Genomic DNA, 144,179 nt, shown 5'->3' with positions numbered 1-144,179 from the left:
AGGAGAATAGATCACTCTGCAACCTCAGTTACTAAGAAATTGAGGACAACAATGATTTTGTAGATATTCTGGGTTTTCCTTGTCAGGGTGGGAGTGATATGTTTTCCATCTTTCTGCATCCTGGGTGGAAGCCAGGAGTTATTACTATAGCTTTATAATATGTTTTAATATCTGATACTAAGTCTCCTCTCTTTGATATTTGTGAACTTCATTCTTCCCTATAAATTCTTTTTATATAAAAGTTTGTTGGTATATTAATTGGTTATACTGTAGAATAGAATTTATGAATGACTTGGAGATAATTGACATATTTTCTAAGTTTCCCATCCATAAACATGATTTATATAAATACACATATATACATATACACACATACCATATAATATACAAATATAAATAATATCCACATATTCAGAAGATTTTATATCCTTTAACATATGTTTATTTATTTATTTCTACTGATGTGCAATTCACATGACATAAAGTTAATCATATTAAAGGGTACAATTTAGTGGAGTTTAGTACATTCGCAATGTGTGCAACTGTCACCTTTATTAAGTTCCAAAACATTTTCATCATTCCAAAATAAAACCCTGTACTCAGTAAGCAGTCAGTCCCCTTCCCCACCTGGGCTAGTTCTGATAACCATCAGTCTGCTTTCTGTCTCTATGGATTTACCTATTCTGAATAGTTCATATAAGTAGAATATATGAGTTCTTGTGTCTGGCCTCTTTCACTTAGTATAAAGCTTCATAGTTCATCCATAAAAGCTTTTGATTGGACAGCAAGGACAGGAAAGGAGAAAACAGGTGTATTTTTAATTTATCATTTCAATTTTCTTTAATCATTCAAGTTTTCTATCCTGGACTCTGGACACTAAATACATCAATTACATCCCCAGCCACTGTGATAATCACAAACACTTGCACTGATATTCAAATGCCGGATAGAGATTGATATTAACTCTGGTTGAAAACAATGGTTATAGATTATGAAACTTCTTAGCATATATTGTTCAAAGTCTTCTTATGTCATTTCTTAAATCTCTGGTATCTGAGGTTACTTTCCCCTTTTACTGTATGTTTTTGCTTTGCACATTTTCTTTTTACTGTAAGTTTTGCCAAAGTTTTGATGTTTTTTGTCAATCTTTTTGCTTTGATGTTATTCTTCTCTCTTATTACTTTGTTATTTTAATAATTTTTGCTTTTATGTTTATTGCATTATTCTTATTTCATAGGGTTTGCTCTGTGGTTCTTTTCCAAAAATTAAATTTTCATTATTTCAACATTTTTTGCTTTATGGCTAATTCATATAAAGCTATAACTTTGACAATTGTGCTTTAGCTCTAATAAACTTTAACTGCAATATTTTCATTTTTGTTCAGTTCTTAATGTTTTATACTTTCCCTAAAGATTTGCTCTTTTACTTAAGGGCCTTTTTATAGTGCACTATTTAGTTTTTTCAAACATTAGGTATTTTTTAAAGTTTATTTCAATTATTTCTAATTTTATTGCTTTGTGATCAGAGAACACATTCTGTAAAATATTAATTCTTCTGAATATATTAAATCTTCCATATGGCCTTGTCAATATTTAATTTTTGACTGTTTCTCATTTAGTTATTCAAGAAATATTTAATAAATATTTATTCTGTGTCTGGTACTCTCTTATATACTTGGGATAAATTAAACAGACAAAATAATTTTCCTCATGGACTTTCTACTAGAAAGAATAAGATAATTTAAAATAGCCATAATAGATAAATGGAAAGTTAGATAGATATAAATACATGTAAAAAAGTAGAGTTACATAAACTGGGTTGAGATTGATAATTGGGGTAGTATTTCAATTTTAAATAGAGTGATCAAGGTAGGCTTTATAGAAAAGATGCCATTTGAGTAAACAGGAAGTGAAGGAATTAATCATTGGGATATCTGGAGGAATATGATTCCAAGGAGAAGGGCCAGCCCATGCAATGTCCTCTGGTAGAAATGTATTCAGACTCTTCAAGGATTGTGTGGCAATGGCAACCAAATTATGGAGATCCTTGTAGACGATTGTAAGGAGTTTGGCTTTTACTTTGACTAAGATGGGAACCATTGATGTTTTTGAAGAGAAGAGTTATGTGATTCTCACTTACATTTTAAACACTGGCTATTGAGTGAGGACAGACTGTGGGTCAAGAATAGAAGCAAGGAGGGGATTTAGGAAACTGTAGCAATAATCAAGATAATCAGAGATGATGAATCGTATCATGTTTGTTACAGTACAGGTGGTAAAATACGGTTGGATTGTGAGCATATTTTTAAGACAGTGAAAACAGAATTTTCTGATAGAGCTGATGTAGGAAATGAGAGAAGAAAGGAGCGCAATCCACTTCCAGGCTGTGGGTAAAGTAGGTGTAAGGGTAATTACAATTTTCAACAAGGTAACTTTAAGACATTGACTGATAAACTAGATATATAGGTCAGGAGAAATGTGTAGGCTAGAGATATGAAAAAATGTGGGAAAAACTTATAAGATTGGATGAGGTGAAAAATGTATAATTTTTATACGTTGAAAGTAAGGTTCTCCACATATCTATTTATTACACGGTATTGCTGTTTAAATTGTCTGTCTTTTCTTGCATATATGTTCATAATTAGTATAGTTATTATATAATAGCACGAAACCTAAAATCATAGTAACAGGGTTTTGATTCTGGATTAACCCTTTCTTGCTGTGGACAAGTTACTGAACAAATCTATGGCTCAGTTTTCTCATCTACTAAATGTGGATGATAGAAGTACCTGTATCTTTAGGTTGTTATGAGGATGAATTGTGTTATAATATGTAAAGAGTATAGAACAGCACCTGCAAGCAGTATACTCATCATTTTATATGTGTTTATATGCATCATGAGCATTATTATCATTTTATAACAATAATCACATTTTTCCTTAAAACTAGTTTTCATTTCAAATTCAATTTGTCTGATGATATGATTGGTACTACATATTTCTTTGTGTTTGGTATCTATTTTTCCTTTTATTTAATTTATAGTTTCCTTTGATATAACTACTGATAATATATTGGTAAACTTCTTTTCCATCCATTGGAGAAACCTTTAGTTTTTGTTTTGATTTGTGAGCATATTTCATTTAGATTTCCTAAAATATTATGTTTGGACTTATCTATAGCATAATACTTTCTTTCATTTCTTTTTTTTTGTCTGTTTCCTTTTCCAGTTGTACAGATTATATTTCCTTTTTTCTGCTGATTTAAAAGTTATATATGTTTTACTTTGCTATTACTTACATATAACTTAAAATCGAGTTTTTAAATTAATTGTTAAAACTTATGATCTATGTATTCCACTGAAACAAATTCTATTTCCCTCTTTATATCAATACCCCGTTCACCAGTCATTTAGTTATTACCTTTTTAAAAATGTTTCTGTGTTATATGGATTATCTTTCCTGCATTTTTATACTGTGTGTGTGTGTGAATGTGTGTGTGTGTGTGCGAGTGTGTGTGTGTGTGTGTGTGTGTGTGTGTGTAGTTATTGCTTGCCACTACTTCTCACTCATGTCATACTGACCTCCTGGGTTTACTTCTCTTTGTGGAGCGTGCCCACACCAAGGGTTTTCAAAACGGGTCTTTGCATGGTTACATTTCCGGTATCTTATTCCACTTTAAATGTCTCATATTTAAAGGATAACAGCCAACTGCAAAATTCTAGATTTTGCAAATTCTAGATATTCTTTCACTTTAATAATTTAAACTTTTTACTTAATATTTTTAGTGCATCTTGTGTTACTTTTTGCAAGGCAATTTAATTCTTGCTCTTTTTGAGTCATCTGCTTTTACTCTTTGAAATTATTTAAAATGTTCTTTTTTACAATTTTAGTAGACATAGCCCTTACTCTCATGGAATAATTCCAACTCTTAGGCTTTAGCCCTTACTCCTAAGGTGTAGCATTTATGATGTCTTAATTGAAATATAGGTAGTAGGCAGAAGGCTCATAATACTCGCAAACAAAGGTAGGATTTGAACTATAATCTTTTGTACTAACAGCACACAGGTAACTCTCTCATCATCTTAGTATCCTTATAGTTATTCCTTACTGCATTTTTTGTAGTTTGGCCATGCACACATACATCTTAGGAAATGGCAAAAGACCTGGATAATGTCTATAAAGAATTTTAGTGTCTTTCTCATTTGTTTTTGCCATTCCTGAATTCTGTTCCTCAAGTCTCAGTCACTTTGGCTGCACAAAACTTCAACTTCTGTCTCTTGAGCTATTGAGATCACTTCCCTCCTCTTGGGTTATATTCTTCTACCCCACAATGCAGAAATTTCCTTCAGAGTATAAGTGAGGTTAATGTGTAACTTACCTGTATGTTTCTCTCTTCTCAAGTACTATCATCTCTCGAGTCCTCCTGAGTTGATTGCTCTCAAATGTCTTTAAATGGTTGTTTTATGTACTATGTTCAGCATTTATAGTGATCTTCTGCAGGAGGCTTAGCTCAACATAATACATGCCATTGGATAATGGCAAGAACTGGTCTGCATATGTTTTTATTTTAATTTATACATAACCACATCATAGCCTGGAACCCTGATAAAAGCTGGACCAATTATATTCTCATGCCACCACCCCCACCTTGCTTGCTACCATTAACAGAGCATTTATCAAATGGTGTAAATGGACTCTAACATGACCGAATCCAGAGGTATACACCATGTCATCAAAACAACACTTCTCTTCATTTTCTTGTCATCTTTTCCTGTATGTTGACTTTATTTTCAGGCAGGCATTTTCTTGTGGCAGCAAGGATGACTTCCAGCATCCACAAGATTATAATAGTACTTTTAACTCATATTCCCAGTTGGAGATGGCACAAAATTCTCATATACAGCATCCATATTAATCCTACTCCCAAATAATTCTAATTTGTACTGATGTGGTTTTATGCTTATCTAGAAATACTTATTATTTCTACAGGAATGTAGTACACTGATGGGTTAACCTTGATTGCACATCTATACCTGTGGTGAGGAAGTATTGCCAGAAATTCCCCACCCCTCCTAGAATTTCATAGTTGGGAAAGGGCAGTTCTCAAATAAAACAAGGTTGTCCTATTAACAAAATCTGCTAGGTAAGTAAAACAATAGATAAGTCAGATAGAGCTATTCCCTGGAACTACTGAGATAAAACTGAAGAAGGGAATGATTCTTGCATGTTTGAGTCTTAGAAACAATCTTCTATAAAATATGAACCCTAGGAGATGCTGGGGGCCATGTTATTAGACTTGTTGAGAAAGCCATTGGGCAATGTGAGAGAATGAAGCTAACAAAGGTCCAGAAATTCACGAAGTTCCATGTTCTATTGGCTCTTAAGTCGCTAGTTACATCTTTGGTTCTTTATTGCTTGGACTTTCCCTGGTTTTACTGGTCCAGTAAATTCCTATTTTGCCTAAGTTATGTCACTTGCCAGCCAGAATCCTAACTAAAAATACGTAGACCTGCACTTAGGAATATGGCAGCCATTAACCACAAGTGGCTACTGAGTGCTTTAAATGTGGCTGGGACACATTGAAATGTTTTGTAACTGTGAAATACACATTGGACTTTGAAGACTTAGTATGAAAAATATAACATAAAATATCTTATTAATACTTTTTAAATGATTACACATTAAAATTATGTTTTGATATATTAAATATAAAATATTAAAATGAATTATATATTTTTAAAATCATTAAAGTGGCTATGAGAATATTCAAAATTGTGTATGTAGCTTACACTATATTTTTATTGACAATGATACTAGATGATTACTTAAGATATGTCTATAAATGTATAATTTGTAAAATCCATATTTCTTTATTATTATTATACTTCAAGTTCTGGGGTACATGTGCAGAACGTGCAGGTTTATTACGTAGGTATACATGTGCCATAATGGTTTGTTGCACCCATCAACCAGTAATCTACATTAGGTATTTATCCTAATGCTACCCCTCCCCCAGACCCACACCCCCCGACAGGCCCTAGTGTGTGATCCCCCCAGCCCTCTGTCCATGTGTTCTCATTGTTCAACTCCCACTTATGAGTGAGAACGTGTGGTGTTTGGTTTTCTTTTCTTGTGTTAGTTTGCTGAGAATGATGGTTTCCAGCTTCATCTATGTCCTTGCAAAGGACATGAACTCATCCTTTTTTTGTGGCTGCATAGTATTCCATGGTGTATATGTGCCACATTTTCCTTATCCAGTCTATCACTGATGGGCATTTGGGTTGGTTCCAAGTCTTTGCTATTGGGAACAGTGCCTCAGTAAACATACATCTGCATGTGTCTTTATAGTAGAATGATTTCTGATCCTCTGGGTACATACCCAGTAATGGGATTGCTGGGTCAAATGGTATTTCTAGTTCTAGATCCTTGAGGAATTGCCACACTGTCTTCCACAATGGTTAAACTAATTTGCACTCCCAACAGTGTAAAGGTGTTCCTATTTCTCTACATCCTCTCCAGAATCTGTTGTTTCCTGACTTTTTAATCATTGCCATACTAACTGGCATGAGATGGTATCTCATTGTGGTTTTTATTTGCATTTCTCTAATGACCAGTAGTGATTAGCTTTTTTCATGTGTTTGTTGGCTGCAAGAATGTCTTCTTTTGAGAAGTGTCTATTTGTATCCTTTGCCCATTTTTTGATGGGGTTGTTTTTTTTCTTGTAAATTTGTTTATGTTCTTTATAGATTCTGGATATTAGCCCTTTGTCAGGTGGATAGATTGCAAAAATTTTCTTCCGTTCTGCAGGTTGCCTGTTCACTCTGATGATAGTTTATTTTGCTGTGCAAAAGCTCTTTAGTTTAATTAGATCCCATTTGTCAATTTTGGCTTTTGTTACCCTTGCTTTTGGTGTTTTAGTCATGAAGTCTTTGTCCATGCCTGTGTCCCAAATGGTATTGTCTAGGTTTTCTTCCAGGGTTTTTATGGTGTTAGCTCTTACGTTTAAGTCTTTAATCCATCTTGAGTTAATTTTTGTATACGGCGTAAGGAAGGGATCCTTTGTCAAAGATCAGATGGTTGTAGATGTGTGGTGTTATTTCTTAGGTCTCTGTTCTCTTCCATTGGTCTATATATCTGTTTTGCTACCACTACCATGCTGTTTTGGTTACTGAAGCCTTGTAGTATAGTTCGAAGTCAGGTAGCGTGATGCCTCTAGCTTTGTTCTTTTTGCATAGGATTGTCTTGGCTATGTGGGCTCTTTTTTGGGTCCATATGAAATTTAAAGTAGTTTTTTCCATTTCTGTGAAGAAAGTCAGTGGTAGCTAGATGGGGATAGCATTGAATCTCTAAATTACTGATTCTTCCTATCCATGAGTATGGAATGTTTTTCCATTTGTTTGTATCCTCTCTTATTTCATTGAGAAGTGGTTTGTAGTTCTCCTTGAAGAGTTCCTTCACATCCCTTGTAAGTTGTATTCCTAGGTATTTTAATCTCTTAGTAGCAATTGTGAATGGGAGTTCACTCATTATTTGGCTCTCTGTTTGTTTGTTATTAGTGTATAGGAATGCTTGTGATTTTTGCACATTGATTTTGTATCCTGAGACTTTGCTGAAGTTGTTTATCAGCTTAAGGATATTTTGAGCTGAGATGATGGGGTTTTCTAAATATAAAATCATGTCATCTGCAAACAGAGAAAATTTGACTTCCTGTCTTCCTACTTGAATACCTTTTATTTCTTTCTCTTGCCTAATTGCCCTGTCCAGAACTTCCAATATTATGTTGAATAGGAGTGGTGAGAGAGGGCATCCCTGTCTTGTGCCAGTTTTCAAAGGGAATGCTTCCAGTTTTTGCCCATTAAGTATGATATTGGCTGTGAGTTTGTCATATTCAAAAGCTAGCAGAAGACAAGAAATAACTAAGATCAGGGCAGAACTGAAGGAGATAGACACATGAAAAACCCTTCAAAAAATCAATGAATCCAGGAGTTGGTTTTTTGAAAAGATCAACAAAATAGATCACTAGCAAGACTAATAAAGAAGAAAAGAGAGAAGAATCAAATAGATGCAATAAAAATGATAAAGGGAATACCACCACTGATCCCACAGAAATACAAACTACCCTCAGAAATTACTATAAACACCTCTACACAAATAAACTAGAAAATCTAGAAGAAATGAATACATTCTGGGACACATACACCCTCCCAAGACTAAACCAGGAAGAAGTGGAATCCCTGAGTAGACCAAAAAACAGTTCTGAAATCAAGGCAGTAATTAATAGCCTACCAACCAAAAGAAATCCAGGACCACGCAGATTCACAGCCAAATTCTACCAGAGGTAAAAAGAGGATCTGGTACCATTCATTCTGAAACTATTCCAACAATAGAAAAAGATGGAATCTTCCTTAACTCATTTTATGAGGCCAGCATTATCCTGATACCAAAACCTGGCAGAGATACATCAAAAGAAGAAAATTTCAGGCCTATATCCCTATTGAACATTGATGCAAAAATCCTCAATAAAATACTGGCAAAATGAATCCAGCCACACATCAAAAAGCTTATCCACCATGATCAAGTCGGCTTCGTTCCTGGGATGCAAGGCTGGTTCAATATAAGCAAATCAAGAAATGTAATCCATCACATAGACAGAACCAATGACATGACAAAAACCACACGATCATCTCAATAGATGCAGAAAAGGCCTTCAACAAATTCAACAGCCTTTCATGCTAAAAACTCTCAATAAACTAGTTATTGACGGAATGTAAAATTCATATTTCTAACCTGCAGTGCACTTAAAGAGTTCAATAGAATTGTTTAAGACTTCAATTCTAAATGATAAATATTAAAAAATAGTAGGAATAGGGCAATAGGGGAGGAGATATGTAGTATTTGACCAACAATATTGTTTCTAACTTTGAGAATGACATGTGCTTCAAAATATTTGTCAGTGACAGTGTTTAGCACATTCTTCCCCAAAATATGGCACCTTAGCATTTGAGAAAACGTCAGAAGCAGGAAGGTCACTTCTATCTTCCCCTTGCCTTTTTTCATGAAGAGGCCATTAAATAATTCTCTGACCTTTCTCTAAAGTAAGTCATAAAATCTTCATCTCAGAGCTATCCTCCCTATACCTGGAAGAAAAAAATGTCCTTATTCCTGAAGACACAGAGCACAGAAAAGAATCTGAACAAACAGATCTTGCTTTGCTCCACCCAGTTTGTTACCATTAGGTTATTCCCCTTTGTCCTCCAAATATACTTCTGCACAACTGTCCTTGCTTTTGAAGACCCCTATGTCACACAAAACTTATCGTAAGTAAATTTGAATGCTTTTCTTTTGTTAATCTGTCTTATTTTATAGGTGTCTCAGCCATAAAACACCTTGTGATGAATGAGAAGTATTTTCTCCCCTGCACCAGAAAAGTAATAATAAGTGTTATTTGCAATCATTTCACTAACACTGGTAAAAGAAACATAATAAATATACTAGAAAAGTTTAAGGCACAAGTCAGTCATCCTTTCTCATTTAAAGAATGTTTTCTGAAACTTCAGATGGGAAATGGTGCTAACATGGGAGAGAAATGGAAATGAGCCAATTAAAAGTTTCTTGTTGCTGAATGTTCTTCAGCTTTGCGACATCCTATGAATTTCACCCAGCACAACCATGGTGTAAGCCAGGTACATCAGCCCTCACCTGCACTGCTGGACTCTTGAGTAAGCAACCTGAGGAGCATGTGAGGAATGCACACTTTGGTGTGTTCTGCAGAGTGAATGTAGGCCACTGATCATAGCACTTATTTCTAACATCTATAGTCATAGCTCTTACAATTGAAGCAGTCTTTACCATTTTTCCTGTGGAAAATCACAATTATGGAGATTAAAAACAAAATTAGTTATTATCTGTGACAGTATAATGTAGTAGCTGATTATGAGGCTTGGAATTAGACAATCCTGAATTTCAATCATTCTTTTACCACATTCTAACTATGTAATCATGGATTTATTACTTCTCTAAAATTCAGTTTTCTCTCTGGCAAAATGTGGAGGATAGAAATGGTATCTACCTCAAAAGATTGTAGAAAGAAATAAAAAAAATCAAGTGCCTGGCATTTACCGAATAAATAACAAATATCATTATTTATAATATGGCCACAGAGAAAAAATAATTGTTACCTCAAAATAAGTTTTACTTTTTATAAAAGTGAAATATTACATTAAACACATAAGAAATTAAAATCAACCAAAATCTTACAATATAAAATTTATAGTATAATACAAAATTTACAGATGTAATAAACAGTCTGGAAATAAAAACCAATTACAAAATGAATATTTTTAGGATGCATATGTCATTACTGACATGTTCCATAAGCCATATTTCAGTAAATGTTATCATCATAAAGGTTACCATGAGTTACACTATTTAATACATCTTACAAGGACTCTAGAAAAAGAAGAAAACAGGATTAAAAAGTGTTATGTAAGTAATTATGTAGTACTATATATTGTTTTATCATTGATTACATCATCCCTTTGTGGTTTGACTGCCAAGATGCAATTTACAGTCAATACCTCTATATTCCAGTAAAAACTTAGTTATGCTCTAGCCATTGAAAAATCAGTTCATTTCTTCCTTTATTGTTTTCTCATCATTTTATTCTTGCTATACTTTCACTTCAAGGACAAAGATTTTATTGAATACAATCTTCTCTTAAAGTAGAGATTAGAGTTAATTTCAAAGCATTTCTCAAAAATGTGGAGAATCCATATATTACATTTTAATTGATACATTATACTTTTGTGGACTAAGCAGGGTAGATTTTAATTGTGGACTAAGCATGGTAGATTTTAATTGTGGACTAAACATGGTACATTTTCATTGGTCATGAAGTGAGGTAGGCAAGCTATTCTAGAGAATTTGCTGGCTCTGTTTGGAGAAATAAATCCAACTTTCATTTTAATATACATTTTAACAATTAGTATGATATATGCTAAAACATAGGTAGTTTAAAATGTTCTCAAATACAACTACTGCTTTATTAATATAGAGCACATATAATCTCTCTGTGATCATTTTTGTAGTTTTAAAAATTCAATTGTTTTTATTTTTTAATCTGCTCAATAAGTGACAAACCAACACGTCACTGGTTTTAGTCTGCAAGACGTGTTTGTTCTGTCATTTGAGTATAAAGCATTTTATTTTACAAAGTGAAAATTGACCCAGGAAGTGTCCATATTCTCTCCCCTCTAAGTTGACCATCACAAGATCTAGTCTTCTGAGTTGATAGAAAGGAGACCAGAATTCCATTTGTCTCTGTGGCAGGTATTCTTTCTTGCCCAAATTCTTGCCCTTTAATGCCATTACCACCTGATACTTGAGCATTCTTTTCTGGTTGCAGGCAAATACTTGAAAAGTGTTCAGGCTCATGGAAGTTCTTGAATCTATGGATTGATGTATTTCATCAGTTCTATACATATTTAATATTTATGGGTAATTACCCAAGAAACCAGTATCTGTGATTTTCTATTATGATTTGAGGGTAAGGAGTGAAAGGAAGACTTATTTTTCCATATTACAATTTTCAATAGTTGTCATTCACCATGGACTTAACTATCACCATTTTTGACCATTTAACAATTACATGAAATTTGTACTGACTTTAGAAGATGGGCAGTATTTAAAAATTTAGTGAGAAAAGAAGATAAAATCCTTTTTCATGTTGTGTAGGTGATAAAAATCTATCATTTTGGTTAAATTTTATGTGTGTATATGGAAAGTAATAACATTAAATAGAGAGATTAAAAAAATTATAACTCAATTTAGTGTTCAATTATAGTTTTTGTATTTTGACAGGTAAAGAATATTCACTACTTGAAGATACCTCACAGAGAATGAACATATGTTGGTTGATATTTTATGTAAAAAATTCAATACCAAATTTATAAACATTTCTTTCAAAAAAACAGAAATTAACTTTTGTACTCTCTTACATCTCTTATATGTGCCATGCATGGGTGATTGGATGAGGCATTTTCTATTTAAATAAAAAGTTCAATTATAACCAAATTTCTCATTTGGTAATAATAAACTAAATTTTAAAATTGTATAAACATTTAAATTGAGCAAGCTTATAAGACCTGAAAACATGTAGAATCATTGCATATACGGACATCAATGATGCTCATTCTGAAATAGAATAAAAAATATTTATGGCTCTTTCCCTTCCTTTTCTCATTCCCCTTCCCATTCTGTTTCCCTTCTCTTACTTTGCCCTTCCCCATTTTCCCTTTCTCCTTCTAAATAATTAAGTCTACAGCCATTAGGTGAGGCTGACCAAGGTAAGTGTTGGCACTGGGAAAATGGAGTGAGTCATGGGGACCTAGATTGGTGCTCAAGCAGGGTGAGAAGGGCTTTGGCACAGAAGGGCTCTCAAGCCCAAGAAGGGTAAAGAGGATATCCGTGCATTGGAGCACCCCATTGTAGGATATGAATCTAGGCAGGATTAATAGGGTGATATGGCCTAATGAAGAGTGTCAGAGTCTAAATGCGGACAGAAAAGCTTTCCAGAGCTGGGTGTCAAAGTCGAAAGTGTGTGAGGATATCCAAAGGAAAAGCTCACTACTGGGATAAGAGCAAACAAGAGGGCCTAGCATGGACTGTTGGAGCTTGAGTGTGATAAAAAGCTGTCCGTGCACATCAGCCGCCTGGCATAGCATGCCTGGAAACAAGCAGGATAAGGAGAACATCCCTGTGAAAAATGACCTGATGAGAAGTGCCAGAGTCCAACTGTGGTTAAGAGGGCATCCATGTGGGGGAAGAGGGATGAGCATCCTAACTTAAGGATTTAAATTTCAAGCAGGTAAAGCAAATGTCTATGCTGGTAAAAGGGAGGTGGGGAGGCAGAGAAGAATGATGTGGGGGAGGCAGCATAGAGATTTGGGAAGAATATTGGAACCTGAGTGACATTAGGACACTGTCTGCAAAGGGGAAGGAGCAGTGGCGGTGGGAGATTAGTTACATACATAAGTATTGATAAAATATGTAAATATCTTATGGATAACGAGATCTGGTATTTTCACGGTTGGATAATTATATCTGGTATTTTCACTGTAAAATGATAAAGCCAGAATGACTCTTGCTATGTTAGACTGCAACTGGCGGTATCAGTGTAAACTCACAGTCTCCAACATACATTGATGGATGCAGAAGTATAAGCAAAAATAAATATAAGTATGTACAAATGGTATATATATATATATATATATATATATATATATATATATATATATATTTTTTTTTTTTTTTTTTCTTATCCTTGTCCATAGAAAGGGCCTGGGAATAGTGGCATTCTAAAAGTGAGTACCCATTTTGGTTTCTGAAAACCATTTTCTACTCTGAAGAATCAAGGGTCTTTGAAGAAAATAGCAGATTCCATAGTTAGATAAGAGAAAGTATAATATGAGCCTTGAACATTTCATTATGCCAAAAAGGAAGGAGATACACAAAAAATGGTGGGCACATGTCTAAAAGACACAGAAACCTGATTGAAGGGGCTCACACTAGCCAAATCTAGAACAATATGAATATGAAAGCACACATTAGCAGTAAAGAATAGGAAACCATGAGTCAATATTAATGTAAATAAATAAATATAAATAGTAAATAAATGGACAGCTTGATTAGCATATCAGTTTTCTATTGCTGTATCACAAATTCTCCAATTTAGGGCCTTGCCAGCCTGCTGTCCGGCTCTCAGCAGGACAGTGGTCTCATCAGAGGCTCGCCTGTGGGAAGATCTTCTTCCAAGCTCCCTCGGGTTGTTGGCAGAATTTATTTCCTTGCAGCAGAAGGGCTGAGGGTTTTGGTTTCCAGCTAAAAGTTACCCTCAACTCATAGAGGCTATCTCTAGTTCTTTCTGTGGGAGCTTTACGAACATTGCCACTTATTTCATATCAGCTTTCTTCTTCAAAGTCAGCAACAGAGACCCTATAGTCTGCTGGAAGAAGGAGTCTTATATAATATAATGTAATACTTACAAGAATGACATCCTATCACTTTTGCCTTATAAAGTTACATAATCCATTATAAAGTAATGTTCATCACCTTTGCTATATTCTCTTGGTGAGAAAAAAGCAAGTCATAGATCCTTCCTATTTTCAAGGTGAGGAGATTATACACGCTCTAAATTCGGGAAGAAGGGGATTCTTGAGGTCCCATTAGGGTTTACCACTACAGTTTGCCCTCTGACTCCCAGTGATTTGCATTCCTTTCATACACAAATGGGCATTTTCAAATATTATTAGCAGAATTATAAATCATTAAATACTCTCTAGAGGAAAATTTGACTGTAGACCCATTTCACATTAATTTTTCTTCAGGGAAACTTATATTAAGGCAACAATTAGGGATATGCAGAAAAATTTAGCTATGATGGATGATCTCTGTTTTGTATAATAGCAAAAAATTGGAAAATTAAAATTCCACACAGGTTGGGAGAAATGTTACTTTTTAAATGAATTGCCACAAAGCCCTCAAAAATATCATAGAAGTAGTATTAGTCTATTCTCACACGGCGATAAAGAATTACCTGAGACTGGGTAATTTATGAAGAAAAGAGGTTTAATTGACTCACAGTTCCACAGGGTTAACAGGAAGTATGGCTGGGGAGGCCTCAGGAAATTTACAATCATGGCAGAAGGTGAAGGAGAAGCAAGCATGTCTACCACAGTGGAGCAGGAGAGGGAGAGGGGTGGGGAGAGAGAGAGCGCGCAAAGTGGGGAAGTGCCACAATTATAAACCATCATATTTCATGAGAACGCACTCACTATCATGAGAACAGCAAGGGGAAAGCCACCCCCATGATCAAATCAACTCCCACCAGGTCCCTCCCCCAACACTGGGGATTACAATTAAACATGAGATTTGGGTGGGTACACACAGCCAAACCATATTGGAAGCATTTGTGTTTATATAGCTAAATGTGCAAAATACTGTTTTAAAAACTACGTTACTATACAGTATTTATGGTAGTCGGATTTTTGTGAAACCTATACCACATCCATATGCATAGATGGCAAACTGAGAAATATATACTCCAGGATATTAAAAAGTCATTTATTTTTGCTTTATTTTTATTCTTTTCTCTTATATATATTTTCTGATATTAAAAAAGTATAGTTTAATTTTAGCATTTAAAAAATTAAAATTTAAAGTTTAAAAATTCAACATATATAATAATGTAAAAATGATTAATTCATCAAAGGATAACAAATTTAGCTAATGACAGAGAACATTTACACAACAAAAATTAATCCTAACTTATTGACATGAATAACATTTTGAATCAGTTACAGTGCAATTTATCCTTTTATAAATGTTCAGGAATTAGGAATATTCCCCAAACATTTACCCAGTTTGACACAATGTAGGTAAGAAACATTCATGAACTATATCCATAATAATTTTTAAATGTGCATATTGCATTAAATTCTTACTTTCTCTACTTCACAAATTCAATTACTTCTGTTCCTTTTCCTCTCACCAAATTATATATTTATTAACTTTTTTTTCAATTCACCTAAATTATCTTAATGGGGCCAGAAATCCAGTGCCTGAAATTTCCTTATGAAGTAAAATAATTTGTTTCCCTTTTGTTCTTCTATACTTAAAAACTCTTCTCTCTGGGGGACAGGGCATAGTAGAACAAAAGGCAGCAGACAGCATCTGCACAATTAAAGGTCCCTGTCTGACAACTCTGAAGAGGGCAGTGATTCTCTCAGCATGGCGTTCGAGCTCTGAGAACGGGCAAACTGCCTCCTCAAGCGGATCCCTGACCCCCGTGTAGCCTGACTGGGAAACACCCCCCCCCGTAGGGGCCAACAGACACCTCAAACAGGCGGGTGGCCCTCTAGGATGAAGTTTCCAGAGGAAGGATCAGGCAGCAATATTTGCTGTTCTGCAGCCTCCACTGGTGATAGCCAGGAAATAGGGTCTGGAGTGGACCTCCAGCAAACTCCAACAGACCTGCAGCTGAGGGGCCTGACTGTTACAAGGAAAACTAACAACCTGAAAGGAATAGCATCAACATCAACAAAAAGGACATCCACACCAAAACCCCATCTGTAGGTCATCAACATCAAAGACCAAAGGTAGATAAGACCACAAAAATGGGGAGAAACCAGAGCAGAAAAGCTGAAAATTCAAAAAAACAGAGTGCCTCTTCTCCTCCTCCAAAGGATCACAGCTCCTCACCCGCAAAGGAACAAAACTAGATGGAGAATGAGTTTGATGAGTTGACAGAAGTAGGCTTCAGAATGTTGGTAACAACAAACTTCTCTGAGCTAAAGGAGTATGTTCTAACCCACCGCAAGGAAGCTTAAAACCTTGAAAAAAGGTTAGACGAATGGCTAACTAGAATAAACAGTGTAGAGAAGACCTTAGGAGCTGAAAACCATGGCATGAGAATTTTGTGATGCATTCAAAAGCTTCAATAGCCAATTTGATCAAGTGGAAGAAAGGATATCAGTGATTGAAGATCAAATTAATGAAACAAAGCAAGAAGACAAGGTTAGAGAAAAATGAGAGAAAAGAAATGAACAAATCCTTCAATAAATATGGGATTATGTGAAAATACCAAACCTACGTTTGATTGGTGTACCAGAAAGTGACAGAAAGAATGGAACCAAGTTAGAAAACACTCTTCAGGATATTATTCAGGAGAACTTCCCTAACCTAGCAAGGCTGGCCAACATTCAAATTCAGGAACTATAGAGAACACCACAAAGATACTCCTCTAGAAGAGCAACCCCAAAACACATAATTGTCAGATTCACCAAGGTTGAAATGAAGGAAAAAATGTTAAGGGCTGCCAGAGAGAAAGGTTGGGTTACCCACAAAGGGAAGCCCATCAGACTAACAGTGGATCTCTCTGCAGAAACCCTACAAGCCAGAAGAGAGTGGGTGCCAATATTCAACATTGTTAAAGAAAAGAATTTTCAACCCAGAATCTCATATCCAGCCAAACTAAGCTTCATAAGTGAAGAAATAAAATCCCTTACAGACAAGCAAATGCTGAGAGATTTTGTCACCACCAGGCCTGCCTTACAAGAGCTCCTGAAGGAAGCATTAAACATGGAAAGGAACAACTGGTACCAGCCACTGCAAAAACATGCCAAATCGTAAAGACCATCAACACTATGAAGAAACTGCATCAATTAATGGGCAAAATAACCAGCTAACATCATAATGACAGGATCAAATTCAAACATAACAATATTAACCTTAAATGTTAGTGGGCTAAATCCCTCAGTTAAAAGACACAGACTGGCAAATTGGATAAAGAGTCAAGAACTGTCAGTGTGCTGTATTCAGGAGACCAATCTCACTTGCAAAGATGCACATAAGCTTAAAATAAAGGGATGGAGGAAGATCTACCAAGCAAATAGAAAGCAAAAAAAGAAAAAAAAAAATCAGGCGTTGCAATCGTAGTCTCTGATAAAACAGACTTTAAACCAACAAAGATCAAAAGAGACAAAGAAGGCCACTACATAATGGTAAAGGGATCAATTCACCAGGAAGAGTTAACTGTTTTAAATATATATACACCCAATACAGGAGCACCCATACTCATAAAGCAAGTCCTTAGAGACCTACAAAGAGACTTAAACTCCCACACAATGATAATGGGAGACTTTAACACCTCACTGTCAATATTAGACCGATCAACTAAACAGAAGGTTAACAAGGATATCTAGGACTTGAACTCAGCTCTGGACCAAGCAGAACTAACAGATATCTACAGAACTCTACACCCCAAATCAACAGAATATACATTCTTCTCAGCACCACACTTATTCTAAAATTGATGACATAATTGATAGTAAAACACTCCTCAGCAAATGTAAAAGAATGGAAATCTCAACAAACTGTCTCTCAGACCACAGTGCAATAAAATTAGAACTCAGGATTAATAAACTCACTCAAAACCACACAACTACATGGAAACTGAAAAACCTGCTCCTGAATGACTACTGGGTAAATAACAAAATTGAGACAGAAATAAATAACTTATTTGAAACCAATGAAAACAAAGACACAATGTACCAGAATCTCTGGGACACAATTAAAGCAGTGTGTAGAGGGAAATTTATGGCACTAAATGCCCACAAGAGAAAGCAGGAAAGATCTAAAATCAACACTCTAACATCATCATTAAAAGAACTAGAGAAACAAGAGCAAACAAATTCAAAAGCTAGCAGAAGGCAAGAAATAACTAAGATCACAGCAGAACTGAAGGAGATAGAGACATAAAAAAACTCTTCAAAAAATCAATGAATCCAGGAGCTTGTTTTTTGAAAAGATCAACAAAATAGATAGACTGCTAGAAAGACTAATTTTTAAAAAAGGGAGAAGAATCAAATAGACACAATAAAAAATGATAAAGGGTATATCACCACCAATCCCACAGAAATACAAACTACCATCAGAGAATACTATAAACATCTCTACACAAATAAACTAGAAAATCTAGAAGAAATGGATAAATTCCTGGACACATATAGCCTCCCAAGACTAAACCAGGAGGAAGTTGAATGTCTGAATAGACCAATAGCAGGTTCTGAAATTGAGGCAATAATTAATAGCCTAACAACCAAAAAAAGTCCGGGACCAAACGGATTCACAGCCAAATTCTACCAGAGGTACAAAGAGAAGCTGGTACCATTCCTTCTGAAACTATTTCCATCAACAGAAAAAGAGGGAATTCTCCCTAACTCATTTTATGAAGCTAGCATCATCCTGATACCAAAGCCTATTCAAAAGCTTATCCACCACAATGAAGTTGGCTTCATCCCTGGGATGCAAAGCTGGTTCAACATATACAAATCAATAAACGTAATCCATTGTATAAACAGAACCAATGACAAAAACCACACGATTATCTCAATAGATGAAGAACAGGTCTTTGATAAAATTCAACAGCCCCTTCATGCTAAAACTCTCAATAAACTAGGTATTCATGGAACATATCTCAAAGTAATAAGAGCTATTTATGACACACCCACAGCCAATATCATACTGAATGGGCAATAACTGGAAATATTCCCTTTGAAAACCGGCACAAAACAAGGATGCCCTCTCTCACCACTCCTATTCAACATAGTGTTGGAAGCTCTGGCTAGGGCAATCAGGCAAGAGAAAGAAATACAAGATATGCAATTAGGAAATGTGGGAGTCAAATTGCCCCTGTTTACAGATGACATGACTGTATATTTAGCAAACCCCATTGTCTCAGCCCAAAATATCCTTAAACTGATAAGCAAATTCAGCAAAGTCTCAGGATACAAAATCGATGTGCAAAAATCACAGGCATTCCTATACACCAATAACAGACAAACAGAGAGCCAGATCATGAGTGAACTCCCATTCACAATCACTACAAAGAGATTAAAATACCTAGGAATCCAACTTACAAGGGATGTGAAGGACCTCTTCAAGGAGAACTATAAACCACTGCTCAACGAAATAAAAGAGGACACAAACAAATGGAAAAATATTCCATGCTCATGGATAGGAAGAATCAATATCGTGAAAATGGCCATACTGCCCAAGGTAATTTATAGATTCAATGCCATCCCCATCAAGCTACCACTGACTTTCTTCACAGAATTGGAAACAACTACTTTAAAGTTCATATGGAACCAAAAGAGACCCCACATAGCCAAGACAATCCTAAGCAAAAAGAACAAAGCTGGAGGCATCATGCTACCTGACTTCAAACTATACTACAAGGCTTCAGTAACCAAAACATCATGGTACTGGTAGTAAAACAGATATATAGACCAATGGAACAGAACAGAGCCCTCAGAAATAACACCACACATCTACAACAATTTGATCTTTGACAAACCTGACAAAAACAAGCAACAGAGAAAGAATTCCCTATTTAATAAATGGTGCTGGGAAAACTGGCTAGCATATGTAGAAAGCTGAAACTGGATCCCTTCCTTACACCATATACAAGAATTAACTCAAGATGGATTAAAGAGTTAAATGTAAGACCTAACACCATAAAAACCCTAGAAGAAAATCTAGGCAATACCATTCAGGACATAGGCATGGGCAAAGACTTCAAGACTAAAACACCAAAAGCAATGGCAACAAAAGCTGAAATTGGCAAATGGGATCTAATTAAACTAAAGAGCTTCTGCACAGCAAAAGAAACTATCATCAGAGTGAACAGGCAACCTACAGAATGGGAGAAAATGTTTGCAATCTACCCATCTGACAAAGGGCTAATATCCAGAATCTACAATGAACTTAAACAAATTTACAAGAAAAAAACAAACAACGCTATCAAAAAGCAGGCAAAAGATATGAACAGACACTTCTCAAAAGAAGACATTTAGGCAGCCAACTGACATATGAAAAAATGCTCATCACTTGTCATCAGAGAAATGCAAATCAAAACCACAATACCATCTCATGCCAGTTAGAATGGTGATCATTAAAAAGGAAACAACAGATGCTGGAAAGGATGTGGAGAAATAGAAACACTTTTACACTGTTGGTGGGAGTGTAAACTAGTTCAACCATTGTGGAAGACATTGTGGCGATTCCTCAAGGATCTAGAACTAGAAATACCATTTGGGCCGTGCGCGGTGGCTCACATCTGTAATCCCAGCACTTTGGGAGACCAAGGTGGGCCAATCACCTGAGGTCAGCAGTTCGAGACAAGCCTGACCAACATGGTGAAACCTTGTCTCTACTAAAAATACAAAAATTAGCCAGGCGTGGTGGTGCCTGCCTATAATCCCAGCTACTCAGGAGGCTGAGGCAGGAGAATGGCATGAACCCGGGAGGTGGAGGTTGCAGTGAGCCAAGATTGTGCCACTTGCACTCCAGCCTGGGCAACAGAGCGAGACTTCATGTAAAAAAAAATGAAAAAATAAAAGAAAAGAAATACCATTTGACTCAGCAATCCCATTACTGGGTATATACCCAAAGGATTATAAATCATGCTGCTATAAAAACACATGCACACGTATGTTTATTGTGGCACTATTCACAATAGCAAAGACTTGGAACCAACCCAAATGTCCATAAGTGATAGACTGGATTAAGAAAATGTGGCACATATACACCATGCAATACTACGCAGCCATAAAAAAGGATGAGTTCACGTCCTTTGCAGGGACATGGATGAAGCTGGAAACCATCATTCTAAGCAAACTATCACAAGGACAGAAAACCAAACACTGCATGTTCTCACACATAGGTGGGAGTTGACAATGGTATCACATGGACACAGGGCGGGGAACATCACACACCGGGGCCTGTCGGGGGTCAGGGGCTGGGGAGGGATAGCATTAGGAGAAATACCTAATGTAAATGATGAGTTGATGGGTGCTGCAAACCAGCATGGCACATGTATACCTATATAATAAGCCTGCACGTTGTGCACATGTACCCTAGAACTTGAAGTATATATATATAAAAACTCTTCTAATTTATTCTCAAGTATTCTCTTTTATTTTTCTTTTTCCATGTCTCCAAAACTCATTTTCCTCTTTCATTTCTATTTTCAGCCTCTGTTCTCTTTCTGACAAGTCAATTCTGCTTAATTTTCCTTTCTCATCCTCACTCTCCTTGCTGTGGGAAGGTGGGCATCAGGACTGCCCATAATAATGTGAAACTAAGCATAGCAATAATCATGCAGGTAATGGGCAAAATGCTTGCCCAAATTATTTTTTTATTATTAATATGTCATAACTTGGTTCAGGGTTCAGAGACAAAGATTCTTAAACCACTTTCTTTGAAATTATCTCTTAAGTTTCAATTTGCCTCAGGTAGAGTTTGTTAGTAGACCTGCTTAGTGTACCTGAAGGCCATGAGGAGTCACAGAACAAAATGGACCAATGACTAGATAAAGATAAATTTCCTTCCTTTAGGTTTCCCTTGAATGAACAAGCAAATCAAGGAGATACTTTTAAGTAATGATACTTATGAGAAAAGAAAGAAAATAATTAGAGCCTCATTTATTTCTGAGGCCATAGGAAGAGTTCTGTTTAGATATGTCATTGGTAACAGATCTAGTTGGTGAACGATGACGAACTACCTTAGTTGGTTTTTACTTGATCCTGCAGTTTCTTGATTTCTTTTTTTTTTTTTTTTGGTGGCCAAGATCCTCAAGAGCAGGCATTTGGCTTTCAGGGATCTATTGATATTAAAGCCTTTTCTTCTCTGGCAATATTATTCCAAACATGCTCCCTAGCACAAATTTATTTCATTGATTTCATCTCATTTTGATCTGAGGTAAAGCTTTATTTTTTCAAATGTGTCTCTGTGTGTGTGCACATGTATGTGTATGTGTGCATGTTTCTCCTCCAATAGAGGTAGGGTAATTAATACATTGGATAAGCACAGGGGTATATTGCTTAAGTCTGAATCCTGGCTTAGAAGTTTACAAACTGTGACTCTGAAGAAGTTATTTCATCACTTTTTGCTTCAGTGTCCTCTCTGTAAGCAATGAGTAAGAGTAATACCTACTTCAAAAGTTGTGATGACTAAATGGGTTAATATGTGTGAAGCAGTTGCTACATGTGAAGCATGCAGTCAACAACATAGTATTTGTTTTTATTATTTGTATTTAATATCCATATTACAGTTATAAATATAATTTAAATAATATGTAAAAAGCTTTACTTAATATTAAGTTTAGCTATTAGAGCTGGCTCTAGTTTTTATGGCGTAATCTTCCCAAAACAATATCTGGAAAAGAAAAATGGCAAATTATTTAGAGTGAGCAACACATCTTGACATTTTTCTTGATGACTTTTGGGAGACTAAAATTAAACAAAAAGTCCTTTGGGAAAATAAGCTACGGATAATAATCACAGAAACTTTTCAGGAAATATTAAAAGGAAAACAAGAAAGTCACCTTAGTTTATGTAGCAAATGACATGCTAATTTATTCTAATTAATTCTAATTCTAATTAAATAACATTGATTTCCTTTTCTAAATGCCTGAGCATTGTAAGAGTTGACTCCAAATAGACTATAATCCTGACCCATTGCTTTTATATCCTCTTTCATTTCACCATCATTCTCTCATCAGTATTTAGGCAGGAGAATCAGAAACACACATAAGACTCTGGTTGTGTTCTTTGGTCTTTATTGTTCCTGAGCCATTAACAAGAAGGAGCTTCCTTAAGTTTATGCAATTTGCATTTACACAGTTGTCTCCTGCTCAATCAATCCTTCCTTCTCAGACTTTGACCTTTACCCTCATCTGAACTCTCTCTCTCCATTCGTACCTACAATAGGCCCTGAACCACTGGGTTTTATTTTCTTGGCATGGCTTCAAGATTCATACACTTTTCTCACTCCTGGCCTGCTGCTAGCTGATCAAGAGCTCCCTAGTGAACATGGATCTAGATGCCTGTTTAACTTCTGTCCTCAGCATTTCAAAATTATTAGTCAGGATCTGGACTGGGGCCAAAAGAATATGAATATTTTAAGATGCATAGTTACTCCCATACTTCCCCCACCCCTGCATCTGGAAGACAGATAATGACTCCCCCAGAGTCTTGCTTATCCATACCCCATATTAATTTTAGTTATGGTCCTAAGTTAATAGCTCATTTCTGGCTATTAAGTTTAGGAAAGCTCAAGTGGATCTGGAGACTTCTGGCATGCTGAGTTACCACAAAGTGGCTTTAGGACATATGGAGAGACTAGTGGAATTGAATTCTGGGGCCATGGAGTATTCGAAGCTTAAAGTACACCCCAAGTCCTCCCTCATATCAGCTGATTCTGCCATTTTCATTCCAATAGGATAGGTCCATGGCAGTTTGGATTAACTGTAAGATAAGTGCAGTTCCAAGCCAATTTATTGTCAGTGTGAGCTATTCCTAAAACCCGCTCAATCCCCAAGCACTTGTGCCTCCAGCTGCATCTCTATAAATACAAGGTCCTTGTTCTTGAGGAGCCCTACTGTTAAACTCATCTGCAGGTATGCAGTGCCTCTTGGAAGCCCAGTCCCTAGGCAGGCTTTCTATCTTTAATTTCTCCAGTCTCAGGTTTTTTTTCTCTCTGGGGAAAGATAACCCCGATCTCACTAACTCTTAATTTCTGGGAATATCACAACACATGCTGAATCTAAATAGATTAAGGGTAACCAGCAATAGCTTTTCTGCCAAGACTTATAGTATAAAGCTGCTGCCCCTTCATTCTTCAATAATCCATATTTGTCTTTTTCCTACTCCTCTCAGCTATTCCTCTGATGATTTGATCACTCTCTCTTATCTTGTTTTAGCTTTTCTAGGATCACTTAACTCTATTCTTTACTGTTTTTCTTCTTAACATTTTTTTCCTTTCCTTTCTTTAAAAGACTTTCTCAGACAACACCTATTTTGTATAAGAAATAGCTTGTGTTATATGTCAAAGTTTTATTTTTCCTTTTGATTTACACAAAAAAGAGTATTTCATAAAATTAAAAAGATTAAAGCTAATTTGTATTTTCTTGATAGTAAGTACTCAACAAAATCTTTCTCACATAACAAAAAAATTGTCACGTGATTAGTGTATGACCTAGATATACTTCTCAAGCTATGAGGAAGATCTATACATACTTTCTATATTTCCAGAAGAACAAAAAATCAAAATAAAAAAGTCATCATTGCTTATAAGTACATAGAATTATTTTTAAGTACCATATTTAAACCAGCAAAATCATTTCATAAAATGTAGAAAATATTCAATTTGAATATACTCTTGGATGGGGTGAAATAAAATCTTTCCTCAATTTGTCATGAGAGAAATAGACACTTTAATAAATGACATATAAATAATTAGAATTTACATTTTAAAATATTGGATATCAAATAATTGACTTCATATCAATAAATTTAAAAAGCCAATTATGTTTTCTGCAATCAGAAAAAAAGTGAGCTGACAAAAAATATAATTTTTATTACATTTAAACTGTTAATTTATGTACCATTTGTATGATGTATTTGACAATGGGAATACAATCACAAAATGTGGTAGTGTAAAATTCTATGATAAATAAATGATACATATTATCTTCTTAATACTTTGCCCAAAATGAGGACATTTTAGAGTTTATGTACCATTGAATGAACAGAAAGTATTAAATCTGAGAATAAACACTGAGAATTAATCATTAATCAAATAGAAGAAATTAAATTTTCCTTATGTACAGTAAGTTATAAAACACTATTCTGATTGTATTTTTAAAATCTCTACTATAATAAAACTCACTGTATACAAAAAAGAAGATATCAAACAGAATCACATGCATGTCCATATTCGAAAAGCTTTTATGATTCCATATTTGAAATGCTTTACGTTGGCCATGATATTTTCTTAAATTTATTTTCTAGAAATAAACTTTAGAGTTGAAAAAAACATGAGTATTCTTTCCTTATGTGCCTTTTGATGTCTCTTACGGGAAAAATATTTTGTTACTTGTGAATGGAAAGTAAATGAGCAGTTTTTCAGATACAAATAAACATCAAATAATGTGAAGTTATTTGTAAACAGAATGGGCACCTGAACTCTTACAAAATAAAGTGAGGACACAGAACATATCACGTTAAAAGGTAGGAAGTTAGAAAGAATGATTTGGGCTACCAGATGATGTCCACATTATTGAATGAAAGAAAAAGTAATGTACAGGGTAAGAAAAACATTAAATTGGAGAAAAGCATGTATAAAAATTTCTAAATTTTTTCCAACAGTACATAAGTATTAATGTTCATGCTGAAAAGACTTTGGATATACAAAATTCCTGAAATATACTGGAAAAAAGTAAAACAATACCCAATTTGAGAGACCATCATTAATTAAAGGACCCAAGATTTTCTTAGCCTTGGTTTTATACTAAAGAAGCAGGCACTTTGGTTAATGGCTCCTTTTGACAAAATATTGCTGTGACCAGCAGATGATCTCCTTAGGTAGCTTTTACTATGATGCATTTGAGAACAAAAAATCTGTCATTAACAAAGAATATTTCTAGTCTTGCAAGATTTACTGTGCTAGGTTCACTCAGGATTTGGAGTCATACCAATGCCATATTGTTCTGAGGAAACCCAATAGTCATTATAGCATATTCGGTCGTATAATAACCCGCAAGAGGAAATATCTCCCTGTCCTGACTGACCAACATCATCACTCAAATTAGAAGTGTTGACGGTCATCATATTTTCCTTTGTAAAGAGATGACTGAAATTTACATTAAAATATTTCACACTTTTCAAAATAATCCTTTCATATATAAATTAAAGCAAATCAATTTAAACCTGGCAAAAATCAATGATGTGATTTTGCATGTTCATTTTGGTTGAATACTTCATAATGATAATTTGTACTTGTATATTAAGTTCTTGTAAGTCATGCTCAAATACTTTATTTGTTGTCTTTTCATCACTAATTCAACAAATATTCATTGAGCATCTACTCTGACAAGCACTGGAATAGCACTAGAAATAGAGCAACAAACAAGGGCACAGGGCCCTGTCCTCAAAAACTTTACAGCCTCACAACATCATCCTAAAACCCCACGAGGTAAACCATAATGCCCATTTTACAGATTGGGAGAGTGGACTTCAGAGAGAGAGTAAGTGACTTGAAAAAGAGACATATTTAATAAATCCAGAAACCATGACTTGAAAGCTGGTTCACACATTCTTAGTTTTTTAATTCGACAAACCATTTGGCAATAGCTGTAAGAACACATGCAGTGATGTTCAGGAGTATGATTGGTGGAGAACTTCGAGATAATGCTCCTAATATGAATTTCTGGCTACCCTGCAGAACTGAAAGAGTTGAACAATTCCTGCAGCACTATTTACAATAGCAAAGACTTGGAACCAATCAAAATGCCCATCAATGAGAGATTGGATAAAGAAAATGTGGCACATATACACCATGGAATACTATGCAGCCATGAAAAGGAATGAGTTCATGTCCTTTGCAGGGTCATGGATGAAGCTGGAAACCATCATCCTCAGCAAGCTAATACAGGAACAGGAAACCAAATACCACATGTTCTCACTCATAAGTGGGAGTTGAACAATGAGAACACATGGACACAGGGAGGGGAACATCACACACCGGGCCTGTTGGTGGGTAGGGGGCACGGGGAGGGAGAGCATTAGGACAAATGTCTAGTGCATGGGGGGCTTAAAACCTAGATGACGGGTTGATAGGTGCAGCAAATCACCATGGCACATGTATACCTAGGTAACAAACTTGAACATTCTGCACATTTATCCCAGAACTTAAAGTAAAATTTATATACATATATATATTTTATACAATACACACACACACACATGTGTGTATATATGAGAAAGAGTTGAGCAATTCCATACCATAACTACCTGAGGGGCTATCCTTTCTTCCCAACATCACCAGATAGATCATTGCTGCTTTGGGGTCACCGAGAAACTCAGACTTGTGGCACTCACATTGTCTGTTCCCTAGCTGCCTCTTGAGTCTTTATTGCTAAGTTACCCTTTTCTATTATAATTTATTAGAAGCAAAACACACTATGGCATATGTTTAGTGTCACTTTATGAGAACATCATTACAGTGATCCTGTTTTTGAAAAGGTTTTCATTCTCCTCTAACTTGTTGATGAAATTTCCTTAGAGATGCAAATTACTTTTGGCATGTATTCTCTGAATTAAGTCACTTTTCTTTTTAACATTGGGTAGTTTTTGAAAGATTCCTTTCACATATGCTTTGTGGCTAGATCTTAAGGACTGAGAATTGTACAAATACCAGGGTAGCTGAGAGTCATTTGGCATGTTGACACTCTCTGTGAGGAAGTTATGCTTCATACCAAGACTCTTAAGCACTGAGAAAACAACTTGAAACTCTGTGGCATCAGCTTTTAAAATATCAAGGTCCGGAATTAAAATAAAATACTTTTAAGTTTTCAAAGCCAGGCCTCTGGTTCCTGGTAATAGATTACAATACTATAGTAAAGTCAAAGTTCAGAGTTGGACAGATGCAACTGTCCAACTATGCCTATAGTTATAAAATTTAAGTAATGTTATGCCATATTTCTCCCAGAAAGGGCATACTCCTTTGGCATTTGTCTTAACTTCTGCATTCTTGAACAAAGACAATAGAGGAAAAGAGAGGAAGAAGCCCTAAGAATCCAGTTGTCAGGGAACTTTTTAATGATCTCTCCAAAATTATACTGTGAAAGTAAGTGTTCTGTCTTGGAAAAAGGAATGGAAGTTTAAAGGCAGTAAATGACATTTTTTTTCAATTTACAAAAAAGAGTGGTATCTTAGATTATCATTTTCTAAACAAGAACAATAGGAAAGTCCTAAAAAACACTTTAGAAACATTTTGAGAAATAAAGTAATATAAACAAACATAATATTTCTAAAATAGCTAAATCTCTTCCTCAATTGTGTAAGCCCCATCCTTGTCAACACCAACCCCCACTGGCTCTGCCAAAAAATTTATTATCTCAAGAGGAATGATAAAACTCTCAAAATTAAATGGATTTTAACTTAGTTTCCAGAATATGTTACAGAGACCATTTAAGAGGTTTGTAAGGACAGTATCTTAATTATATTTGTTACTCCAGTATGAAGAATGGCAATCACCCCATTTTTTTAAGTAGTCAATTATTTAATAAAGCAAGAAAGTTGAAGAAGATTCTTAAAACTATCTAAAGGTCACATATATTTATTTTTAATATTGGAACTGTAATATATATTGCAGTTATATATTTGCATATATATATACAAAACATATTTCTTATATTTTAGCTACTTGCTACTTTGTAAGGACAGACCATCTCCTTTATAAGACAAGATCTAGAAACTCCAAGGAATGATGCAGGAAGTGCATGAACCTCATAATGACAGCTACTGTTTGAGGTATTTACCCTGTGAGTAGAACCATTTTAAATGTGTTCTCTATGTTCATACACCATTTAGTATTTAGAACTACATTAATATATGTTGGTTTTATTTCCATTTTGGTGGTCAGGAAAGAGGTTAGGATAATTAAATGACTTGTCCAAGACACATATTAAGTTCTGCAAAAGTAATTGCAGTTTTTGCCAACTTTCGCACCAACCTAATACATTATAAATGAAAAAACCAATGCTTAAACCTAAAGTCTGTCTACCTCCAGAGTAGTAGTGCCCTTAATCTGTGCCCTGATAGCTGTTCATGGGAAGGAAAATGTATACTAAATAAAATCAGATTTTTTAATGACAATATTTTACATTTACTCATACAATCTTACAATGCTGTCTTCTATATAATCAATTTTGGAGATTAAATATTCAAATTCAGAGGCTAACCACACTCTAAATCACTTTGGCCACTAATGGTTATGCATACTATCAAAACTAACTGTGGTTGCGATTGTGGATCCCTTTTCAGTTTTGCTGTTGATCATAGAGTAATTTCGAGCCAATTCAAATTATCTACTTTCTTCTTAATAAAATTAAGTGAAGGAAGCAAAATAGCCTCTCTTAAAAATCAGCCAAAAAGATTTTGAGCCAGATGATCTGTCCGTTGGAGTTGGCTCATTTGAAAGTCTTTTGAAAATAAGTTATTTGAGTTTGGCTCCTCCCAAATCCTCTGCCTTTGATAATACTTTAGTCTATTTAGACTTAGGACTATGTATTGTCTTTAATTTCAACATCTTATTGGATAGTCTTCTATTTACTCAAAAGCATTTTTATTCAAAACCTAATGAGAATGTACACTTTGTAACAGCATTTTAAAAGACAACTAAAAACATATTTTCCCTGTTTACTAAATAAAATGTATTTTCACAGTTCCAAAATTAAATGATTTTCAAGAAAATGTATAATATTTGCTCTACAGCTTCTTTTAGTTATTAACATAAAATTTATGTATGGTAAAACTTTTCCTCTTTAGTGCACAGCTCTATGAGTTTGACACATACACACAGTTTGGAAACCACCACCACAATCAAGATACAGAAAAGTTAAAACACACCCCCAAATAACCTTGTGACCTTTGTTAGTCAACTACTCCTAAAACCCCAGTGGCTGGAAACCTGACTTTCTGTTCCTCTAGTTTTGCCATTTCCACAATGTCACAAAAATGAGTTCAGGTTCTTTCATTTAACCTAATGCATCTGATATTTATCCATGTTAGTGTATCTAGAAATCGTGTCAAGAAGTGAGTATTTCCATGTATCTGCATGATAAAAGCTTTCTGAGCAAATTTTACAGAAACCTAAATTAAAGGACAGTCTTAGAAGTCAAAGAGTATTAGACCCGGAGCTCTGTATTCACATTTAAAGAGTAATAAAACTTAAAAACTTCTGGAGAAAAATGCTAGCTTTCTGGGGTAGAAACTTTTCTCTTTATTTCCAGATAGCCCTTCTTTACTTTTCAAAGAGCAATAAAATCTGGAACAATAAAACTTGTGACTTAAATTTCAAAAGATTTTAAATAACCAGGGAGCAAATATTTCTCTATCTCTCTCAGGAAAGGTAGATTTTGGGGGCCACAACTTATATAACCTCTCAGATTCGTAATCTCCAGTTCTTCTCTCATGGTGCAAGAAATCCTCTTTAGTACACGTGCAGGGTCCATATGTCTCTCCTCACAATGCCCCAGGAAGAGGAAGAATTAGGATGTTGGAAACCAATGCAGTTATTGTTATAATTAATAGTAATCTTTTCTTAATCTAGAAATCTGATGTTTACATTCAGGATAATATAAATAGTGCTGTTAAAAATGTATCAAATAGTTTATTTCTTTTTATTGTCAAGTGGTATTCCATTGTGTAGATATTCCTTAATCCATTCGTGAATGAGCTTGGCAATCTGTGTCCTTAAAGGAATTGTCCATTTCATCAAAACAGCTAAATTGTTGAAAGTCGGTTGTATTATTATTTTTGACAATATTATTATTTTAATATCTTTAGGATCAGTAGTAATATACTTTAATTGATGTGACCATTTACATTTAATTATTGATATGGTTAAGTTAAAATTTGTCATCTTGATAGATATTTCCCATTTGGTGTTTCTGTTATTTAGGGATATTTTTGTTGCCTTTTATTAAGTTAATGAAGTAATATTTATATTCTATTTTATCTTCAGTATTTTAGTTTTTCAGGGAGTTCTAAGGTTTTCAATAAGCATCTTTCTTTAATAAAATATGGTCTGCTTTCAAATAGTAGTATATCTTTTCATGTGTAGTATAAGAAGCTAACAACAGTATATTTCCAATTCTTCCTTCATATCTTTTGTTTTTATTATTATAAATTTACATATTCTATAAACAAATAATACATTGGTACTATTTTTGCTTTAGACAGTTATTTTTAGAACAATTAAAAACACATTTACATATATTTATTCCTTTTCCAATGTTTTACATTTCTTTTTATTGTTCCATGTTTTAATCTGGAATAATATTCATTCTGCATAAGAACTTTTAAACTTTTTTTAATAGTCTGGGTCTGTTCTTCATGAATTCTCTCACTTTTGTTTACATGGAAAATTCTTTAATCTCCTAATGTCTCACAGACATTTTCACTGGGTATAGAATTCTGCATTGGTAGGGCTTTTCTTCCTTCCATTTCTTTATAGATGTTACTCTATTGTCTTTTGGCTAACATAGTTTCAGATTAAAAGTCTGCAAATATTTTTCTTTGTATTCCTCTGGGTAATGCATTCTTTTTCACTGTTAAGTTTGATTTCTATTTCTAGCATTTCCATTTGATTCTTACTCAGAGTTTCTGTCTCTCTGATAAAATTTTTCATTCATTCATGTATGTCTACTTTTTCCACTAGCGATTTTAACATATTAGTCATATTTATTTTAGATTCCTTATCTGATAATTCCAACATATGGGTGATATAAGTCTGGTTCTGTAGTTAATTTATCTCTTGATAATGTTTTATTTTTCTTGTTTTTTATGCATCACATTAATTTTTGGTAAAATCTGGTTATCTTTTGTAGAATAGAAAATAAAGAAAAAAGTATTTATGCCTGGAAATGGCATGTTTCTGCTTTTATTAGACCTTTAGTGTCAGAGTTGAATCAATCTAGTCAAAACATGAGGTATGTTTGGGGTCTGTTGTTGCTATGGTTATTCTCAGTTTACAACAGACTTCAAATTAACTTGTGTATAAGATGGGAGCAGGCTTGCCAGAGTGTTTTCCTCAGTGTCTGTTTAATCACCAGCTTTAAATCTTCCCTCTGGCCCTGTGCTTCAGCAAGGGTCTCTCTCCATGCTCTTATCCTCATCCAGAACACTGTTATTTGTTACTAGACTGCTAGCCTTATGGTATGCAGTAGTGGTGGGGTCCCTCTCTGTTATTCCAGATCATTTTCTATGTTAGGTAAGCACTGTATCCTTGGGATTAGGGCCTTGTCAATGATACTGCCTCTCTTCTAGCAGTAGGAGATTTCTAGTTTTGGCAGCCCAAGACCTATCCATGTTCCTCCACCACAAGTCTTATCATTCCCCTCCTTCAACTGCAATTGGTCTTCACTTGTGACCTAATGTTAGCCAGTTTGGTTGCTCTTCTCTCTAAGGTTTAAGGCTTTTGCTCCAAGAAAATATGGCATAGAAATATCTTTGTGGTTTTTCTGGAAAGGCTGCTATTTTCCTTTCCCAGACAAGATCACTAGGGAGGCTTCTTTCCCTCCCTTGACATGCATTAAGTCTTCGTTGTAAACATCATGTGAATTCTGTGAAAAAGACTCTAAGTATATACAAATTGCCTTACTGTGTTTAGCTTGCAATGAGTGTATTCTCAATACAGACCACACTTGGTGTTTTGCAATCTTTTAAAATTGCTTCATTCTTCTGATCTATTTGGCTTTCAGTACTTGCCCAAGTAAAGCAAGTGATAGGGTCCAATTTGTCTTTGGAAGCACCTGCCCTTCCATAGATGCTGAGCAATATGATTATGCTGTAACCTCAACTTTTAAGAAAAGTTGTTATTTGCAGATAATCTGTGTGGCTTTTTTGTTTACTTTTTGCTGTAAGGGTGGGTCCAATGGTCTTTTCAGCTTTGTATATCTCAAGTCCAAGCCAGGATCCTAGAACAACATCTGTCCTCTTCTTTCTTCTCCTTCTTCCCTTTCTGCTGCTCCTCCTCCTCTTCCCCCCCGTCCTCCCCCTCCACCCTCCCCCTCCCCTCCCCATCCCCTTACCCCTTTCCTCTTCCTCCTCCTCTTCCTCCTCCTTCTTTCTTCTTCTTCTTCTTCTTCTTCTTCTTCTTCTTCTTCTTCTTCTTCTTCTTCCTCTTCCTCTTCCTCTTCCTCCTCTTCTTCTTCCTCTTCCTCTTCTTCTTCTCCTTCTCCTTCTCCTTCTTTTTCTTCTTCTTCCTCTTCTGCTTCTTCTTCTTTGGGGAGCTATTAAATCAATGGTACATTTCAAAATTAAAGTTATGGGGAATGGAGCAGTAAACCAAATAACTTCTACTGAAGTTCTGGAAGGCAGTTGGAGCACCTTTTTAAATCTAGTATGAGTATTCCTCATGGTTCTGTCCTTGCTGGTGGGAGTAGGGAAAAGGATTTATTTCTTTTTATGCAAGGCCCTGACCACTCTTCATGGCTATCTTCACCATCAGTGGTGATTTTGAATTGAGAAAATATAGTAAATTAACACTCAATCCTGTTGGATGCTGCCAATTACAACTAAATCCACAGAGGTGATTGTCACATAAATTATATGAACAGATACCATCTATTATAGGGTTAAGCTGTTAGATAAAATGCCAACTATTTTATAACTTATTTCCCATTGCAAGATACATACTGATTTCCAAAACGCGCTTTGAATTGAGAAATCATAGCTCTTTCCTTTAAGTACTTTAATAAAAGTGCCTTGATTCTCTTCGTACAGTTGAAACAGGCAGACTTTCAAATAAACTTCTAAGAGAATTTTAAAAAACTGAATAAACACACACCACACACAAAGAGGTTTGGCATCTTCCATAGCTATATCTCTGAGAATTCCAAGCTATGTTCTTTAGTACATCTAGCTTCACTGCCTCACTTTCTGTTCTCCTTCTCTCTAACAGCCATCACTTAAACACCCCCAGTCAGGAATAAACACCTTGACTTTTTATTTAAAGTTCATACAAAGGAAAAAAAAATTGCCTTTTCTTTCTATTGAGGGCCTTTGGCTTGGCTCCCATTTGGGTAGGAGGTACTCAGCTCTTCCCTAGATAATTAATACTACAGAGTCCAAAAGCTTTATATTCCTAGAAAAAGTTGCAGAATCTTCCCATGCTGTAATGCTGCCACTTGTTAACTAAGAATAATAGTAGTTACCACTAGAGAAAATTTCTATAAGAAGTCATGAGATGATACATGTGAAGCACTTAACATAGGACCTAGAACAACACAAAAATTGTTAATTACTTTTATTATTGTTACTATTGTCACCACTATTATGAATACTAACATAATGCCACAACAATTACCTTTCCATATAAAAATAGTGTCTTGATTTTTCAATTTAGTAATGCCAACTAACTTGAGATGATAAATAAGCACCTCTTGGTAGTTAAGTGACTGCCAATCTTAGCAAAATTTTTAAAAAGTGTTAAGAGAAGGAAAAGATGAGCCACAGACTGGGAGAACATATTTACAAAACACATACATAATTAAGAAACTTGTATACAAAATACACAAAGAACTCATACAACTCAACAGTAAGATAATGAACGAACCAAATAAAAATGGGCAAAGACAAGGAAGGGTGGGAAGGTAAGAGGAGGGTGAGGGATGAGATATTACCTACTGGGAAAAATGTACATTATTTGGGAGATGGTTACATTAAAAGCCCAGACTTCCCCACTCTACAATATATCCATGTAACAAAATTGCATTTGTACCCCTTAAATTTAGACAAATTTTAAAAATGGGCAAAAGGATACTATTGAGAAAGTAAAAAGATCAGTGTTTGTCAGGAATTGGTGAGAGGTTGGGAGAGGGATAAATGGAGAAAGGAGGATTTTTAGAGCAGTGAAAATATTCTGTACAATACTATAACGGTGGATACATGAGAGTCTATGTTTATTAAAACTGTGCGAAACAAAGAGTGAATCTTAATGTAAACTATGGACTTTAGTTATTATTAATGTATCAGTATACATTCATCAATTGTAACAACTATGTCACTTCAATACAATATATTATTAATAATAGGGAAAACTATGTGCTGGTGGGCTGCCAGGAGGAAAGGGGGTGTGGGGAGCTCTCTTAGCTTCTTATCAATTATTCTGTAAACATAAAACTGCTCTATGAAATAAAGTCTACTAATTATTTTTTTAAAAGTAACCATAGGGATGATGAAGTTAAAGTCGTAATATTCTTACTTTTGCTATATGTTTAAGAATAATTTTGTTTATTTACCATCATTTTAATATTTGAAAATCTGGCATATTTATCTTGTGATTTTTGAGCAAAAATACACAAAATGTTGACTATTAGCAAACTATATTAGAATTAATTAGAATTAATTTATGTTTAGTTTACCTTTAAAATTATGACTATGTTGGTACTATAAATTCATTTTTTGAAATATCTAGAAAATTTAAAATAATTTTGAATATAATAAAATTTTTAAATGCAGTTTAAAATGTATATGGAGTTTAATTAAGTTTGTAACTCTATTTGATGATTTAAGAGTTTAATCTGTTCAATTTGATTTAGTATATTACGTTTTTAAAAAATGATTGTGACTATTATTGTATAATAAGATCAATAAATATTATAGCAAGATTTGTAAGTTTAACTTGATGCAAAAATTCAGAGTTAAAAAAATTTAGTTGGTATAAACTGAGTATTATTTTAAAGCATAATTAATTACAAGTAACTTTCTATCCCAAAATACCTCATCATAAAAACTCAGATTGTCAGCTGAATTGGTAAGATTCAAACATTTCTTTATTCAAAATTCATTAGATCTTTTAATATTTTAACATAAAATTTGAATTTCTAAGAATTTACTGTAGTATGTAGTATGTATTTAGTTATTTGTCCATGAGAAACATTTTAATTTGTCATCACTATTAACATTATTATCTATTAAAAATGTTTTTTGGAAATAGTCTTAGATATAAGTATAAATGGAACAAAATCCCTTATTAAGAGAGAAAAATAAATGAGAAAATTTATTCAAATGTGCTTTCAAACAGATAAAGTAACCTAAACAGTTAAAAATAAATAAATATATTAATATATTAATAGTAATAAATATATTAAGAAAACAGAAAAAAAGTAAATCAGAGGATGCAATATTAATATCAGAGTAAAATTTGCATTGAAAGCCCTAAGATGACAGGATGTTGATAAATTTTTCAATATATATTTGATTGTATCCAATTAGATTAAAGAAAATTTTAATAAGCCTATAATTGTTCAAAACATGAACATATATATACATGTTCATAGACATATACATGCATGTATATATGTGTTTGAATATAAATATTTATAGATTACATATTCATGTATACATTCTCCCAACAAACTGATTTTTAATTTATGAATCTGCATGTCCAGAATGCTCACTTTGTTCATTCTCAGCCAGGTTGCAAAAGATTAGAGAAATCAGAAAATGAAACTAATTTTGTTCAGCTGTAGCCAAGGATATTTGTTACACAGGATACATGGAAAATTAATAATACAATAAATAAAATTTATTTAATTGCCTCATATATTATACATTGACACCCACAAAGAAAACACTTTCTTCAATTCTTACAGAACTCCTAGAATTGATGATACATTCGGCCAGAAAGAATATCTTTCAAAAATCTGGAAATATCAATTATACAAGTTATATTTCCCTTTGAAATGAAATAAAATCAGGTAATACTAGCAAGAGTAAAAAGAAAAACAAGCAACTGTAATACTTATTCATTCAGAAATTTAGTAGTACTCTCTTTAATAGTACTCTCTTAAGTAACCCTTGTATCACTGAAAAATGTAAAGTGCAATTATAGACTATTTAGATACTGTAACTGCCCTGCAAGTTATAGAATGCAGCCAAAAGGAAAAAACATTGTAGCCTTAAATGCTTTTAGTATTAATCAAGAAAGAATGAAAACAAATTGAATATTCAGCTAAAGAAATTAGCAAAATGCACCACACCCAGCAAAAGCCAAGCTTAAGAAGCACATAAGAAAACAATAAAAATAAGAGGAGAAGCTAACTGACAAGAAAACAGAAATATAGTGGAATTGCTCCTTATATTTGAGCTGTTTTTTTGAAAAGTTCTATGACATAAACAAGACTCTGGAATAGCTAGCAAATGCAAATACAGCCTACATAACCACATATATGGAGAAGTTACTTCAAAAATATATTAAAATATATAACTAAGCTATAAAATTTGAAAATTTAGACTACTTTAATGTTTCTCTAGAGTATGTAAATGACCAACATTGATCCTGGGTAGGCTTCCCAAACCATTAAAATAAATGGAAAATACTGTCAAAAAACTACTATCATATAGGTTCAGGGCCCATATGTTTTAGGGATGAGCTCTGTCAAACCTATGAGAAACTGATAATTCCACTGAGTACTTATTTCAGATCACAGAAAAGACAGATACATTTTACCTTTATTTTAAGAAGGTAACAAATCTCTTTTAATTTATTTTGTCAGGAACCTATAGAGCCATTTTAGTATTCATATTTTTACATCCTAGAAAACAATCTCTAATATGTATCTTTGATCTATTGCTTTTTTTTTCATTTGGTCTAAATATTTTCTCCAGAAGTATCGATTTTCAACTCCCTTCTTTGCAAACTCACTCAAATTTTTCCTACTAATTATTGGTTAAAATGTATATACTTTCAATATACAGTACATGGTGAATTTTCAATCTGACATTGTTAGTTTTTCTTGAACTTCTTTTTAATCTCCTACCACCCTTTCACCCAAGTCTACTATCTTTTCTCTTTTTTGTCTCTTCTACTGCTATGTTTTAGGTTTTCTGGTCTCTTCTGACACAATATTAAAGATTCTATACTTTCTTGACATTATTTCTGGATTTCACTGGAGACAGTTTTTAGAGGTAGCTTATTTCCCCAGTTCATCAAAACATTTTTTCTAGTGTTCTGTCATATTTTAAAATTGATTCTGATGACATTTTTATCTGTACAAAGTTTGAAGTGGTGAATATCTGAGGTAGGGTCTGGGGCAGGACACACTGGGCTCTGCTGTCTTTCTCTACCGAATCATAATTAGGAGTTCAGACACTGGAGCCAGACTGCCTGGGTTCAAATCCCAATTTTATCATATACTAACACTGTGAACTTGACTTTTCTATGTTCCATTTTCCTCATTTGTAAAGTTTAGGTTATAACAGTACCTCCTTCATACATTTTCCAGAAAAATTAAATGAGTTAATTTATATAAAGAGCTTAGGATGATACCTGGAATGTACTAAATCCTATTTTGACTTAGTTGAAAGGCAACCTTCTCAGATCAACAACAAAACAACAGATCAATGTTCAGAATTCTAAAGTAATCTCTAGTTTAGGGCAAAGAAGTCTGCCATATAGACATGCTGTCTTCTCACAAACTGTTTCTCTGCTATTCTGATTTTTGGAAAAATGAAAAAATAATATTCCCAGCAATTCGACAACTAATAATCTTCTTACCTTCTCACTATAAGACTGTCAAGTTTACACAAGGCCATTGCTATGTCGTCTCCTTTCTGTCCAGTTGTTTGCTTGGGGTTACTACTTCTGTGTGAATGTAAAATCATTACAGAAGAGGCTGGAGATAGGGATAGTTGACTGCAGAAACCGGGATTCTGGCCTCCTCAGTAAGTAGCACCTACTTAGTAAGGAAAGGTTACCCTAGGCCTTTTATCCAGTTGGGAGTAGGCTGTGCTAGAGATAGTCTTTCTACCTTCTCTAATTCTCTACTACATGTGACAATATCCAGAGGTGCCATGAGATCAAGACACATACATGCATACATATATACATTCTTATCCTTGTTCCATCTGCCCAGTAGTTAGTGAAGACCTCAGCTAGGTCCAAGCATTTATCATCTTAATTGGTGTTTATTATTTTTTAAAATTTATACTTTTTTCTTGGTGATATTATACATATTTAAAGAGAAGCTTGAGGGATGCTGGGGCTATAAGGCAGATAATTGCAAACTTTGTAAATTTTTAGTGTAACAGACTACTATATACAAGATTTTCAGCTTCAGCCTTCCATATAAAAATAAGAAATATTTTTCTTTCTCCAATGTACTGCCCAGCATCAGTTCTTCAAAACAGGTAATAATTAGATGTTTATGTATGATGTATGTGTTAAGTTGATAAGGAGAAAAGGTCTCCTTTTCATGCTTGTTCCCCCAAACTTAATAGTAATGAAATAAATAACCCTGGCTTAATACAAAAGTGCTGTTTGCAACTGTCATTATCAGATGAATTACATTAAGAAAAATAACCACAAACTGTCCTAGGCATATGTCTCCTATAAATAAGACTATTTAATACTCTTCCTCTTTCTCCAGGAAAACTCCCTTCGTAAACATGCAATTTTGTAACAATTTCTCCATGTTTTTTCACGATCTTCCAGGCTTTCTAAATGAGAACTTCCCACTCTCCCACATTCCAGTGTCATTTAGTGTGATTTACCTCTTTCACACATGTGGTTTTCACTTGATTTCAGGATATTTAGCAGATTTTCTCTTAGGAAAGTTACATTAATTAATTGAAGCCAATTGAAACAAACAGTATGGCTTTTGAAAAACTATGATATCTGGTATCCTTTTTCCTCCAAAGTTCTCTTTAACCATCCTTTTTAAGCTTTATTTTCTCACTAAATAGAGACAGGCTAAGGAAACAAAGGAATGTAACTACTTGGCTATTTGGGTTAATCTATTTAATTTAAATTAAAACCATGTGTAAGAAGGATCTCAACATCAAGGCAGGTATAATACAATGTAAAAGAAAGAGAAAAAGTGATGCTGTATGAAATTACAGAGTCCTTTTCTTTTTCTGGTTGAACTTTGAGCATTCTTATATTTGGATCTACCAAATATTTTCCAACTCCAGTAGTTGGATCTCTTGCTAATTAAAAAATAGTGACTCTGTGGTTGACTGGTATTTCAACCATGTAGCAGATGTCTATTGTGCACAAACAAGTCAGGAGCTTCATGGAGTAGCAAGTTTCATGGCTTTTGCCTCTCCTGTACTTAATGCCATAATCTCACTTTTTTAAAGAAAAACACTGAAAGATAACTGGTGTTGATAGTCCTTCCCACTGACAAAAAAGATCTTGGTTGCATATGTTTACATATTTCTAAGTAGCCATGAAGAAAAGTATTTTGTTTATAAAGATCACTGCACATATGGTCAACAACTGGAATTCACACAGAGGTTTCATCCGTGTAAACAATCATCAAAATAATAAAATTGGCTATTTTGGTCCTCTGGGCTGCTTTGTGAATCAGAACTAGCAATTAATCATTTTCACCATTCTTATTAAGAAAAATTTACTAAAAATTTGAACTTCTGAGATATCTACATTGTTTTGTTATTCTCTAGCCTAACTGTTCTCCTTACAATATGAAAAACAGCACTTAAAATATCCTCTACATAGACAGTCTCCTATTCTAAGATTATATAGCATAATGAATACATTATTCCCATAGTTTTTCATAATACTGAATTTATACTTCTATTATAATTTACTTTCCATTCTAACAAGCTCAACTGGACAGCCATTTCATTTTCATGTCAGAATTCAGAAATAATAAGAGAGAAATCAAAATTTGAGACAACAAGCAAGAACATGACTGTATGAAATAGCTTCTTTCCTCTTCTCCTTCTGGAATTCATAAAAATGATCAACTAGAAGAAAGAAAGAAAATCAGAAAACTACATTTTAAAGAAAACTAAACATATATGTAGCCTACAAACTGCAAATTACATATGGGGGCTACTGAAACAACTGAGTTCAGGCAAAAAAAAATGCAAGAGGAATTATAGAGAAGAATCTCAGAGACGTTTAATGTACCTCAAATTTACCAACAGATGAATACTTACCAGAAAAATATAGCTAGGGAGGAGATGAAAAGCATTATTTGTTTCAAAATTAAAATGATGCAATTTCCTCTAAAAAGAAATTTAAAATAGGGAGAATTCAGGAAAGAGATGTGAAAACAGGATTAGTCAAAATATGGGCAGGTGGGCAGGCAGAACTCATGAAAGAAGTAGAAGAATATGCAATGGTAGCAGAAATAATAATATTCAAAGGAGCGTGAGGAAGCACTGACACAGTTGAAAATACTGCATAGGCTGTAGAGAATGGAAATGAGTAAATAAATTTTAAAAAACTGAAAATAAAGGACTAAAGGGGAAATAGATATAGATGATAAGCAAAGAAGATTAAGAAGATAATATCTGATTTCCTGAACAAGACATATTTAAAGGCCCATATTTGGAAACTCTACTAAAATAAAAGAACAGCTTGAATTTACAAATTGAAAAGGCATACAGTGTATCAAAGGAAATAGACCAAGAGCATAATAATCAAAAACACTTAGCAGCCAAGCAGTAAGATTATCTAAGAAGTTAGGGAGAAATGTGGAGATTATATTAGAGCAACATATATAAATTAAACAAGTAAAGAAATTATGATCTAGGGATTTATATCTAGTCAGGTAGCTTTTAAGCAAAAAGATTTTGAAGATTTTGAACATGCAAGAATGCAGAAAAAATTTTTTTCCTGATCTATTCTGAGGAAAGTTCTAGAGAGTAAATTTCAGCTTACCAACAAATAATTGCAGAAATAAACCAAAGGGCTGGAATGAGCATTTAATATATTTGACCATACAACTAAAAGCTAAGGTATGAATATGATATACATATTCTATACAAACACACTATCCAAAGAATAAAACTAGCAAGAATTGGGAGAGGGAAGATCAAGGCGGTAGGCAAGATAAATCTGTTGAATTTCCAGGATCCAAATATCGTTTAAAGCTGATACATCATGTAAAAGAAATGTAAAGACATTTTATACCACAAAGGTAAACACTAAGAATGAAAACACCGTTGACTATATAGAAGAAATAGAAGGAAAGGATATGGAAAGTTCTCCAAAGTACTGTTAAGTAAATGACAGTGATGTGGGATTTTTTTTCTCCATCACTTTCCAAGTCGGGCACTTCCAGCCAATAACACCCCACCCGGATCCCACTTGGCCATGCTACCGTGACCCAGCTTGCCTGTGTTATAGCTTGTACCCACATTCGGCAGTTCCCGAGCTCTTGTACTGAGCCCAAAAAGAATAAGGATATGCTGGACATCGAAAGGTGAGGAAGGCGGAAAATAATTTTATTGAGCGATGAAACAGCTTTCAGTGGAGAGGGAATGCGGGGTGGTCCCCCTATCGGAAGGCAGCAAAGTTCCCTCGTGTGGCTGGGCCTGAGGTCTTTTATGGACTCAGAGTGGGGAGTGTGTGCTGATTGGTTTGTGAGTATGCAAAAAAAGGTTAAAGCAAAGACGCCACTCAAAGGCGGGCATGACAGTGTAGAAAACCAATTAGGAAAGGGTAGGTATATGTAAAACAGATGAAGGGTGGGTACCATTCAGAGGAAAGTGCGCCGAACAGGAAGACAAGTTCTCAATCCAGGCGGAGGATCTAACTTGTAGCTTGGCTTTCAGGCTTGAAGCTGTCTTTGGCTTGGAGGTGGGGTTTCACGGGGGACTAGTCCCTATCTGCCTAAGCATTTGGCTGCTTCCTGTCACCATCAATAGAAAGGTGCAGAATTATATATAATATTCATCTTTTGTGTAAAAGGAAGGAGAAACAAGAACAATTATTTGTGCTTGCTTTATTTACATGAGAACATTCTGGAGGAATATATCAGAAACAAAAAGATTTTGTTCCTGGTGAAGAAGGAAGTACCAGGCAGATTGAGACATATGTGGGAGGAAAATTTATATATTTATATATAACATTTGAATACATCATTCTGCAGAAAATTAAAATAAAAAAGAATAAACTCATTAGTATTTGCCTGTCTTTCTAGGACTAGGCTATTATCAAAAGTTGGCATCCTTCTTCTTTATCCAAGGTTAGTCTCTTAACTATGTCTTTAATATGTCCTTGCAATTTCAGACCTTGCATTTTTTTCCAAGGTCGATCCATTCCCTAAACATTTGTTATCATTCCTCTAAACCTTCCTAACAGGTCCATTCTAATTATCACCTCTTCCATGGAGCCCTCTTCCAGTCCCCTTACTCTGATTTTGTATCCCTTTTTTGAGATCTTTTTATGCATATACATTGTAATCTATTCCTTGATATTTTATTATCTATGGCTTTATAGTGTTCCCTAATATGTTTAAATATTTGTTCTCATGTCCCCAAATATATAAGAAACTCCTTTAAAAATTGAGAAATGAAGGAGAAGAAATCTAGGATTCTATTCCTTGCTTAAAGAATACTTATTTGTTGTGTGACTGTGAGCAAGTTATTTTACCGCTCTGGTATCTCCTACATAGTCTTAAAGTCTGTTTTTTACCTAAAAACATTAGCAAATTCTAAGTCTTGACATCGTTTAGAAGAAGGAAATGAATTAGCAGGTGAAAAACAGTACTATAACTTCAGTGTAATAAAAACAGAGATCCAAAACACAAATTTATTATCCTTTTTAGTAATGTACCCTCATTCTTTCTTCTTTCAATCTGACCATTCATTATTCGGAGAATATTTACTGAGTAACTTTCACATTTCTTGGGTAATTACAAGTAGCTACAAGCCTACTATTAGGCTAGAGTGATACAAGATGAACAAATGCTCTCAAGAAGTTTATAATTTTATTGTGGTGTATGGTGTTTATACTGGTGAATGTCTTTGTACAGGTGTGTTTGTGTGCGTGCTTTAAAAGTGGCAAATGATTTAAAGGTAAAATTGATTTTTTTCAAGGTGTTTGGCTATTAGGCAATTAACAAACTATATTCAAACAGTTATATTAGTATTTACACATCCAAGTTGGTATTTTCTTCTTCAAAGCACTTATCTTTGGAGCCTATGAATGTAGCATGGATAAAACTAATATTTAAAATATTTTTAAAGCACTTTTCATCTTTAGCCATGAGCAACTTAAACTCAGAAGCATGACTATTACCTTGGAAAGAGTTAAGGAAAATATCTGTTGTAATATTGACCTACCCTATAAACTATGAACAATTTATATAAGAAATATTTAGATCAAGAGTTCATCGGTGTTATAATTATTTTTAATAATAATGTTAATAATAGCAGTTCACATTACTTGAATACATATTCTATTCCAGGCACTGTTTCAAGTGCTTTGCAAGTTTTGAATCTTAACGACCATTGTAGCTTATAGAATAAATAATACAATAGATACCTTGTATGATCAATATTAGTGAATCAATATTTTGAGGCATGGATAAAACTTAGAAATATTTTAATCAAGAAATTTTTGGTTCTATGTATGCCGTTAAAGAAAGATTTGATTTAGTCATTGGTAAGTGTTTATAGCTTAAGATAAACCTTTATCGATACCAGCTCATTTTCAGGTCACTTAAAAGTAGAATGTTTAATTTTAGTGCAAGCACCACTGCTTTTGCACTATTGCCATTATCCTGAAGTAGTAACTGAAGAGAAGAGGTGGTGGCACAGTTTGAACGGGTGAACTGAACAGGCCACATAAATAAAATGCCATGAGTGTGGAAACATGGAGTTAGAAAGATGCTTCATGTTGACATATTTTATTATTGAAAAATAAGAGGCAGTGAAATAATAATGAGGTGTGAGGCTGTAAGCTACTAAGAAATATTTAGATCAAGAGTTTATCAGTGTTGTAATTATTTTTAATAATAATAATTGCAGAGCATATTATTTGAATACATATTATGTTTCAGTCATTGTTCTAAATGCTTTGCATGTTTTGAATCTTAACAAACATCGTAGTAGGTGCAATTATTATCTACATTTTACAGGAAAAGCACAAAAGATTGAGATATATGCCCAAGGGCAATGATACAAGTAGTGACACTTGTATGATTAACAAGTAAAATATAATTTATCTTTGTCTGTACAAATTCTAGTTTTTTAAAAGGCCTAAAGGAAATAGGGTAGAAATGTTGGCGATCCTTTGGCAAAGTATTGTGGGAAGGGTCAGAAGATGGAAAAAGATAAACTGTTAGAATAAAGGGTGCGGTAGAATGTTAAAATGGATTTATTGCATGCAAACAGAAAAACTACTACTTGCCTATGCTCCCTAGAAGACGCAGGGGACATTATTTATATTAAGGCAATAGGGATACTCTATATAGTCAGGGTGCACTGGCACCTCTGAGAAGTTCAGAAATTGCTATCATCTGTACTGTGTAACTAACTGTATGCTCTCATGTCAATGGAGAAAATAAGATACGGAAATAGCAGAGCTCAAGTGGTAGCACTTAATTATTAGGAGCACAGTAGACATAATTGCTAGAACTGGCAATTAGGGGGGCATAATTGCTGATTATAATTGTTAGTCAAAGAACACTGCTTTGCTGGTCAAAGAACCCTGTTTGCCACTGTGGTACTATTGCCAGAATTCTTTGACTAGCAAGAATTTGTGACAATAACTAATATAACATTTTCTCTTAGGGCACCTGCTGGACTTGTATAATTGGAATATATATATATATATAGGAATGTATAATCCAATATATAATCCAATGTATAATTGGAATATATATATATATATATATATATTTTCCACTACAATGTGCAATTGCAATTCTTCAAACACTTTCAGCTCCTAGCCAGTTCTCAAGCCTAGTGCTCAATTAAGTAAGAGATTAAGTCATCTTGAGGAATGGCCTTGAAATAACACAACAGTATATACAGCAATACGGCAGTTATTTCCCAAGATTTTTCCCTCAAAAAGACCTGTAGCCATTCACTAGAATAACTATAACTTAGGGAAAAGGAAATAATCAGATCTTCAAGAGCATTTGATACAGAATCTGACCTGACATTGATACTGTGGACTTAAGATGACCTCATGTCCCATGTCTAATTGGAGTTGTGGCATTTAGGTACAAGGTGATAAAGGACCCAAGTGTATAACATAGTGAATCTGATGTATCCCTGGTGCTCACTGTCTGATCCCTGAATACATAATTGTGATAATATACTTCACAACTGAAATAACTATCACATTGGTTCTTTGATCAATGGAGGAGAATTATTATGGAAAGGAAGGTAAAGTGAGGTCCTTTAAACTGCCAATTTCCTGCAATCCCAGCCAAAAGATTATTGGAAGCAAAACCACATTCTCACTGAATTGCAGATATTTGTGTCACTCATGTAGTCTGGAGTGATGGCCCCATCATTTACCCATTCAATTTACCTAGTGGAAGCTACACAAACTAGATAGAGTGAGATAAATAACAATGGATTATCATAATCTTAACCAATGGAAGTTCAAATCTCAATGACTATGCCTGATGTGGTAGTTTAGTTTCTTCAGGCTTCTATAATAAAATGCTGCAAACTAGATGATTCAAAAACAACTGAAATGCATTCTTTGACAGTTTGGGAGCTAGATGTCCAGAATCAAAGAGTCGACAGGGCCGTAATCCCACTGCAATTTTAGGTGGAATCCCTCCTTGCCTCTTCCTAGCTTCTGTTGGTAGCCATGAATTCTTGGTGTCTCTTGGCTTCCAGCAGCATCACTTCAATCTCCATCTCTGCCATCACATGGCATTTTCCCTTTGTGTCTCTGTCTTCTTATAAGGACATGAGCCATATTGGATTAAGGCCCATCTTCATAACCTCATCTTTACTTGATTACATCTGAAAAAGACACTGTTTTCAAGGATGCTCACATTTAGAGGTACTGAGGTTTAGGGCCTCAACATATCTTCTTAAGGGTCACAATTCAACACCATAGCTTATAATATCTGTACTGGAAAAGATCAACTCACTCTCTGGTACTTGATATGTACTTATTGATATGGTGAATCAGTTATTTTTATTCCCTTATGCAAGAGAATCAAAAGAAGATTGTTTTTCTGTGAGAAAAGAGTATTTATTCAAACTCTTGTTACAGAAATGTTAACTGTCCTGCTATTTGTCACCATATGTTTTTCAGCAATCTTATTTCTCTTGATATTCCATCAACTATTATGCTGTTTCAATATTTGATGATATCATGTTCATCAGACCAGATATACAGGAGTGTCAAGTACTCTAAATACCTTAGTATTACATGTATTCAAGAGAGTAGGGGACAAAATCCATAAGGATTTAGAAGCCTGCCACATCAATAGTCTTTTAGGGGTCCAATAGCCTGGGATACTCTAAGACTTATCTTTTAAATAAAGGACCAGTTGGAATTTACACTTCCTATCATTAAAAATGAGACAGTTTGGGCTTGGTGGCTCACTCCTGTAATCCCAGAACTTTGGGAGGCCAAGATGGGAGGATTGCTTGAGTCCAGGAGTTCAAGACTGGCCTAGGCAACATAGCAAGACCCCATTTTTTATATATATATATATATATTTATTTACATATTTACATATTTACATATTACATATTTACATATATATATATATCTATCTATATCTCAGACTCTGGCAGTAGTCTGAACTACCCAGTCTCAGGTATGTCTTTATCATGAGCATGAAAATGGACTAATACATAATGTTAATTGTACACACACACACATGTGTGTGTGTGTGTGTGTAGAAAGACAGAGACAGAGAGAGAGCTGGGTGTGGTGGCACATGCCTATAGTTCCAGCTACTCAGGAGGCTGAAGCAGAAGGATCACTTGAGCCCAGGAGTTTAAGGCTGCAGTGACCTATGATTGCCACTACACTCCAGTGTGGGTGACCAGAGTGAAATCCTGTCTCTCTCTTAACAAAATAAAATGAGGAAAAACATTTGGTACACCTATTTGCTTCCTGCAAGTATGTATGGCACTTGGGAATACTCCTTGTTCTATTTAAAATATTTCTCAGAAGGTACTATTGAAGTATAAGGGGGAAAAAAGGATTCCAGTGCTGTTCATGAGATAGTAAATGGGTCTCATGAGATCTGATGGTTTTAAAAAGGGAATTTCTCTGCAGAAGCTCTCTCTTTGCCTGCCACCATCCACATAACATGTGACATGCTCCCCCTCACCTTCCACCATGATTGTGAGGCCTCCCCAGCTATGTGGAACTTTAAGTCCAATTAAACCCCTTTCTTTTGTAAATTGCCCAGTCTCGGGTATGTCTTTATCATCAGTGTGAAAATGGACGAATACATAATGTTAAATGTGTTAATTGTACTAAAAGTTAAAGATCCTTAGTTGTGTTTGGAAAGCTTCAGCTTAGGCCACTGTGATTTTGGCGTAAAGCCATTCCTTTAACATCCAAGAACTACGGACCATTTGAAAAGCTGGCTTTTAGCAGAGACTGGGTGACTGATAATAGGAGATTAAGGGAATATAGCTGCCTACGATGAACTGAGTCTTATCAAATCTGCCAAATCATAGTTTGGTGGGTAAAATAGCAAGCCATCATACACTGAAAAGATACTTTGGAAATCAGGTCTAAGCAGATATTGAGGACACATGTAAGTTCCAGCAATAGATTGCCCAAATCCCTATCTCTCCTATTGTTGTTGAACCAATGCCTCTCCATCTCACTTCTATGGACACAAGAGTTTGTTCTATAACTTGCTTGTGAAGAAGTAAAGAAACTGAGATCTAGGTCACAGATGGGTTTGCTGCATATACGAGTTTTAGCCAATGCTGCCACTTGACAAATCAATTCATGGTGGTCTGAAGAATAGGAATGAAAATAAATCCTCCAAGGGTTCAGGGTGATGAGCAAACTCAGTCAAACACTTTGTATAGAAGAAGTGTCTGAAGAAAGGCTGACAGTCAACTGTTGGCAGTAGTGAATGGCTTGGCTATATGGTCATGTGCCTAGAAAAAGCAACATTTGAAAATTAGAGACATAGAAGTCTATAAAAGAAGCATTAAATATACTTAGAGGAATAGGTACAAAGAATGCATATATCTGTGTCTTATGTGAATGCCCAAAAAGAACAGGTTTTGAGTTAGCTCTCAAAAACAAAGTAGGCAGGATAACTCATTTGATGGATGTCAGTCAGTTTTTGCCTGTTTTCAATGCTAGTGGTTCATAGAGATTATGGGCAGCCACCTCCTTGAAAACTTAGTGGCAGTGTGGATTACACGGGGCACACGTAGACTGGAGTGAAACAAGACAGAAAATGTAGCAGATACTACCAATATATCCCACATAACAGCCCTTTAACCAACCTCCAAATCAGTCACAGATGTGGTCCCTATTACAAATGACCCTTTTTTCCTCAAGAGTTCACAAAATTCCCTTCTGTTTCTATCTTAGGGTCTTCTCTGAAGCTGCAGAAGCCCATTTCACTGACTTGTAAATGCATGAAGCATGAAGGAGGTAATACCTCTGGGGACACCTTCAAGAGTGAGGTAGAGGAGGCTGTTTATCAATGCTTCAGCATCCTATCATTCAGGTAGGAAATTTCGGAAGCATTCGGATTGCTTTTTAGAAGATCCTTGTAGAAATGAGCCCCCATTTTTGACAATCATTACCATGAAAACATACTTTCATATTGCCTTTTCTTACTATTTTGACTCAATTTTCTGAGTCCCCCTCTCCTTTTTCTATGATAATCTCTCAAATATAATTTATGTACCCTAATCTTTGTCCCTTGTTCTGCTTTGGGGGCAATCTAAACTAATCTACTTGCCATTATTTGAGATATAAAACAAGAGTAGTTTGGGATAATTTTGAAATATATTATTGGTAGTTAGATGTATGAGAACCAAATTTAGGAGGGTGGTTATGTTGTTGATGGCTGGTTCAGGATCTTGACCTTGCTGCACAGAAGAATTTGAGAGTGAGTCCAAAATAAAAGTAGGCAAAGAAGTTTATTCCAATGAAAGGGTACACTCTGATAGCTGGGTCAGTGCAGGCTTCTCAGGAATGACAGCCCCATCTGACATTGGGGAATTTCTCTTTATAGGATGTTTGTAGGATTATTCATAAGAGGATGCAGACAGACATTGCTGTTAAGCATGTTGCTGGTGGTCTCCTGGATGCACATGCACAATTGCTGCACATGCTAGAATATACCTCACGTATCCCATTAACGTCTTAATTATCCACTCAGTGCTGTGTTTTTTAGTATTATCATGAGCATACATCAACCCAAGGACACTAGTCATGGATTTTCTGTGCTTGCTCAAATTTGGGGATTTTCACTTCTGCTCTTCTTCTTCCTTGCTGCAGGATATTCTAACCACAAGCCCTGGATGCTGTTTGGGCACCATCGAGCAGTTTGTTCTCTTTACCTGTTTGGCAAGTTTGTTTCCCTTTAAGGGAGGCTATGACCACCCTATCTACCTACCTCAGTTTGGACCAAAGATATAAATTTGTAAGTGGTTCAATAGACAGTTTTAAAGCCACATGATTGAATAAGGTCACCAAGCTAGTGGAATTCTCTGACATAAAACAAATCTGTTGGATAAGGTATTGTCTCAGTTCCTCCAAAATTCTACTCCTCTTTTGAAATCTACCTGGATCTTGTGTAAATCTATTAATTTAACTCCATGATGGTCCAGTGTGTATTTGATTCAGGGAGGCAGTAGTAGGAAAGGGCAGTGATCAGCAAGCTGATAGAGTTCCCTCTTTCACTGTCACTTCAACCATAGCACATGTGCTCATAGTTATTGTATGGAAAAGTTCACATAATATTTAATTAGCTGTTTTCAAAAAGTTCTTTTAGTTTGAAAATCGAATTAGAAGATCAGGTCCAGGAAAGAAAACTAACTTTTATTATAAATCTAATATGCTCTGAACACCATGTTATATATTTTTCCATTTACTCTTTCTTCTAACCTACTTACTTTCCTGCCCAGGTAGGTAAAGGTCTCCAGAAGTTAACTATCTTGTCCAAAATTATACGCCCCTTAAGTGGATTTGAATTTCCAGTATGACTCCTGAAAACTTTTTTTTTCCTGTGTTTATGAGTGTTTAAAAAAGCCTCCACGTGGTGGTTTGAGGTATGGTCTATTCTCAATATTTCTTTCCTTTTAAGCCTTAAACTTGTGATGTTTTCTATATTCCATTAAACTAAGTAAGATCTAATTTTCAAACAGAAATACATAAAATATAAACAAAAATATCCTGTAATAATTGAGTTCAGACTCTGGCACTAGATATCCTAGTTCAAACGAGAATGGCAAATTAATACTTATGTGATTTTTCACAAACTACCTGCCAACTCTCTGCGCCTCAGCTCTTTCATCTGTAAAATATACAGGTCTATGAAACAGTGTTCAACATCACTAATCATCAGGGAAATGTAAGTTAAAACTACTATGAGGTATGACCTCACACACATAAGAATAGCTATTATCTAAAAGACACAAGATAACAAATGTTGGTAAGGATGTGCAGAAAAGGGAACACTAGTACACTGTTGATGGGAATGTTGATTGGAACAACCATTATGAAAAACATTATGAAGGTTCCTAAGGAAATAAAAAAATAGAACTACCACATGATGCAGTAATCACTTTTCTGGCTATACATCCAAAGGGGATGAAGTCACCACCTTTTATAAGTTTCTGCACTCTTATGTTAGTTGAAGCGTTTATTCACAATAGCCAAAATATGGAAACAACCTGAATATACGTTGATAAGCAAATGAATAAAAAAAGTGTTATATATATGCAACAGTTATTATCCAGCCTTAAAAAACCAGGAGAGCCTGACATTTGCCACAACATGGATGGACCTGGAGGAAAAAGTACTATCTTCTACATAATGGTATACTTATAAAAAATTAATTAATATGAATAAGGTACTCAGAAGAGTAGTACTTAGTACGTGAGTTTGTTTGGGCTGCTATAACAAAATACCATAAACTGAGTGGCTTATAAACAACATAAATTTATTACTTTCTGGAGGCTTTCTGGAGGCTACCTTTCTGGAGGCTAATAAGTTCTTTCTGGAGGCTAATAAGTCCAAGATCAAGGCACCAGATCCATTTACTCTTTCTATTTACTCTTCCATTTACTCCTTCTATTATCCCACTTACCTTCCTGCCCAGTTAGGTAAAAGTCTCCAGAATTTAATTATCTTGTCCAAAATTATATGCCCCTTAAGTGGATTTGAATTTCCAGTATGACTCCTGAAAATGTACGATTTTCTCCAGGTCCATCCATGTTGTGGCAAATGTCAGCCTTTCCTGTTTTGTTTTTTTTTTTTTTTAGGGCTGAATAATATCCATTGTGCATATATATCACATTTTCTTATTCGTTTGCTCAAGGCATTCAAGATATAGCCTAGCTGCTTCTAACAACATATGCTTATATGCATTAGCAAAGAAATGACCTGAAACTGGACCTTATATTTAAAGGGGAAGCAGAGTGTAAAAGTTTGGAAAATTTGCAGCCTGGTCATGTGGTAGAAAAGAAAAGCCCATTTTCAGGGGAGGAATTCAAACAGGCTACAGAAATTGGCATAAATAAAGAGGAGCCAATTGCTAATAGCCAAGGCAAAGAGGAAAAGGCCTTCAAGGCATACCAAAGACCTTTGCAGCAGCCCCTCCCATCACAGGCCCAGAGGCCTAGGAGGGAAGTTTCATGGGCCTGGCCCAGGCCCAGGTCCCTGCCACCCTGCACAACCTCACAACACTGCTCCCCACATCCCAGCCACTCCAGCTCCAGCTGTGGCTCAAAGGGGCCCAGGTACAGCTTGGACTGCTGCTTCACAGGGTGGAAGCCATCCACATGGTGTTAAGCTTGTGGGTGCACAGGGTGCAAGTGTTGAATCTTGGGAGCTTCCACCTCGATGTCAGAGGACATGTGGAAAAGCCTGGATGTCCAGGAAGAAGTCTTCTGCAGAGGTGGAGCCCTCATGAAGACCTTCTACTAGAGCAGTGCAGAGGGGAAATGTGGGGTTGGATCCCCGGCAGAGTCCCCACTGGAAAACTTCCTAGTGGAGCTGCAAGAAGGCCACCATCCTCCAAACCCCAGAATGGTAGATCCACTGACAGCTTACATCCTGCATCTAGAAAAGCCACCAACACTCAATGCCAGCCCTTGAGAACAACCATGTGGGATGAACCCTGCAAAACCACAGGGGTGGAGCTGCCAAATGCATTGGGAACCCACCCCTTGCACCAGCATGCCCTCAATGTGAGACATGGAGTCAAAGGCAATTATTTCATAACTTTAAGATTTAATGACTTCACTGCTGGGCTTTGGATTTGCATGGGACTGTATATCCCTTCTTTTGGCTTAATTCTCCCTGGAATGGGAGTATTTACTAAAGAGTATTTATCTGTACCCACATTTTATTTTGGAAGTAGCTAACTTGTTTTTTGATTTTACATGCTCATAGGCAGAAGGGACTAGCCTTGTCTCAGATGACACTTTGGACTTCGGACACTTCAGTTAATGCTAAAATGAACTAAGACTTTGGGGGACTGTTGGGAAGGATGATTGTATTTTGAAATGTGAGAAGGGCATGAGATTTGGGAGGGGCCAGGGGTAGAATAATATGGTTTGGATCTGTGTCCCCATTCAGATCTCATGTTAAGATGTAACCCCAGTGCTGGAGGTGGGGACTGGAGGAAGCTGATTGGGTCATGGGGGTATGGGGGTGATTTCTAATGGTTTAGCACCATCCCCCTAGTGCCATTCTCCTAATAGAGTTCTCATGAGATCTGCTTGTTTAAAAGTTTGTAGCACCTTCTCCCTTTCTCTCTTGCTCTTTCTCTAGCCATGTAAGACATGCCTGCTTCCCCTTCAATTTACGTCATCATTGTAAGTTTCCTGAGGCTTCCCCAGAAGCCAAGCAGATGGCCAGCATCATGCATCGTGTATAGCCTGTGGAACCATGAGCCAATGAAATCTCTATTTTAAATAAATTACCCAGTGTCTGGTATTTCTTTTATACCAGTGTGAGAATGGACTAATACAGCCAATATGTACTGAGACTCTCTATGAGAGTCTGAAAAGATGACAATCCATATTATTCTGTGGTAAAACATTTAGTAGAAGTGTCACCTGTCGTAACTTGGAAGGCTAGTAATGTACTGATTCCATTTCTGGTTTTAGATGGAGCAATTAGTCAGTAATGTTATACTGTGCCTTTGTTGCACACAAATAAGTTGATACAAGAAAGGTATGAGCTCAGAAGTGAATTGGTTACTTTTCAGGAATGAAAGAAAATCGTATATTCCAGATAGTTCAACACTTTTAGGGACACTTTTATAATGTGAGTGTTTTTCATCTTTGACAAGTGCAATGAAAATAAGAAGGCCTTAAGCAATAAAGGCCAATTAAAACTCCTACTGGTGGCAACATCAAAGGTACAGTATTAATACTCTTTATTAAAATATTTTATTATTAGGTGGCACTGAACAAGTCCTCTATTGGACAAAGTGGCTCAAGGAAATGAAATAAAAGTACAGTTCTTCTGGGAAAGACTGATAATCTTAAATTACTGATAATGAAGTAAAGGGAGAGAAGATTATCTCTCTCAGAAAAAAAAAAAAACATGTGGGCATGGCTATTGGCACACACAATAAAAATAAAATAACCTGTAATTATTGAATATATATGAATAATCTATAATGGAGAAATAAGAATAAAATAGATAAAAAGAACTAAAATTACAAATGACCTAAGTGGTGGACAACAAATCCCATTATGCTAACATCCATTATGGACACTAAACAGTTTGATCATTTAAAACTGTTATTTTGGGTAATTTTTTTTAATCAGCACATATTAATTACTATTTTTATGGCTAATCAGATAGATAAAATAAAACATCTGTCTTGACCTAAATTCTTCCTTGTAAGAAGGGCTGCTTGGTGAATTTGAATTATCTATTTCATAAAGAAATGTATCAAGTTACATATCGGGGTGATTCTTAGATACTAATAGTATTGTCACTGAAATATATTTTAACTCTATATCATATCACAATGAATAACATTCTATTTGAAGAGTACCATTTCCAAACAATATTGAAATAAAACGCTCAGGCTTTTAGTCCACTTAGCTGGCTTGCAGACAGCTGTTTTATCCCTGTGTCTGTCCTCTCATGGCTTCTTCTCTGTGTATGTACAGAGAGGGAACGACAGAAACAGAGACAGAGTGCTCTGGTGTCTCCTCTTCTGCTAAGGACACCAGTCCTGTTGGAATAGGGCACCACCCCTGTGACTGCATTTAAACTTTATTACAGTATCTCCCTAAAGATCCTGTCATCAAATAGGCGGCTAGGCTTCAACCTATGAATTTTGGGAGGGCACGATTCAGCGCATAATAAAAGTCATCTGGAAAGAGGTCAGATGTTTCTAATTGTTTAGTCATTGACAAGGGGAGATATGATCCTAAGAGAAAAAATACAAATTTGAAAAACAAATACTTTATGTGGCCAATGAGAGATGTGCTTTGTCAGAAATACTCCTTAATCTCTGTAACACAGACATTCAAGAAATGGGAATTCCAAAAACTATGACCTATCCTAATCAGAACATAGATGAAGAAATGCAGCCATATTATTAAGGGCCTAAATTTGTCATGAGATAATTCACATTTCCCAGGATTTCTGAATAGGTATACTCAGAAGTTTGAAGTCTCACTCTGACGGAATATGATGTTTCTCTTATGCTGCTTGAAAACTCAATTACTTATGTCTGAGAAGACAGAAAACCAATACCAGAGACATATTGCAACTAAGGGAAGATAAGAAAGAAAACAGACATAGCATTTGTGAAGACACATTTGATATTTAGAAAGCTCTCTGAATAAATGTCTTGACTGATTATAATTGAAATGCTTGATTTTAATATTCTTTTGTAAAGAAGTAAAAGAAGACCTGTGTTATCTTTATCCAAATAAAATTCCTTGAACTTATATAAAAACTGTTTTAATGGTAGGTATTTGTAGGGGTTAGCTATCCTGTATGTTAAAACAAAATATAAATCAATAAGCCAAAACCGTAAAATTCACTCACCTCAAATTGTTTGTTATGAGCTAGACTACTTAAATGCTTTACTATTCCTGAGAGTAAGTCCTTTATAAATAAAAGAGTAAATGCACTTAATATTTTATTGCTTATGTTAGTAAGCACAAACTTAGCCATCTTACTGGTCACATTTTCCTAAGAAAAGAGCTCTACTATTTTTTGTGTGACTGACTAGGAATTTGGAAATTGTATTTTCAGGCTGATTGGATCTCTGCCACACCCTGATTTTTAACAGAGCTCAGTAAATTGAATTTTTACAATTTAAACTATTTTACATACTAAATATAGACATAACAAATCTAACATTTGAAGGGCAGTTGTATTGCCCAAAGTGCCAGCAGTATAAATTATAAAATATAGTGAATGCTTGAGACCTTTTGGCTCTCAAGTTTCTATGGGCACAGCTCAGGCTAAGGAAACTGTACAGTACCTAGTGGGGCATATTCTGCAATGGCACCTTCACATGTAGCCAAGGAAAAAATGAAGAAACTAAAGACCTTCCTGAGGGTAGAGACCGTGGCAATAAAACATTAAAATAAGTTGACTCAGGAGCTACACTTAGAAATCCAACTCAGAATCTAATCAAGAATATTACTCATTCTCAGGGTATAGTTAAAACTACCATGGAAAGAAGGAAAAAAAAAAAAAAAAAACTTTTGTAGAGAAACCTGACAAATGCTACCTTAACCAGGTGATTAAGGTTAGCTTCAACAGTGACAGGCCGGATGCAGTGGCTCATGACTGTAATCCCAGCACTTTGGGAGGCTGAAGCGGGCAGATCACTTGAGATCAGGAGTTCGAGTCTAGCCTGGCCAACATGGTGAAACCCTATCTCTACTAAAAATATAAAAAATTAGCTGGGCTTGTGGGCCATGCCTGTAATTCCAGCTACTCAGGAGACTGAGGCACAAGAATGGAGAATCACTTAAGCCTGGGAGGTGGAGGTTGCAGTGAGCGGAGATTATGCCACTGCACTCCAGCTAGGGTGATGGAGTGAGACTGTCTCAAAAAAAAAAAAAAAAAAAACAAGAAACAAAAAAGTGACAAATTTTGTTGACAGACAATATTGTTCTTGATATATGATTAAAATACTTTACCTCTATAGTGTTCCTTTCAAAACATATAAATTGAGTCTAATTATGAGAAAAGCATCAGAAAAATTCCAGTAGACGGACATGCTACAAGGTAACTGACAAGTATTCCTCAAAAGTGTCAAGGTAATCAAAAGCAAGGAAACTCTTAGAAATTATCCTATCAAAAAGGAGCATAAGAAGCTATGATTACTAAATGTAATGCGGTATCTTGGATGGGATCCTGGAACAGAAAAAGACATTAGGTTAAAAACTAAAACAGTCTTAGTTTTTAAAGCATGGACTTTAATTAATAATAATGTATCAACATTTTTTTTTTTGTAAAAAATGTCCCATACTGAAGTAAGAAGTTAATAATGGAGAAAAATTGTATGTGGGGTTATATGGAAACTCTATACTATCTTTCCAATTTTTTTAGTTCCAAAAATGTTTTAAAATAAAAATGTTATTAAAAGAGAAAAATTAAAAAGAACAGTTTTGTATTCATTGTGTAGGTTTCATTTTTTGCCCAATATTAAGTTTCTGATATCCATGATGTTCACATTTGTAGCTATAGATATTTATTTTTACTGCAATATAGTATCTTGTAAATGAATATACCATTTCTATTTCTACCTTCTTATTGTTGTTGACATTAAATTATTTCATATTAAAACATATCACTATAAGTAGTTCAGTCTATATCTCTTGACACATTTATATCAGTTTTTTTTGTTTGTTTGTTTTTGTTTTTTTCTGAGATGGAGTTTTGCTCTTGTTGCGGAGTACAATGGTTCAATCTCGGCTTACTACAACCTCTGCCTCCTGGGTTCAAGCGATTCTCCTGCCTCAGCCTCCCAAGTAGCTGGGATTATAGGCACATGCCACCATGCCTGGCTAATTTTTTTTGTATTTTTAGTAGAGACAGGGTTTCGCCATGTTGGCCAGGCTGGTCTCGAACTCCTGACCTCAGGTGATCTGCCCACCTTGGCCTCCCAAAGTACTGGGATTATAGGCGTCAGCCACCGTGCCTGGCCAAAAACTTCTTTAGAGTGTATACCTAGAGGTAGAATTGCAGGATTGTAGGGTAATTGCATATTCAATGTCACTACATAATACTGTATTGTTGTGTGAATTTATTCTCTTATTGGCAACGTGTAAAAGTTCCTGTTATTTCACAAAACATTTAACATTTTATATTGTCACAGTTTTTGTTTTTGTTAATGTTTTAGATGTTAAATGAACTTCAGTATAAACTTGCATTTTATAGATTAATGAGATTAAATATTTTAAAATAAGCTTATTGCCTATTTATATATTTTAAAATCTGTGATATATATATCCATTTACTATTAGGAGTCTCTCTTTCTCATCGATTTTTTAGTATCTACTTTCTCAATTTTAATCTTTTATCACTTACTTGTGCTGCAAATGTATTGTTTCAATTAGGTTGTTTAGGCTGGGAGCCGTGGCTCACATCTGTAATCCCAGCACTTTGGGAGGCCGAGTCAGTCAGATCATTTGAGGTCAGGAGTTCAAAGCCAGCCTGGCCAACATGGTGAAACCCATCTCTATTAAAGAAAAAAAAAAAATAGCCAGGGTTGGTGGTGGACGCCTGTAATGCCAGCTACTCAGAAGGCTGAGGCAGGAGAATCGCTTGAACCTGGAAGGTGGAGGTTGCAGTAGTGAGCAGAGATCATATCACTGCACTCCAGCCTGGGAGACAGAGTGAGATACTGTCTCAAAAAAAAAAAAAAAGATTGCTCATATTCTCACAGGCTTTTGGTGTCTTTGATGAATAGACATTTCTAATTTTAATGTATTAAATGTATTTAAATTTATTTTTCCCTTATCATTTATAATTTTTGTGTCTTACCTCCTGCTCATAAATATATTTCTCACTTTTAATGAAAAATGTTAAAGTCCATCCAGAATTCAATTCATTCACATATAGTAAATTTTATTTTCTTTTATTTCCACACTTTTATGAGTTTTGGCAAAAGTATGAGTCATATAACCATCTTCAAGACAAGGTATAGCAGATTTCCATCACCACAAAAAGATTTCCACATGCCATTTGTGGAAACCTTCCCTTCACCTCCTCACTCTCAGCGCCTGGAAAACACTGGTCTATTTTTTACCTACAGTTTTGCAATTTCCTGGCACAATGAAATAGTACAATATATAGTCTTTGCTGTCTGGTTTCTTTCACATGGCAAAAGGTTTTTTAGGTTCATCCATATTGCTGCATGTTTTAATTCATTCCATTTTATTGCTAAGCAAAATTCCATTATATGAACGTAGCAAAAATTGTTCATTCACTAACTAGTTTGTGAACATTTGGGTTGTTCCCAGTTTTTTATTATAAATAAAGGAACTATGAATATTATTATACAGATATTTGTGTAGATATGTTTTCAATACTTCTGCATAAATACAAAGGAATAACATTATTCTTTCATAGAGTAAGGGTATGCTTAACCTTATAAGAAACGGATACAAACTAGTTTTTGAAGTGGCTGTACCATTTGCATTCCAACCAGTAAAATGCACAAAAATTTAAATTGCTTCAAATTCCCTCCTACCTTTTGTATTTTTAGTTTTTGTGATTTTAGACAGTCTAGTACTATCTAGTAATAACTTATTGTGGTTTGCATTTGAATTTCTCTAACAAATAATGAACTTGAGCATCTTATCTTGTGATTACTAGGTATCTAAATCTCTTGTATACAACTATTTGTCCAGTATTTTAAGGATAGGTTGATTTTATGTTATTGAATTATGAAATATCAGTCTATCTATCTATCTATTTATCTATCAATCATCTATCTACCATCTATCTATCATCTATCTATTCATCTATCCTGAATATAGACCCTTTATGTAATATGAGATTTGTAAATATTTTCTCTTCATTTATTGAACTTTTTTTAAACTTTTGTTTTAGGTTCAGAGGGTACATGTAGTACATATACAGGTTTGTTACATGGGTAATTGCTTGTCACTGAGGTTTAGTGTACAAATGATTCCATCATCTAAGTAGTAAACATAGCACCAGATAAGTAGTTCTCAACCCAAGCCCCCACCCTGGCCTAACACTTCAAGTAGTCCCTGGCCTGTATTATTCCCATTTTTGTACCTATGTGTACTCAATGTTTAGCTCATGCTTATAAGTGAGAACACGTGGTATTTCCTGTTCTTGCATTAATTTGCTTAGGATAATGGCCACCAGCTGTGTCCATGTTGCTGCAAAGGTCATGATTTCATTCTTTTTTATGGCTGCATACTATTCCAAGAATTCAATGGTGTATGTGTATCATATTTTCCTTATCCAGTCCACTGTTGATGGACATCTGGGTTGATTCCATGTCTTTGCTATTATGAACAGTGCTGCTGTTGAAACTAGCCCAACACTCCCATAGAATTGATGTTTACTGTTTTGTGGATAATGATAAAAATTGATCCTCCTGGTCTTAAAGCTCAAACTTACATTTGTCTTATCTGAGTTTCTTCCCCAGGAACACCACCCTCGGCCACCCAGATAGTATCCAGGAACTGAACTCACCAGATCACTACATCCAGACAATGAGATGCAAGACCCCTCATTCATCATGATTCTTGTTTATCAATTCCTCTTCTTACCTCTCCCTGATTTCTGTTTTTCCACATGTAGTTCCATTTCTTCCTTGCTATATAAACTCCTAATTTTAGTCAGTCAGGGAGACAAATTGGAGTCTCATCTCCCATTTCTTCTTGGCTATAGCACTCGAATAAAGCCTTCTTCCCTAGCAATACTCATTGTCTCAGTGATTGGTTTTCTATGTGGTGAGCAGCAGGACTCACACCAAACCCCTGGTGTTTCAGTAACACAATGAAGACACAGGTGCATGTGACTTTTAGATAGAATGATTTATTTTCCTTTGGGTATATGTCTAGGAGTGCAACTGCTGAGTGAATGGTTGCTCTGTTTTAAGATTTTTTGAGAAATCACCAAGCTGCATTCTACAGTGACTGAACTAATTTACATTCCCACTAGCAGTGTATAAGTATTCTTTTTTCTCTGCAGCCTCACAAACATCTGTTATTTTTTGACTTTTCATTCTGACTGGTGTGAGATGTTATCTCATCATGGTTTTGATTTCCATTTCTCTAATGAGTAGCTGAGTATTTTTTCATGTATTTGTTGGCTGTGTGTATGTCTTCTTTTGAGAAATGTTTGTTCATATCCTTTGTCCATTTTAGATTGAATCTGTACATTGCTTTGGGCAGTGTTGCAATTTGAATGATATTGATTATTTCAATCCATGAGCATGGAATGTTTTTCCATTTGTTTGTGTCATCTTTGGTTTCTTTCAGCAGTGTTTTTTAGTTCTTGCAGAGATCTTTCACTTCCTTGGTCAGCTGTATTCCTAGAAATTTCATTCTTTCTGTTGCTATTGTAAATGGGATTGCTTATTGATTTGGCTCTCAGCTTGAACACTATTAGTGTATAGCAATGCTACTAACTTTTGTACATTGATTTTGTACCCTGAAAGTGTACTAAAATTGTCAGTTCTAAGAAGTTTTTGACAGAGTATATGGGGTTTTCTAGGTATAGAATTATAACATCTGTGAAGACAGATAGTTTGACTTCCTCTTTTCCTATTTGAGTGCATTTTATTTCTCTTGCCTGATTGCTCTGGCCAGAACTTCCAGCACTAGGTTAAGTAGGAGTGGTTAGAGAGGAAATTCTTGTCTTCTAGTTCTCAACAGAAATGCTTCCAGCTTTTGCCAATTCAGTATGATGTTGGATGTGGATTTGTCATAAATGGCTTTTATTATTTTGAGGTATGTTCCTTCAAAGCCTAATTTGTTCATGGTTTTTATAATGAAGGGAAGTTGAATTTTATTGAGAGCTTTTTCTGTATCTATTTAGATAATCATGTGGGGTTTTTTTGTATTGTGTTTATGTAGTGAATCACATTTTTTTTGCATATGTTGAACCAAACTTGCACCCCAGGAATAAAGCCTACTTGATTGTGGTTGATTAACTTTTTGATGTTCTACTGGATTCAGTTTGTTATTATTTTGTTGAGGATTTTTGCATCTATGTTCATTAGGGAAATTGGCCTGTAGATTTCTTTTTTCAGTGTATCTTTGCCAGGTTTTCATATCAGAATTATGCTGACTCCATAGAATGCATTAGGGAGGAGTCCCTCCTTGTTGATTTTTTGGAATAGTTTCAGTAGAATTGGTATGAGCTCTTCTTTATATGTCTGTTAACACTCAGCTATGAATCCACCTGGTTCAGGGCTCTTTTTTTGGTTGCTAGGTTTTTTATTACTGATTCAATTTCAGAATTCATTATTGATGTGCTCAGGATTTCAGTTTATTCCTGACTCACTCTTGGGAGGTTCTGTGTTACCAGGAATTGATCTATTTCCTCTAGATTTTCTAGTTTGTGTGCATAGAGGTGTTTGCAATAATTGCTAAGTGTTTTTTGTGAGGTTTGTGGTAATGTCCCCTTTGTCATTTTTGATTATGCTTATTTGGATATTCTATTCTTTTCTTTATTAATGTAGTTAATAGTCTACCGATCTTGTTTAATCTTTTGAACAACCGACCTCTAGTTTCATTGATCTTTTGTATAGATTTTTGCATCTGAATTTCATTCAGTTCAGCTCTGGTTTTGGTTATTTATTTTCTTCTACTAGCCTGGAGTTGGTTTGCTCTTGTTTTTCAAGTTCCTTTAGATACAATGCTAGGTTGTTAATTTGAGATCTTGCTAACTTCTCGATGTTAGAAATTTAGTGATATAAACTTTCCTCTTTACACTGTTTTTGCTGTGTCCCAGAGATTCGGGCATATTGTGTCTCTGTTTTCACTAGTTTCAAGGAATTTGTTTATTTCTGCCTTAATTTTCTTCTTTCAGGAGGAGAAAGTTGTCTAATTTCCATGTAATTATATGGTTTTGAGACATCTTCTTGATATTGATCTCTATTTTTATTGTGTTGTGTTCCAAGAGTGTGGTTGGTATGATTTCAATTATTTTGAATTTGTTGTGACTTGCCTTATAAATGAGCATGTGGTTGATCTTGGAGTATATGCCATCTGGAGATGAGAAGAATACATATTCTGTTGTTGTTGAGTAGGATATTCTGTTGATGTCTTTTGAACTGTGATGAAGTCAATTTATAAATATTTTTCATTCATGGCTTTAGTTGTTTTGTGCTAAGAAATATTTACCTAATACAATGTCACAGAGTTTTTTTTAATCCCCCAGAAGTACTACAGTTTTAAGTTTTACATACAGTCTATCACCAACTTTATGTTATTATATAGATTATAAGAGTAAAGATTATTTTTTGCATATGGAATTCCAATAGTTCCAGTACCATTCATTGAAAATATTTTTTTATTTCCATTGAAATTCTTTGGCAACTTTGCTGAAAACAAATTGAGCACACATGTGTGGATGTATTTATATGCTCCCTCTTCTATTCCATTCATCCATGTAACTATCCTTATACTATGCCATATATTTATCACTGTTACTTTATAGTAAGACTTGAAATCAGGTACTATGAGTCTTACAGTATTGTCTTATTCAAAATTGTTTTGTGTCTTTTAAGTCCTTCACTTTTCAAAGTAATATATAGCCATTCAACTTGAAAGAAAAAGTCTAGTAGGATTTTGATTGTGATTAAATTCTTAGGTCAATTTAGGGAGAATTGACACAATATTCAGTCCATTAACATAGTATAATTTTGAACACATTCAGGCCTTTTCAAATTTTTGTCATCAATGTTGTTTATTTTTCAGTGTTCAAATCTTAGTTCCTTTTGATATATCCCTTTTTTCACACTTTCTGATGCTATTGTAAAGGGTATTTTATTGTTAATTTTCAGTTCTTTATGTCTAGTATGTAGAAATTCTATTTTTTTTTGTAAACTGACCTCATATCCTATATTACTGCTAAACTTATTATTTCTCATAATTTTTTGTAGATTTTTAGACATCTTCTGAAGAGCTCCCTCTTTTGATAATGGGTAATTTTAAAGTTTGTTGTTGAATATCCAAATATTTGGTAATTTTCTCAGTAACTTTTTATTGTTGATTTCTAGGTTATTTCTCTTTGGATCTAAGAATACACTTTGTATGATTTCTAAAAATTTGTTGAAATCTCTTTTATAGCACAAATCTCTTCTATGTTGTTAAATTCTTAGTGTGCACTTGAAAAGAACATTGCTACTGGTTGAAGGAGGGAGGAATGTCTTATAAATATTGTTTAGGTCAAGTTGTTTGATAGTTCTGTCCAAGTTTTTGATAGCATTATTGACTTACTGGCTTTCTGTTTACTGAATAATCACTGAAAGAAGATTGTTATAACTGGACTTTCTATATCTGGATTTTCTATATCATCAAATTCCATTTTATTAGGTTTTATTTTATGTATTTTGAGATTTAATTTTTGGTTGAATACACATTTAGAATTGTTTTGTTTTCTTGGTGAATTGAAATCTTTGTTATTATACAATGCCTCTCTTTATGCCTGTTTAAAAAGTATTTTTAATTGTTGCTATTAATTCTCATTTGGTTTCTGGAGTTTATTGTTTCTCATTAATTTTTGGAACTTTTTGGCCATTTTTCTTCACATATTTCTACTATCCTCTTCACTCTCTTTGTCTTCTTCTGGGTTTCCATTTCAATGTATCACAAATCTTTTGATTTTTTTTACAACTCTGTGAGGTTCTGGGTTATTTTTTTTACTCTTTGCCTTTCAGATTAGATAATTTCCATTGATGTATCTCTCAGTTTACTGATATTTAATTAAAAAATTTCTAGTATTGTGATAATTTTCTTGAATAAATTTTTGATATCTGATATTGCATTATATATTCCTATAATTCTATTTAACTATTTTTATAGTATCCATCTCCCTATGGAGATTCCTCATGAAAATCTATCTGTTCATGCATGCTGTTCACCTTTTTAACTAGATCCTTTAATGTATTAGATGTAATTATTTTAGAATCTTTGTTAGCTAGTTCTAACATCTGAACCACTTCTGAGTCTGGAAATATTGATTGCTTTATCAGTTGAAATGTTTGTATTTTTTAAACCTCTCTTTTATGTGATTCATAATTTTTAATTGAACGCTGGGCATTGTATTAAAAAATTAGAGACTGAAGTAAATAGTATTATTTATGAAAATGGATAATCTTCTGTCAGGGTTTTAGTGTGGGAGTATGAGTCAATTTATCAATAGTTGAGAAGTGTTTAGGTTTTTTTGTTCCTCTCTTTGCTTTTGGTGCAAAATAAGCTTTATATTTTTCAGTGGGGGTTGTTGATACCATGTGCTTAGTGTCGAGTCAGGGTTTAGAAGTATTTTTCTCAGTGTTCTTGATCTACCATGAGGTAAGCAGTCCCTGCATGCCTGAGCCTTAAAAGAAGATCTTTCTCCATGTTCTTATCCCTTCCATACTGTTGTAATGCAATTACTTTTTATCCTGTTTTTGGCTTAGGATGGAGCATAGGAGTAGTGTTTCTGTTTGCTTGGTACAACATTGGTTTTAGGCAATTCCTCTGTGCTTAGGCCTCATTGGTGGGTCTCTTAATTTCCCTGACCCTCTTTCTCAACCTGGGGCAAACATACTTTGCTTTATGTCTATGGTGGCTCTTGGTCAGGATAATTTTTCTTCTCTACCCCAACTGTTGCTTTGTGCCAATGCAAGATCCTGAGCTCAGTAAGTTTTACTACACTTCCCCAAATGCAGTGCATCTTTGTCTAGGTGCTAGTAGCAGGAAGGTTTGCTGAGACTCCCCCCAGAACTTAAAACTTTGTTTCATATGAGAAAGGTTACAGGAAAGTGAAAAGTTTTTGATGTCTGTCTTCTAGTAGAAGTCAATCACTACCTGTATACCTTTGATACTATAGGACTATATCTCTCCAGACTCCTTATCCTCTCCAGCCTTTCTCAGAAGAATCCAGTAGAGGTCTGTGAAAAAGTATCTTGTGTTGAGGGTTCCAAGTTTTTCTAAACTGACATGATGCATCACAGCAGGCCTTTAAGGAATTTTAAAATTTTAGCTGTTTTCTTTTTATCCACTCTTTTGGTAGTTACCTCTTCCTGAGCTCTGTTTATGTGCCTTATGTACCTAAGTATGTAGGGCTTTGTCACTGTTTGGAATTCAGTTCTCATATGTGTATGTGTGTTTAATGAGTTCAGTGCTTTAAGAAAAAAAATTATCTGAAATTTTTTTTCATTTTTAGGGTGGAAGTAATATTTTTTCTCACATCTTTGCTATGTGAAAATGAAAAAAAATTAGCTTTTATAGATAATTTGAGGTAAAAATTATATTTTAATTTATTCTCTGTAAAGAATCAATTATCTCTGAACCATTAGTTCAACAAATTTTCTATTTCATATTTTTCTCATTTGCTTTACTTTGAAGTGTTTGAAATCTTCAAACCATATAATTAATTTATTTGTTCTTGATTCTGATGTAATTACATTGTGGTCAGAGAATATGGAATAAATACCATTTCTTTGAAATTTGGCGAAACTGCCTTGATGGAATAGTGTGTTGTTATTATTTGAAATAGTCTATGTGTGCTTAAAAATAAGTACTTTCTCCAGTTGTTGAGTTTATTATTCTACATATGTACTTCAGAAAAAGCTTAACAACTAGGTTGTTCACATCTTCCACATGCATATCTTATGTCTGCTCAGTCTGTCAATACTACAGTATGTATATTACAGTTTCCCACCATGATAGTAGATTTAACAATTGCTACTTGTATTTTTTTCACTTTTTCCTTTATATGTATCTGTTTTACATGTGTTAAATGGTGTATACACACTTAAAATTGCAATAGATATTTATCAATAGAAATAGTACTCACGTACAGAGATCCCACATTTTTATCTCTAATGCTTTTGTTTGGCCTTAATATTTACATTGTCTGTAACTCATATTGCTACTCTAGGCTACATTTATCTGGTTTTTTTAGTAGTTTTAAGTTCTTATATCCTATTACTATCATACTTTTTGTGTCTTATGTTTTAATTTTTTTATAAATATATATTTTGTAAATTTTTATTTGTATACATCTGGCAATCCTTATCCATAAACTTAAGTATTTAGTCTGTGTATTTCCATTAGTTTATTTTATGTATATAGTCTTGCTTTATGCTCCCCACTTATCCCAATTTTTCTCTTTCTTTATTAATGCATATTTTTCTCTTCTATTTAATGCTGTATTTTAATAATATTTTAACTTTATTTTTAATAAATTATATCAATTAGAAATTATGGGGTTCTTTACCGTTAATATTTGTTTTACCATATCTGCATATTTGCCAATATCTTTACTTTCGATCTTTCTTGAATATCAGACCTTCCATTTAGGAATTTTTTTCTTTGCATGAAGTAGCCACTTTAGAATTTCCATAAATGGATGGTTACTGGTGATAAACACTCTGTTTTTCTCTGTCTGAAAATATTTTTATTTTGTCCTCATATTTGAAATATAATTATTCTGTATGTCTACGCTGACAGTTATTTTCCCTGAGCACTTTGAAGACTATTCCATTGTCTTGTGTTTCCAACACAGATATTTGGATAATTGCCTCCTTTTTGGTAGGTAATATGTTTTGCCTTCTTATTTTCTTTTAAAATCTCCTCTTTGCTTTTGGTGATTCCATTCCATTAATCTGAATCTAGTTGTGGTAGGCCAAATAATGCCTCCCTCAAGATGTCTACACCATAATCTCCAAAACCTGTGGACACACTATTTAGTTGCTAAATAGAAATGAGAAAAGGAAAATAAAAGGAAAGCCTTAAAAATGATCTAGTCCTTTCTTCCACACAGGGACTTATGTCCCAAGAATCAGGTTTCTTCCAGTAACTAATTTACTATCAGAAAAAATAGAGATAGTGGGGTGGATATCTAATTTTAAAAGGTTACAAGCCTGTGTCTCAATATGTACCAGTGATGTCTCTGTTCTCTGTTACCTCATATATCGGTACCAGTAGAGTGGGGTGCTGCTGTAAAGATACCTGAAAATGTGGAAGAGACTTTGGACTGGGTAACACGCAGAAGTTGTAATAGTTTGGAGGGCTCAGAAGAAGACAGGAAAATGTGAGAAAGTCTAGAACTTCTTAGAGACTTGTTGAATGGCTTTGACCAAAATTCTGATAGTGATACAGACAACAAAGTTCAGGCTGAGGTGGTCTCGGATGGAGATAAGGAACTTGTTGGGAACTGGAGTAAAGGTCAGCCTTGGTATGCAAAAACACTGGTGGCACTTCACCCCTGCCCTAGAGATCTGTGGAACTTTGAACTTCAGAGAGATGATTTAGGGTGTCTGGCAGAAAAAAAATTCTAAGCAACAAAGCATTAAAGAGAAAAAAGAGCATAAAAGTTTGAAAAAATTGCAGATTAACCATGCAGTAGCAAAAAAAAAACCCCATTTTTCTAGGTAGAAATCCTTGCCAGCAGCAGAAATTTGTATAATTAACAAGGAGCCAAATGTTAATCAATAAGACAATGAGGAAAATGTCTCCAGGGCATGTCAGAGACCTTCAAAGCAGCCTCTCCCATTACAGGCCCAGAGCCCTAGGAGGGAAAAATGGTTTCCTGGGCTGGGTCCAGGGCCCTCCCACTGTGTATAGCCTTGGGACTTGGTACCCTGCCTCCCAGCCACTCCAGCCATGGCAAAAAAAGACCAACATACAGTTTCACCATGGCTTGAGAGGGTGCAAGCTTAAAGGCTTGGCAGCTTCCATGTGGTGTTGGTCCTGTGGGTACACAGGGGATAAGAACTGAGGTTTGGTAACACCACCTGGATTCCAGAGGATGTATGGAAATGCCTAGATGTCCAGGCAGAGGTGTGCTGTAGGGCTGGAGCCCTCATGGAGAACTTCTACTAGGGCAGTGCAGAAGGGCAATGTGGGGTTGGAGCTCCCACAGAGAGTCCCCACTGGGGCACTGCAGAGTAGAGCTGTGAGAAGAGGGACACCATCCTCCAGACCCCAGAATGGTAGATCCACTGATAGTTTGCACCATGCCTGTGAAAGCAGCCAGGCTGGAGGGGGGTGGACACCTAAGCCATACCCTGCGAAACCACAGGGCTGGAGTTTCCCAAGGCTGTGGGAGATCACCTCTTGCATCAGTGTGCCCTGGATATGAGACATGAAGTCAAAGGAAATCATTTTGGAACTTTAAGATTTAATGACTGCCCTATTGGATTTCAGACTGCTGAGTCTTCTGGCCTTCAATTTACTCCTGTGCTGGATGCTTCCTGCCACTGTATATCAGATTTGAAGTTCTTCAGCTTTTGGACTCTTGGACTTACACCAGTAGTTTGCCAGGGGCTCTTGGGCCTTTGGCCACAGACTTAAGTCTGCACTGTTGGCTTCCCTACTTCTGAGGTTTTGGGACTCTGACTGATCCACCACTGGCTTCCTTGCTGTTAAACTTGTAGACAACCTGTCATTGGACTTTACCTTGTGATTGTGTGAGTCAATTATCCTTAATAAACACCCTTTCATATATACATATATACTATTAGTTTTGTCCCTTTAGAGAACCCTGACTAATACACTTCATGTTAAAATGAGTGATTTCAATCACCATGCATATTATATTAATAGGACATAACTAGGGTTTCCTGAAAAATGTGAGAGGACTTTTCAGAGCTCTCACATCTATAATGAACACAATGAAATATATTGTTGGGGTTTCTGCAAAATAGGTACAAATAATTGATCTGGTAGCAATTGCCTGAAAGGTTATTTTAATTGAGTGTGTTTTGCTGTTGGATCATGTCTCAATATCTGCCTATTATCTGCAATATTGAAACTGTATGGCATGATATGACAGGCAGGAAAGCTGCATATGTCTTTTTTGCCCTTGCTACTTCTCATACTCATATCCAGCACTGTCTCTTTGTATCTATTTCCTCTTCTGAAAGTTTCCCTTTCCTGCTCCATCCTCAGGTACAGTCCCCAGAGGGCAGCTCTTATTCTTCTATGTCTCCCCAACCAGATACTCACAGGCATTACTCTTTCTGTTTAGTTACTAGGCACCAATTTTCCATTTTTATTATTGGAACTTCATTATACTATACAAGATTTAAATTGTTCTCTGCTTGAATTTTATGTGCAAATTTTTCCAATTTGCCACATAATGCCAGCCTTGCATATACAGAAACAGGTATTTATATATTTAGATCGAGAGGAGATAGAATCAAGCTACTCTTAAGTTTAACTTCATTAAATGATTAAAATGAAGGGCCATTAACCATTGGTAAATACAGATTGGATTAAGAAATAAATTATAAAGTTATTATATACTTGATACTCTGTTGATTACTAAATATCATAACACTATATAAAATATAATTGAATAAAACAAGCATTTGTTCTTTTCTGATTATAACATTAATGTACAATTATTTGAAATATATTTCCCTAAAGCATAGTAAAATTAATATTAAAACTCCAGAATTATATGCTGCTTTTCCAAAAATTTCAAAACATTTACATACAAAATAAATTATTTACAGAAAAACATCCAGGGCACACTGATGCAAGAAGTAGTCTCCCACGGCCCTGGGCAGCTCCAGCCTTGTGACTTTGCAGGGTTCATCTCACACCCCCATCTCCCCTCCAGCCTGGCTGCTTGCACAGGCTGGTGTTGAGTGTCTGTGGCTTTTCCAGGTGCATGGTGCAAACTGTCAGTGGATCTACCATTCTGGGGTCTGTAGGATGGTGGCACTCTTCTCACAGCTCTGCTAGGCAGTGCCTCAGTGAGGACTCTGTGTAGGAGTGTCAACCCCACATTGCCCTTATGCACTGCCTTAGCAGAAATTCTCTATGAGGGCTTTGCCCCTATAGCACACCTCTGCCTGGACATCCAGGCATTTCCATACAGCCTCTGAAATGCAGTGTTCATGAATTTGCAAAATAATTTTGAAAAAGAACAAAGCAGAAGATTCACACTTCCCAATTTCAAAACTTACTACAAAACTATGTTGATCAAAACAGTATTGTACTGGCACAAGGATAAACTTATACACCCATGGAATACAATTTAGAGAGCAGAAATAAGCCCACACATCTACGGCAAACTGCTTTTTAACAAGAATGGCAGGATCATTCAATGGGAGAAAAATGGCCTATTCAACAATTAGTACTGGGATAATTGGATAGCTACATGTAAAAGAATAAAGGTGGACCTCTCCTTCACTCTGTAAACAAAAATTAATTCAAAATGTATCAAATACCTAAATATAAGAATGAAAACAATAAAACTCTAACAAGAAAATAAAACAAGAAAACACAGGGGTAAATCTTCAAGACCTGCAATTTGGTAATGGGTCTGTAGATATAATATCGAAAGCATGAACAACACAAGAAAAAATTAGATGAATTGGATTTTAGCAAAATCAAAAACTTTTAAGTGTCAAAGACATTATTAAGAAAGTGAAAGGACAACCTATAAAACAAGAGAAAATGTTTGCAAATTATGTATATGATAAGGGTCTAGTCCATGAATAAATAAAACCTCCTACAACTCAACAATAAAAGGAAAGCAACCCAAGTACTGGAATAGACGTTTTCTCAAGGAAGATAAAAAGGTAGGCATAGAAAAAGATGCTTTACATTATTTGCTATCAGAGAAATGCAAATTAAAACCACAGTGAGATACCATTTCACACCCACTGGAATGTCTATAATTAAAAAGACATATAACAAGTGTTAATCAGGATGCAGAGAAACTAGAAGCCTCATATATTGCTGGTGGGAATGTAAAATGATGAAACATGCTGTGAACAAGTTTGGTAGTTTCTTAAAAAGTTAAACATAGAATGACCATATGACCCAGCAATTCTACTCCTAGAGAAAATCCCAAAAGAATTGAAAACAGGTACTCAAACAAATACTCACATGAATGTTCATAGTGCTACTATTCACAATACTAAAAGTAAAAACAACCAACCAGACAGATAAAAAAATTGTGGTGTATTCCTAAAACAGAACACTTTTATATCATAAAAAAGAATGAAGTGATAATACATGCTACAAGGTGGATGAATCTAAAAAACATTATGCTATGCCAAACCAGACACAAAATGTCACATGTTGCATGATTCCATCTATATGAAACATCTGGTATAGACACATCCATGGAAACAAAGAGCAAACTGGTGTTTGCCTGGAAATGAGAGAAGGATGAACGGCAAGTAACATTTTACTGGGTATGGGATTTTATTTTTGCGTGATACAAGTGTTTTGGAACTAGATAGAGGAGGTACTGGTATACAACACTATGAATACACTAAATACTACTGAACTGTTAACTTTAAAATACTTAATTTTATGACTTAACACCTTCACCCTGTTATGAACTGGAATTTGTGTCTCCCAAAATTTCATATGTTGAAGCCCTAACCCCAATGTGATGGAATTAGGAGGTGAGGCCTTTAGAGTTAAGTAGGTTTAAATGAGGTCCGAGGATGGAGTCCCCTTGATGGGATTAGTTCCCTTACAAGAAGAAGAGACACAAAGCCTCCTCCCTCCAGCAACTGAGGACACCGAGGTACAGTGGCTGGAAGAGTGCAAGCCTGGAAGAGAGCCCACACCAGAATCCAATGATGCTGATGATCTGGTGTCAGATTTCTAACCTCCAAAATAGTAAGAAATATATTTTCTGTAGTTTAAACCACCAAGTCAATGATATTTTGTTACAGTAGCCAGAGCTAATAAAGATATATCTCAATTAGAAAATAATTTAAAAATTATGAATCCATCTATATGAATAATTTGCATTTGAAAACTAATTTGATCACTTTTGCAGCCATTAATTTGATATTTCTATTTCATTTAAATCTAATGTGAGAGGATAAAGAGATGAGCATATTTTAATATTTTTTTCTTGTTTGCTTTGTGAGAAATTTTCTTATGAATTTGGATTGATCTAATTTGAATAGAGGATTTACTTAGAATAACACATTTTGGTAGAAATGTAGTTTACTTGAATTATACTTAGTAGGTTAAAATTACTTTTAAAAGTTCATCTTTTTGTTACTGAATTGTCTATAAATATAATATTTATTTAATCCTTAGAAAATCTTATGAGGAAAATGCTGTATATGATTTTTTAAACTGAAAATATTGCCCACCAGAGGGCTCTCAGTTTTCTTCTATTGTGTGTTTTAGAAAAATGAAAGTTATATTTTAATAATCATGGCTTCTACATTATTGAGCAAATCAAATATATTTTGTGAGTATATATATGCAGTAGCTTCCTGAACAGTAATTTAATTACAATTCAATACATTTAAATAAATGTAGTGAACACATTAGGTAATTAAGTACATTTAGATAAGCTTGTCATAATTGAGGTACAAATAAAACATACTTTAGATGTACACACTCGGTGTTTTCTGCATTTCTTTTTAAAATTCTCTGTGAGAAGGAATTTGTAATGTGAACTGTTATGATTTATCAAGCAGAAAATAAAACAAATTCTGCCTTTGGAAAGTCATAGAGATCAACCTCCAATGTATAGTTAAGTTTAAGTATTAATCTCCATTGAGATGGAAAGAACTATTCCAATCTGGATCTGAAAATTGGTAAACTGAATTTATGTCTAAAAAACAATTTTAATGCACTGATAGTATGTCTTCAGGATATGTGAGTAATTAAGATACAGGTACTTTTCTTGAGAAGCTCAAACTATAATAAGAAATAAGCCCATGGATAAATTATCATATCATTTAATGGCCATAAGAAGTATGTCCAATCAAAACATTGTATCACTAAATCTCAGGGAAAAGTGAAGACTGGGAATGTAGTATATTTTGAAAAGGTATCTCCAGGCATTCTCATCCCTCTCACATTCCACTGTTGAGAACAAATGTGCTAAATGAAGATTGTGAAGGGAGTTAGTTATAGTTAGTTAACTGTACCTAGGCTATCAGGGAAGTTTCCTGAACCTGAAATTAAAGAGTGTATTAGATAGATAAAGGGTGGAAGGAGCGATCCAAGTAAGGGGAAGAGATTAATCAAAGCCACAGAGCTAAGAAATTGATAAGAAAACAAAATAGGCAAAGGAAAAACCATCTGATATTTTTACAGATCAGCACATGATTCAAGTGTCTGGGGAAATGCTTTGGCCTTGTGAATGGTGAAAGATGCTGCCACTGGAGAGTTTGGGATCATACCTTCCAAAGCCCTGAATGCATGCGAAAGAGTTTGACTTTACCTTAAATGTAGGAAGTTTAGAGTCAGAAATCATCTTTAATCAGGAGAATGGCTTAAACAGATCATTAATTAAACAGCTAAGTTTGAGGGACCTGGAGAGTAAATTAATGGTATGAAAAAGCAGGAGCAATAAAATGTGAGACATAGAATCTGATTAAGAAGCAATTACAACTGTTGAAAAAATTAAGAACCTTTAGAAGACCTGGACCAGTGTGGATGGTGAAAAAGAGATTGAGGAAAAGACACTAACATCATTAAAGAAACATTTTACCAAGCTTTAAGCTAAGCATATAACTTTATCTGCTCAATGACCTTGAGCTTGCTAGAGGTTATCCAACTCATTCCAGAACTGTCTGTAGTTCTGTGGGGTAAACCAGAGAAATGACCAATCCCTAACAATGCTTTTTGATTCCCACCTCTACTAATCAAATGATATTCTACTTTGTTCAGGGAACATTTCCTTTCTTTATCCTGTTAAGTGATATGGTGAGGTGAGACCTATAAAAGGGCAGGAAGATGTCCCATTAGAATGGAGAACGAACTTCTAAGCAGAAGAGAAGAAACTGGTATAAAATAATGGTGACAGATTTAACAAATCAGGCTAATTCATTAAGCTTCATCCTAGGATTATGGTAAATTTGTTAGCTAATATTATTGTGAATTCACTATATGCCACACACTACTCTAAGCATTTATTAAATTTTTTAATTTAATTTAATTTAAATTTATTAAAACCTCACAGTAATTTTATTGGGGAAAAGTTTATTGTTATGTCCATTGAGGAGATTAAATAGTTAGGCAATGATTGATTAAGTAACTTGCCAAGCATACTCAGCCAATGATCACAAAACCATTAGCTGAATCTATGCAGGGTATATCTTTTGAATACTACTCTATCCTACCTCATCAACTAGCAGAAGGTCAGATATGACAGAGTTAATTGCGGGCTAAAGAAAATCTTGGCTTCCATCTACCAGGCTTCCTGGTAAACATGCTAATGTTAGAATTTTTGGAGTTCTTATCTAAAAGATGATTTAAGCAGGTGTGCTTGGTCTGTCTATACTGATTATGGTAAATAAATCTTAAACTTATATAATTATATAATTATGGGAATATAGCTGGCTGGAGAATGGAATGAGTCTTATGCTATCATTGCCCAGGAATGACTACCCACATTATAAAAACTAAGCAGCTTAAAATCTGAATGACTTGCTCTGAGTTGACATACATACCATGCATTGTTAGTGCTTGCTTGCTACTCTTAGTATGGAAAGGGGATGATTAGGATGCTGTTTTGAAGACTAAAGCCTCTTAAGAAAGAAATATGCATGTGTATCTGCTTCATGCTTGTGTCTTTTGAATCATTAGTAATTTGGTATTGGGTAAGACCTATGATTTGTATGAGTTTGTTTTGACAATCTTACCTTTTTTGTAACTCACTATGGGAAGAGAAGAGCACTCTGGTGGGTGTTTGGCTTTGAGCAGCTAGAGCCTTGCCCTAAGTTAACCTATTTTTATACAGAATTCAATGTAACACCTATTTATACTTACACACATACCCGCAGTATCAACAATTCCTAAGCTTCCTTCTAAGAGTCATAAGTCCAGTTCAGGTCTTTAGTTTGGCAGAATGGGAAATACAAATTTTGGGCAGGTACAAATTATTTGTTTTAAAAAAGCCAATGTTATTGTTTATTTATCTTCACTATTAACTTGTTTACTTTTCATAGCCACCTTATAAGATTAGTAACCTTATTATTGCTGTTTTATAAGTGGAAAAACTTAACATCTGCATCCCAGTTATTGTGCTCAGTCTGGCCAGTGCTTCCTTCCCACAGAGGGGCAAGAAAGCTGGTGCAAGGAGTGGGAAGAAGCAGTCACCCCTTCCCTTAGAGGTAATGCCAGCGTCTGCCTCAGATTCTATCTCCTGTTTAGTCAACCCATATGGTTGTATTAGTCTGCTTGGGCTACTATCACAGAATACTGCAGACTGTGTGGCTTAAGATCTATTTATCAGAATTCTAGAGACTAGAAGCCTAACACTGAAGTCCAGCAGGTTTTGGTTGATAGATGACAGATGGACATCTTTTCACTGTGTCCTCTCATGACCTCTTCCCTGCATGTGGAGCCAGAGCGAGTTCCCTGGTGTCTCTTCTTATAAGGACCCTAATCCTATCAGATTAGACCTGCCCTTATAACCTCATGTAACTCCAAGTATCTCCTTAAAAGCTCTCTCTTCAAACATAGTCACATTGGGGGTTAGAGCTTTGACATAAACCTTTTGGGAGGATATGATTCTGTCTGTAACAGTGGTTCCTTTATCTTTCTGTCCATCCACTCTTCCTTTTCCAATTGCCTCAAACCTTTTGAAAACCTTTTTCTTCTTTGCCTTGATTTCAGCCTCATGGTACTCACAGAGGTGAGAAATAATTCTGCCCCTCTTCCTGCTGAGAACAGAGGAATCAGGCTTGCTTCCGACTGAGCTCCCTGCCGTCTCGCCTTCTGTCTTTGCCTCCCCGGTAGATTTTTCACATGGCCACCATTATTTTCCTAAAAATGAATTGGACGCTCTCAATTAGCTAGACAACAATATCAAAATTCTTAAGCATGGTTTCACGGTCTTGCCCAATCCACTTTCCTTGCCTCATCAGCCTGTGTTTCAGTCTAGATTTAACTCCACTGGCTGATCTGTTGCTTCCTGCCATTCAGTGCTTTGCACCTGCCTCTGCTATGATGCTTATATCCTTCCCTTTTGTATGCTACTAGCTGTATATATCACTTTTATAAGATTATAAACCTCAATAGGTCAAATCAGTATTTATTTATCCCTGTGTACTTATCTTGACAGGTGTATATAGATTCTCAATCTTAAATTTTAAATTATATGATTACTTATTTAATAAGTATTTATTTGATGCCTATTCTATACCAGATATTCTGCTTCAAGCTGAAAACTAAAAAAAGAAAAATCCTATTAAACTGTTTTTCAGTAGGAAATGGTCTTTTAGTTTAGGCAACAACTTACAGGGTAGAAACAGATATTCAAAGGTTTTGGAATCCCTAGTTAAGGTTTCAAAGAATGCTATTAGTTCTCTTTTGTATCCATTAGAATTAGGCTAAGCTGAATGTAACTACATCCTAATAGTTTACAGTATCTTCCTCATACACATGAAAAATAAGTCCAGAAGTAAAAAGGTCAGAGCACAGATGCAAGGGAGGGGTCCAAGACTGTCAGACACCCACATCACTTAGATGTTACCCTGCTTCCATGGTGCTCCAGCCACCACATCTGCTTTCCTTGCTGTCAAGCATCTGTCTTGCAAAACAAAATGTCCATTTAAATCTCACTGGCCAGCATAATCATATGGCCATACCTACATGTAGAGTAAGGATGAGAAATATAATCTTTTAGCCAAACACATTGCCATGCTGAATAAAATAAGATGCTTTATTAAAAGAGAAAGAATGAATGGATATGTGGGTGTTGTTTTTGTTTTTTTTTGTTTTTGTTTTTGAGATGGAGTCTCACTCTGTAGCCCAGGCTGGAGTGCAGTGGTGGGATCTCGGCTCACTGCACCCTTTGCCTCCTGGGTTCAAGCGATTCTTGTGCCTCAGCCTCCCGAGTAGCTGGGACTACAGGCAAGTGCCACCATGCCCAGCCAATATTTAGGTTTTGATAGAAGTACACGTAAACTTCTTTAACCAAAGTAAGCAAATCTGTAAATCTGAAATGAAATGGGATAGAAAAATGAGTTTTTAGATGTAACTGAGCTGCACTTGGAACTGTTTACATTCTATTAAATTGCAGCTTAAATAATCAGTCTGAAAATTAAAAAAAAAAAAAAGCAAAAATCATTGTCAGTTAAAATTTAAAGTTTAATTGGCCAGTGGGCCAAATACATAACTCTCTCTTCTTCATCTATTGTCTCCTGTCATCTCCTGACAATTTACTCACCCACATTATTATCCATTTACTTTTATGTCCTAAGGACTATTTTCCCAAGAACTCTCCTACACAGCCCCTTTTCTTGGCATCTGTTGTCTCTTATCACCCTTGAAGTGCTTAAATGTATGCGTAAGTAGCTTTCCCAGGAAGAGTTGGGATGAGTGAAATTTATTTGCTGAAAAGCCATGAAATTAATTATTCTCCTCTTTGGGGAAGGGCTTGAAATAGTCTTCCTAGAAAAATAGCACAGTAAGAGTTACAGGGTTGGTAAAAGGAACAGAAGAGCAGAGCAAGCAACTGATTGTAAACTCCTACACTGGCAAGTGCTATCTTGAGATAAAAGAACAAAAGAAGACTTCCAAATGGGAAAAATATAACTGTAATTACAGCCCATTTCATTTTCATTCTGTACTGCCAGAAAAATCAGTGTTGTTTTTCCTACAAATTTGTCCAGAAAAATATGATAAATATGTATGTACAGTATTGCAATAGAAATGATTTGAATGTTATCTAAGAAAAAGTGGGAAATGATAGACTGCTTTTCGAAAAGCTAAATTATATGTGATTCTAATGAGTGCATTTGGGAGATGATTATCCAACATAATCCATCCTCTTTGTCTCTTAATGCTAGTGTTTCCACTAAACATGTTCAAAATGAAAAATCAAAATATCTTTTCCTCCTATTGATAATTCTAAACTTTAAGCAACTAAATTTTCCTCTTAATGGTAGCTCTAATACAAAAAAGTTGAAATAATTTGTAAGACTTTTTACAGAGCACAGAAGATTAAACATGTTTATTTCAACACCTCTTAAAACTGATTTAAATTATAGCAAATAAAAATTTTAAAATATTAAAAATGCATGGTGGATGAGAGGAAATACCAGTAGATGAGAAATGTCACCAAATCTTTGGAAGATACAAGGTGAATTGAAGAGTGACAACTGACTTTGTAGAACATGGAAAAGTGAAATCCAAATGCCTACAGAGGGAAATATCAACAAGTTCAAGATTGGAGGGATCTGGTATCACAGATAGAAGTAACAGAAGAATAGGTAATGAGCCTATTTAGGAGTAATTAGATCCCAGATACCCTTTCACACTTTGTACTTCTATAACCTTCCTTTACTGCAGCAGGAAATTGAAGATTTACTCCCTGGAGAAATTACATGAGAAAGTCTCTCTGTGCAGAGGTGAATGACAGTCTGACTAGCCCTAGAAATGGAGAAAGTACCTGGGAATATCCTATGGACAAGTGTGAAAAAATTAACACACAACTCACTTCCCTAAAGTTGGTCCTAAGTTCGGGCAGCAGGCCTCATCCCCAGTAGAATTATTTCCAGGAGAGACTGACTAGCTAAAGAGAAAGGACTGTCATTTGTAGAACTGCTCATTAAACAGATGGACTTGGTTTTATTGCCCTATGTGAAGCCAACCAGTTGACAAAAACCCTTTCACACACATAGTTTCCAATGAGCTTTTTAAGGTCTCCTTCTCAAACACTAAAGCCTAGCCAAGAGCGCCAGGATGATTAAGAAATTCGCCACATGAAAAATGAAAGAAAAACACAATAAAATAGAAGAAAAATTCAAAAGAATACAGAAGGAAAGAGGGATGGGGGGAAAATGTACATATATATATACAAATGCATATATATGTATGTGTCTGTATGTAGTATTATGCATAATTTTTAAGAATTGTTTCTTGTTCTCTGCACTCTTTGCATCTTTTCAGATGTCTTCTTCCCTACTTCGCCATGAGTATATTATTTTTTAAAGTTTTATTCTCCTTTGTCCAAAAATGGAATTGTAGAGTACCTGATGCATGTGACTATACTGAGAGGGCTTTGGCTGCTCAATAGAAAATTTGAGAAGTATTAGTAGTAGTTACACTGAAAGTTAAGCAAACAAAACAGAAGATGACTGTTAACTCCAAGAAAAACAAGTTGTAAAAGAAAGGAAACAAAATAATACTGCACAGTGTGGCTTAGCTATGAAACTTGCTTACTTAATCACAATGATGTAGACATTGAATATCGACATAATAAGAAATTGTGGTATAATGGAACATTATGAGAAAAGGGTATATGTATGTGTGTACTAAATTTGAATCCACTTTACCGAGCAGAAAGTACATAATAAAAAAATGCAAGGAATAGTATTATAAACATATTATCTAGAAATGTAGAGGCAAATAAAACAAAAAGTTAAACATTTTAAGGTAGGATAAACTTGGGAGAAAGATGAGTGGGCAAATTGCTGTTTTCTTTCAATACTTTTGTACTGTTTGGTCTTTTTAAACATATATATGTATTAATTTAATATAATAAAGTATTCATTTTAATTTTGCTTCTATTTATCTATTATGTGACTTATCATAGATAATTTTATTTCAGTTGCAAGATCTCCTCCTCGTAGTTTCATGCATAAAAATTATTTCTGACAAGAAAATATCAATAATTTATATTTTTATTAATCATGTTTAATATTAAGTACCCCACAGCATCTTTACTAGTTATTGAGCTCACACAGGAGATGAAAAATTGATTTATCATCATTAAATTTGTATTTATTTGATTATATTTGATTAATAATTAAAGATAAAATTAAATTGCCAGCCACAGTTCTAAGTCCTTTTTATACATTAAGTGCTATGCATATAGTTTACATACATCAATTCGCTTAATATATGAGGCATGCATATCATTTTGGAATAGATTTGGCTGCAAGTGAGAGAAAGCCTAAATAGCAGTGCCTTAAACAAGAGGGCAATTAATTCTCACATGTAAGAAATGTGTGGGCCTGGTGTAGTGGTTCATGCCTGTAATCACAGAACTTTGGGAGGCTGAGGCAGTCAGATTGCTTGAGCTCAAGAGTTGAAGACTATCCTGGGCAACAGGGTGACACCCTGTCTCTACAAAAAATACAAAAATTAGCCAGGTGTGGTGGTGTGTGCCTGTAGTCCCAGCTACTTGGGAAGCTGAAATGGGAGGATGGCTTGAGCCTGGGAGGAGGAGGTTGCAGTGATGAGAAATCACACCACTGCCCTCCAGCCTGGGTGACAGGGCCAGACCATATTTCAAAAAAAAAAAAAGAAAGGAAAAAAAGAAAAAAGAAATGTCTGGGGTGGGCACAGTGGCTCATGCCTGTAATTCCAACACTTTGGGAGGCCGAGGCTGGAGGATCACTTGAGGCCAGGAGTTTGAGACCAGCCTGGGGCAACATAGAGAGACCTGAGCTCTACAAAAAAAGAAAAAAAAAATTAGGCCAGAGTGATGGCATATGCCTGTAGTTGTAGCTACTCTACTCATGATGCTGTCAGGAGGATCACTTGAGCCCATGAGGTGGAAGTTGCAGTAAGCTATGCTTGCATCTCTGCACTCCAGCCTGGGTGACGGACTAAGACTCTGCCTCAAAACAAACAAATAAAAAATAACAAAACAAAACAAAACAAAAAAACTAAAAAGACACATAATTACCATTATTAAATCAGCTGATTCTGTCATTTGAAACTGGACACTGTCTCTATAAAAGAGAATGAAGAAGAAGGAAGAAGAAGGAGGTGGAGGAGGAGGAGGAAGAAGAGGAGGAGGCAAAAGGGGAGGAGGAGGAGGAAGAGGAGGAGGCAGAAGGGGAGGAGGAGGAGGAAGAAGAGGAGGAGGCAAAAGGGGAGGAGGAGGAGGAAGAAGAGGAGGAGGCAAAAGGGGAGGAGGAAGAGGAGGGGAAGGAAGAAGAAAGAGAAAAGAAAAAGGAGGAGGAGGAGGAATTAGGGAAGGAGGAGGAGAAGAGGAGAAGGAGAGAAGAAAGAAGAAAGAAGAAGGAGAAGGAGAAGAAGAGGAGGAAAAGAGTGAGGAGGAGGAGGAGGAGGGGGAGGAAATGTGTCTGAAGATAACAGGGCAAGGGCTGGTGAAAGGTTCTGCTCCAAAAAGCCTTAAAGAACCCAAGGTCCTCCCAGCTCTTTGCTCTGTCATGCCCAGAGTATGACCCTTATTTTTATGGTTTAAGATGAACACAGACAGCCTCTGGGCTACAGAATAGAAAAATGGGTGAAGAAGAGAAGCAAAAGGTGAACTTCATCTTGTACTTAAGGAAGGCTAACCAAAACTGTCATAGGCCGGTCTAGTTTAGTTTCCTTTGGCTATGTTCAAACTACTCTTGGTAACTTTTTACAAAGAAATAGAACACTTTAGTTCTAAATGTTTCCAATATTTTAAATAATAGTGTGTTGTTACTTAAATATATATATTTAATATATAATATATATTTAATATATTATTATATATGTTAGTGCTATGATATTTTATTTATTTCTATATTTCTAACTATCAGTGAGGGTTTTTATGGTTTTTAAAAATATTTTCAAAGGTCATTGAACAATTGTAATCTCCCTTATTAATTATTAAGACAGGCTTGCATGTTCCTACTTACATGGCTATTATGATATGTGAATACTGATAATAAGAAATTGTGGTATATTGGAATATATATATGATATGATATATCATGTGCAATGTGAAGACTGTCTTTACAAGAGTAAACAGGCAATGGCAAATGGCTTGTATAATTGTCTAAGGGTTCTGAAAAGATAAAAGGAGAACAACTGAATAATGAGAAATGAAGATGTTCAGGACAGAGGCATGTAGCTACGGGAAAAAGAACAAAGTGTGATGATTTCGGTTTGGCAGTTTAACGCCCATTAGAGATTATCCCTACAGAAGTGAATGAAACCATCAAGTTAACAGAATGACTTGACCAGTAGATGTCAGTCACACTCTATCCTTAGCCACCCTACCGCTCCTACAATGAGATCACGACCTGAGAGTAACCATACTGGCAGAGATGGATGAATTACATAGGCCAAAAAGCATGAGCTTTTAGGCCTATAGCATTTAGCTGGACTATTCAATGCCCAATATCTCATCAAGGCGTTTAGCCATCCAACTATTTAATGTTCAATCTGCCAGCAAAATAATCCAGTGTTGATCTTCTACTACGGTAACATTCTCTGAGGAAATCAAAGCCACTTACTATTAGCTGTAGATGTTTTCTTGATGACCTATATCCACACAAAGTCCCTCTATTCTGAGTTTTTATAATGAATGGGTGTTAAATTTTGTCCAATGCTTTCTCTTCATCTATTGTGATTGTATGTGTTTTCTTAGTCTGTGAATATGGTAAAATATATTGATTGGTTTTCAATTGTTAAACCATCCTTGCATCCCAGGAATAAACATCACTTGGTAATGATGCAACTTGTTAATATTTTTAAAATATTTGTACCACCTATATTTGTGAAGAATATAGGCTGTGGTTTTCTTTTCTTATGTTGTCTTTGGTTTTGATGTCAGGATTATGTCAGTCACATTAAATAAGTTGAGAAGTGTTCCTTTATCCTGTGAATAAGTTTTGTGGTATTTTTTTCTTTAAATGATTACAAGAATTCAGTAATAATGTCATTTGAGCCTGGAATTTTCTTTGTGGGAAGGATTCAGTTACAAACTTCTATAGTAGAGGCCTATCGAGATTTTTTTTTCCCCTGGGGTCAATGTTGTTAGTCTTCCAGGAAATTTGTCCATTTTATCTAAGTGATCAATTCATTAACATAAAATCTTTTATAACATTATTTTATTATCCTTTATTATCCTCTTAATGTAGGATCTTAGTGCTGCCCCCTCTTTCCTTTCTAATATTGACAATTTATATCTTTTTTCCTTTTTCTTCATCAGTTTAGCTACAGGGTTAACAATTTTCTTGATAGTCTATCTGTAATGTTCATCCATTTTCTGTGTAAGTTATTTCTGATTCTATATTCATTATTTTCTTTTTTCTGCTCACACTGATTTTAATTCTTTTTTCGCTTCTTAAATTTGAAAGTTTTGGTAACTAATCATTTTTAATATATGTGATTAGTTATAAATTTTCCTCTAAGTATTGATTTAACTATATTTCACACATTTTGCTAGACTTGATATATTGTGTTTCATTTTCAGCCAGTTCAAAATATCTTATACTTTCCATAGATTTTTTTCTCTAATCCATGGTTTATTGAGCAAAATCTGGCTTAATTTTCTAATACATGGTGATTTTTAGACATCTTTCTGTTATTTATTTCTAACAATTCCCTTGTGGTCAGGGAACATGTTCTGTATGATTCAACACTTTTCAATTTATTGAAACTTGTTAATGGCATAGTTTGGAGCACATTTGATCAATGTTCTATGTGTACTTGAGAAAAAGAGTGATGCGCTGTTGTTGAGTGAAGTTTCTATTAATATAAGTTAGATCAGATTGGTAGATAATTTTTTTAAGACTTTATTCTTACTCATTTTCTGCTTTACTCATTGAGAGAGAAATATGAACATAATTGCAGATTTTTTTGTTTCTCCTTTCTGGTGTATCATTTATGCTTCATGCACTGTGAAATTGTTATATGCATAGACACTTAGCATTGTTGTGTTCTTGTTTTCTCAATCCACTTTTTAGGAAATATTTCTATCTCTGGTACTATTTCTTTTTATGAAATATGATAGTAATATGGTCCTTTGGTTTTCTTATAATTGTTTCCATGGGATATATTTTTTCATCTTTTTAATATATCTTTTAGATTTAAAATGTATCTTCTATAGACAGTGTGTGTTTACATGTGTGTGTGTCTGTGTGTGTATATGTGTAAATAGCTAGGCCTTGCTTTTTTATCCAGTTTGACCATCTGGCTTTTTATTGGAGTGTTTGCCATTTATATTTAATTTAATTACCAATAGAATTGAATTTACATCTGCTATCTAATGCAAAATCACTAAATAAAATAGCTAAAGATTAAGCTATAACAATAAAAATCTGATTGCATCTATCCTAAACATGTAACATTTAACTAGTAGAATACCTGTAAATGATTTTAAAATCATTTCAATGAGCTGCTTAAGAAAAAAAATGAGCTAAAAAGTTTATAATTTATTTTGAAAAATTACATATGTTTGAAACTTAAAATAACAATAAAATTTATCTCTTTTAAACTTACTATTAACCCTACAATTAATGGAAAAAGTATAAAACTATATCTACATCAATTTTGAAAGCATCAACTTTTATAGTTTATAGTTTTTTTATAGTTTCACCAAATGAGAAAACAAGAACACAACAATGCTAAGTGTCTATGCATGTAACATATTGTAGTTTCATCTGTATCCTTAGACACTATGGTATGTCATTTTGCATAGTTCAAATGTATATGAATGAAATTATACTGCAACAAGATTTTTCATGAATTACACTTCTGATATTCATTCATGTTGATTTATGTAGTTATATTTATTTTCCTGTCTGTATTAATATGACAAAACATATATATCCTTTTTACTGTGTATAGACATTTTGGCTGTTAGCCATTTTTCTATTATAAGTAAATGACTAACTACTGCTCATACAAATCCAGGAGATGTTTATCATATAGAATACAATGTGAAGAGTATCTCACTGAAGTTGAATGGTACATGGATTCTTACTAGCAATACTAACAGAAAAATTTTTTTTATATGTATCTCTTGCTGAGTTTGTACAAAAGCTTTTCTGGGATATATCTAGAAGTAGAGCTGCTACAATATACAGTATGTGAATTTTCAAGCATACTTTTGACATCACTTCACTGTTTGCCAAAGTGGTTACATCAATTTACACTCCCATTAATAGTACTCGAGTTTCCATTACTCTACAATTGGAATGTGTAAAATGGTGAAGTGGTATTAAATTGTGGTTTTAGTTTGCATTTCCTAACTATGAATGAGGTTGTTCATCTTTTACTGTTTATTGCCCATTTGTGTTTCTTCTCTCAATTTTTTTGTGCAAGGATTTGGCTCATTTTTATATTGGCTTATTTATCTTTTTCCTATTTATGTTTTTATATATTATAAGTTCTAATTATTTATTTATTATATGTGTTGGAAATTACTTCTACCTATATGTGGCCCATATTTTCATTATATGGTATCTTTTCATGAACAGATATTTTAATTTTAATGTATTTTTAAACATTAATCATCAGCTAGTCTTCTAGAGGTTGTTCTTCTGTGACTTAAGAAACCCATATGTACCCCAGGGTCCTAAAGGATGTCTTCCTACATTTTCTTCTAAAAGTTTAATAGTTGTGCCTTCATTAAGTCTTTGATGAATGTGGAATTTATTTTTGTATATGGTGTGAGCTAAGGATCTAATTTTATTATCTCCCATATTACAACCAATTTTTCTATCACTAGCCATGTCACAAAGGAAGTATTCATATGTGTGTGGGTTTCTTCCTGCTTTCAAACTAAGACAAGATCCTGGGATCATGTCTTCGTTTGTTTTGTGTTGCTATAACAGGATGTCACATGCTGGGTAATTTATGAGAAAAGAAATTTATTTCTCACAGTTCTGAAGACTGGAAAGTCCAATGTTAAGGGCCTTGCATATGGCGAGCTCCCTATTGCTGTGTCACCCCGTGGTAGAAGGCAAAAGGGGAAGAGAGCAAGAGAGAGCAAGAGAATGAGAGGGGACCAAACCCATCCTTTTATCAGGAAACTCACTACCAGGATAACAAATGCATTCCCTTGATAGCGGCATTAATCCATCCATGAGAGCAGAGACCTCACAATCTGATCACCTCCTAAAGGTTCCACCTCTCAATTCTGTTGCACTGGGGATTAAGTTTCCAACGCATATACTTAGGGGTGTAGCAGGATGAGTCACAGACAGGAACCCCTCAGACACTGAGTTGTAGAAGGAAGGGCTTTATTCAGCTGGGAGCATCAGTGGACTCAAGTCTCCAAAAACCGAGCTCCCTGAGTGAGCAGTTCCTGTCCCTTTTAAGGGCTTACAACTCTAAGGGGTTCCACGTGAGAGAGTCGTAATCGATTGAGCAAGCAGGGGGTACGTGACCATGACCGGGGGCTGCATGCACCAATAATCAGAATGGAACAGAACAGGAGAGGGATTTTCGTGATGCTTTTCCATACAATGTCTGAAATCTATGGATAACACAAGCAGATAGGTCAAGGGTTGATTTTTAACTACCAGGCCCAGTGTGCGGTGCTGGGCTATCTGCCTGTGAATTTCATTTCTGCCTTTTAGTTTTTACTTCTCTTTTCTTTGGAGGCAGAAATTGGGCATAAGACAATATGAGGGGTGGTCTCCTCCCTTAGGGGGACACATCCAAACCATAACCATAGGAAGTCACTTCCATTTATGTATGTATGTTCTATTCTGTTCTATATGTCATTTTTCTATCCCTAGCCCAAAATAAATTATAAGAATATGTTATTGCTAATAAATATGATTTGGAGAATGTGGTATAGGTGTGTAGCAACAAAGGGCTTTTTACAACATAGCAATAAAGGGCTTTTTACAACATAACAATAAAGGGCTTTTTAGAACTGTATCCCAGAATTGAACTTATCTTTTCTGTCACAGTTCTAAACAAGCACAGGTCTTTCTATATTGGATTGGGGTCTGCCCTTGTAAAACTTACAGCACCAAGTTGCAGAGGAGAATGTCTGGCTCATGTTAGCAGCTTGCTCTCAAAAAGAGGTAAAAGGCAGGAGAATTCCCAATTTCTCTTTTCAAACTTGCTAACTGGAATTCACTCCTACTTCCATAGGAAGAGTAAATAAGGAGGGTAGAAAGGAATAACGTTGTTATTATAATAGAACTTCTTCCAAATGGCAATTCGGCCTCAGGGAAAGAAATTTCCCACCATTTTTTCAGGGTTCCCAGTTGTAATTGCTATATCTGGTTAAATTTCTTCCCCATTAATGAATGAAAAAGCACAGGTGGGAAATTTGAATGAAGAACACATGACTTTAAGATCACAATAGGATACCTTTGCCAAGGCAGTTAATCTATTCAGTAACTCCCTGTTACCTGGACTTAGTCTTTCACCATCATGTTCCAGAGTTAGGTTGAGGATTTGGCCTCTGAAGAAATACAACCTTCATTAAACACTCAAAAATAAACTCAAGTTATAAGGATGCAAAATATATTATTAACATATTGTTAAAGAAAACCAGAGCTGGACAGTAGTTAAAGTGGTAAAAACAAATTGTATTTAGGAACTATTAGGATAGGATAAAAGACCTAGGTAAAGAACTGGGCTCAACTCTAAGCAAAACATGGACAAGTGAGGATTTATAACTGAGGAACAGGGTGACGGTCAGTGGATGGAAAATTACTGAGAGGAAACATCAGGGGTGGTAGTGGTAGGGATTCTAGTTATCTGGACCTAATGAGATTTTTGCTGAAGTCAAGCCAGGGTGATCAGGTATCACCTGGGGGATGGCGGAAATTGAGGACTTTGATCTGATTCCTAGGGTGATCAGATAAGGGCATGAAGGGGATTCTTCCTAAACTGATGTAACTGGATTCTTGCTATAATTGGATGATGCAGGACTGATAAGGATAATGCCAAGGTTGAGGTCTAGTGGGCTTAGAGGAGCCTGACTAGAGTTTTGTTAATATTTTATGCATCGACGTATCCCTCCATCAATTACAATTAAGACCTTGAAAAACTTCATCTTAACCAAGTCAATACTGTGAAAAACTTCATCTTAATTATTAACAATACTGTGAAAAGCTAATATAATGTGGCCCCTAATAAGATGTACTGAGAAGGATATAACATTATTTCAGTGCCATTCCTGCCAAAATACCCACAAGCTAAATCTAATCATGAGAAAACAAGAAAATAACACATATTTTATTTTATAAAATAACAGGCCTGTACTTTCAAAGAATTCAAGGTCAAGAGAAAAAAAAAAAGCTGCAGGGCTGTTCCAAGTTAAAAAGACTAAAGAGACATGAAAACAAAATATAATGCAAGATCCTGGATTGGGTACTGGACTGGGGAATAAATAGCTATAAAAATGTCAATGAAACAATTCATCAAATTGGCATGTGGACAGTGGATTGGATTGTATACTGTATCACTATGTTACATTTCCTGATTTTGATGACTATACTGAAGTTATTTAAAGGAATTCCCTTGTTTGGGGGACATATACACTGGAGAATTTAATGTAAAACAGCACTATGTCTCCAACTTCCAAATGTTTTGGAATAAATAGAAATGTGTGTGCATACATGAGGAAAGAGGGAAGAGGGAGGGTAGGGGAGGGGAGAGGAAGGGAAGGGAATGGAAAGGAGAAGAGAGGAGAGGAACAGATGGTGTAAACATATAACCAGTTGGTAAATGTGGACAAAGGTCATATTTGAGTTACTTGTAATTTTTTATTAGGACAAAAGGATAACGAAGTAATTTAACAAAAGGTACCATGGAAACTTCTTAAAGAGTTATAGGGCTGTAGTTGGTAGGATGTGTCAAATGTCATTAAGAACAGCTATGGTTCTGTTTCTGTGAACTTAATTGTTCATGAATTAAAGGGTTCTGAATGGCAGACTCAATTTATAATAAAAATTAACACTCAATTTATAATAAAAATAAAAGCAATCATTCTTTATTAAGGCTCTATTTTGTGCCCAGCACTATACTAAGAATTTTATACACATTGTGTTTATTTTAAACAACAATCCTATAACATTGAACTATAACAGTGCTCATCATACAGATGAAGATACTGAAATGATGAGAGGTTAAGCAATCTGCATAAAGCCATACGGCTAGTGGTGGAGATGTCAGGATTTGATCTCGAGACTATATCACCCTAAAATACATCCTGTTAAACTCTACATTATACTCATTTCCAAAAGTAGTATGCATGTTTGGAAGATCAGTCCATTAATTACTTGAAGTTGGTGCACTGAGGTTATGGGTTTTGTTTTCCAACGGCAAGACATATTACTTTTGTTTTTCTCTTCAGCAGAGGATCTACTCAAGCTTTTCTAAAACACTGTGGTCTTTTGCTCACACTATCTTAATAAAACCCAGGTGTATTTAGCCAGATTATATGACACATGTTCAGGTTCATGTTTGATTTCAAATTAAGCATCTAGATGATTTATGGTAAAGAGTTTACCTCCTTCTTTCCCATGGGGATTCTAATTCTAATCTTCGGCCTGCTCTTCCAACACTTCCAGCACTTAAGACTTTCCCCACTTAAACCCTTCGTTGTTATTTCTATAATCACAAGAGACTTTTACCTAGCCTAGCACCTGTTATTATTTCCTTAATTTTTTTTCTTTTAGAAAAGGGAATGTGACTACACCATATTTTACCAAATTCCTAGGGAAAAGCATTGCTTTTTTGTTTCCATAAATGTATTTGATTACACCAGTGTGTAACTATAATAACGGAGATCATTTAAGCAGTATAAAATTTTAAGTCATTTCCATTTTAAATGTTGAAATATGTAACTATATGAAATTTATTCTCTACACTTCTCACATTTTGAAGAAAGATTTAAAGGCAAAGACAGTTACATTTTGGGGACAGATAACTTGAATTCTAGTAGGATTGATGAATCAGATTACAAAAAAATCTAAACATACTGCAGTTTTCATCACCATGATGAACTGAAAACCAAACCTACATGAAAGTTCAAAAACACTTCATAACTGATTTTATTCATTCTATTATTTCTACAGTTCTTGATTAGTCTAATACCAGAGTCACTATTTCCACAATTGTGTAAGACAAGCTTTTGGGCTGACTAAAATTAGGAAGCTGAGAAAAGTCTCCGGCCAAAGGCTGTTTTCCATTGACTTTATTTTACTGCAGTTTTTTGTACTTGAAAAACCAACAAAGAGAAAATCCTCTTTCATGAGATTTCCAGATTTTTTCCAGATAAAAAGTTCAGAAAAATATGCAAACATGGGCATTATTACTAAACTCTGAGTTGTTGAGTGTCATTTTTATTCACTATGTATGGTCTAACAATTTCAGAGAAAGTGCCAGCCAGCAGGTAAAATTGTTTCCAATGCATAACGTAAATGGGAACATGGTTTTACTAGAATATTTGCCAATATGTTATATTATTGAGAGGCCTGAGTCTATCTGCCTTAAGCTAAGTTTCTTTCTCTAAAAGAGGGATTCAAAGATGAGCAGGCCAGCCATTAACCCACTTATGCCATTTTTTTTTGTGAAAAGTCACAAAAAGTTTGCAAATTTTTTTTTGTGAAAAGTCAGGCCTTGGCGATGACCTTGAGCAGTAGGATACATATAACTCCTACAAGCTTAGTGTTCCAATAATGGAACACTAGGCATAAATAGGTTAATAAGCTTTGGATTAGTCACTGGTGTTTTTTGCTTGTGCCACAGCTAAATTTTGCTGTAATTGGGGACCTAGACAAGACCTTAAAGATAAGCAAATCCATAATTTTGAGTTTATGTTTGAAAAACTGAGGCTCAGATATATTGACCTGTACATAAGAAACTGGGTGTCAAATTAGGACATAGAATGCTTATTTCCTGATTTAGGACATGTTTTGTGTTTTTTATTTGTTTATGGACCCACAAAAGCAATTGCTTTTGAAATTTTAACTAATTTTCTCCCTGTGGAAATGTGAGATGCCTATAGGAACTTCCAGGATCACATCCTCCATGCCTCTACTCAACAACAATAACCCCGAAGCAGGCAAGATGGACAAGTACCATATCAACAATGAAATACCCATTGATTATGCACTGACAGTTTTAATTGTTGATGATCATGTTTGTATTCTACATCAGAAGCTTGATCCTTTTATAGATAATTAGGACCAGGAGAACAATCTGAGCAATGAACCAATTCACACATGTACCGTCAGTAGAGCCTCCATATTTACCCCTCTCTTGATGTCCTCCCTGTAGGGATGTTAGTCACTAGTACAAGAGAGGTAACCTTGGTGCTCAATTACATGATTTATGAATTACACCGATCTGAGCAGAGACAGCAGGTGAAGCAACTCGGCTGTAGTTCCAAGATATATATTCTAGTGAATAGACTTGCATCAGCCTTTCTTTTTCTGCTCACAAACCTGTCCCTCACTTCTCCACACATCTTCCCACAACACTAACTCCATTGTTAATTACCTTAAGTGCTTTATATTGCTTACTCCGTTATATGCCCATTTGAGTTTTATCAAAATACAATAAGGTAGGTATTATGTTTTCCATTTTATAATGGAAAAAAAACTGAGTCATTAAGTGGTTAAGTAATTTCTTATAGTCTTCTTTCTTGTTCATTGTGAAACGAACAGTTCAAAGTCCTAGTGTCTAATCATTATCACCAGGCTTTATATCTTCAAATGTGATTTTTAAAGTTTCAGGAATGGAAATACAGTAATCACTTCAGGATTAAACATACTTGTGGTTAGGATAATCTCTAATTAAAGTATTGACTTTGAAGTGTAATGCTCATGGTATTTTAATTTTAAGATTTGGAAACAAAAATATGAAAGAAATAAGCTACAATGTTCCATAAAAAGATTAAACTAGTTGTTACCTTCTAATTTAATTAAAGAGTACATTGGCACTACAAAATAACTAGATCAGGTAGTAATTCATCAAGAGTTTCTATACAGCTAATAATACCAAAAAAACCGTATAGATATTTTTTTCCAACTTGTTTTCATTTATCCTAAACCAGACTGTACATTAGTATTGGGAAATCTTTAGAACTCTAGTAGGTTATTTGTTTGCCCTAATAACTAAAATTCACTTAATTAAGGGAAAGTGTGTATATGTGTTGGGAAGGGAGTGAAAGTAATATGCATTTTATATGTACTAAGAAAACTAAAAAAGTGCTTCTTACATAACTACAACCACACTATGTATTTAAGATATGGGGAGGAATGAGATAGCAAGAAGGAGGGAAAGAGAAATAGGGTGAGGGAGGGGGAGACAGAAGTAGGAAAGTGTTATTATGTACATGTACATCTTAGATAAAAATTACTTTAATATGATAGCAGGGTTCTTTTGCTATCAAAGCAACAGAACACTTTATTTTAAAACAAAGAATCAGTACTTTCTCTTTGTCATAAGAATACCATTCCATTAACTGCCACACTGTCCTGCTCTTGTTCACATTCATGCTTTTGTTTTTGATGTAACACAAATAGGATTGCATAGTTGAGAGCTGCTAAATTCACTGCTTTTCTTTAAGTCTTCTTTTGGCTGAAGTAAGTTATTTAGTCAGTGATGGTTACCATAATTTTATTGTTTGAGATCTTTAGCCACCTTTATTACTCTTTAAAAGGAGAAGCTCTGTGCAAATGACAAATACCCAATTTAAGAAAATACCCTCAACTTTTACCTGTTCATCGAGAAAGTTTACATATACCAATATTCTATCTACAAGTACTTACACAACATCTAGATAACTTGCAAAATCTTGTTTTAATGAAACACATTTGGAATATGATTTTAATGGAACACATTTACACCTTTATGTCATGGTTTGTGAAATAAAATACAGGTTTGCTGCACTATGTGTGGCTCATCAATAACCTGCAGGCAACCTTGGCTGTTATCAGTCACCTGCATGCCTGTCTCTCTCATCAACACTTTCATTTCCTTTGGCTTATTGTAAACCACTTCACATTTCCCAAGATGAAAAGTAAGGGGAAAAGGCTTCCTTACTTTAAGTTTAGAATTGAATCTTTTAATATTAATGTTTTATATGAACATAGTACTTGTCTCCCAAATATAATCTATACATACAGTAAATAGATCGTCTCCCTGCACTAGTATTATTTTTAAGGCAATACAAAAATGTTGAAAAGAATGGTGTATGTTGGAAAGATCTTGCATAGAAGAGCATAATCTGAGGAAATTGTGCTGGGATATGCAAAAACCCAGGAAAATAGATTAGCTTATACTTGAAGAAATCCTTGAATGATTCAGAAATTGCTACATAAAAATAAAGCTCTTCTGTGTTTAAAATTAAAGAATGTTTGTTTCGTAAGTTGTAATAAACAAGTATATCCTCCTCACTTGTTATTACCTTAATAAGTATAATATATAATAACAAGTGTATATCTTAATAATAAGTATAATCTGTAATACATTAAAAACATGTTATAGAACAAGTGAATTATAGGTGAGAGAATTGATATAAGTAATCTTTATATTTTTTGCACGCTGAGACTAAATAGACCACTACTTGAGTTCCCCTTCCTCTAAAGTCACATCATAATATTTGAGTGAAATGTTTGAATGTAGACCAGATCCAAATTTTGTGAAATGAGGATATTTGAATTGATGTTATTCTGCCAGGTCATCTTTTCAGCTACTCAACACACCTATGAACTCCAGTAAATAGTAATTAGTTGTGACAGGTCACTCCAACTTTGTGATCTGTGTAAAATACCTGTCAAAGATTTAACAGAAACACACTGTTTAGTGATAAGACCTTGTAACTCAGACACTAGATGCTTTATTCTACACTTTTTATGGCATTTTATTATGTACAGCTATGCCAGAGAGAATCCAAAGCATATACAAAAATTACTACTGCTTTTTAAAAGGTAAACATTTCTTTAAGCCTTAAAAATATGTTTCAGGAAAACAATTGAAGATAAAATGCATCAACCCACTTTAGGGAAGAAAAAAAATTTAGGCAGATATGCCCACTTTGACTAATCTGAATGTCATATTCTAATATTAATATGAAAAGTGGATATACTTAAAGTTTATGTTGGATTTGAAATATTTTGTTTCATCATTTACTACCGATCATTTCTTCTATCTGGAGGGTAATAATTTTACATTGTAAACTTTAATTCCAGTTACTTCTTTTTCACTCTCTGTATATGATCTCCTCATATAATTTCCTAAATTAAAAAAGTTATGTTAAATTTCTATAATGAAGACTATCAAAATGCTTAATGTGAAACCAATAATTTCTGAGCCTATTGCACATTTATATTCTTTCTCTTTCATGCAGATGGTTAATGATGATCTATTAGCAACATTCCATTTATATTCTAGTTTTTTAATTATCCCTTGATGGCTTGAAAAATAATTTAATGCGTTCTGTGAAGTAAAAAAAAAAAAGAAAACGAAAAAACCCCTTAAAACATTTGAATGCCTGCTGTTGAACATGCTAAATGAGCTAAATAATGGGAAACACATTTACAATATACTTTAATGGTGAGCCTATCCAATTTGTGATTTAAGAGGTCAAACTATTGGTTATTTTTGCATTCTTGGTAATTTAAAGAGAAGCAGACTGGGAAATATGCACTCATAGGCCTTATAAAACTGCCGCAGTGATTTTGACTAATAGACATTTATTGCCAATGTTCTGCTGTTAGAAAAACAGCCTTGTAAGGTTGTAAACTAGTAGGAGAGCTCACAGAACCTTGAAGTGTCCACAGCCACAATTGTGTAAACAAAGCCAAGCCAGAAATGAAGGAATCTTCTGTGTTTGTGAATTTCTGCAATGTGGATAACCCATTAACAATCCAAGGCTGCTTCATGTGTATGTGTCCACACATATGTGTATATGTTTAACCTTGGTCACCTAAGTCAACAGATAAGATTTAACCAGTAATCTTCTCTCCTGAACTCTTCCTTTATTTCACATTGTTCTCTATTGATTAATAGAACTCCCCTTTCCCCCACTTGTATCCTGTGATCCAGTATGGGAAAAGCTGGTGATTAATAAGTGCAAAAACTACAATTAATTTTGCTGTGCTAAATGAATCTTCAAATAGAGCCAATAGAAGAAATTTCTGTTTTGGTGACATTCCCAGAGAAAATTACATACCAGAAATTAAGACTGATGATAAATAGTTCTTAGGTACAAACACATCCCTGTTTGCCCAAACGCTTTCACTTGAAGAGTGAGAAAGAGACGAGAAACAGAACATTAACTTTTCAACAATTGGGTAAAATTTGTCATTTCTGTTCACATATTCCCATTCCTAGTCTTTATGGGGAAAAATATGATTTGTCAGGACAATATGAACATTCTCAACTCATGCAAATGTTGTAATTGTTTTCATTTCATTCTTTATTAATGTTTTAATGTTTAATATATTACACTCTTTATGAATAGTAAAAGCATTATTTTTCAACATCTTCTACAAAATGTACTCAATAAAATCATTTTAATTCCTGCCTAAATCTCAGACACAGATGAAACTACGAAGAATGATACAGAAAACCTTGATAAAGAAAATCATTTGAATTTTTCTCTCCCAGAGTTTGCTGGTTTATTTTAACAAAGAAAATTTTCTATGCAATTGAAAAAAAATGTTGTTAATATAACAATCTTTGTTCATAATATATAGGAGAATATAAGGAATGAAATGCTTAAAAAAGAAATAAGATAAGAAAGAACAGGGATAAAAGACTTTATAGAATGTTGAAATAAATACAGATTATCTAAAAATCTACATAGACAGTTAAATTTGGCATAGTATATTTTCAAGTCCATGGACACTACTACTTAAAAGCACTTATTACATACCAAGCTTTATCAGTATTCATGTGATTACATTTACAACAATCCTATGAGTAGGTACTAAAATCATCCCCAGTTGTTGATGTGGAAACTGAAGCACTGAGAGGTCAAGTAACATATTTAAGGTTATTAAAGCTCAGGGGGTCAGTGGGTAGACACCAGCTGCTCTCCACTGGATCTCCAGACCACTCCCTACCTCCAAACAATGCCTATTAAGATGTACTTTTATCAAAATCCCTGAGACCAAATATTATGAATATATTTTTAAATAGGTTTTGAGGTTTTGAAGTTTTCAGGGCTAAAATACACTATTAAGAAATTTACAGTATGTCCTGTCAGCACATTTTAACCAAGTTGATTGTGACTAAACTTTCCTTAGCTGCACTTCTACTCAATTTTGAAAGAATATTTTTTTTCTTTGGGTAGGTACTAAATCCTATGGGTAGGTACTAAAATTATCTCCAGTTGTTGATGTGGAAACTGAAGCCCTGAGAGGTCAAGTAACATATCTAAGGTTATTAAAGGTCAGGGGGTCAGTGGGTAGACACCAGCTGCTCTCCACTCGATCTCCAGACCACTCCCTACCTCCAAACAATGCCTATTAAGATGTACTTTTATCAAAATCCCTGAGACCAAATATTATGAATATATTTTTAAATAGGTTTTGAAGTTTTCAGGGCTAAAATACATTTTTAAGAAATTTAAAGTATATCCTGTCAGCACATTTTAACCAAGTTGATTGTGACTAAACATTCCTTAGCTGCACTTCTACTCAATTTCAAAAGAAAATTGGTTTCCACTAAATTTTAGCTTTCTCTACTTCATTTTGTTAATGCTGTATTTTAATTGAAGAAAATGTTTCTGAAAAGTTATGTCTTTGGGTACATACCCAAAGCTGTTACCAATTATTTCCTTTCTTTTGCTCTTAAGGGATTCCATTAATAAGATAAAATTCACTGTAGTCAACCCAATGGCCTGGGCTCTATATTAACTAGCACATTGTTTAGCAATAACAGTCTTGCATTAACAACTGAGAGAACTGTATTATTAATGAAAATTGAAATGAGAAAATACCTATAAATTCATGCACAAAATATATTTTAAATATTATGACATTCAATATTGTAATGCCATATAAATGTTTCAACATTGCCTTGTGAAGATAAATTCATTTCATATTTTCATATAACATTTCTGAAAAAATGATATGATTCTGAATTACTAAAGTAATGGTCAATGATAATGCAGCTGCACTATCTGGGTTGATTGGCTCAAAGGATAAGAGGCCAAAAAGCCTCTTCCTAAATAATTTTTAGCACCCTATACATGCCTCTCATATGTATAAAACTTTAAGGATTTATTTAGAGAAGTGTAATATTTGAATCCTGTCAATAAATAATGACAAAGATTATGGAGGCTAAAGTAATTCCATCTTGGATGCTAATCTGCCATGCTGATTTCCAGTTAACCCCAGTTGCAGGAATATCTTTAAGATTTCTATATTATCTATTGTTCTTTGTATAAGAGTATATGTACTTACCATAAATCTTTTCCTTAGGTCAAAAAAACCTTGATGTTATCCTACTTCAATTGGCCTCTGCATACCTTCTGAATCACATACATACTTTTCCTATAATATATAAGCCCTAGATTTGCATAGGTAATAGATGAAGGGTCCATCATCTTGTTTCACTGGCCCCTAAGAAACAGACATGGCTTCTATTCATAAGTCCCTATTAAATGTTTCTTTCTAAGAAACTGGATATGTCAGCCTCCTTCTTTGGTATCTCAGCTTCCTCATACTTTGGGGTAGGTCTGTATAGACCTGCCCACCACAGAACAAGGATTAAACAATAATATCAGTGTAAGTTAGGGTTGTTAGCTACAAGCAATAGAAACCTACTATATGAGGGGAAAAGCAATTTACTGTAAGGAAATTAGGTAGATCCTAGAATCTATATGAAGACCAGAAAATCAGGCTAAGCAAACAAGATGAATTCAAATGAGGCTTTGCAGCAAAAATAATCTAGTCAAAAACAGTAAGGTGTCCTTACTCTTTGGAAACCTAACCACTGACCACAGACCTAACAGCCACAAATCAAATCTCAACTTTCAGTTGTCTTTCTAGTGCTTATTCAAGTTTCAAACTCTTTAGGAATAGAGTACCATTGCTGAAGCTGTCATTGTGGATTGGCTGCTTCCTTGGTAGGACATAATGATTTCACCTCTGCTGTTTGGGGAGGGGGTGTGTGGAGAGGGGAGGGGTAGGAATATGCCTCCCACCTCTTATACATTGGGGAATTCCACAATATAAGAATGGTTGGCCCAAGGCTGGGAAACTACTCATTATAAAAAAACAAAAGTCTATAAAACTGTTTTCATAGAAACTATAGCAGATATTTTTTCTGCTCCATTTCATCTTTCCCACATGAAATGTTTATCATCATAATTGCAGGGTGAAGATCAGTGTTATGTTTGAAGGCATTGAAGCTCCATCTCCACTCTCAAGAAGGGAAACATGTAATAAGGGTTGTAAATGAGACAGATCATAAGTGACATATAAAATCAACTACATAAAAAGTAGGTCTGTTTTCTCTATAATTGTAATATTACTATTTTCCTAACAAAATAGGAAATTAAAAACAAAAAAATGCTATAATTATGGCATAGTTCATCTGGTGATTGATTATATTTTAATTTTGCCTCCTCTAGAAGACTGGGTCCTGCCGTTTTGCCTCTCCCACTAGGTATCCTGTGGTTTTCAGTAATACTAGGGGAATTGAAAACTCCACTGAAAGCATCACACATTACTGAGGTAGAAAACTAACAAAGAAATTTGGGACTAAACTTTGACACTAGACAAATTGGACCTGATAGATATCTACAGAATACTCCACCCATCAACCACAGAATATACATTCTTCTCATCTGCACAAAAAACATACTTCAAGATCAACCACATTCCTGGATAAAAAGTTCAGCTAATACCAATCATACTCTCAGATCACTATGGAATAAAAATAGAAATCAATACCAAGATCTCCCCAAATCACACAATTAAACAACTTATTCCTGACTGATTTTTGGGTAAGCAATGAAATTAAGGCAAAAATCAAAAGATTCTTGAAATTAAAGAAAGCAGAGATACAACATACCAAAATCTCTGAGATGTAGTGAAAATGTGCTAAGAGAAAAGTTTATAGTGCTAAATGCTTACCTCAAAAAGTGAGAAATGTCTCAAATTAGCAATCTTATATCACACTTAGACAAACTAGAAAAACAAGAACAAACTAACCCCAAAGCTAGCAGAATAAAATAAATAAATAAAGTTGAAAGAAATTGAGACCCAAAGTCCATACAAAGATAAATGAAACCAGAAGTTACTTCTTTGTAAGGATAAATAAGATAGATAATTCACTAGCTAGATTAACAAAGAAAAAACAGAGAAGATCCAAATAAGCACAACCAGAAAGAAAAAGTAACATTACAACCATTCCCACAGAAATACAAATGATCCTCGGAGGCTATTATGAACACTTCTATGCACATAAACTGGAAAATCTAAAGGAAATGAATAAGTTTTTGGAAACTCAAAGCCTCCAAAGATTGAATCAGGAAGAAATTGGAACCCTGAATAGACCAATATCAAGTTCCAAAATGGAATCAGTAATAAAAGAAAACTACCAAACAAAAAGATCCCTGGACCAGATGGATTCACAACCAAATTCTACTAGACATACAAAGAAGAGCTGGTCCCAATTCTATTAAAACCATTTCAAAAAATTGAGCAGAGACTTCTCCCTAACTCATTCGATGAAGCCAGCATTACTCTGATACCAAAACCTGGCACAGACACAAAAAAAGAAAATTTCAGGCTGGTATCTCTGATTAACGTAGACATAAAAATTCTCAGCAAAATTCTAGCAAATTGAATCCAGCAACACACCATAAAGTTAATTCACTATGATTAAGTAGGCTTTATTCCTTGGATACAAAGTTGTCTCAACATATGTGAATCAATAAACGTGATTCACCAAATAAACACAATTTAAAACTATATGGTTACATCAATAGATGAGAAAAGCTTTCAATAAAATCCAACATTCCTTCTTGAGAAAAACCCTCAACGAGCTAAGCATCAAGGGAACATAACTCAAAATAATAAGAATAATCTATGCTATTACAAACCTATATCCAACATCATACTGAATGAGTAAAAGCTGGAAGCATTCTCATTGAGAACTGGAACAAGACAAGGATGCCCACTCTCATGACTCGTATGCAACATGTACTGGAAGTCTTTGCCAGGGCAATCAGGCAAGAGAAAAAATAAAAGACATCCAAATAGGAAGAGAAGAAGAAAACTCTTTTTACAGATGATGTGATTGTATACCTACAAATGCCTAGAGACTCCAGCAAAAGGCTTTTAGAACCAATAAATGATTTTAGTAAAGTTTCAGGATAAAAAATAAATAGACAAAAATTAGTAGCATTTCTATACAATAGCGTTCAATCTGAGGACCAAATCAAAAACACAAACCCATTTATAATAGGCACAAACAAAATCAAATATCTAGAAATAAATCTAACAAAGAAGGTGAAAGAGCTCTATAGGGAGAACTACAAAACACTGCTAAAAGAAATAATACATGACATAAATAAAAGGAAAAACATTCCATGCTCAAGGATTAGAAAATCAATATTACTAATATGGCTATATTGCCCCCCAAAATTTATAGATTCAATGCTATGTCTATCAAACCACCAACATCATTTTTAACAGAATTACTGTTCTAAAATTCATATGAAACCAAAAAAGAGCCTTAAAAACCAAAGCATTCATAAGCAAAAAGAGTAAAGCCAGAGGCATCACATTACCTGACTGTATACTATAAGGCTGCAGTAAATAAAACCAGTACCAAAATATGGTACTAGTACAAAAGCAGACACAAAGACCAAGGGACAGAGTAGAGAACCGAGAAATAATACCACATACATACAAACACCTGATTTTGACAAAGTCAACAAAAATAAGCAAGGGGGAAATGATTCCCTATTCAATAAATGGTGCTGGGATAACTGGCTAGCCACATACAGTAGAATGAAACTGGAACTCTATCTCTCACCATATACAAAAATTAACTCAGGATGGATTAAAGATTTAAATGTAAGACCTCGAACTATAAAAATTGTGGAAGAAAACTTAGGTAATACCCTTCTGGATATAGGCAAACAATTTATGACTAAGTCTTCGAAAGCTATTGCAGCAAAAACAAAATTTGACTAGTGGGACCTAATTAAACTAAAGAGCTTCTGCACAGCAAAAGAAACTGTCAGCAAAGTAAACATACAACCTCCAGAATGAAAGAAAATGTTTGCCAGATCTATAAGGAATTTAAACAAATCAAAAAGCAAGAAAAAAAAAACACCACACACATATAAAAAGTGGGCAATTGACATTAACAAACGCTTCTCAAAAGAATACATACAAGTGACCAACAAACATGAAAAAATGCTCAATATCACTAATTATTAGAGAAAAATTATTAGAGAAATGCAAATAAGAACCACAATGAGATACATCTCACACTAGTTAGAATAGTTATTATTAAAGTAAAAAAATAACAGATGCTGGTTAGACTGTATAGAAAAAGGTATGCTTATACACTGCTGATGGGAATATAAATTAGTTCAGCCACTTTAGAGAGGAATTTGAAAATTTCTCAAAGAAAAAGAACTGAAAACAGAACCCAAACCCTAACTCTAACCCTGTCCAGTACCATAATCTGGGCAGCTTATAAATAACATAAATTTATTTTTCACAATTATGGAGGCTAAGAAGTGCATAATCAAGGCACTAGAAGATACGGTGTCCTGTTCCTTGTAGACAGTGCCTTCTCATTGTGTCTCCACATAGTCGAAGGGGCAAACAAGCTGCCTTTGAACCTCTTTTTTAAGGTCATTATTTCCATAATGAGGACTCTTTTCTTATGACCTAGTCACCATCCAAAGGTTGCACTGCTAATGTTATTACATTGGCACTAGGTTTTGACACACAAATTTTGGGGGCACAAATCTTCAGACCACATTATGTGTCAATCAATAGGCAGAGATCAGCAGAATGAATTTTTTGAAAAATATCCAAATGTATACCTCTAGGAGAAATAAGTTGATAAGTAAGATAAAAATAAGTTGAAAGTAAGTTGATGTGAAGAAGACAACATATAAACTATAATCACCTGGAAAGCTAAAAGAGCTATACAAATAGAAATAAACAGACTTTGAGAATAAAATTATTAATAAAAATAAAAATGGATATTTTATGCTGATAAAAGAGTCAATCCATGAAGAATACATAATTATAAACATATATGTACTTACAGAGCCCAAAAATACATGAAGAGAAATCTGACAAAATTGAAGCAGAAATAGACGATTCCACAAAAATAATTGAAGATTTTAATAGCCCACTTTTAATAGTAGATCAAAGAACCAGACTGAAGAATAATACGATGAAATATCGGAACAACACTAAAAATCAAATAGAACTAATAGACATCTATAGGACAGTCCATCCCCAATTGGGAAAACACACATTCTCCTCAAGTCAACCTGAAACATTCTGCAGGATAAACTATGTTTGGTCATAAATATGTCGCAAAAACTTAAAAAGCTTAATGTTATTTGAATGTTTCAAAGACAATGCAATAAAATTTAAAATCAACATAATTGACACAGTAAGATGGCAAAATAGGAGTTTCTGGCCCTCATCCCCCAACCAAAACACCTATTTAAAATCATCTATGGATGAAAATACCTTTATGAGAGCTCCAGAATACAGGTGAGAAGGTATAGCATCCTGTTAGAGCACAGAAAGGAGAAAAATGCATTGAAGAAAATAATAATAATAATAATAATAATAAAACAAAAACAGTTTCACTTTACCTGCTTCACTCATTTCCCAAATCTGACATGTCATGACACAGAGAGCACCTCAGCCTGCAAGTTGTCCTATGGAGAAAAAGAGAATGAAGTGAGCATCTGACCTCCCTAGTCTTTTTGGGCACACCTGACTATATTGCACAACACACAGAACATTGAGGGAATCAATATGGCTTGATAACCTGGGGACAGCTAAAGACAAAAAGGGACAGTGGTCTTAATAACCAATTTGGGGACCTTGACAGCCTTCCTGTGACCTGCGATAGCAGTCCCTTCCCCACCTCCCTGGGACCTTAACAACTTGCCTGCTGATGCACAGACCTTAGAACTGAGCATACCCACCCACAGAGGCCAGCTGTGAATCCAGAGCTGTCTGTTGACCACCTCAGCAGGCACCCAGACTATTTGGCCACACTGACTACACTGACTAGTGAAGGACTTTAGCCAGTCTGTATAGACCAGAAGAGGTAAATTCTTCCTTAAATTAACAGATACCAATGCAGGCTACAGGCATTATAAGGAATCAGGAAAACATGACATCACCAAATAAATAAAAAATAAAAATAAAACTCTAGTATATCAACCCTACAGAAAATGAGACCTGTGAAATGCCTGACAATGAATTCAAAATAATTGTATTGAAGGAGCTCATTATGCTACTAAGAAACAGACCTAGATAGCTAAATAAATCAGGAAAACAATAAACCAACAAAATTAGAAGCTCAAAAAGAGCCTACCCAGAATCAAACCACAGAGATTAAAAAAAAAAAGAAAAACAAGAAAAGAGATAAAAACAATTAAAAGAACCAAAAAGAAATTCTGGTGCTGAAAATACAATAACTGACCTAAAAAATTAAATAAAGAACTTCAACAGAAGTTCAATCAATCAGGGGAAAGAATCAGTGAACTTGAAGATAGATCATATAGAATTATCTAGTCAAAGTTGCAAAATTAATGAAAACGAGTCAAGAAAGCCTGTGGGATGTATGGGATATAATCAATAAAACCAATATATGCATTACAGCAATGCAGAAGGAGCATACAAAGAGAAAGGAGAAAAAGCTTACATAAAGAAATTTTGGCTGAAAACTTCTCAAATCTTGGGATGTAAGTGGACATTTAGATTCTTGAAGTTCAAATAAATTTTAGATTAAGCCTAAAGAGGCCTACATGGAGACACGTAATTATATTGTCAAAAGTCAAGGGTAAACAAATTTGAAATTAGCAAGAGAAAAGCAATTCATTAAGTAAAAGGGAAATTCCATACAGCTATTAGCAGAAATCTCAGCAGAAACCTTTCTGGCCAGAAGATAGTGATGATATATTCAAATTTCTAAAAAGAAATATTTTTTAAACTGCCAACCACAGATGCTATACGTAGCAAAGCTGCTCTTTAAAAATGAAGAATAAAGACTTTCTCAGACAAAGAAATACTGAGGGAAATTACCATTAGACCTAAATTACAAGAAGTGTCAAACAGTTCTTCAAGTTGATATAAAAAGACGATAAACAGCAACACAAAAGCATATGGAAATATAAATCTCACTGGTGAAGACACCTATATAGGCAAAAACAGAATAATGTAATAATGTAATGGTGGCAGATATCTTTTTTTTTAACCCAGGTATAAAATTTAAAAGACAAAAGTAATAAGAATAATTATAACCACAAAAATGTGTCAATGAATTCACAACATAAAAAGAAGTAAAATCTGATATCAATGACATAAAATGTATCAGGGGAATAAAACTGTAAATTTTCTGTATGCAATTGATGTTAAGTAGTTATCAGATTAAAATAGATAGTTATGACAAAAATGTTTTATGTAAGTCTCATGGTAACCACAAAGTGAAAATATATAGTAGATACACAAAAAATGAAGAGAAGAAAATAAAAGCACACAACTGCAGAAATAATCCATTCACAAGGAAAGACCGAGAGGAAGAAAGAAACAACAGAACTACAAGAAAAAAACAAATCAAAAGCCATTAACAAACAGGCAATAGTAATTCCTTTCTTATCAATAATTACTTTAAATTTAAATGGACTGATCTCCCTCAATCAAATGATGTAGTGGCTGAATAAATAAAACAACAATATTTAACATTAATGCTACCTACAAGACTCGTTTTAGATTTAAAGACATATATAGGGTGCAAGGAAATGGGGTAGGAAAAGATATTCTACACATTTGTTAACCAAGAGATGTGGTTATATATATATATACAGGATGTCTATACGTATGTCAAAAACTGTCACAAGAGACATAGAAGGTCATTTATAATGATAAAAGTGTCAATTCAACAGAATGATATAACAATTATAAATATTGCCCAACATTAGAGTACCTAAGCATACAAAGGAAATATTGACAGATCTGAAAGGATAAATAGACAGCAATACAATAATAGTAAAAGACATTACTACCCCATTTTCAAAAATTAATAGATTATCTGGACAAAAAAATCAACAAGAGAAGACTTGAGCAACATTATAGACCAAATGGACCTCATAAACATACAAAACATCTTAAACAACAATAACAGAATACACATTTTTCTCAGGTGACCACAGAACATCTTCTAGAATAGATAACAAGCTAAGTCATAAAACATTAAAAAATTTAATAAGACAAATTATTCTAAGTACATTTTCTAAACAACAATAAAATAAAACTAGAAATCAATAGCAAAAGAAAAATGTAAAAATTTATGACTACATAAAAATTAAACACACACTCTTGTACAACATATAGGTTGAAAAAGAAATCAAAAGGGAAATTGGAAAACATTTCAAGACAAACAAAAACACAACATAACAAAACTTATGGGATACAATGAAAGCATTATGAAAAGGAAAGTGTACAATGATGATTGCCTACATAAAAAACATCCCAAATAAAAATCCAACGTAACAGCTCAAAAAAAAACTAGAAAAAAGAAAAACAAAGCCCTAAGTTACCAGAAGGAAAATAACAGTAAAGATTACAGCAGAAATAAATAAGAGAATAGAAAAATATTACAAAAAAATCAACAAAATAGAGTTGGATTTTTAAAAAGGTAAACAAAAAATTAAAACTCTTAGCATGATTTTAAAAACAGAGAAGACTAAAATAAATGAAATAAGACATGAAAGAGGAGACATTAAAACTGATGCCACAGAAATAAAAAATCATGAGGCACTATCATGAATAATTATATGCCAACAAATTGAATAAACAAAAGAAATGGATACATTTTTAGAAGCATACAACCTATAAATAAAGAGGGTGAGAGGAAACGTTTTGACGTAATGGATATGTTTATGTCATTGATAGTTACGATGATTTCCAGGTATATACTTACCTCCACACTTATTAGTTTGTATACTTTAAATACGTGCTGCTTTTTCTATGTCAATCATACCTCAACAATGCTATTTAAAAATTATAAAATAAAACAATTTAAAAATTAATAATGGGAGGAATAGCATTAGGAGAAATGTAGGTGACGGGTTGATGGGTGCAGCAAACCACCATGGCATGTGTATACCTAGGTAACAAAACTGCACATTCTGCACATGTACCCTAGAACTTAAAGTATAATAGAAATATTAAAAAATAAAAATAACAAGAAAATTTTGAAAAGTCATCAATATGTAGACATTAGCATTTCTAAATAACCAATGGGGCAAATAAGAAATTACAAAAGAAATTAGAAAATACTTTAAGATGAATGAAAATTAAAACATGACAAATACGACATGCCAAAACTTACATGATGTACCAAAAGCAGTAGGTACAGGGAAATTTATAGCAATAAATGTCTGTATTGAAAAAGAAGAAAGATAACAAATCAATAATTAAACCTTAATAAATGAGAAAATGAAACTGAAGCAAGCTGATTTAAGGCTATAATATAGACCAAAAGAGAAAATGAGTGAAATAGAGAATAGAAAAAAATTGAGACCAACAGTGCATTCTTCAAAAACAATGAACAAATTGACATTCCTTTAGCTAGACTGAACACTAAATTAAAAAATGAAAGCCCAACTACTAAAATTGGGAAGGAAAGAGGTAACATTATTAACAAACTAATAGAAATAAAAATGATTATAATTGAACACTATAAAGAAGGTATGCCAAGAGATTAGATAATATAGATTAAACAGAAAGATTCTTATTATACAAAGACAGAAACTACTGAAACTATCTCACAAAGAAAAGGTCTGAATATAACCACAACAAATAAAGATAATGAATTCATAATCAAAAATGCCCCAGTAATGAAAAACTCAGAAAAATATGACTTCACTGGTGTTGTCTACATAATGTTTAAAGAAGAGTTAACATTTATTTTTCACAAAATCTTCCAAAATAAAAGAGGAGCAAAATCTTCTTAATTCATTCTATCCAGACAGTATTACACTGACACCAAAATCATACAAAGACATTACAAGAAAACTACCGACAGATATCACTTAGGAATAGAGACATGCAAATTCTTAACATTATATCAGCAATCAGAATCCTGCAACATATAAAAAGGATAATACAACATAACCAAATGGAGATTATCCCAGAAATGCTAGGTAGGGTGGTTCAACATAGAAAAATCAATCAAAGTGATACATCCAAACAAAAACGATCATCTTGATAGATAAAAAAAGCATTTGACAAAATCCAAATCATTTAATGATATAAAAAAACACTCAAACTAGAATAGAAGGGAACTTCTCCAACTTGACAAAGTGTATCTATGGAAAATACAAAGCTAACATTATACATAGAGATAAAGACTTCATTATTGTGAAATCTTCTATTTCACTATAATAACAGGAACAGGACAAGGCTGTGCTTGCCACTTCTTTTCGGCATTTTTTTCATTTTTAATTTTTGTGAGTACATAGAAGGTATGTATATTTACGAGGTAGATGGGATATTTTGATACAGGCATGCAATGTGAAATAAGCATATTATGAAGAATGGATTATCCATCCCTTCAAGCATTTATCCTTTGAGTTACAAATAATCCAATTACAGTCTTTAAGTTATTTTAAAATTACAACTAAGTTATTGCTGACTACAGTTACCCTGTTGTGCCATCAAATATTAGGTCCCACTCATTTCTTCCAACTATTTTTCTGTGTACCCATCAACCATCCCCAGCTCCCCTCATCCTCCCACTACCCTTTCCCACCTTCTGGTAACCATCCTTCTACTTCCTATGTCAATGACTTCAATTGTTTTGATTATTAGATTCCATGAATAAACGAGAACATTCAATGTTTGTCTTTCTGTGCCTGGCTTATTTCACTTAACATAATGACCTCCAGTTCCAACCACGTTGTTGCAAATCACTGGATCTCATTCTTTTTTATGGATGACTAGTACTCCATTGTGTATATGTACTACATTTTCTTCATCCATTTATCTGTCAATGGACACGTAGGCTGCTTCCAAATCTTAGCTGTTGTAAACAGTGTTGCAACAAACAGGAGCACAGATGTCTCTTCAATATACTGATTTCCTTTCTTTGGGGTGCATACCCAGCAGTGGGATTGCTGGATCATATGACAGCTCAAGTTTTTGTTGTTTGAGGAATCTCCAAACTGTTCTCTAAAGTGGTTCTACTAATTAACATTCCCACCAAAAACATACAAGGGTTCCCTTTTCTTCATATCCTTGCCAGTGTTTGTTGTTGACTGTCTTTTGAATATAAGCCATTTTAACTGGGATCAGATGATATCTCATTGTAGTTTTGATTTTCATTTCTCTGATGATCAATGATGTTGAACACTTTTTCATATACCTATTTTCTATTTCTATGTCTTCTTTTGAGAAATGTCTATTCAAATCTTTTGCCCATTTTTTTGATCAAATTATTACATGTTTTTCTTATAGAGTTATTTGAGCTCCTTATATATTCTAGTTATTAATTCTTTTTCAAATGAGTAGTTTGCAAATATTCTCTCCCATTCTTTGGGTTGTCTCTTCACTTTGTTAATTTTTCCTTTTCTCTGCAGGATCCTTTTAACTTGATGTGAACCAATTTATCCATTTTTTGCTTTGATTGCCTGTGCTTGTGAAGTATTGCTCAGACAACTTTTGCCCAGTCCAATATCCTGGAGATTTTCTCCAAATGTTTTCTTGAATTAGTTCTACAGTTTGAGGTCTTAGATTTGCCTTCAAACCACTTTGATTTGATTTTTATATATGATGAGAGATAGGGGTCTAGTTTTAGTCTTCCACATATGAATATCCAGTTTCCCAGCACCATTTATTGAAGAGACTGTCTTTTTCCTAGTGTATATTTTTGGCACCTTTGTCAAAAATGGGTTCACTGTAGGTGTGTGGATTTGTTTCTGAGTTTTTTTATTGTTGCTTGTTTGAGACAGAGTCTCACTCTGTTGCCCAGGCTAGAGTGCAGTGGCACAATCTTGGCTCACTGCAACCTCTGCCTCCCAGGTTCAAGCGATTCTCCTGCCTCAGCCTCCTGAGTAGCTAGGATTACAGGTGTGTGCCACCACACCTGGCTAATTTTTTGTATTTTTAGTAGAGACAGGATTTCACCATGTTAGCCTGGATAATCACAATCTCCTGACCTCGTGATCTGCCTGCCTTAGCCTCCCAAAGTTCTGGGATTACAGGTGTGAGCCACTGCTCCTGGTCTGTTTTTGAGTTTTCTATCCTGTTGATCCATGTGTCTGTTTTTATGACAATGCCATGCTGTTTTGGCATTGTCAGGTAATATGATTCCTCCAATTTTGTTCTTTTTGCTTAAGATATCTTTGGCTATTCTGGGTCTTTTCTGGTTCCATATAAATTTTAGAATTGTTTTATATTCTGTGAAGAATGTCTTTGGTATCTTGATAGTGTCTGTGTTGAATCTTTAGATTGCTTTGGGTACTATGGACATTTTCACAATATTGATTCTTTCAATCCATGAACATAGAATACTTTTTTCATTTTTGGTGTCCTCTTCAATTTTTTATCAGTGTTTTATAGATTTTATTATAGAGATCTTTCACTTTGGTTAATTCATAGATATTTAATTTTATATGTGGTTATTGTAGATGAAACTACTTTTTAAAATTTCTTTTTCAGTTTGATCACTGTTGGCATATAGAAATATGACTAATTTTTATATGTTGGTGTTGTATCCTGCAACTTTACTGAACTTGCCATTACTAATCAACACTATTTTGCTCCAGACCCACTCCAAAAAATATGCAAGAAAGGGGAAAGACACCGAGATTGAAAAGGAGATAGTAAACTGTCTTTAATTGTAAATAATACAAATTTGTTAAATAGAAAATCCTAGGGAATCCACCAAAAGCATCAGAACTAATAATCAAGTTCAGCCAATTTCAAGGTACAAAATCAAAAAGCAAAAATCAATTATATTTGTATAAAATTGCAATGAACAATCCAGAATGAAATTTAAAAACATTCGTTTGTATCCTCTTTTATTTCCTTGAGCAGTGGTTTGTAGTTCTTGAAGAGGTCCTTCACGTCCCTTGTAAGTTGGATTCCTAGGTATTTTATTCTCTTTGAAGCAATTGTGAATGGGAGTTCACTCATGATTTGGCTCTCTGTTTGTCTGTTATTAGTGTATAAGAATGCTTGTGATTTTTGTACATTGATTTTGTATCCTGAGACTTTGCTGAAGTTGCTTATCAGCTTAAGGAGATTTTGGGCTGAGACAATGGGGTTTTCTAGATATACAATCACGTCGTCTGCAAACAGGGACAATTTGACTTCCTCTTTTCCTAATTGAATACCCTTTATTTCCTTCTCCTGCCAGGTTGCCCTGGCCAGAACTTCCAACACTATGCAGAATAGGAGTGGTGAGAGAGGGCATCCCTGTCTTGTGCCAGTTTTCAAAGGGAATGCTTCCAGTTTTTGCCCATTCGGTATGATATTGGCTGTGGGTTTGTCATTAGATAGCTCTTATTATTTTGAGATACGTCCCATCAATACCTAATTTATTGAGAGTTTTTAGCCTGAAGGGTTGTTGAATTTTGTCAAAGGCCTTTTCTGCATCTATTGAGATAATCATGTGGTTTTTGTCTTTGGTTCTGTTTATATGTTGTATTACATTTATTGATTTGCGTATGTTGAACCAGCCTTGCATCCCAGGGATGAAGCCCACTTGATCATGGTGGATAAGCTTTTTGATGTGCTGCTGGATTCTGTTTGCCAGTATTTTATTCAGGATTTTTGCATCAATGTTCATCAAGGATATTGGCCTAAAATTCTGTTTTTTGGTTGTGTCTCTGCCCGGCTTTGGTATCAGGATGATGCTGGCCTCATAAAATGAGTTAGGGAGGATTCCCTCTTTTTCTATTGATTGCAATAGTTTCAGAAGGAATGGTACCAGTTCCTCCTTATACCTCTGGTAGAATTCGGCTGTGAATGCATCTGGTCCTGGACTCTTGGTTGGTGAGCTATTGATTATTGCCACAATTTCAGCTCCTGTTATTGGTCTATTCAGAGATTCAACTTCTTCCTGGTTTAGTCTTGGGAGAGTGTATGTGTCGAGGAATTTATCCATTTCTTCTAGATTTTCTAGTTTATTTGCGTAGAGGTGTTTGTAGTATTCTGTGATGGTAGTTTGTATTTCTGTGGGATCGGTGGTGATATCCCCTTTATCATTTTTTATTGCATCTATTTGATTCTTCTCTCTTTTTTTCTTTACTAGTCTTGCTAGCTGTCCATCAAGTTTGTTGATCCTTTCAAAAAACCAGCTCCTGGATTCATTAATTTTTTGAAGGGTTTTTTGTGTCTCTATTTCCTTCAGTTCTGCTCTGATTTTAGTTATTTCTTGCCTTCTGCTAGCTTTTGAATGTGTTTGCTCTTGCTTTTCTAGTTCTTTTAATTGTGATGTTAGGGTGTCAATTTTGGATCTTTCCTGCTTTCTCTTGTGGGCATTTAGTGCTATAAATTTCCCTCTACACACTGCTTTGAATGCATCCCAGAGATTCTGGTATGTTGTGTCTTGGTTCTCGTTGGTTTCAAAGAACATCTTTATTTCTGCCTTCATTTTGTTATGTACCCAGTAGTCATTCAGGAGCAGGTTGTTCAGTTTCCATGTAGTTGAGCGGTTTTGAGTGAGATTTTTAATCCTGAGTTCTAGCTTGATTGCACTGTGATCTGAGAGATAGTTTGTTATAATTTCTGTTCTTTTACATTTGCTGAGGAGAGCTTTACTTCCAAGTATGTGGTCAATTTTGGAATAGGTGTGGTGTGGTGCTGAAAAAAATGTATATTCTGTTGATTTGGGGTAGAGAGTTCTATAGATGGTCTAGTAGGTCTGCTTGGTGCAGAGCTGAGTTCAATTCCTGGGTATCCTTGTTAACTTTCTGTCTCATTGATCTGTCTAATGTTGACAGTGGGGTGTTAAAGTCTCCCATTATTAATGTGTGGGAGTCTAAGTCTCTTTGTAGGTCACTCAGGACTTGCTTTATGAATCTGGGTGCTCCTGTATTGGGTGCATATATATTTAGGATAGTTAGCTCTTCTTGTTGAATTGATCCCTTTACCATTATGTAATGGCCTTCTTTGTCTCTTTTGATCTTTGTTGGTTTAAAGTCTGTTTTATCAGAGACTAGGATTGCAACCCCTGCCTTTTTTTGTTTTCCATTTGCTTTGTAGATCTTCCTCCATCCTTTTATTTTGAGTCTGTGTGTGGCTCTGCACATGAGATGGGTTTCCTGAATACAGCACACTGATGGATGGGTCTTGACTCTTTATCCAATTTGCCAGTCTGTGTCTTTTAACTGGAGCATTTAGTGCATTTACATTTAAAGTTAATATTGTTATGTGTGAATTTGATCCTGTCATTATGATGTTAGCTGGTTATTTTGCTCATTAGTTGATGCAGTCTCTTCCTAGTCTCGATGGTCTTTACATTTTGGCATGATTTTGCAGTGGCTGGTACCATACAAATGGAAGAACATTCCATGCTCATGGGTAGGAAAAATCAATATCGTGAAAATGGCCATACTGCCCAAGGTAATTTACAGATTCAATGTCATCCCCATTGAGCTACCAATGACTTTCTTCACAGAATTAGAAAAAACTACTTTAAAGTTCATATGGAACCAAAAAAGAGCCCACATCACCAAGTCAATCCTAAGCCAAAAGAACAAAGCTGGAGGCATCACACTACCTGACTTCAAACTATACTACAAGGCTACAGTAACCAAAACAGCATGGTACTGGTACCAAAACAGAGATATAGATCAATGGAACAGAACAGAGCCCTCAGAAATAATGCCGCATATCTACAACTATCTGATCTTTGACAAACCTGAGAAAAACAAGCAATGGGGAAAGGATTCCCTATTTAATAAATGGTGCTGGGAAAACTGGCTAGCCATATGTAGAAAGCTGAAACTGGATCCCTTCCTTACACCTTATACAAAAATCAATTCAAGATGGATTAAAGACTTAAACATTAGACCTAAAACCATAAAAACCCTAGAAGAAAACCTAGGCATTACCATTCAGGACATAGGCATGGGCAAGGACTTCATGTCTAAAACACCAAAAGCAATGGCAACAAAAGCCAAAATTGACAAATGGGATCTAATTAAACTAAAGAGCTTCTGCACAGCAAAAGAAACTACCATCAGAGTGAACAGGCAACCTACAAAATGGGAGAAAATTTTCATAACCTACTCATCTGACAAAGGGCTAATATCCAGAATCTACAATGAACTCAAACAAATTTACAAGAAAAAAACAAACAACCCCATCAAAAAGTGGGCAAAGGACATGAACAGACACTTCTCAAAAGAAGACATTTATGCAGCCAAAAAACACATGAAAAAATGCTCATCATCACTGGCCATCAGAGAAATGCAAATCAAAACCACAATGAGATACCATCTCACACCAGTTAGAATGGCAATCATTAAAAAGTCAGGAAACAACAGGTGCTGGAGAGGATGTGGAGAAATAGGAACACTTTTACACTGTTGGTGGGACTATAAACTAGTTCAACCATTGTGGAAGTCAGTGTGGCGATTCCTCAGGGATCTAGAACTAGAAATACCATTTGACCCAGCCATCCCATTACTGGGTATATACCCAAAGGACTATAAATCATGCTGCTATAAAGACACATGCACACATATGTTTATTGTGGCACTATTCACAATAGCAGACTTGGAACCAACCGAAATGTCCAACAATGATAGACTGGATTAAGAAAATGTGGCACATATACACCATGGAAATACTATACAGCCATAAAAAATGATGAGTTCATGTCCTCTGTAGGAACATGGATGAAATTGGAAATCATCATTCTCAGTAAACTATCACAAGAACAAAAAACCAAACACTGCATATTCTCAATCATATGTGAGAAGTGAACAAGAGAACACATGGACACAGGAAGGGGAACATCACACTCTGGGGACTGTTGTGGGGTGGGGGGAGGGGTGTGGGATAGCATTAGGAGATATACCTAATGCTAAATGATGAGTTAATGGGTGCAGTACACCAGCATGGCACATGTATACATATGTAACTAGCCTGCACATTGAGCACATGTACCCTAAAACCTAAAGTATAATAATAATAATAAATAAATAAATAAGAAATTTAAAAATAGTTCCATTTGCAACAGCATCAAAACAATATCATACCTAACATGAATTTAACAAAAGAAGTATAAGACTTGTGCACTGAAAATTACCAAACTTCATTGAAAGAGATTTTAGAAGCCCTAAATAAATAGAAAGATATTATGTGTTTATGGGTTTGAAAACTTATTACAGTTAAGAGGATAATATTCCAAGTTGGTTTGAATAGTCAATGAAATCCCTATTAGCTGCCTTTTTTTTCCTTTGCAGGAATTTCCAAAGTGTTCCTAAAATTCATATAAAATTTGAGTGCTAATTTACTCAAAAACAATATTGAAAAAGAACAAATCTGAAGGACTCATACTTCTCAATTTCAAAACTTACAGTACTCATAGCTATAGCAATCTAGACAGTGTGGTACTAGCATAAAAATAGACTTATAATTTGAGTAGAATTGAGAGTCCAGAAATACATCCTTACATGGAATTCATTTTCAACAAGGCTGCCAAGACAATGCAATGGGTCAATAATAGTTTTTTAAGAAATGGTATAGAAACAACTGAATTTCCTCAAGCAAAAGGATGATGTAGGACAACTTCCTCACACAGAATATAAACATTAACACAAATTAAAGACCTAAATGAAAGAGCTAAAAGTATTAAACTATTGAAAGAAAACATAGGTATAAATTTTAGTGAACTTGGATTTGGCAGTTATCTTTTGGAACTTAACACAAAAAGTACAAGCAGAAAGAAAAAATACATATGTAAAATGAATCTCATCATAATTAAACACTTTTGTGCTTCAAAGAACACTATCAAGAAACTGGAAAGGTAACCCTAGAATAGGAGCAAGTATTTGCAATTCACATATCTGATAAGAAAATAAGTATCTAGAATATGTAAAGAATACTTATACAAAGACAAATAACCCATTTTAAAAATAGGCAAGCATTTGAATAGACATTTCTCCCAATGAATATATTCAAGTTGACAATCAGCACATAAAAAGATGCTCATCACTGGCCATCAGTTAGATGCAAATCAATGTCACCCTTAGATACCATTTCACACCTACTATAATGGCTAGAATCAAAGATATAAATAATAACAATTTTTTTTTTTTTTAGGATGTGGAAAAATTGCAATCTTTACAGTGCTGGTGAAAATGTAAAATGTTGTAGCTACTTTTGAAAACATTTTGGCATGTCCTCAAAAAGTTAAACATAGAGTTATAATATTACCTAGCAATTCCAATTTTAGGTTTATACCCGAGACTAATGAAAGCATATCTCCACACAAATATGTACATTTATGTTTATAGCAGTGATATGGTTTCGCTGTGTCCCCCACCAAAATCTCACCTTGAATTGTAATAATCCCCACATGCCAAGGGTGGGGCCAGGTGGAGATAATTGAATCATGGGGGTAGTTTCCCCTATACTGTTCTTGTAGTGAATAAGTCTCATGAGATCTGATGGTTTATAAAGGGGAGTTCCCCTGCACATGCTCTCTTGCCTGCCACCATGTAAGACATGACTTTGCTCCTCATTCACCTTCCACCATGATTATGAGGCCTCCCCAGACATGTGGAACTCTGAGTACACTAAACCTCTTTCCTTTATAAATTACTCAGTCTCAGGTATGTCTTTATTAGCAGTCTATTAGCATCGACTAACACAAGCAATATAACAGCATAAAAGTTAAAACAACCAAAATGCCCACAAACTGATGAATAAGAAAAATGCAGTATATTCCTAAATTGAAAATCATTTAACCACATCAGAGAATGAAGTATTGATACATGCTATAACAAGATGAACCTGAAAAGATTACGCTAAATGAAAGAGGCCAGACCCCAAAAGCCACATATTATATGATTCCATTTTTAGGAAATGCTCATAACAGGAAAATCCATAGAGAAAGAAGATAGATTAATGACTCTCAGAGGCCATGGAGATGAGGAGTTGGGGAATGTCAGCTAATGAGTATAAAGTTTCTTTTTGTGGTGAGGAAAAACATTCTAGAATTTCATAATTGTGATGGTTGAGAAACAATTGTACACTTTAAAAGGGTGAATTTTATGGTATGTGAGTTATATCTCAATTAATTTTTAAAAAAATAAAGTATTGTCTTTAAAAAATTAACCATTAAGTGAAAAGTGATCCACATTCAAAAATGTAACTGACTTGGTGCAATTTTTAGAAATTTAACTAGAAATTCAAAAAGCTCAATGTCATCTATTATTTTATCAACTTTCTTTCTTTTGATTACAGTTATTTAACATATTCTTCAATATAATGATTCTTACATTTTAGAGCTTTTATACATGTTATGACGTGGCTAATCACAGCAGCAAATGTAGACCATTCATTTTCTACTCTGAATAATCAAATGTCACTATTGAGCCAAGATTGGTAATCAAATTGCTGAAATTTGAAGAACTCAATGGGATTGTGAAACAATATTTGAGCAACTGATGTTTTTGGCATGATCCATAAAAGAAAGAAATGATTGATAAGCTAGATGTCATTAAAATTAAAAATTTCTGCCCTGTCTGCAAAAGACGTTGCCAAGAGAATGAAAACACACACCACAGATAGAGAAAACATTTGTATAATCCTATGTATCCACCTTTATAGTATCATACAGACAAGGTTACCTGCCTGAAAAAAATCTCTGTGCTCTTCCTATTTATCCCTCTCTCCTTCCCAACCCCTGGCAACCACGGATATCTTTATTGTCTCCAAAGTTTTAACTTTGCAGAATGCCATATAGTTCAAATCCTACAGTATGTAGCCTTTTCAGATTGGTTTTGTCCACTTAATGTGTGTTTAAGTTTCCTTCACGCCTTTTCATGGCTTGATACCTCATTTCTTTTTAGTGCTGAATAATATCTAATTGTCAGGATTAACTACAGTTTATTTATCCATTCACCTACTGAAAAACATCTCAGTTGTTTCCAAGTTTTGGCAATTATGTATAAAGCTGCTTCAAACATCTGTGTGCAGGTTTTTGTGGGGAACATGTTTTCACCTCCTTTGGGTAAATACCATGGAGCATGATTGTTGGATCATATAGAATGCATATACTATTTAGTTTTGTAAGAAATTGCAAAACTGTCTTACAAATTTTCTGTGCCATTTTGCATTTGCACCACTAATGAATGAAAATTCCAGTAGCTCCACATTCTTATCAGCATTTGGCATTGTCAATGTTTTTTGATTTTGGACATTTTAATACGTGTGTAGTGGGATCTTGTTGATTTAATTTGCATTTCTCTGATGACATATGATATGAAGCATCTTTTTATAAGTTTATTTGCCATCTCCATATCTTCTTCAGTGAGATATCTTTCAAGGTCTTTGAACCATTTTTAAAAAGTGTGTTGTTTTCTTATTGAGTTTTAAGGGTTCTTTATGTATTTTGAATAACAGAATAACAGCTTTATATATTTTGAATAACAGTTTTTTGTTTGTTTGTTTTTGAGACTAAGTCTTGCCTTGTCACTCAGGCTGGAGTGCAGTGGCACAATCTCAGCTGAATGCAACCTCCACCTCCTGGGTTCAAATGATTCTCCTGCCTCAGCCTCTTCAGTAGCTGGGATTACAGGCATGTACCACCACACCCTGTTAATTTCTGTATTTTTAGTAGAGATGGGGTTTTGCCATGTTGGCCAGGCTGGTATGGAACTCTTGACTTCAGGTGATCTGCCTGCCTCGGCATCCCAAAGTACTGGGATTACAGGCGTGAGCCACTGCGCACAGCCTGAATAACAGTTCTTTATCAAATGTATTTTTGGAAACATTTTCTCCCAGTCTGTGGCTTGTCTTTTCATTCTCTTGCCAGTGTCTTTTGTAGACAAAATAGAATTTTTTAAATTTTAATACAGTTCAGCTTATTCTATCATTGATCATGCCTTTGGTGCTATATCTAAAAAGTTATTGCCAACCCCTAAACCACTTAGTTTTTCTTTTATGTTATCTTCTAGATGCTTTATAGTTTTATATTTTACATTTAGGTTTATGATCCATTTTGAATTAATATTTGTGAAGGGCATAAAGTCCATGTTTGGATTTATTTTTTGTGTGTGGATGTCCGCTTATTCCAATACCATTTGTTGAAAAAAAAAACACTACATCTTTTCTCCATTGTAATACTTTATCTTCTTTGTCAAGGATCAGTTGACTATATTTTTGTGAGTTTATTTCTCGGCTGTCTATTCTGCTTCATTGACTTGGGGGTCTATACTCTCTCCAGTATCATGTTGACTTGATTATTAAAGCTTTATAGTAAATCTTGAAGTCAGGTACTGTCAGTCCTCCAACTTTAATCTTCTCCTTTAATGTCATGTTGGATATTCTGGGACTTTTGTCTCTTCATATGAACTTTAAAATTAGTTTGTCAATTTCCACAAAATAACTGGGATTTTGGTTGGAATTCCACTGCATTTATAGATAAATTTGGGAAGAACTGACATCTTAACAACACTGAGTCTTCCTATTTATGAACATAAAATATCTATTTGTTTGTTTACTTCTTCTTTGATACCAGGCATATTTTGACCATGAAAAAAAATCTTACTTTTATAAAGCTGTCTTACCAGTCAAGACTTAGCTTTATAAAGAAAATAAATTTTTCATTTTTTTAAACTATACTTTAAGTTTTAGGGTACATGTACACAATGTGCAGGTTAGTTACATATGTATACATGTCCCATGCTGTTGTGCTGCACCCATTAACTCGTCATTTAGCATTAGCATCATTAACTCGTCATTTAGCATCTCCTAATGCTATCCATCCCCCCTCCCCCCACCCCACGACAGTCCCCAGAGTGTGATGTTCCCCTTCCTGTGTCCATGTGTTCTCATTGTTCAATTCCCACCTATGAGAGAGAACATGTGGTGTTTGGTTTTTTGTTCTTGCGATAGTTTACTGAGAATGATGATTTCCAGTTTCATCCATGTCCCTACAAAGGACATGAACTCATCATTTTTATGGCTGTATAGTATTCCGTGGTGTATATGTGCCACATTTTCTTAATCCAGTCTATCGTTGTTGGACATTTCGGTTGGTTCCAAGTCTTTGCTATTGTGAATAGTGCCGCAATAAACATACGTATGCATGTGTCTTTATAGCAGCATGATTTATAGTCCTTTGGGTATATACCCAGTAATGGGATGGCTGGGTCAAATGGTATTTCTAGTTCTAGATCCCTGAGGAATTGCCACACTGACTTCCACAATGATTGAACTAGTTTACAGTCCCACCAACAGTGTAAAAGTGTTCCTATTTCTCCACATCCTCTCCAGCACCTGTTGTTTCCTGACTTTTTAATGATTGCCATTCTAACTGGTGTGAGATGGTATTTCATTGTGGTTTTGATTTGCATTTCTCTGATGGCCAGTGATGGTGAGCATTTTTTCATGTGTTTTTTGGCTACATAAATGTCTTCTTTTGAGAAGTGTCTGTTCATGTCCTTTGCCCACTTTTTGATGGGGTTGTTTGTTTTTTTCTTGTAAATTTGTTGGAGTTCATTGTAGATTCTGGATATTAGCCCTTTGTCAGATGAGTAGGTTGTGAAAATTTTCTCCCATTTTGTAGGTTGCCTGTTCACTCTGATGGCAGTTTCTTTTGCTGTGCAGAAGCTCTTTAGTTTAATTAGATCCCATTAGTCAATTTTGGCTTTTGTTGCCATTGCTTTTGGTGTTTTAGACATGAAGTCCTTGCCCATGCCTATGTCCTGAATGGTAATGCCTAGGTTTTCTTCTAGGGTTTTTATGGTTTTAGGTCTAACGTTTAAGTCTTTAATCCATCTTGAATTAATTTTTGTATAAGGTGTAAAGAAGGGATCCAGTTTCAGCTTTCTCCATATGGCTAGCCAGTTTACCCAGCACCATTTATTAAATAGGGAATCCTTTCCCCATTGCTTGTTTTTCTCAGGTTTGTCAAAGATCAGATAGTTGTAGATATGCAGCATTATTTCTGAGGGCTCTGTTCTGTTCCATTGATCTATATCTCTGTTTTGGTACCAGTACCATGCTCTATTGGTTACTGTAGCCTTGTAGTATAGTTTGAAGTCAGGTAGTGTGATGCCTCCAGCTTTGTTCTTTTGGCTTCTGATTGACTTGGCGATGCAGGCTCTTTTTTGGTTCCATGTGAACTTTAAAGTAGTTTTTTCCAATTCTGTGAAGAAAGTCATTGGTAGCTTGATGGGGATGGCATTGAATCTAAAATTACCTTGGGCAGTATGGCCATTTTCACGATATTGATTCTTCCTACCTATGAGCATGGAATGTTCTTCCATTTCTTTGTATCCTCTTTTATTTCACTGAGCAGTGGTTTGTAGTTCTCCTTGAAGAGGTCTTTCACGTCCCTTGTAGGTTGGATTCCTAGGTATTTTATTCTCTTTGAAGCAATTGTGAATGGGAGTTCACTCATGATTTGGCTCTCTGTTTGTCTGTTATTGATGTATAAGAATGCTTGTGATTTTTGTACATTGATTTTGTATCCTGAGACTTTGCTGAAGTTGCTTATCAACTTAAGGAGATTTTGGGCTGAGACAATGGGGTTTTCTAGATATACAATCACGTCGTCTGCAGACAGGGACCATTTGACTTCCTCTTTTCCTAGTTGAATACACTTTATTTCCTTTTCCTGCCAGATTGCCCTGGCCAGAACTTCCAACACTATGTTGAATAGGAATGGTGAGAGAGGGCATCCCTGTCTTGTGCCAGTTTTCAAAGGGAATGCTTCCAGTTTTTGCCCATTCAGTATGATATTGGCTGTGGGTTTGTCATTAGATAGCTCTAATTATTTAGAGATATGTCCCATCAATACCTAATTCATTGAGAGTTTTTATCATGAAGCGTTGTTGAATTTTGTCAAAGGCCTTTTGTGCATCTATTGAGATAATCATGTGGTTTTTGTCTTTGGTTCTGTTTATATGCTGGATTACATTTATTGATTTGTGTATATTGAACCAGCCTTGCATCCCAGGGATGAAGCCCACTTGATCATGGTGGATAAGCTTTTTGATGTGCTGCTGGATTCGGTTTGCCAGTATTTTATTCAGGATTTTTGCATCAATGTTCATCAAGGATATTGGTCTAAAATTCTCTTTTTTTGTTGTGTCTCTGCCCGGCTTTGGTATCAGGATGATGCTGGCCTCATAAAATGAGTTAGGGATGATTCCCTCTTTTTTCTACTGATTGGGATAGTTTCAGAAGGAATGGTACCAGTTCCTCCTTATACCTCTGGTAGAATTCGGCTGTGAATCCATCTGGTCCTGGACTCTTTTTGGTTGGTAAGCTATTGATTATTGCCACAATTTCAGCTCCTGTTATTGGTCTATTCAGAGATTCAACTTCTTCCTGGTTTAGTCTTGGGAGGGTGTATGTGTCGAGGAATTTATCCATTTCTTCTAGATTTTCTAGTTTATTTGCGTAGAGGTGTTTGTAGTATTCTGTGATGGTAGTTTGTATTTCTGTGGGATCGGTGGTGATATCCCCTTTATCATTTTTTATTGCATCTATTTGATTCTTCTCTCTTTTCTTCTTTATTAGTCTTGCTAGCAGTCTATCAATTTTGTAGATATTTTCAAAAAACCAGCTCCTGGATTCATTAATTTTTTGAAGGGTTTTTTGTGTCTCTATTTCCTTCAGTTCTGCTCTGATTTTAGTTATTTCTTGCCTTCTGCTAGCTTTTGAATGTGTTTGCTCTTGCTTTTCTAGTTCTTTTAATTGTGATGTTAGCATGTCAATTTTGGATCTTTCCTGCTTTCTCTTGTGGGCATTTAGTGCTATAAATTTCCCTCTACACACTGCTTTGAATGTGTCCCAGAGATTCTGGTATGTTGTGTCTTTGTTCTTGTTGGTTTCAAAGAACATCTTTATTTCTGCCTTCATTTTGTTATGTACCCAGTAGTCATTCAGGAGCAGGTTGTTCAGTTTCCATGTAGTTGAGCGGTTTTGAGTGACTTTCTTAATCCTGATTTCTAGTTTGATTGCACTGTGGTCTGAGAGACAGTTTGTTATAATTTCTGTTCTTTTACATTTGCTGAGGAGAGCTTTACTTCCAAGTATGTGGTCAATTTTGGAATACGTGTGGTGTGGTGCTGAAAAAAATGTATATTCTGTTGATTTGGGGTAGAGAGTTCTGTAGATGTCTATTAGGTCCACTTGGTGCAGAGCTGAGTTCAATTCCTGGGTATCCTTGTTAACTTTCTGTCTTGTTGATCTGTCTAATGTTGACAGTGCGGTGTTAAAGTCTCCTATTATTAATGTGTGGGAGTCTAAGTCTCTTTGTAGATCACTCAGGACTTGCTTTATGAATCTAGGTGCTCCTGTATTGGGTGCATATACATTTAGGATAGTTAGCTCTTCTTGTTGAATTGATCCATTTACCATTATGTAATGGCCTTCTTTGTCTCTTTAGTTCTTTGTTGGTTTAAAGTCTGTTTTATCAGAGACTAGGATTGCAACCCCTGCCTTTTTTTGTTTTCCATTTGCTTTGTAGATCTTCCTCCATCCTTTTATTTTGAGCCTATGTGTGTCTCTGCATGTGAGATGGGTTTCCTGAATACAGCACACTGATATGTCTTGACTCTTTATCCAATTTGCCAGTCTGTGTCTTTTAATTGGAGCATTTAGTGCATTTACATTTAAAGCTAATATTGTTATGTGTGAATTTGATCCTGTCATTATGATGTTAGCTGGTTACTTGGCTCATTAGTTGATGCAGTTTCTTCCTAGCCTTGATGGTCTTTACAATTTGGCATGATTTTACAGTGGCTGGTACCGGTTGTTCCTTTCCATGTTTAGTGCTTCCTTCAGGAGCTCTTTTAGGGCAGGCCTGGTGGTGACAAAATCTCTTGGCATTTGCTTGTCTGTAAAGTATTTTATTTCTCCTTCACTTATGAAGCTTAGTTTGGCTGGATATGAAATTCTGGGTTGAAAATTCTTTTCTTTAAAATGTTGAATATTGGCCCCCACTCTCTTCTGGCTTGTAGAGTTTCTGCTGAGAGATCAGCTGTTAGTCTGATGGGCTTCCCTTTGTGGGTAACCCGATCTTTCTCTCTGGCAGCCCTTAACATTTTTTCCTTCATTTCAACTTCAGTGAATCTGACAATTATGTGTCTTGGAGTTGCTCTTCTCGAGGAGTATCTTTGTGGAGTTCCCTGTATTTCCTGAATCCGAATGTTGGCCTGCCTTGCTAGATTGGGGAAGTTCTCCTGGATAATATCTTGCAGAGTGTTTTCCAACTTGATTCCATTCTCCCCGTCACTTTCAGATACACCAATCAGACGTAGATTTGGTCTTTTCACATAGTCCCATATTTCTTGGAGGCTTTGTTCATTTCTTTTCATTCCTTTTTCTCTAAACGTCCCTTCTTGCTTCATTTCATTCATTTCATCTTCCATCACTGATACCCTTTCTTCCAGTTGATTGCACTGGCTCCTGAGGCTTCTGCATTCTTCAGATATTTCTCGAGCCTTGCCTTTCAGCTCCATCAGCTCCTTTAAGCACTTCTCTGTATTGGTTATTCTAGCTATACATTTGTCTAAATTTTTTTCAAAGTTTTTCACTTCTTTGCATTTGGTTTGAATTTCCTCCTGTAGCTTGGAGTAGTTTGATCGTCTGAAGCCTTCTTCTCTCAACTCGTGAAAGTCATTCTCCGTCCAGCTTGGTTCCATTGCTGGTGAGGAGCTGCATTCCTTTGGAGGAGGAGAGGTGCTCTGCTTTTTAGAGTTTCCAGTTTTTCTGCTCTGTTTTTTCCCCATCTTTGTGGTTTCATCTACTTTTGGTATTTGATGATGGTGATGTACAGATGGGTTTTTGTTGTGGATGTCCTTTCTGTTTGTTAGTTTTCCTTCTAACAGACAGAACCCTCAGCTGCAGGTCTGCTGGAGTTTGCTAGAGGTCCACTCCAGACCCTGTTTGCCTGGGTATCCGCAGCAGTGGCTGCAGAACAGCAGATTTCTGTGAACTGTGAATGCTGCTGTCTGATCGTTCCTCTGGAAGTTTTGTCTCAGAGGAGTACCCGGCCGTGTGAGGTGTCAGTCTGCCCCTACTGGGGGGTGCCTCCCAGTTAGGCTGCTCAGGGGTCGTGGTCAGGGACCCACTTGAGGAGGCAGTCTGCCCGTTCTCAGATCTCCAGCTGCGTGCTGGGAGAACCATTGCTCTCTTCAAAGCTGTCAGATAGGGACATTTAAGTCTGCAGAGGTTACTGCTGTCGTTCTGTTTGTCTGTGCCCTGCCCCCCAGAGGTGAAGCCTACAGAGGCAGGCAGGCCTCCTTGAGCTGTGGTGGGCCCCACCCAGTTCGAGCTTTCTGGCTGCTTTGTTTACCTAAGCAAGCCTGGGCAATGGCGGGCGTCCCTCCTCCAGCCTCACTGCTGCCTTGCAGTTTGATCTCAGACTGCTGTGCTAGCAATCAGCGAGACTTCGTGGGCGTAGGACCCTCCGAGCCAGGTGCAGGATATAATCTCCTGGTGCATCGTTTTTTAAGCCCATCAGAAAAGCGCAGTATTAGGGTGGGAGTGACCCGATTTTCCAGGTGCCATCTGTCACCCCTTTCTTTGACAAGGAAAGGGAACTCCCTGAGCCCTTGCACTTCCCAAGTGAGGCAATGCCTCACCCTGCTTCAGCTCACGCACGGTGCACTGCACCCACTGTCCTGCACCCACTGTCTGGCACTCCCTAGTGAGATGAACCTGGTACCTCAGATGGAAGTGCAGAAATCACCCATCTTCTGCATTGCTCATGCTGGGAGCTGTAGAACAGAGCTGTTCCTATTTGGCCATCTTGGCTGCAGAAGTCCAAAATTTTTCATGTTTAAGCCACTATCATTAGGTCATAAGGACTTGCAGCCAAAAATACAAAAAATTCTAACTGATTTACTTCCACTGTACCATCTCCTAGTTATCGCTGTTATCTTTAACATTTTAGCCATGCAATTCTTTTATTTGATTATGTTCAAAGTATCTAAGTTATGTAATAAAATTTATTTTCTCTAAGTAAGAGTCTAGTTTTGAATACCTTAAAAGCTGTAGATGTAGTCATGTGAGAAAATAAATATTAGGGATGCTTCAACATGTTATCCATTATAAACAGGTAATAGATGTATTTTATTATGTACTAATAATGCTCAGCTAAGACTCCAGACTACAGCAGGACTACCATATTAATTTAACTATGCTCAGCTTGAGAAAGGGCCCACCCATAAAATTGTAACTCTCCTAAATAAATGTTAGACACTTGTATGCATGCTATGATCTAATTCACTTCAGATGCATATGCTCAAAATTGGCACAATAAGAAAGATATCATAGCCACAGATATTTTTAATTATATGAACTTAACAGTTATCATGAGAAATGGCCCAGTTCATAGGGAAGGTCTTAATCAAGAATTTAGAAAGTGTATAATAATTGCAATTTTATAATTCAATATGATAACCTGAATTAAGTTTTATGACTCTAGAACATCAAATTCAATTTAGAAATTAACGTATAGTGGTTAAGTAAATAAAGCAAAGTGACAGACTTTCATTAAAATTAAAATAATACCTATATACTAATGTTACAACCATGGGAATGTTTATAGCCTACCTACAACTGTATGATAGTAACATATATCTCAATCTAAAATTATTATATTCATTATAAAATGGTTAAAAAATACAGGCAATTAAAGAAAATTGTTATTGTGTATATGCATTTGTTTGTGTGGGTTGTGTTTGAACACACACTCACACAAAAATTGAAAGTGTCCATTGCTCTGAAAATGACAATCAACTTTAGTAAACATCTTCATGTAGGGCTATCACTGCTTTTTCTTTCTGTTTGTTCCATTTTTTTCTTTGTTCAGATTTATTTTTCTTCTTTGGTTTATTTTAGCATGTTCATACTAAATATTACAATAAATTACTTATGACATTTATAATCATTCAAATAAATCTATGAAATCCTTTATTTGTCTCTGAAAAACTTTTCCTGACACAAGGGGGAAAATTAAACCCCTGCAAAAAGAACAAACAGTTTTGAAACTACCAAGTGCAGTAATTATTTCATTGTAACATAATAGAAATTAGGTATTTGACAGCTTCTTGGATGAATTTCAGTTGCCAATGACAATCTGCAGAATTGTAAACACATAGCACTTATGCAATTTCTCTGATGCCCTTTGCTTGCTAAACCACAAAGGAAGTTAATATTTAGAACAAACGAGTCTTTAAACTATACCCTTCAATTCAACACAAAGAGATATTTCAACACAAAAAAAGCACACACTGGGGCAGAGGAAGTGTTTTATTGTTTGTTTTTCTTTTATTTTTTTTTACCTCAAAAAAATTCCTTTTTGATGCAATTTAGAACATCTTAATGAGACTTTAAAATTGGTTAAAGTTTGTTAGCAGGACATACAAAAGGATTAATCATTAAATTTAATAATTTACATTTATCAAGAAATACCACTGAGAGCAAACATCACCTGCAGATTGACAGAAATTCATATATAACACATATCACACGCCAAAGTCTTGTATAAAGAATAGAAAAATAGAAAAAATACAGAAAAATGCAAACAATACAATAGATAAAAAAAATTGAAAATAATATTGAAAAGTCATTTCATACAAATAAAAAGACTATCAAACAATGAATAAACATTCTAAGAGGAAGCTCAGTTTCTTTATCTGATAAACCACTGTGAAATACCATTAAACACACACACATATGGTAATGTTTACAATTAAAAAGAGAGAAAAGGCTAAATGCTGGCAAGGATATAGAGCAACAGGAATTTAATTATATGTATTTTTTATTAGTGTAACTCAACATAATCACTTTGAAAACACTGTTGGCACTATACACTAAAATTGAATTAAAATATATCCTATCACCAACAATTATCCTCCTGGGTATTAATATGGATGACCTTTGACAACAAATATTCCTAAGAAAAAATTTGTATTTTAAAATGGTTTTTATAGCTTAGAACTCATACATACTCCTGTACCTATGACAAAACTATAGTTCTATATCCTTATTTTGTATCTAACAACAACACCTACAGTAAAACTTTAAAACAATCATGACTGAATCTTTAAAAAATAGAAACAAAATGGAAATTTTATATATATGCTTAGAGCAAAGCATATACAAGAATATTCATAGCAGCATTATTTATAATAGCCTAAAACAGAAAACAACACTGTATTATTCTGTTCTCACACTGCTAATAAAGACATATCCAAGGCTGGGTAATTTACAAAGGAAAGAGGTTTAATTGACTCACAGTTCAGCATGGCTGGGGAGACCTCAGGAAACTTATAGTCATGGCGGAAAGGGAAGCAAACACATCCTTCTTGACATGGCAGCATTAATGAGAAGAATGAGAGTCAAGCAAAGGGAGAAACCCCTTATAAAACCATTAGATCTTGTGAGAACTTACTATCATGAGAATAGCATGGGGGAAACTGACTCTATAATTCAATTACCTCCCACCAGGTCCCTCCCATGACATGTGGAGATTATGGGAACTGTAATTCAAGATCAGACTTGGGTTGGGACACAGCCAAATCATATAATTTCACCCCTGGCCCCTTCCAAATCTCATGTCCTCACATTTCAAAACATAATCATGCTCTTCCAACAGTCCCCCAAGTCTTAACTAATCCCAGAATTAACTCAAAAGTCCAAGTCCAAAGTCTCATCTGAGATAAGGCAACTCCCTTCCACCTATGAGCCTGTAAAATCAAAAGCATGTTAGTTACTTCCTAGATACAATAGGAGTACAGGCATTGGGTAAATATTCTCATTCCAACTGGGAGAAATTGGCCAAGACAAAGGAGAACAGGCCCCATGCAAGTCTGGAATCCAATATGTCAGTCATTAAACACTTAAAGTTTCAAAATGATCTCCCTTGACTCCATGTCTCACATCCAGGCCATGTTGATGCAAGAGGTGGGCTCCCATGGCATTGGGCAGCTCCACCCTTGTAGCTTTGCAGGGTACAGCCCTCCTCCTGGCTGCTTTCATGAACTGGCATTGTCTGTGGCTTTTCTAGGTGCATGTTGCAAGCTGTCAGTGGATCTACCATTCTAGGGTCTGGAGGACAGTGGCCCTCTTCTCATAGCTCCACTAGGCAGTGCCCCAGTGGGGACTTTGTGTGGGGGCTCCAACCCCACATTTCCCTTCTGCACTTCCCTAGCAGAATTTCTTCATCAGGGCTCTGCTCCTGCAGCAAACATCTGACTGGACATTCAAGCATTTCCATACATCCTCTGAAATCTTGGCAGAGGTTCCCAAACCTCAATTCTTGACTTCTGTGCACCCACAGACTCAACACCATGTGGAAGCTGCCAAGACTTGGGGCTTGCCACTCCCTGAAACAACAGCCTGAGGTATACCTTGGCCCCTTTTAGCCAGAGCTGGAGTGGCTGGGACACATGGCACCAAGTCCCTAGGCTGTACACAGCAGGGGGGCCAGGTCCTTCCCCGCACAACCTTTTTTTCCTCCTAGGCCTTTGGGCCTGTGATGGGAGGGGCTGCCATGAAGGTCTCTGACAGGCCCTGGAGACATTTTCCCCATTGTCTTGGTGATTAACATTGAGCCCCTTGTTACTTATGCAAATTTCTGCAGCTGGCTTGAATTTCTCCCCAGAAAATGAGCTTTTCTTTTCTGTCATATTTTTAGGCTGCAAATTTTCCAAACTTTTGTGCTCTGCTTCCTCTTGAATGCTTTGCTGCTTAGAAATTTCTTCCAAAAGATACTGTGAATCATCCCTCTCAAGTTCAAAGTTCCACAGATCTCTAGGGCAGGGACAAAACGTGGCCAGTCTCTTTGCATAGCAAGAGTGACCTTTACTCTAGTCCCCAACAAGTTCCTCGTCTCCATCTGAGACCACCTCAGCCTGGACTTCATTGTCCATCTCACTATCAGTATTTTGGTCAAATCCATTCAACAAGTCTCTAGGAAGTTCCAAGCTTTCCCACATGTTCCTGTTTTCTGAACCCTCAAAGTATCTAGGAAGTTCCAAACTTTCCCACAATTTCCTGTCTTCTTCTGAGCCCTCCACACTGTTTCAGCTTCTGCATGTTATCCAGTTCCAAAGTCACTTCCACATTTTTGGGTATCTTTAGAGCAGCACCCCACTCCCTGCAGTATCAATTTACTGTATTAGTTCATCCACATGCTGCAAATAAAGGCACACCCAAGACTGGGTAATTTACAAAGGAAAGAGTTTTAATTGACTCACAATTCAGCATGGCTGGGGAAGTCTTAGGAAGCTTACAACCATGGTGGAAGGGGAAGCAAACACATCCTTCATCACATGGGAGCAGCAAGGAGAAGAATGAGAGCTGAGCAAAAGGAGAAACCCCTCATAAAACCATCAGATCTTGTGAGAACTTACTATCAAGAGAATACCATGAAGCAAACTGCCCCAGTGATTCTATTACCTCCTACTGGGTCCCTCTCATGACACGTGGGATTATGGGAACTACAATTCAAGATGAGATTTGGGTGGAGATAGAGCCAAACCATAACAAACACAAATGTCTATCGATACAATATATAAATTATGGCATATTCATATAATGGAATCATATACAACCATAAAAACAAACAAATTCATGCCACACACAAATGCTATGTGGATTACCATAGAAGTCTCATAAGTGAAAGAAACTAGATACGAAAGAGTATATAATCTATGCTAATTCCATTTTTGCAGAGTTTAAACTCAGACAAAACTAATCTATGATATTAAACGTTAGAATAGGAGTTTGGGATGGAGAAAAGTTGTAATTATGGAGATAAACAAGAAGAGGACTTATGGCTTCCTAATAAAGTTTCTTTTTTTAAATATTAAGTGGTAATTACATGTCAATTTTTATTTTATGATAATTTTTGAGCTGTACAGTTATGAAACTGCATTTTGTATGTTATACTTCAATACACATTTTAAATTAAAAATGAAGTTGTAATGTCATAATCATAGCATTGATATAGAAATTTATTTTCCATAATATGTATAATATTTAATGCAAGTGTGCATTTATATATATACACACACACACATAGATATACTAAATTGAGAGTCAGAGTTATTTTACAATTTATTTATCAGGTGGTTAGTAAATATGTTAAAAATAAAACAGTTCAAATTTGTGTGCATGTGTATAAGTCATATTTTCTTGTTTTTTATTTTTAATTTTTGTGGGTACATAGTAGGTATATATATTTATGGAGTATATGAGATATTTTGATACAGACATGTACTATGTAATAATCACATAATGGATAGCAGGGTGTTCATCCCTCAAGCATTTATCTTTTGTTTTACAAACAATCCAATTATACTCATTTAGTTATTTTTAAATATACGATTAAATTATTATTGACTAGTCACCCTGTTGTGCTCTCAAATATTATGTCTTATTTATTCATTCCAACTATTTTTTGTACCCATTAACCATCTCCACATATCCCTCACCCCTCCACCACCCTTCACATCCTCTGGGAACCATCCTTCTACTATCTCCATTGGTTCAATTGTTTTGATTTTTAGATTCCACAAATAAGTAACAACATGCAGTGTTTGTCCTTCTGTGCCCAGCTTATTTCACTTATCATAATGATATCCAGTTCTATCCATATTGTTGCAAATGCCTGAATCTCCTTTCTACAGCTGAATAGTAGTCCATTGTGTATAAGTACCACATTGTCTTTATCCATTCATCTGTTGATGGAAACAGGTTGTTTCTGAATTTTGGCCATTGTGAACAGAGCTGCAACAAACATGGGAGTGCAGGTATCTCTTCAATATATTGATTTCCTTTCTTTTGGTCATATACCCAGCCGTGGGATTGCTGGATCATATGGTAGCTCTATTTATAGTTTTCTGAGGAACCTTCAAACTGTTCTCCACAGGGGTTATACTAATTTATATCCCACCAACACTGTATGAGGGTTGCCTTTTCTCCACATCCTCACCAGCATTTGCTATTGCCTGTGTTTTGAATACAAGCCATTTTAACTGGGGTGAGATGATATCTCATTGTAGTTTTGAGTTGCATTTCTCTGATGATCAATGATGTTGAGTACCTTTTCATATGTCTGTTTGCCATTTGCATGTCTTCTTTTGAGACATGTCTACTCAAATATTTTGCCCATTTAAAAAATAGTATTATTCTATCTTTTTCCTGGAGAATTGTTTGAGCTCCTTATATATAATCCCTATTTAGATGAGTAGTTTGCAAATACCTTCTCCTATTCTGTAGGTTGTCTCTTCACTTTGTTGATTTTTTTGTTGTTGCTGTTGCTGTACAAAATATGTTTAACTTGGTATGATCCCATTTTTCCATTTTTTGCTTTGGTTGCCTGTGATTGTGGAGTATTACTCAAGAAATCTTTGCTCAGACTGATGTCCTGGAGAGTTTCCCCAATGTTTTCTCATAGTAGTTTCTTGAGTTTGAGGTCTACTATTGCTTTCACTTTGTCCCATAGATTCTGTTATATTGTGTTGCAACTTTTGTTTTAAGAAAAATTTCAATTTCTTTCTTAATTTCTTCATTGGCCTGCCAGTCATTTAGGAGAATATTGTTTAGTTTACATGTATTTCTAGAGTTTGCAAAATTCCTTTTGCTATTTATTTCTAGTTTTATTGCACTGGGATCAGAGGAGCTGCTATACATAATTTTTTTGAATCTTTTAAAACTTCTTTTGAGAACCAACATATGGTCCATCCTTGAGAACAATCCATGTACTGAGGAAAAAATGTGTATTATACAGCCATTGGATGAAATGTTCTATAAATACCTATTAGAATCATTTGGTCTATAGTGCAGATAAACTCTATGTTTCTTGGTTGATTTTGTCTGGAACATCTGCTCAATGTTGAAAGTGGGGTGTTGAAATATCCAGCTGTTTCTGTGTTGAAGTCTGTCTCTCTCTTTAGCTCTAAAAATGTTCACTTTATATATGTGGATGCTTCCATGTTGGGTGCATATATGTTTAAAATTTGTATGGCCTCTTGCTGAATTGACCCCTTTGTTATTATTTAGACCTTTCTGTATCCCTCTTAGACCTTTTGCATTGAAATCTATTTTTCTGATACAAGTAAAATGACTCCTGCTCTTTTTTGGTTTCCATCGGCATGGAATATCTTTTTCTTTCCCTTTATTTTCAGTCTGTGTGTGTCTTTATAGGTGAAGTGTGTTTCTTGTAGGCAACGGATTAATGGGTCTTGCTTTTTAATCCATTTATCTACTCTATGTCTTTTGATTGCAGAGTTTAGTCCATTTATAAAGTTATTGTTGATAAACAAGGACTTACTCCTGCCATTTTATTTGTTTTCTGTGTTTGTGTGTGTGTGTGTGCGCACACATGTGTTTGTGGTCTTCTCATCCTTCTCTCTTTCCTTCCTCTCTTCCTTTTAGTGAAGGTGACTTTCTTTCTCATTAATTACTTCTTCTACTTGACCAATTCTGCTATTAAAAGACTCTGATGCATTCTTCAGTATGTCCATTGAATTTTAAACTCCAGAACTTCTGCTTAATTCTTTTTAATGATTTCAATCTCTTTTTTAAGTTTATCTGGTAGAATTCTTAATTCCATCTCTGTATTATCTTGAATTTCCTGGAGTTTCCTCAAAAACTATTTTGAATGATCTGTGTGAAAGATCACATATTTCTGTTTCTCCAGGATTGGTCCCTGGAGCCTTATGTAGTTCATTTTGTAATGTCATGTTAACTTGGATCATCTTGATACTTGTAGGTGTTCATCTGTGTCTGGGCATTGAAAACTTAGATATTTATTATAGTCTTTGCAGTCTGGGCTTGTTTTTACCTTGTTTTTCCTTCTTGGAAAGGCTTTGTAAATATTCCAAAAGACTTGGCTGTTGTGATCTCAGCTTTATCTGTTTTAGAGGGAACCCCAAACCCAGTAGTGTTGTAGTTCTTGCAGACTCATAGAGGTACCACCTTGATGGTCTTGGACAACATTCAGAAGAATTTTTGGATTATGAGGCAGAGACTTTTGTCCTATTCCTTTACTTTTTTCCCAAACAAAAGGAATCTCTCTCTGCTCTGAGTAACCAGAAACGGGGTGAAATGAAACAAACACCCCAGTGGCCACCACCACTATGACGGTGCTGGGTCACACCTGAAGCCAGTATAGCACTGTATCTCACCCAAGGCCTGCTGTAACCCCTCCCTGGCTACCATCTATGTTCACTCAAAGCCCTGGAGCTGTAAAATCACCAGGTGCAAAGCCAGCCAGTTCTGTGTCCTTCCCTTCAGTGCAGTGAGTTCCCTCAGTCCCCCTGGCAGGTCCAGAGGTGCTATCTGGGACCCAGGGGCTAAAGTCAAAAACCTTACATGTCCACCTGGTATTCTACTGTACTTCAGCTGTGCTAGCACTCAAATCATAAGACACAGTTCTTCCCACTCTTACCTCTCCTTTCCAAAGGCAGAAGAGCCTTACTGTGTAGCCACCATCACCTTGGGCTTATGGAGAATACTACCAGACTACCACCAATATTCCCATAAGGCTCAAGGGCTCTTCAGTTAGTGTGCGGTGAATGCTGCCTGACCTGGGACTCACCTTTCAAAGGAATGGACTCCCCTTTGGACCAGAACATGTCCAGAAATGCTGTTCATGAGCCAAGTCCTGGAATTGGGGACCCTAACAGCCCATTGGTGTTCTACCCTCTGTAGCTGAGCTGGTACCTATGGTGCAAGACAAAGTCCCCTTTACTTTTCCCTTCACTTTTCACAAGCAGGAGGAGTATTGCCTCATGGTCACAACAGCTGGGAATGTGCTGAGCCTCACCTGAGGCCATCAGGTCTCAGAGCCTCACCCAAGGTCATTGACATACTACCTGGGTATCACTGCTGGTTACTCAGCATCCACGGGCTTTTCAGTTAGCTGGTAATGAATCCTTCCAGGACTGGGTCCTTCCATTCAAGGCAGTGGGTTCCCTTCTGGCCCAGGATATGTCTAGAAATGTCCAAGAGCTAAGGCCTGGAAAGGGAGCCTCAGGACTCTGACTGGTGGCTTACCTTGCTGTGGCTGAGCTGGTATCCAAGATTCAAGACAAAGTCCTCTCCACTCTTCTGTCTCCTCTTCTCAAGCAGAAGGAAGGGATTTCTTTTGGAGCTGTGAGCTGTGCAGCCTGGGGTAAGGGGCTGCCCCAGGTTGTGTCTTAGTAAGTTGTATCCCCTCTACCTTCCAAATCCACAATCTCTAGGCCCAGTTCAGCCCTAGGATTTGACTAGATGTTGCAGTCTTTATGGCCTGCACTGCCTTTCAAGTTTATTTGGAGCCTCGGAGAACTTTAGCTCACAGTGGCAAGGCTTACAAGAACTCACACTTTATGGCTGGAATTGGCCATTCCCCTCTGGTTTAAATGCACCCTCTGTGGGTGGGCATCAGCTGCGTTTGGTCCAGTTTTGCAAAATTTCTGCTATAACAAAGGTAGCACTGAGTTCAATGCCTCACAATTGCTGTCTCTCCTTCTCTCCAGGCACAGAAATACTCTCCACACCACATAGCCGCTGTGGGGAATTGAGGGAGGGGTGTTGTCAGTGAGTCAAGAGTGTTTTTCCTACCTTTTTGGTGCCTCTTTCAGCAATATGAAGTTAAAACTTGGTACTATGAGTGCTCACCTAATTTTTGGTTCTTACAAAGGTGCACTTTTTGTATGCAGAATGTTAAATTGGTGTCCTTGGTGGGGAAGGTGACAATCAGTGGAGCTTTCTATTCCATTTCTATGCCATTTTTCTCCACCCCCAGGTTCCAATAATTCTGATTTTTAAATTCTTGTATTTGGATGTGCATATGCTCATGACAGAGGGGGAGGAATGGATGTGGTTTTCTAGCAACAGTTGTTAGAAAAACATAGAATATAATACTACTAGTGAAAATTTTCAGGAGAACACTTTGTGATAAGATTAAATTTGATTATCAATAACTCTCTTCAATAAAATTAATATGGAATGTAACACTTTAAGGAAACAAAAGATATAAGTTAAATTGATAAACCTAGAAAATTTGAAAAATAGAAGTAGGAGAATCACAGAACTTGATCTCACTCAGTTCAGTCCTTTCATTACACAAATAAAGCAACAGATTTAGACAATATAAATTAATAACCAGCATCAGCTTGTTAATGCAAAGTTAGGGATTCTGATACCCATGACATCTAGAGCACTGTTTTTTCCTATTCATCAATGAGCCTCTCAACATGCATGTGTTGTAATGTGTCTGTGGTTAGAATACAAATTTTAGACGTAAATTCCAATGAGCCTCTATTTAAGTTCACATAGTTTCAATTCCATTCCCCTGCCTCCCAAAATTCTTCAAATGGCCGTGGTACTCTCAGCCTAAACCAATATTATGTTTCTCTATATGATGAATTGCCATATTGACTATGAGTCTGTTAAAAAAAAAAGAATACATTTTTAATAAAGCAACAACTCATACTAAAGTATAATTTTAAACACATCTTTTCATGGTAATTGGAAATTAATGCCCCTGAAACACAACTGCCATGAGGACACCCACTGAATTACTAAAGCCAAGTTTCTTAAAAAGGAAAAACCAGGAGTAATGGTTATCTCTTTACAATTTTGTTTTAAAAAGATTAAATGATTAAATATATTGCAATTATCAGTGATTACTAGTAATCTGCTACAGTTTTTCAAAAATAAATCATTGCTTCTTTGGTTTTAATTATTTCTCTCTATGGCAAAAAATAATTTTATTATATTATTTATTTATTTATTTTGGAGACAGAATTTTGCTCTTGTTGCCCAGGCTGGAGTGCAATGATGCGATCTTGGCGCACTGCAACCTCCCCTTCCTGGGTTCAAGCAGTTCTCCATCCTTAGCCTCCCGAGTAGCTGGGATTACAGGCGCTCACCACCATGCCCAGCTAATTTTTTGTATTTTTAGTAGAGACGGGGATTTACTATGTTGGCCAGACTGGTCTCGAACTCCTGACCTCAGGCAATCCACCAGCCTCGGGCTCCCAAAGTACTGGGATTACAGGCGTGAGCCACCGTGCCCGGCCAAAAATACAAATTTTATTGTAGTGTTAGATGCAACTTCAACCCTTATCACGTATCATTAGTAAGGGTTACTAATGACTTTATGTCATACAGGTGGCTCACAACTATCTAACTCTTTTTAAGTTCCTTTATTCAATAAATATTAATGGGTAACTATGATATACAAATCAGTGTGCCATTTTTTTAAAGGAGCATTAATTAACTCTTCCAAAAGATATCTCAGCTGCTTTTTTAGGAGTTCACAATTCCTTAAGCTCATGGTACACATTGCCTTTCAACAAGACTCCAAAAATTATGGCATGTAAATGATGAGATTTTCAAAAATTTTGAATCATCTATCTTTTCATACCACTGCTCCAGACAGACACCAGTGTTGTGGAAATACCCTTGTCCTATCAGATAACTTTAAATTTAATTTAAATAAATGTTCATATCAAATGACTACTGCAACTGAGGCAATGTCAGGTATTCACATTGGAATGTGATTTTTTTTTTCTATACAGGAGTCCCCCTTATCCCTGGAGATGCATTTCAAGACCCTCAGTGGTTGCCTAAAACTGCAGATAGTACCAAACCTAATTTCCATCAATTGGATCATGTTTCTGTTCACATGTTCTGCCACAAATATAATGCCTTTTCCATCTTAACTAAGAATTTATCATGCACTGTGGCTATAATTTTTGCAGTATGAGGTGTGACAGCAAAACTAGCATAGATTTTGTTTTTCCTTCACAATTTTGCAGTTAGATTTGTTTTTACTGCAGATCTTAGCAACTTACCATATAATTTTTTTCCTTATTAAGTTGAGAACTTTCACCTTTTCATTTAAAGGAAGCATTTTACAGTTTCTCCTTGGAATATCCAAATTGCTAGCACCACTACTCTTGTGCTTTGGGATTATTTTATTAAGGAAAATAAGGGTTACTTATCACAAGCACTGCAATACCCTGACGGTCTGATAACAGACAACTACGGAGTGACTGGTGTGGATATCCTGCACAAAGGGATGATTTGCGTCCTGGGCAGGACAAAGTGTATGGCACTACTCGCAGTGACATGCAATGTGAAACTGATGGTTTATTTCTGGAATTTTCCATTTAATATTTTGAACTGCAGTTGACTGTGGATAACTAAAACCATGGAAAGTGAAACAGTGGATAAGGAGGGACTACTGTACATTTTTTATTCTATTATTCAGCTTACATGGGCCTTGTGAGAATTTTGAATTTATGATCTATGTTAAGTATTTTCTTGAAGTATTGTTGAGGCCATATTCATTTGTATTCTGTTCTTTCTAATCCTGCAGAAATATTAAAATGTGAAGTTAATTTCTTTAAAGTATTTTAAACATATTTCTTTTCCAATAGCAATAAGTTCTGGCTCTTGAATGTATTCTGCTGAGATTTTCCATGCCTGAAGTGAAATTATTGAACTCAAAGTACATGGAATAAATATTGCAGTTAAACTCACTATAGGCAACATATTAGATCCATAAAATCCCACTGTATCTCAGGTGACCCAATATTAAAGGTACTGAAACAGACACCATGGCTGTTTTCAACTGTAGAGAGAACAATTCTCAGTGGTATTTCATCAATTGAATGCTTATCTTATGAACTGGTAAAGGGCTCATGCCTAAATTTTAGTCATATGCTGTGCATACACAGCCTTAGAAATTTCAAGGAGTCCTGCTTTCTTCTTTGATTTTTTAAAACTCCATCATTTTATTATTCCAAATTATATTTCAAGAAACATATTTGCAAATGGCAGGCATTCAAAAGTGATTTCTTAAGTCAGAAACTTTGTGGTTTGAGGATATTTATTATAATGTACCCTTGTGAGCATATGCAGACAGATGCATTAGTGTCAGGATGTGGGTTTTCACAGAGTGCACTGTTTCCCAACTTTCATATTTATAAATATATATATTTTTGAAATATAACAGGTATTCAAATTTGAAAATGTGACCCATACTTATTTAACATTGACAAAAGTGTTGTTGCTATTTACGTTTCATAACAGATTTTAAACCACTGAAGAAAATACCAAATGAAAAGGTTTCTTTTATTGAAAACATCTATAACAGACTCAAAATTATTTCAAAGATTCATGGAAAGTTCTAGAAGACAAGCTAATGATTGAAATGGTAAAGAATTTATAGGATTTATATATCAAAGTTTTAAGATAAGCATATATTTTCACTTTCTACATTTGATTTGCATGGGCATAGTGTAAAAAGAATGTGTTTCTGGGCATTTTAATATATGTATTATGAAGTTGTTCAGAAGCTGTCACAGACATATTCACACCTTAACTGAAAATAAAGAGAAAATCTATAATGGACAATGTATAATAGAAAGAGTATGGGGGAGGGGGGTAAAATACACAAGACCTGACAAATCAATAACATTTTCAAGCCCCCGTTTCCTAATTTATAAAATTAGGAATATAAATATCTGTGATAGCCTCCTCACAAGGTACTTACTGTGAAGGCTAATGTGTCCATACAATACAAATGCACTTGATAAACTGTAGAGTGCATTAAACCTGAGATTTGAAGGCATCTGTTCAATTACATGAGCAAGCCTTTAGCCCATAAGGAAATAAACAGCTTGTGTGACATCTTCCCTGGCAACAAAATTTCTCCCCTAGGACTCTCCCTAGTGGCTCAATTCCAGAACACTGAGCAGAACTCTATGGGAAAATGCAGAACCAAATTTGGCCTGTTCCAAGGGCAGTGAGAGTCTTCGTGGCACAGCAGGCTTTTAGCGGAAAGCCTGCACTGGTGTCCTGGGGAAAGCAAAGCCGTGATCCAAAGAACAATCAAGACTCCACATGCTCCAATAAACCACAATTGGGGAAGAAATGCTCATCGACCAGATTAGTACTGAGCTATTGAGAAGCATACACACCTCACCTCTTTCTCTGCTTTCTCTCATAAATTGTTGTGCCTATTAGCACTAATGTTTTCCCTTGTTTTTTTTTTCCTTCTTTTTCTCATTTACTCTAAGTGCAGACAGCTTAGCAAAACTGTAGATGTTAGCCAAAAAAGTTACTTCATTTCAGAACCAGGGTTATGTTTTTAAATTAATATTCACTTTGGCCCATACTTCACTTTTGTTTATATTTTTCTCCGACAATATAAATCATACTTGAAAAGCAGCTTACAAAGCAGCAGAGGATGCTGGCTTCCAAAAATAATGGAAATAAAACCTGACATCCACAATAATCAGATATGCCACGTGAAGGACTCTAGTACAGCCTCTCAGAGTTAATTCCTAAGAGGTTCTTTATAAAATGTACTGACATAAATGCATATTGAAAGCTGAAGTTTTTTTTTTACTTCCCATTTTCCATAAAACTTTATCTTTTTGATAGATTGGTCCACAAGTGGGGCTTTATAACAAATTTAGGAAGAAGGTTGAAATCTACAAGGCATTTACCTACAGAGCTTGATGACTGAGATCATTAATTTGAAAACCATTGATTTATTATAAAATATTCAAATGTGACAGAGTTCCGGAAGTTTCAGAACACCAGCTTTTTGTGTGGTACCCACTGAAGAATGTTAACCCTGGCAGTAAAAGAACACATTATGGAGATTCTTCATAATAGATATCCTGATTTCAAAACACTCTCAAGCCTGTCAAGCAAATGTGCAAAAAGAGATTATAACCACAGAATGTCTATAGCATCAAAATGATTAGATTGCTTTTTATGTTAACTATCAGTAAAATAGACAAAAATAGTTTTCTTGATGTTATCATGGGTAATTTCACCTTATTTGTTTAAAGAAACAGTTAAATTGGACCACAGAGATGTAAAAGTCACAATATAGATATTAAGTATTTCAAATGCTTTATTTTGCCTTGCTGTGTGGTTCTAGGCATTCTTCTATATTTCCACTTCTCAGCACCTCCTTTCTGACCACATCTTTCTCTAATTATCTTGACTTCTCTCCCAATTTTCAATGACCTCTTATCGGCTATCAATTTAAGTCTACAGATGTAAACTTACAGTCAGCTTTGTCTACCTGGATGATAGATGAGGCCCTCCACAGAAGTTATTAAACCCTCAGCTGAGTTCTAGATCATTCCCATGGACACGTCTTCCTTCATGTTTGCATATAAATTTGTAAGAGGAAAAAAGCACAGAAACATGAAAATGTACCAGATGAAATCAAAATCAGTTAACTTATTATACTACAACATTAATTTCTTAATTTTGTATAAGGTTCTGTAAAATGTAACATTAGGGCCAGGTGGGTGAAGGGCATATAAGAATACTTTGTACTGTCTTTGTAGCTCTTCATCAACTGCAATATTATTTCAAAATACAAAGTTTAAAAAAGTACCAGATATTGCCATTTAACACAAATTTAGTATGTTTTTCCAAATTCTATATACTTTTTTCTATCAATTTCCTTGATATTTTATCACTGCCACGTTAATTTTGGCTCAGGAAGTGTATTCCTTTGCTTAGATAATTTTTCTCATAATTCATACTAATCTTTAAATATGTCTCCCTTCAAACATTGTTTACGTTTTTTTCTCATAGGATTTACTGCCCCAACAGAAAGTATAGGAGTTAAAAACATTAGGAATGAAAATTACTTTTTTCCAATCCAACTTCTATCTTCCATTGCAAGAAAATCTTTATCTCATTCCAATTGCTTAGAAACCTTATTCTCCTGTTCTGAGATTTATACCCTGTTATCTCCTCCTTTACTAATCAAGTTTTGTAACAGCAAGTGTTTTCACTAACCTGAAACTATTTGTGTAGAATTATATATTTCTTAGAACTTTTCTCCTAATCTCGTCATCAAATTTAATGATTATTTATATATTTTCCTGTCTAGATCTATAGGGTCTGATAAAAGTAAGCATTAGCTCCATACAGCTATTGAGCAATTGAAGTGGGGCCTGGCCAAATACAGAAGTGCTATAAGTGTAAAATATATACCAGATTTCAGAGACTTAGTATGAAAAACAATATAAAATATACCATTAATAATTTGTTATATTGATTACATTTTGAAATAACATGGATATATTGAGCTAAACTTTTGAATTAAACTTAATTTTACCTATTTCTTTTTACCTTTTTTTTTTTGAGATAGAGTCTCGCTCTGTCACCAGGCTGGAGTGCAGTGGCACGATCTCGGCGCACGGCAACCTCTGCCTCCTGGGTTCAAATGATTCTCCTGCCTCAGCCTCCTGAGTAGCTGGGACTACAGGCATGCACCACCACACGCAGCTAATTTTTGTATTTTTAGTAGAGATGGAGTTTCGCCATGTTGGCCAGGATGATCTCGATTTATTGACCTCGTGATCTGCCCGCCTCAGCCTCCCAAAGTGCTGGGATTACAGGTGTGAGCCACCGTGCCCGGCCTCTTTTTACATTTTTACATGGCTACTCAAATATTTAGAAATTACAAATATTGTTCGCATTATGTTTAATGTGACAGTACCCTAGATACTTATTTTCCTCCTTCACTTTCTAACCATATTAAACAGGATTAACCATCTTCTTTCCATCCTTACAGATCTTGGTTATGGATGCTCTAGAATCCTTTACTTCTTCCCCTGCTTCTTTTCTTCTTACTCTACTTCGTTGTCAACCCCTGACCATTCTCTCAACATCTGTCAAGATCAACTGCCTTGGATCTTTTGCACTATTTCCATATCTGCTTCCTTAAAGAGGTTGGGTTTGTTTATTTTGTTTTGTTTTTAATTCCTTAGCTATTTGCTGGTAAAGATAGCTCTCAAATTTCTGCTGTAATTTCAGTTTAGGTCCCAAATGATAACCTCATCTCCAAAAATTTCCTTAGGCAATCTCCATTAGTAAATTTTGTATGAAAACCAAACTTTCAAGTACATAATTCTGAATGTGTTAACCTTCCTAACAAGTCAAGTCAGCACTTGCTGTTTTTCAGGGCCATGTCCTGTGTGTTATCTTTCTAATTTATTTTCCCTCATTTCACTAGAGTCCAGTCTTGAGTTCCTGGAACCTACCAGATTGGACAGCTTCTTGCACAGTCCATTGTATAGAGAGGAGGGTGTTCACCACATGTTTTTTAAATGACTTGAACTGATCCAAATTGATGAAGTGTTTTGTTGGTGTTCATGGTGGGGGTCTTTTATTTAAGGAAAATTTTTTTTCATTTCTTTTTTCTTTTCCTGATCAAATCAGGGTATTTTTTGCATTGTTTTCTTAATGATTTACACATCCAGATTATTCTTTCTAATCTTCAACTTATTATCACAAGGTGAATTTACAAGCCAACCTTTTTGACCAGTCTATACCTCTCTTTACAGTTTTCTAATGGTTATTTTGCATTCAAGAGATGGAATTCTGGGTTCTATTGTATATTTTACGTGAACACTATTTAATTTTAATTATATTATTTATCACATGATACTTATTTTAGCTATAATCTATCTTTGCCATTATTTCTTCTGCTTTCCCCCTATATGCTTCCCTGCACTTTTAGCTACCTGATTAGTATAAAAAAGTGTTCAGGGTATGAGATTTTACCCTATTTGTTAATGTTTCCTGAATACTGCCAAAATATACTAGATTCCTGCATCAATTACAAAGGACTTTGTTACTCAGGGCTTCATTTTCATTTCCATTGGTTCTCCAGGTTCTTCGAGTCCCACAGGGAAGGATGATGCTGGTGATCCTAAACAATACCTTCACGTTCAGTAGATTGCATTACAGGAGAGGAACCCTGAGCTTGGAGGATTTACTGCTTTTTTAATGAGCAGAAGTAAACTTCTTTTTGTCCAGAGACAGATGCTATTTCATCATCTGAGGTTTGCTCTAAAG

General features: G+C 35.2%; 1 long non-coding RNA gene across 1 annotated transcript; it reads right to left on the bottom strand.

Moving 5' to 3' along the window:
- Positions 1 to 77,926: 77,926 nt before the first annotated feature.
- Positions 77,927 to 139,934, bottom strand: LOC129059046 (uncharacterized). The gene is made up of 3 exons (XR_008524666.1): positions 139,834 to 139,934; positions 103,703 to 103,768; positions 77,927 to 78,167 (listed from the first exon to the last, which is right to left on the bottom strand). It is a non-coding gene; the product is annotated as an uncharacterized LOC129059046 (long non-coding RNA).
- Between the last annotated feature and the right edge of the window lie 4,245 nt (positions 139,935 to 144,179).

The sequence above is a fragment of the Pongo abelii genome, chromosome 3, assembly GCF_028885655.2.
Source record: "Pongo abelii isolate AG06213 chromosome 3, NHGRI_mPonAbe1-v2.0_pri, whole genome shotgun sequence".
NCBI classification, from domain to species: Eukaryota; Metazoa; Chordata; class Mammalia; order Primates; family Hominidae; genus Pongo; species Pongo abelii.
The sequence above is the reverse complement of the archived record's forward strand: the minus strand, read 5'-3'. Positions and strand labels throughout refer to the sequence as shown.